The sequence below is a fragment of the Diadema setosum genome, chromosome 14 (assembly GCF_964275005.1).
Source record: "Diadema setosum chromosome 14, eeDiaSeto1, whole genome shotgun sequence".
NCBI classification, from domain to species: domain Eukaryota; kingdom Metazoa; phylum Echinodermata; class Echinoidea; order Diadematoida; family Diadematidae; genus Diadema; species Diadema setosum.
Window position 1 is genome coordinate 35,497,517 of NC_092698.1, and position 144,179 is coordinate 35,641,695.

General features: G+C 38.0%; 5 protein-coding genes across 6 annotated transcripts; 2 read left to right on the plus strand and 3 right to left on the minus strand.

Moving 5' to 3' along the window:
• Positions 1-553: 553 nt before the first annotated feature.
• Positions 554-76,354, plus strand: LOC140237496 (neurexin-4-like). Its single transcript, XM_072317423.1, has 23 exons — positions 554-722; positions 27,199-27,321; positions 42,916-43,109; positions 43,804-43,945; positions 44,551-44,760; positions 46,763-46,941; positions 52,441-52,724; positions 54,427-54,581; positions 56,292-56,441; positions 57,350-57,515; positions 59,639-59,745; positions 60,416-60,523; positions 62,333-62,542; positions 63,485-63,567; positions 63,949-64,153; positions 65,688-65,875; positions 66,525-66,753; positions 67,370-67,603; positions 68,565-68,747; positions 70,356-70,483; positions 72,800-72,884; positions 73,733-74,005; positions 75,167-76,354. Exons 1-23 carry the CDS (start codon positions 659-661, stop codon positions 75,343-75,345), a joined length of 3,879 nt encoding a protein of 1,292 aa, XP_072173524.1. The 5' UTR covers positions 554-658; the 3' UTR covers positions 75,346-76,354.
• A 9,167-nt stretch (positions 76,355-85,521) lies between these two features.
• LOC140237449 (myeloid differentiation primary response protein MyD88-like) lies at positions 85,522-95,242 on the plus strand. Its single transcript, XM_072317376.1, has 6 exons — positions 85,522-86,166; positions 88,224-88,289; positions 88,843-88,917; positions 89,564-89,741; positions 91,229-91,320; positions 92,196-95,242. Exons 1-6 carry the CDS (start codon positions 85,590-85,592, stop codon positions 92,342-92,344), a joined length of 1,137 nt encoding a protein of 378 aa, XP_072173477.1. The 5' UTR covers positions 85,522-85,589; the 3' UTR covers positions 92,345-95,242.
• Positions 95,243-98,812: 3,570 nt separating this feature from the next.
• Positions 98,813-108,999, minus strand: LOC140238317 (carbohydrate sulfotransferase 11-like). The gene is made up of 3 exons (XM_072318252.1): positions 108,858-108,999; positions 101,120-101,175; positions 98,813-99,890 (listed from the first exon to the last, which is right to left on the minus strand). The coding sequence occupies exons 1-3, from the start codon at positions 108,997-108,999 to the stop codon at positions 98,973-98,975; spliced, it is 1,116 nt and encodes a 371-aa protein (XP_072174353.1). The 3' UTR covers positions 98,813-98,972.
• A 2,627-nt stretch (positions 109,000-111,626) lies between these two features.
• LOC140238131 (carbohydrate sulfotransferase 11-like) lies at positions 111,627-115,889 on the minus strand. The gene is made up of 3 exons (XM_072318064.1): positions 115,865-115,889; positions 113,115-113,188; positions 111,627-112,547 (listed from the first exon to the last, which is right to left on the minus strand). Exons 1-3 carry the CDS (start codon positions 115,887-115,889, stop codon positions 111,627-111,629), a joined length of 1,020 nt encoding a protein of 339 aa, XP_072174165.1.
• Positions 115,890-128,886: 12,997 nt separating this feature from the next.
• LOC140237635 (max-like protein X) lies at positions 128,887-137,686 on the minus strand. 2 transcript variants are annotated; one of them, XM_072317562.1, is made up of 9 exons: positions 137,635-137,686; positions 135,290-135,346; positions 134,649-134,711; positions 133,871-133,965; positions 132,856-132,952; positions 131,852-131,951; positions 130,653-130,737; positions 129,950-130,066; positions 128,887-129,080 (listed from the first exon to the last, which is right to left on the minus strand). In XM_072317562.1, the coding sequence occupies exons 2-9, from the start codon at positions 135,333-135,335 to the stop codon at positions 129,021-129,023; spliced, it is 663 nt and encodes a 220-aa protein (XP_072173663.1). In that variant the 5' UTR covers positions 135,336-135,346; positions 137,635-137,686; the 3' UTR covers positions 128,887-129,020. The 2 variants fall into 2 exon arrangements, with proteins under 2 accessions (XP_072173663.1, XP_072173662.1); XM_072317561.1 differs by having other exon boundaries at positions 134,640-134,711.
• Positions 137,687-144,179: the final 6,493 nt, after the last annotated feature.

Below are 144,179 nucleotides of genomic sequence, written 5' to 3' on the forward strand. Positions count from 1 at the left end.
TCATATTTTCACAGCTGTGTTCTGCTGATAGTGCTTCACTCGCTGAATCCACATTATGTATTTTGTAGAAACTTCCCCTTTAAATGTTGGGTGTAGGAATATAGACTATCGTTCCTGATGGGTCTGCGATGTGTTTTGATTGACATCAGTGCTCAGCCAATAAAACTTCGAGATTTGACCACAGGCAACTAAAAACCACACCATTGCAGGGATTACAGAAAGCTACTCTCACTGCACTATTTGAACAGAGCCTACAGTTGGCGCACTTCCCGAATAAGCGTTGTGTGAGAGTTGCTGGAGGAGTACAGCAGTTCAGTGCAGTGGTATCCACCTGCTGTACGCCAAGCCTCGGCGCGGGCGAGTTGCGCATCTGAGTGGTGTGACTGCATAGAGTATATTGTACGAAGAATTCCGCATTGCCATTGATGAAAGCAAGACCTTTGAAACGGATACTACCGGGTATTTTCTACACGAGCGAGCAACTAGCATCTCGTACCTTCTGTACCGACCTGTCGGATACTACATACAGTACACCGATAGGATCGGCATCGCTCTACTCTCAAAAGTTGTTACACATTCGACCGACCTGAAACCAGTCGCGGCATCATTGTCGCCTACGTTCTGCTGCTGATACGGGCTTTCATGTCTATCTAAAATCATGGCGACATATACGTTCATCACGATGATTGGAATGATAATTTGCACTGTGCCAGTATTTGAAGGTAAGTCAATCAGTATTCCTTCGTGTGGGATAAACTTATCTGTGTAAAAGCTGACGACAATTTGGTCACTTTCATATTTCGCACCCAAATTCTCACCGAGAAGCGGCGAGAGCCTGGTCCGTCAGTGCGGGCTACCTCCTTGCTTGCGCCTGACTGGCTGGTAGCTACCGCCGTGCTTTGGCCATGATAAGTTCTTGTATTCTAAATTCTAGCTTCTTTTCAATTGAGTTGCACTATAACTTGTGTGGCTGATTGTACCGTGATTTCGGAGCCACATTAAATTCATCTCGCCTCATGTCAGAGAGATATTTAGAAAGTCCTAAGATTACAGAAGGTAAATTTATCCATTATTATAATCCAGTGATTTATAAATTATAACGTAGGCCTACCGGGGTAATGAATTCATAAGAAGTTAAGACAAGGATAGATGGGGGAGGGGGGGGGGGGGGGGGAGTCTCAATCTATGGGCAGTATGGCTGGCATCAAAGGCGAGAAGTGGAGCAAACTTTCAGATAAGCCCACTTCAGTGTTAAAAAAAATAAAAAAAAAGGCAATAGAGTCTACAAACAAACAAACCCCACCTTATTTCTAATTCTAAATCTGAGTGTAAATTCATGAATCTTCAGTCCGTTTCAAATGAAAGAAAAAGACAATGTAGCAGCAGTCTGTGTAACTAACCCATATTTGTAATTATGAGGAGAAAAAAAAAAGAATAGGAGTCTTATTAACAACGTATAGCTCTCGCTCTACCACCACTTGTGTCCAATAATGAGCATACCAAAGGTAATCCAATTCACTGACTGATGCACAATTGTATGCAGGCAATAATGTTGAAATATCTAGATCTACAATGACTAACGGTTAAAGAAAGGATACATTGTATCTTAGAGGCAGATTGCATTTTTCTGTTCTTTCTGATTTCTAACTGCTTTAATATTTTCAATAGTAAACTATACAAGTAAGATACTTGTAAGGTGTGCAAAATGGCATACAGTGGATTAACTATACACACACAGCCCAGTCGCTGTACGTAGCGACAGGGCTGTACAGTCGGGACCACCAACCACGAAGAGAGTTCAACGATCGCATTGCGCTCGCTTTGAATTTAGATACTTCAGATCATTTTTTGTCACCTCAAAACTCATCTAATACAATCTTCAATAATGAGACTCGATCTATACAACAGTGTATCTATGGTATCAATATTCAAATTCACGTTATGCAACTTATCGAAATTGATGATTATATCCAGCATGTCCAAACGGTACATCGTCTTTCATGCCAGGCCAATTTGAATATGTGATGTGAATGCCCTTTCAAAAGGTCGCGCTATCGACCGTGCTGTGTGCTACACTCAAGCAGCGCACGCACGCATAAGATCTCTCCGCAGCAGACGACATTGGGCAGTACGCCATACTATAGGATATAGGTTCTGTAATACGTTCTCAAGGCACACGCCGCGCTCGCTTTCGAGCACTTCCAGTCACACATGCGCATAATTCGCAGAGGTCAGGGCACCATTTTGAATTCTGCAATGATGAACCCCGATGGTCAGGAACTGCGCCAGAAATTGTCATTTTTTTTGTTCCACAGACTAATCGCGAGGGCTCTCTATGGACCTGGTGTGGTGAACAATGCTTCTGTAATACAAGCATGCATTTAACTTGAGTAACGTATACTGTTTTTAGAAGAATCATATAAATTTTCATAAGTTTTGTAGTTGTGTTGAGGTTCCCCACTTTGAAGCTGCATGCCTCGACTGTCAGACGCTGTATTCGCACAGCGTACTAACAGTGTCTGGTCGGGCTAACAGTGGATAGGACATTTTAGTATTATAGACAAAAACAGAACAAAACAAAACACATGCACACAAAGACCTATTTTTGTTTGTTTGTGTGTTTGCTTCATTTTTTCATTGTTAATGAATAAAATTTATCTGTCTTTTTTTCTAGTAATAGTAACATTTCACTTTGTTTCAGAAATGAATTTGGCCATTTATAACCAAATATTCAGAATCCCATTTGAACAAAAATTGCTATGAAATTACAAATGCCAAGATGTAGGGGAGATCCATCGACTTGCAGTTTCTTAAGAGAAGAGAACAGCGTGCTGCATTTTACTTTCTTGAGAGCAATATAGTGCCTGTATCAAGTCGTCGCCGGTCACACGAACCGACGAATCCCTCAGGTTTGCGTAAGAATGACAATTCGAGAAAATCGCGTTTGAAGTTAACCCATTTTTGACTTATGGTTGCTACACTTTCATGTCTATAATTTCCAATTATTTTTGTAGTACATCAGACTTCAATTCTTGCTCTAACTTGTGAAGTTTTTATCGAATTGTATTGTTAACAAATAAGCGGGAAATCGTCGAAGAGCTGCATGCATGTATTTTCGGTCTGCAAAGAACGTTGTCATTTTCCATATGTGTGTCCATATGTACATGTACACATACATTGAGCGTTGTCATTGTCAACACATGTATTACATAGTATGCGCACTGTGCGCGCCGTCAATGAACTGTTGAATCTCAAAAATTACACGCAAGTCAATGCGCACTGATTCGTCGGTTCGGTGACCGCGCGTACGCGCGGTCACCGAACCGTCGAATCGCCTGATTGTTTAAACACGCGCGTCTATGGGGAAAACAAATAATTTTCACAAATGGAATTACATACTTCTACAAAAGTGATAACTACGTAAAAATTACACCGAATTACACACTGAGAATTTCAGAATATGTAGTATGGAATATCTACTATCGAAATGATTGAAAATCTCAAAATCGAAAATTTGACCCAAAATCGAGTGATTCGTCGGTTCGTGTGACCGGCGACGAAGTATCATGAATGTATTGTAATGTTTTGAGAAATTTGTTTTGATGATTAATATGTGCATCATGTATGGTACAGGAATGCATGGCATTTTATAGAGCTAGCATGCCTTTAAAGGGTCACAGTAAAATGATTACTTTTGTGAGGCTTAGCCCATTTGTTGCTTCCCTAACTGTATTAGACGTTGCTTCCCTAATCGTACAATGTACATAACATGTCAACTGTGGCACTTCCATATATGGAAGTGCAAAACAAAACAAAACAAAACAAAACAAAACAAAACATCACTACCACAGTTATTTGATATATAAACATCACTACTACAGTATATATATGTAACTGTGATAGTGATGTTTTGTTTGCCTGAATAAATTTTAAATTATTTGATTTTTGGACTGCAGAGGTCTAAGAAATCTATAGTTCCTTGTATTTACTAGTGACGATGTTGTACTGCCACAAGTACCTTTAGACCCTGCTTTTTATACTCAGTGCCCTTCTGCAACCATTATTATGCTTATTAATGATTTCAGTAGGGGTAACAGAAACATGAAAACTCTTACCCTCATATTCAATACAAAGTATAATGACTAATCACAAAGATCTCAAATCATCTTAAAATATCCAGTATGATGCTACCATACAAGATGATATGCCCTATCAAAATTAGATAAATATGTATGCCTGCATTAGTTCAAGTTTCTACCATGATGCTCAGATTAATACAATGTAGTGTAATGTGAATGCTGTGATTTCTGATGTTCTGTCCACTTCGGGATCCTAACAGAAACTGCTCTGCAGTGGAATGTGAAAAAATTACTAACTAGAGAAGCACTCTGATATTGCAGACCTCTGCCAAGCAGGTTTTTTTTTTTTCACCACTGAGCTTCTTTCTTCCATAGAGATCAGTGATTCCCACACATACAATGTCATGCATGCTGTCATATAGCCCACTAGCTTGTGCGGCGCCTTGCCCAAGCCCCAGCAGAAACTACATTGTAGAGCATGCACTTCAGTGCATACAAACCTTTGATACACACAGCTTGAACTCCCAAGTTTATTGACCTTACCTGCCAAAATATCAAAAATCCTTCATAAAATCCATAAAGATTTCTGGATCACTACCAAAATTTAATCATCTGTTACTTATAGACATTTTAAACTCCATTTTACTCCTTTGGCTCATCACTATTAGATAAGCAGTTTTCAGCAGCTTTTTTTTTTTTTTTTTTGTTGCTACATCTGTTACTTGTCTTACTTGTATCAAACCAACAAATGCTGAAGAAAACGTAACCTCCTCCCTTGGCCGAGGTAATTTGAATATCGTCACTGAGGAATACTGGTAGAATCCAACAAATGCTTGCAAACAAAAATACAACAACAGCTGGTATATTTGAATCAATTTGAAGGCAGGTCCACTTCCACAGTACCATGGAACCTTCATGAGATTTAAAAGCCCTCTTGTAATGAAGCATTCCAATTTGTCTAATGTACAGTACATGTCCAGGCAAAGTGATTTCTATTACAGTGGAAATTTCTCTCCCTGCCTGTGTAGCATGGGAGAATATCAAGTTACAATGTATGCTGAATATAGTTACGTTCAGACGGGAGCCCTTAACCTCGAAGTTAGGAAACTTCGAGGTTAGAGCTTGTAGTTAGGGACTGTGAAGACGCACTCGTAGTTAGCAAACCTCGAGGTTTGCTCGATGTTTCGAGCCACGAGAAATGGTTAGCGCTCTAACCACGAGCCGCGGGGGGGGGGGGGGGGGGGGGTCCCGTCGTCGTGTGGACACACGTCGTAGTCGTAGTTAGGGGGCAAGAGCTAAACCTCGAGAGGTTAGGGCCTGCCGTCTGAACGTAACTTATGTTGATTGAATCTGGAGCTTAAATCTTCTGGGTTTATGAAACCAAGAAGGTGGTATTAGGAGCAAGATTTCATAAAATATATCAAACTTCAGCTTTCTTCAGTGTATTGAAAGGGTGTTGTGTAAGGAGCTACAAAGACCTATAATACCTTCATTTTCTTGCTTTGTGTCAGGTGTCTTTTTCTCTCAGTGGAATTTCATGTTATACTCTTAATGTGCATGTTATGGTATGTGATTACCACACACAACAGACAAATATGAACATTGCTTTCTTTTCACACAATTCATTTATGAATGCTTTAATACTAAAATCAGCTACACCTAGAGTGAAGAAAAAGAAGACGAGTTCATACATGTGCCATGTAAGTGATGAAATGCTTTGTGTAGCTGTCATACAAATTCATAAAATATGGTATTAAAAGTCAACAGTGTATGATTGTATGTCCCAATGTATGATTGTATGTCCCAACTGTATAGTGCTCACCATTCACTGAAAGGCAATGATTAGAAATTCTGGTAATCTGTCCTTTTTTGGCCATATTCATTGTTTTGTTAAATGTTTTTCTCCAGAATTCTGGATATATGGAAGAGTGTACGTATTTTATAAGAGGTGGTGTAGGTGTATGATATTTAGTGCACATTATGCTACCTGGTACTCTCACATAGCTATATGTACACTGTAGATCACCACACACCAGGACCACTACACCTGTTCCAGAAAAAAAAAAAGAAAATTTTTTTTTTATCAGAATATTGACTGTGGAAGATTTGGATTCATACTGTTTTGCTTGTATGTTCGTTTGTTCAATCCATTAATAGGAAAAAACAAAACAAAACATATGAACAGTATTCCTCACATAACCATGTGTGAAGATATGAATTATGGTTCAAGTATAACTCATAATTCAAACAATATTCAGAGAGATTTTTGTGTTCATGTACACTCTGTATAGATTAATTCTTAAGCCTTTGCTTTACAGGAACTGTTTTCCCATACTTAACTGATCCTGTGGGGAAGTGTGCAACATTTTAGAGGCGATGGATTAATGTCTCTCTCTCTGAAGGCCCAATAAGTAGAATTGTTATAAATGCCTATCTCCATCCTGGGCATATTTGCAGTATTTTCACCAACTACACTGTACAGGTGTGTGTATTGTTTATGCATAATTTGGCTGATATCATGACAATCATTACATGGAAATCTGGATGGAATATTACTTGAAATATGATTTTGCTACATTAAACATTTTTTGATTCTATTTTACTGGGGTGTTACTAGGCAGAGTCTATTACCATAGTAGATGAGATCTACATTGGGCACGTACATGTAGTACAGTCACAACCAGTTTCTGACCCCAGAGTGGCAGGTTGCTGAAACTAAACTTCATTTTGACAGCATTTAGTTGCACACCTGATACTTCTAATACATTCATAATTTACCAATTCTGACAAAATTCTACAGGAGAAACTTACTGCATCATTTTGTCAGTAAGGGACACTGTGGAGTTGGAATAACGTCCCTGTTTCATGACTGTTAATCAACATGGGTGAAACAGAAAATAATGCTAGGCAAATGAAGACAGAACACATTTGATCTGGCATAAGTAAGATAATATGATATGGAAAGAGAATATCAATACATTGTAAAATGCTAGGAAAGACTATCTTGGTGACTGAAACAACACTAATTGTAGGAAAAGATATGAGAATTGACAGGAAATATATTTTTTTTTTTATTTCTACACTAGCAGTCCATTCATTTCTAATCTGTGGATTTAATTGACATCAAGATATAATTTAGTAAAAGGTACAATTGTATAATGTAGACATTATGGTGGTAGTGTTACATATGTCTTTGGTCTCAATGCATCATCTTTCCCAATACTTTTAGAATGTCGGTGTGTCAACAGCCTGCCATGATTATCACATCCTGAATACAAATTTTGAAATAGGTTTATTTCTCAAAATAAGTTTCACTGGTTTGCTGGAAATAGAATGAAAATTTCAGTGACAGACAGAATTATGCATCCATGCTCAGATAGCACTGTATCATTAGAGGTGAGTCTGTCTAGTCTTGTTCTTTTTTCTTTTCTTTTTTTACTTGGTTCTTTGCAAGAAGATTATGTACATTTCATTCTACAATCTAATCTGATTGCTATGCGTGGTTGCATTTTACGCCTCTCATCTGAGGCTGCAGGACCAAGCCCCCCCCCCTTCCCTTATGATTTCATTTTATCTGCTTGTGCATGATAAAACACTACCCCTGTGCCTCAGTCTATCCATAGTCACTGCTACTCAGTATTGATTATTGCACGCATGTCACGGAACCGATATAAAAAGTGTATTGTAGGTGAGATTCCAGAGTATGACTCGTGCTGTGAATGTGGTACAGCAGGTCATCAACCTCAAAAAGACTCCAATTAATCACTAGTGCCATTCATGCTATCAAATCCTGCAGCCAACAGTATGGAAAGTGCTAGTGCTTGACATGGACAGGCACATTATGATTTATACACAGGCAAAAGCTCATAAGTGATTTTAGTGTAAGTCGTTACTACGTGTCTGATGTATTCTTTGAACAGGCTGATCAGTGATGTACTTGAAGTTTCTGTTTCATGTATAGTACAAGTCTTCAAGATGAGGTTTTAACCCGGTGAGGACGGGTCCCGAGTATACTCGGTCAAGTGTCCATAGGAAATGTGTGTTGTAGCAAAATCAGTCCATCCTCAATGTTAATGACAGACAACACTCCTGGCTTGTGCATTCTATTCCTTGTGCTTGATGTTTTTTTTTTTTTTTTTTTTTGGGGGGGGGGGGGGATTGATTTGCATTTATAGTACTTTTTTGGGGAATGGTTGATTTCATGATTCTTTTATGAGCCACATAATCACTAATTATACAGTCCAAGGTCCCATGAAATAAATGCAGTCCAAAGGCTTGAAAACAGCACTCCTATGGGAAATTTTGCATATAAATGTAAGAAGATTATGTTTTTGTTTTTTTCAGTTAGAAATATGACAGCATATGTGTTTCAAAAATGATGGATCTATGAGTATATGGGGTTATATATAGCTATATGGCACAGAAACTTTTACTGCAAGCTTGAAAAGGAGTTGGCTCATGCAGCATCCCATTACATTACTGTAGGTGCTCATGATTAGCTGCGATATCTTTCTGTAGGGTGTAAAATACGCAACATTCAAATTTGTGATCATGTACAGTATGTATAGGGATAATTTAGGAAAATTCAGCACATTCCTCTATAGTTTTAAATTAATCTAGGTGGCTATTTTAGGACTACCCGAAAGGGTAGGAAAAAATTTGAATTACCTTTTCATTAAAATGCATATCCATAGATGTGTATCAACCAAATTCAACTTGACATTCTTACACCATGGATTTTGAAGTACCAGTACATACTGACAAAAGATGAAAATATCCACTTAGTATGTATGTGTACCAAACTTGTCTGAACCATAAGTGAATATCTGTTTCTGTATTGGAGTGATAGGTGCAATGTAAGGAGTATTTTGTCCTCTAGGAGTAATTGATGCATCCGAGTGATTAATCAATGCCTTGTTCACCTACATATTGATGTAGCCATAGCACACATTCCACTCGCCCCTCAACCCAGTGTATGCCCTGTACTTGAACTTCCAATCGCTGGATGAACTTTTGTCAATAGATGAAAAATGATTTATCTCATTCTCCTGGTTAAAAGAAGAAAGGAAAAAAAATGTCAGCCAAATGAATTAAGAGTCCCCAAAGTAACTGGCTACTCAGAGTGCTTCATTTTGGATGCCTTTGTGTATGAGAAGAGCATGAGGAAAGCTTGTGTGGCAAGTATTGTGTGCCTTTGGATGGGGCGTTTGAATGGCTGAAAGCATTCTGTAACGGTGCACACGCACAATGAGAGGGACTCGTTCAGCTGCGGACTGTACGTATCAGCTCCCTTACTCATAAGTATGGTGTGATATGAGGTGAACCGTTGTGCATTGGAGCTAATGGCATACCAGTCCCATGAATGGTTCTAGTCCTACCCCCCCCCCCTCTTTCTTTCAGTTCTTTGAAGAGACTGAATAATTGTCTGTATGCTTCATCCTGTAAATACGTGTTTTGCTGCGTAGATGTCAAAGGTTTATAATAGGCTACCCACAGGTGACATTCACTCATTCTCCATAGCTCTAAGCGAAGGATTTACGCTTTTATGCATGGCATCCTGCAATACATACACCGAGGGGTGATTTTATTGTGACTACTAGTTCCCTGATATTTGTTGCACAAAAAAGTAAAGACACAGACATGTGTTCAACAACGTAGTGGAAAATGCGTACCAGGAAATGGTGGTCGTGGCAGAAATGTAATGTGATTAAATTTAATTCGAGATTCGAACCATAACTGGTGACATTTAAGACATTTAAAACTTTCCCTGTGATACTGTAAAAGCTATTATTTTCGTGTACATATATTTTCATGAATGAGGAGATCCCAGACAGTTCCACAAGATATTGTTTTCTTGATTTAACACTGAGGCTATTGTACAGATGTACATGTACAATTTGTAAGTCACTAATGCCTACGGTCTGTTCGTGATATTTTTGCGTGTTGTTAAACTCATGGATCAACAGTGATTCCCAAAATTTAGGAAATATTGAATCTTTGCTAAAATAACAGCTTTTACAGTATACAACATAGCTACATTATTAATGTAAATAGTATACGTTGGACAAATCATATCCTTTCAAAATTCAGAATTTTAAAATTATGAACAAAATGATAGACAAATTAAAGCCACTGTTCAAAACCTCTGTTTTCATACAAGATGATCATGCTATCCCTTATGAGTAGTGGTGGTTTGAGAATTGTTATATGTGTAAAAAAAAAATCAGATGTATTTGTATTTAAAAAATTCACCAATAACTGCTGCAATCACACTATTAGTATCACAAAATAAGGCAAACAAAAATCAAGGGAGTATGTTAACCAATTCAATCAAGTCATATAAAATGTCAGGGGTAAAACTTAAACCTACTTGTGATCAAAAACAGTATGGAAAATGACATCAGAAAGAAGAAGAAAGAAAGGGGAAGTTATTATATTTTGGGAAGAGATACAGAAAAGATGGCATTGTGTGAAGAAATGGTGCTATGCCTGAATGTTTGTTGAGACCATGCTGGATTTCTTTCTGAAATAGAGCATCTTTTTATATTTTGTGAAACATGACGTGCCAAATAATTTGGCACCATGCTCAGCCATGCCGATTGCATTCTGACGGTGTGGATGGGCATGTCTGGAGGTTATCGTCCCCTCTCTAGAGTGTGCTGTATGGTCCCCGACCATTAATCTTGTAAATCTCTGTCATAGTCAGTTAACTCCCTCGAGCTATGTACGTGTTTGTCCTCTTTCCAGGGAATCCGCCCCGCGAGCGAAGCTCTTTTTTGGAAAGTAGAATTCTTTGCTGTGCGCCAGCACCGCGCCACCTGCCCAAAAGTGCTTAGCATTCACGGTGCAGACGGTGTACAATATTCACCGAGATGATCGCATCTTGTAATCTTCTGCCCTGGCACTCCGCGGTAAATGGACTTGATCGTCACGAGAGTCAAGTTTTAATCATAATGGCATGCCACTGCTGTTAGCACCCTACCTAATTATAATCTGAGTCCAAGGCATGATTATAATATGCTGCTATTCCTGCTCCTTTTCCCACCCCCACCCCCGAAGTAGATTGTTCAGTGAATGTGTGATGTACTGATGACTGTGACTTTAAAGTGTTTGTTCAAGTAGGCTTTTACAATTATAGTAGAATCAGACAAATAAAGAGGTAGATTTTGAGGTGACAACTAAATAAAGACTTCAGAGTTTCTGTATTTTTGCAAGACAATAGTAAGTATTCAATTCACAACCACTTGGGTATCAGGCAAACTGGATGAGGAGATGGAAGCATCACATCCCAGTGAAATGGAAATCTTCACAAATTGTTTTGCTTTACGTGAAATTAAACAGCAACAAGTTTGTTCTTTGCAAAGTTTGTTCTTTGCGTCGAATGACTTATTTGTTGAATTGACCCCACAATGCTGAGTCTTCAGAGAAAGAGGATGCACATAATTACTCAATCATTGACCCAAAACGTAGAAACATACCTGTGTAAAAACCAAAGGGAGACTTGTAAGACCCCGTTTACAGTGCAGGGCCGGGCTGAGCTGCGACCGAGCCTGGCCTCAATTTGCGGGGCCGAGCCCCGCAATTCTGTCCGTTTACAGTGCCGGGCTTGGCCCGGGCTTTTAATTCAAACCTTTCAATATTTTGCCATAGTGGCGCTCTGCTTGTAAACAAACACTATTATTGGGAGGGCGCCGGTCGCAATGTGGTATAGTCTGGTTTCAAGACCCTTTGCCAACTGGACTCCGCGGCGACGAAGACCCTTTGCCAATCCAACTGGACTCCGCGGCGAAGTCGCCGCTTTTGCCGAAGGCAAAGACCTCTGCAGGACAAAACCATCTTAAACTATACTAGTTTTTGACGTTGAGGGCATTAATATCCTGAATAGCAAAATAGTACGGGCAGAGGGTCTGAAAGCCAGACTAAATTTGGTACAGCATTTGGCCCAGTTTGCGTTTACAGTGAGAAAAGGCCGGGCTCGACCGCGGCAAAGCCGCGGCTGAGACTACCTCCAGAGCTTGGCCAAATGCGCGGCCGATTCTGGTACCGCATTTGGCCTTTTGCGCGTTTACAGTAAAATGAAGGCCGGGCTCGGCCGCGGCCGAGCGCGTTTTTTCACTCACTATAAACAGGGTCAAAGTCATGCCTGCTTTACTTCAACTAATTTGCATATTATCCATATGCCACCAGTATTTACTATTACTGTTGCGTGAAAAACATGGGAAATCATCAAAATTCTATGTCTTAATGATTTCATGTCTGTTTTTGATAAAATTTCAATGATGCTGTTTCCTTGAATATACTCTATTGGAATTGTTCTTGAATTTGAAGGGCATACAGCTGTAATGCCCCATGTGTGTGGACCCAGATACAATGATTGAAATTTGATTACACTTGCCTTTTATCATTGTTCAGACTAATTTTCAGAATTCTGAGCAACAATGCCCCTGTACACTCCCATACATACTTGAAGCAAATGTGCTGCTGAGAGAGAGAGGGAGTTTGGCAATGCGTGCTGCTGTAACAGCTTTGCTCTTGATTAGTATGCCCTTGAGCTTGGGCTGTATGCAGTGAGAGTGGACTTGTCAAATTACTAATAGAATCATCAAATTACATGTAATGCTCTGTAGCACAGGGCGGGTGTACTTTGTAACATTGCAGCCAGTGCCATACAATAAAACATGCACTTTAGCTCATGTGATGCATTTCATATGATATTATCTGAAACGGCTGCGCTATTGTTGGAGAGTTTGAACTTGGAGTAATAGGAGGGGTTACAACGGGTAGAATCAAAGAGAATATAGAAATTGATTTACCAGAGGTGGAATATAACATTTGAGATCCTCGTGGGAAGTTGATGGTCATGTGACAGCATTTTGACGAATTGCACATCGGTATTTATATAGGTCTCACACAACACACACACACACACACACACGCACATATATTTGTACCTCAATGAGGATAATATATTTCAATGAGGAGTATATGTGACAAAGTGGCATTATACTTTTTCAATGAGATCATAGTTACATGTATGTAAAAATGAGCAAATCATTGTGCTCTTATCCATTTTGGATCTCAAAATGGCTATGATCTGTGGTCACATAGCTTTTACCTGTCACATGCCTTCGTAGAAAACCTTCTCCTGGATCTTTTCATGTACTGCTAGTCCTGTCGAAGAATAGAAACCAGTGAGTGGTGTAGCCTCTCTTCACTGTAATCATTCAACAGGTATAAGGTACATGTATGAAAAGCCATGTGATGCAAACCTAGAATTATGGGTGCTTCTTCAACAGATTATTAATGGACATCTATTAAGTTCAGTCCCATAAAGCCTGCAATGTAGCTGGAAAACGATGAACATCATACAACAGATTCACACTTGAGAGTCAGTCCTAGAGGACAAAATGAAAGATACTAGATCATCTGCAACTATCTTGCTTTTTCAATCATAGGTAAGGAATGATTTTGGGAATTATGACATTATTCCAAGCACTTTAATACAATACATGGCTCAGACTTATTGCCTTTAATATGGAAATTCTTCCATGATACATGGTTGTGAAAGATGAATATATAGTGCCCATCTTTGCTCAAGGTTGTATGAAAATTACCAAAACGGTGTTGTTTGTAATCAATAAATGATGCATCAATCTATTATAGCATGTTTTCCATGAAGACAAGGTGACTTGGTAAATGATCTATACTGTAGTTTGTATGCTATAACATTTGAGCTTCATTACACTAATTAACTATCTAGTGGGTGCTTGACGTGGCTTCCACCAGGGAGGGCTCCCTGCTTCCACATATCAGCTAGTCACTGGGGAGTCCCTGCACTGTGAAAGTTTTCAAACTGTATGAATTTTCTAGTCTCTTAGCATTGGGATTAGCATTTTGCATGCATAGATTTCATTGTGAAATATGCACTAGAAGGCACTCAGATTTTACTGCTACAAAAAGTAAAACATTTCTTGTATAAAGCAAAGGTACATGATGCACATGCCATGCATGTAGCAGGCTTGATTTTCGTTTGCCATTGAATTTTGTAGTCTCACCGTGCAGACTCCGTAAATTTGATTCATAGCATAGTATCATTTTGCATGCATTAATTTGTGAAATGTGCACTAGAAAGCCCTCGGATTTTACTGCTACAAGAAGTGAAATACTTCCAATCATTTCTTGTATAAAGCAAAGTTACATGATGTATATATCATATCAGGGAATATTTTTAATGCCATGTAGCGGACCCGATTTTCTTTTGCCTTTTGAGGGGCGGATGCATGATGAGGGATTTTGGTACAGACTGCTAGGAAACACTAAATGCCAAGTTGATAATCCTGTGGAAATATGAATATCTGTGGATATCACAAATGCAAATTTTGATCTCCTCACTCCATGAATTGGCTGATTGAATGTCAAGGAAATGGGCTGTGATAGGTTGTTGGAATACGAGATGTGCCTCACTCATTACGGATGCGAACTCCCCCCCCCCAAAAAAAAAAAAAATCTCACCCATGCGATGACACTGCGTACTGATCTGATATATTTAAAGCTACTTCTATTGCACAGTAATAGTTGTGGAATACTGCATTTGATATGATCATGCATAAATATTGAAGTTTAACAAGTTGTCAAAGTGGAAGAACAGATTTCAAAGTTCTTTCTCTAGACCAAGAAGAAGCCATATATATGATAGGTTGAATGATGCAAGTAATTTTTTCCCTTATTTCTTCTTTCCTCCCCTCCTCTCTGTGTCCTCTGTGAATATCATACTTTTATTGATGCTCATGTAGGGTTATAAAAGAAGAACAAATCTTTCTTTTCAAAACACATTTTGAAAGGCATATGCAAACATGGTGTGTGAAATGCTTTTCTCAGGATGCCCTGTTCACTAGAAAATCATATAATTGCTGGAGTTATCCCTGCACTGCTGCTTTGCACCATTTGTACTTGGAAAGTAGAAGCCAAGTACTTTGTAAGTTGCATGGTATAAAGTAGAGACATTTCAAAATGGTTTTGCATTTATCTACTCGGCAGAAAGGCATTCATGACTTGAGATTCATTTTGAATCACCCTGTTACTGGCATTTCAAATCTGCATTTTTATATGTAAAACTTTAAAATATTGTTGCATTTGTCTAATTATCAGAAGAAAAATGTCTCAAATGCATTATGAATTGTGATTATATCTCAGAAAATGTCTAGATAAATGCACTTTTAGATTTGTTGAATGCTTGTTCACAATAATGGGCTGAATTTGAAGGATACAAATCTTCTTGTAAAATTTTGATAGGTTTGGCAGTGAGGACATGTTTGAGTCATTTGTGGATTTCTTGCTTTCTGCATTTTGTCAGTTGCTGCAATGGCACTTGATGTGTCTTACATTTTTTAGGATGTTGAATTTGAATTTGTGCATGTCACTGCAATGCTAAAGCCACATGAGGACTACCCTGCATGTAGTGTAAGCATTCCTAAGATGAAGTGCTTTGAAGGAAGCTCCTGTTGTATAAAAGAATATCTTCTCTGCCTTGTAAATAGAATGATAATGGACATTGTATTCCCTGTGGTAGCATAACTTTGGCACGGCTGAGGGACATATTTTCCTTGTACACATCTGTTCTGGAATGTGTCTTTTGTATACTTGAAGGTAACAGATTTGAAGATGTCAGCGCTGACCTTGTGAGTACAATGAGATGAAGGCAGTGATCTCTGCTACAAAGCAGAGCACTCCAATAATTGGAATGTGTGCAAGCCCTGGAGGAAAGAGTTCTAAATTGGGTTAAAAAAAAAAATCATCAAGCAAAATGGCTGTTTGCTCGGTCACTCACCTCGGGGAACCAAATCAGTGCTTCAGTCGCCTGATTGGCAAATCACTCATACCAGAAGCTTGTAATATTTGAACGATCCGATTGCAGTGATCTACAAATTATAGACTAAAAAATTGTTTGATTTGTGCCAGGATGAATGCAAAATTGTGGTGAAATTTTGTTATGTTCCAGTGGCTATCATTCTATGCTTGCTAAACACAAAATAATAATCCAGGTCCAATATTGGCACAGAATAATAATAAGCTGCCACGTATGAAATAGAAACAACAAATTGTTGTCTTATTTGCGTGTAGACACTTCTGATGTATACCTGCCCCCTCTTCTAAACGTATTTTGCCTTCCACAAAATGGTTCATCCCCAATTTTTTACATTTATCTGTCTGCCAGAAATGAAGGGGCTGTTTGATATTTTGACATGGTAGATATATGTTTATTTTTTATCGTGATTTTTAAAGAAGACTTTTGAAATGCTATGTATATTTTTCTCTTCAATAAGGATGTGTAGTGGGATATTTTTACATGCTTTGTCAATATTTCTCTTGTAGAAGAAATCATAATCACATACAATTACATACTTTGTATGTGCATATCATCTCTCACAGACCCACCATATCCATTTAATTCACATGATTTCACCACATGCATTTCAACTACCAGTATGGCATTCAGAGTGCATGGGTGATAGTTATTGGTTATGTTTGGCAAGCCTCATGATGCACTTCCTCGTTTTCAGAAGCTAGCTGTCTTGTGAAGCAGCATAACATTTAGAATATGTCAGTAAAGCTGTCTACATGTATTCCAGAGACATGTAGCTTCCATTCCAGTTGGAATTGCTTTTCTGTCACTCTGTGTGGAAACAGACAGATATTGATCTGGCCAAAACATGAATCGTTTCCCTGGTGAAATTTAAATTACTTCAATATTTACATTTCATGTCGCAAGGCAGGTGTACAATATTGTATGTAGACAAACCACACAGTTATTTCTTCCTTGCACCAACAGGTAGGTTTGATCAGTGGCATGGTAACCAAACATCATGAACATATTCAGCCAGCATTGTTGCTAACTTGTACATTATTGTAGCAGCTGATATGGAAGGAAAGGACCCTTTAGAATCAAGAACAGCTGCTTTTTATTAATGTAGCTGAATTTGCCCAATCCCAAGTTTCATATGTGCATTGATATTACCTTTGTACTTTTGATTTCATGGTACATGTATGATTCAGAAGCACAACATACAACCAAGCATACAAATTACCACGTAACTTTTTTTTTTAACACTCTTACTTTATGTATTCATGTCTTGAAATCTCTTTTGATCAATTGGGAAATCATTGTCACATTTTTTGTTTTGTTTCTCTGTATTAAGATACATCAAGCAAATTCTGTATCTAGATTTAGACTTAATGACTGAACATGAAGAATACCATGGATGATGACAGTGCATGAGGCTTGATGCTGCCATAAAATTATCCTACAAAGTTTATATCAGGATGTTGTGTCTGAATGGTCTCACATCACTGTGTTTATATCCATATGTTGTATTAATCTATAATAACTTTAGTGTGTCTGAACATGCTACTAGTGTCTATGACAGTTCATGAGCAGGATGACATGTTTGACGTGGCCATCCTACTTCACACTTGGTGATACTCATAATATTTGAATGGTCATCAAAGTTACACACATGTGTCCCACATGATAAACTTCTTTTGTATGATACTCCCCCCCCCCCCCCCAAAAAAAAAAAAAAAAAAAAAATTCTTTTGACTCTTATGTAAATGAATGATATCTCTACAACCTCAATGATATGATCTGTGACATTGTGTCTAGGTATCCAATGGATCTACAGTTGTACTTGTATACTAAATATAGGCATGGTGTTCAGTCAATGAAATTGTTCTTTAAAAAAAAAAAAAAATCTTCCATCGAAAATATGTCATTTCATATGTACTACATGTGAGCATGCTAGCAAATAGAAAAAGGAATGATAGAAAAAGACTTTTGCACCTAAACACTCTATCATACTGCATCTTTTTTCTTTTCTTGATATATCAGAAGTATTTTCTGAGAACAATATGATAGCAGGAATTTGGATATTCCATGTACTAAATAAGTGGAGAACTTATGAAATATGCACATTGCTGTCCTTGGTTGTACATTACCAAGTGGCTTTATCATGCTTGGATCATCTTTTCATTTCCCTGATCCATGTATTTATAAACAGTCTGGTGATATGAAGGCCAACAAAGTGGAAATTAGTAGTAGTGAAGAGATGTCATGGGTTTGTATGTGGCTGTGAAACACTATCAGTGAAATTACTGCCTGACTTTAGTATTAGGTGAAGTATAATAACATGGGTAGCATGGCCGAGAACAATTTTGGGTTGGATGTGATCGTAAAATATCTCATGCTTAGAGCGACAAATAGGTGAAAAGGTAAAATGTGGGATGAGGGATGTGTAGCACTGTGCCACTTAACCCTTTGAGCACCACAACCCTGTAATGCCTTTAATTTTGCATACAGACATTTAGCCAACAGGACTGAAAGACACGAGGCTCATTCCAAGCAACTCTTGTTGCCCGGAAGGTGCCGGTATGGAATACCTGTAATTCGATTACGAGCCCATGATTGAATCCAACGCAGGCGAGCAATGCCGGGAAATACATGTACATTGCGGCCTGTTTGTTAGTGAAACGGTCTGAGCTTTGTACACATGCTAGTTTGATATGCACCCCATGCTGGTGAAAGAAACGGTATCTCAGAGGTGGCAAAAGCCGTCAGCTGACAACGTTCAGTTGGCCGGAAATGATCATTTCCAATTTGATTGTAGCCGCGCTGAGTTCTCTTGAAAGTCCTACATCATACAACTTTATGATGTACTGTATCCCCCATCCCACGGAGGCACATTGATTTATCATAAACTGGGTAATGTTTCAAATAAATTGAGTTATCCACATGCTGCCTCCTTCGTGGCTTCACAGTTTTTTTCTTACATTCAGGCACACTAAAAGAGTGTGCTATGAAATCTACATTTCTGACAGATGAGGACTTTTGCAATTTCTTTGGCTGGAAGCAATTCAAATCAGTTGACATTTGACCCAAAGAGGAAGTTGTTAAACCGAGAAAAGTATTGAGGAAAGAATGAAATAAAAACTTGCAGAGAGAAAATCACAGGACAGAGATGAAAATAGACATGAGCAAAAGATTACAAATACATGAATGCAATATTGATGGAGGTAATACTAATATACATAATGTACATTGTAATTTGTAGATAGGTACTTGGATATATAGATAGATAAATACAAATGTATATTTGGATCGAGATAGGTTGATAGATCTCTAGAGATAGAAATAGATGATAGATAGACAGAAACATATAAATGGAGAGAGAAAGAGAGGAAATAGATGATAGATAGACAGAAACATATAAATGGAGAGAGAAAGAGAGGAAATAGATGATAGATAGACAGAAACATATAAATGGAGAGAGAAAGAGAGGAAATAGATGATAGATAGACAGAAACATATAAATGGAGAGAGAAAGAGAGGAGGAGGAGATATTGTGTTCTCTGCTAAGGAGTTCATCTTTTTATAGCTCTTGTCAGTTCTCCTGAATGGGAAGAATGCACATTCATTGCTACCACCAGTGCATCACTGAGTACACAGATTCCTCCAGGGCTGGTTTTTCTCCTTCTTGACATACTATCTCTGAACCTCCTTCCTATAGTACTGCCTGGGTTGAATCCTGCCCGAGCACGAGAGGCATTGTGTGTGTAAAGCGCAGATGATGTAGCCGTAATCCGTTCCCATCAAACAGCCCTTTGCTCTTTTCTCTCCTCAAGATTCGAACATCTCATTGTCATACCGTGATGACATTTGTGATGGCGCTTCTGCTGACGATTCATTTGAATTGCGATTCCGTCAAGCTGGCTGCGACGCGTAAAGTGAAGTGAAGTTCTCAATCTCACTCTCCGTCTCTTACTCTATCACCCCCCCCCCCACCCCCCCATTCGACCCAGGGGGAGAGCTTATTGTCACTTTACACAGGTTTCTGAATATGAGGCAAGGTGATACAGCATCATTTGGGGTGTAAAGTGGAATTGTAGATCGGCACATTTGCATGAAATGCCGAGACATTGAGATGAAAGAATGACATTACCTCATGGCGTGCAGAAAACGATTCTACTTGCGTTGTGTTTCAGCATTGAAAGGCTTTAGAATTGCTCCCTGGTGGTGTAATGTTAGAGGTGTTCTTCAGTACACATTCTGCTTTTGTGCTTTTGCAAAACATTTGAAAACTTCATCAGACAGGTCAACTGTAGTCAGATATTTCCAACTGATAGACAAGTGATGAGGTAGTATGTGTACATGTACAGCCTCTGCTTATGATATTTCTGTAGCTCAAATTAATTGTCAATAAATTAATAGTTTGCTAGGTTGAGCAAGACTCATGAATAACTAGAGCCAGTTTGGAAGTTGTCATAGATGACATTAAATGAAGTGTGCATGAAACTTGTCTTGGAAACGTGGTCTGCTGCTTTACAACCTCTCCTGCTGAATTTAACTGTTGCCAGCACACTTACCAAATATTGAATTAAGTAGTTTGCTTTTTTGTATGGTCTAGGAGAGTGAATATCACCTCAGCTGAGCATATGTAATCAATACAGAAAGACATTGCACATACTCTCCGGGGAAATTAAAGGTGTTGCAGTTTGTTCCAATTTGTAGATTAACTTTGTTCCCAGCAGTTGTTAGGCAGTGTGATTAAAACGAAGATATTGACAAGGTCTCAGTTAATTCCAGAATCTGCATGAAGTGACTGAAACCACAAGATTTTGTTGAGGAAATTAATTTTCAAATTAGAAAAAAGTATGTAGCTGTTGAAGATGCTATACAGACCAAAAGGGTTTTGTAGTAAGAAGGACACATGTTAGTACACTGTGGAGATGCAATTCTGTGCTCTTCTTTGACTGTTTGTTGTTGTTGTTTTTTTATTGTTGCAATCACTCGTTTGCCCATCTACCAAATGTGCCATCCCAGAGGACTGTTTCGATTCACTCTCACAAATTGAAGACACAGTATTGGCATTTAATGCTGCATAGCTCAGCTTCCTCTGGACATGGACATCACCAGTTTTGAATGAGGGCTCTTGAAGACTTCGTGAAAACAGGATATTGGTCTCTCTGCAGCTATATAGGACGGGTCTCGCTCAGTTCATATCTTATGTTGATGAGGGCAAAAGGCTGTGCACCACAACTCTGTACCACAATTGACATCACCAAAAACCACTTGCAAGGCTGACCCTTTAGGTAGAAATTTGATTAATGGTTCTTCCTCAGAATACCAGTGACACATTGCCACAAACAGTAGACAGATCAAAGATAATTTTCAGCTCTCTGTATTTGTACTGTAAAACCAGAAATTTCCGTGTGCATGAAATTTTTGCAAATTTCGCAAGGTCCCAAGATTCGCAAAATTAAAATGCATGCAAAAGTTCTATTCTGCACCACAAATATGTATGCAATGATGCCACTGGCATTTTGCAAAGAAAAATTCTGTTGGCGTCAATGCTCTGCAGCATGATTGGTGGAGGAAAATCTGATTTTGGCAATAAATGCAGCTGAGAAGAATGTTGAAGTCATTCAATGACCGATTCAATAACACTAGCATCATAGATTACCTACATATCCTTGACTTGGGGCTTGATAACTTTGCTCTTCTTGTTATGGTACTGTTCGGCTCTGCCTGGGGTCAGACAGTGTTATCTGTCGTAGCCAGGGAATGAAGTATATTGGACTAAAGCCAGAGAATACCCTTTTGAAATTAATTCTCCCAGAGAGGTCAATTTGAGTAGATCGCAGTGAACAGTGTTATTGCATAAACTGATTTGATGGCCCACAACTACACTGCCAATTTAGAACCTGAAAGACAGTTGTTGTACAGCATACGGAGTCAATGCTCTCTTGCTTCCTGACTTGCAAAACGATGTAATTGTAAACTGATTTTGGTGTAGTTCTTCACGAGTAGAGAAAATGGCTGATGTAATTATTGGGTGTACGATAGTACAAACATCTTTGCACTTGCTTTGATTACCGTTGGTGCTTGAGCTCGTGAATATTAATGGAATATACACCTCTAAATAAAGATTCTTAGTTCTAGTCCTTTTTTTTTTGGTTAAAAAATATAAGAAATAAATGTACTAAATAGTAATTCAAACTTAAGGGTAGTTGTAGTTACAGAAACATTTGCCATTAGACACCTCTTTGTACATTGTCTGTATAAGAGCTTGTAGTTGACTCTCGGGTCTGCCATCCTACGATACTATTAACATTGTGCATTTAAACATATTGCCATTGGGGATGAAAGAGTTTAACAAACTCCACACTGAGCGGTTAGGAGTCATCGTAAGTCTCAACTTTCGGGGAAAGTATGCAGTCTCTATGCAAATTTTCATCTCTGAAAAACGCACTACTGTCTAACAGAATCGTAGAAGATATAAAGGATTTGGCTGAAGACCAATTAGAGTGTGTCACGACATAGTATGAACTTTTTGTATTTTTCAAGATATGGAAATGACTGATCGGAGATGAAGAATACAAACTGTACACTTCTTAAAGGACAAGTTCACCTTTATAGACATGTGGATTGAGTGAATGCAGCAATATTATTAGAACACATCAGTGAGAGTTTGAGGAAAATCGGACAATCCGTTGAAAAGTTATGAATTTTTGAAGTTTCTGCTCAGTCACTGCTGGATGAGAAGACTACTACAGCTGATGATGTCACATGCGTACAATGATATAAAGAAAATATAAAGAAAACTCAACATATTTTCACTTTTCTCGCATAATAAGAGAATGCTTGACTTCCCTCTTTCATAAGGCAAGGGGAATAATATTACCCTTAACGTACATGTACGTCAGTGACAAGTTGAGGAAATGTGCACTTTTTTCAAAAAGTAACATTTTGTGGAATTCTCTTTTTATTTTCCTTATTCTGTTGTACGCATGTGACATCATACACTGTAGTAGTCTTCTCATCCAGCAGTGACTGCGCAGATACTTTAAAAATTCATAACTTTTGAACGGATTGTCCGATTTTCCTCAAACTCTCACTGATGTGTTCTACCAATATTGCTGCATTCACTCAATCCACATGTACATGAAGGTGGACTTGTCCTTTAACGTATCATAGTCCATCTTCATGCTATATCTTACACAAAGCCATGGGCACATTTGTTTAAAAATGATTATTTAAAAAAACCCGATAGTGTGGGAATGCCATGGAGTGGGAAGGCTGGCTCGGCTCAGATATTATTAGAGAATCTCTGTAACAAATTGTGCAGGCCGAAAGGTTTATCACTGATCTCTATGTTGTGCACACTCGGCCAGAGAATCTTGACTGGAGTCGACCATAAGCCAGGGGAGTATGCGTTGATGCACATTTCGCTGATGGGTGCTGTTTGCACGTGGTTATTGAATGTACCCCAGTGGACAGCGAATTAAGATCGAAATCAATCGGACTACCCATGGATCTCCACGCTACTGGCTATTTAATTCTGCTACTAACTGCCATAGCCTCATTTATGTAAGCTTAGAACTTAAAGCTGCACTCATTTGAACTCCTTTATGGAGTTTTTCTTTCTTACTGCATCCAATTTTATGATTGACTTTCTGAGATGAACATTTTTATGTCGCTGTATCAGTGGGCCTTTAAATATTGGCTGTTTGCTTGAAGCTTGCTGAGTTAATGATATTGTGTGCAGTGAGACTGCAAGACTTAATGAGGCAAATTGAGACTGAAATGCCAAAGTATGAGTGCCATTCATAATAGCAACTTGAGAGCGCGAGATGGCTGCTTGATGTGAGAATAGCCTTGATTGAGCAAGGCACTGTCATATCTTCATTTAAGTACATGTATATATAGCCTTCTACGCCTACCAACCTTCATTGAAATTCAAACCCATACACATACATTGTATTCCCTCTTAAAGGTATTGTTTAACGTTGGGAGCAGTGATTTAAAAAAAAAATGTTTGAGTTATCACATTTGATGCATCGTATATGTAGGTCAGTTGTATCACAAAACATCCTACCATATAAAAATTTCTTAATAAAGCCTGAAATATAAGGAGATATCACTATTTTAGTCCATAGACCTAAACTGTAGACAGTTTATTCTGGAAACGAGTTTAATATAACTGTTGTTCACATTTTGCATTAACAATAAATTCAGTTGTAATATTGATTACACTGATTAACATATTTGTACATTGGTTGTTTTTATCCCTAACTCACATTTTAGAACTATTTTGAAGCACTGAAGCTGGGTTTTTGTTTCATCTGCAAATGGTAAATAATGACTTTAACCACTGATAAGAAGCATGTACCCTAGGATTGTCCCCTCTGTGTGCGTATATATGGGGACGGGATGGAATATATAGCACGTTCTTGCAATCAATAGTCCTGTAAGTAGAACCGTCAGTTCCGATGACATGTGCTGTGCTGATCAGTACAGCACTCCACTCTCATCCACCTTTTGTCTGCTTGACTTGAGTGCAGAGTGTCCTCAAGAGCAGCCTCCTTGTTTTCACACCAGAATATTTCTTACAGGTGAATACACACACATACACACTGACAGACACACACAAGCACAACACACATCTGACTATGGATATCCATACTTACTTTTGCACACATAAAAACACTCAGACAATCCCATTGGCAAGCTCTGTAACAATATCCTGATCAGTTCAGTCTCTCTTGAAGAGTGAGAAAAAAAGATATAAAAAGAGAGAAACAACAGAAAAGGTTATATGTGTGTGTGTGTGTGTGTGTCAGACATTGCCGATTGTGTATTGTCTTTATACATTCAAGGTGACTGTCCGTGTCATGTGAAATCATAGAAATCAAATAAAGATGACTGAAAACAAACAAAAAAAGTGTTCGTGTGCACACGTTTGTGTATGGTGTGTTTGGTAAGGCCAGAAAACTTGATATTGTAAAGATTTATATTTTCTGCGTTGAATTGGTTAGAACACATCTCTCTCACTTCAAAATGAAAAGAAAAAAAAAACAAAGTTTGTGGCAAAAAAAAAAAAAAAATGAATTTTTCTCTCAGTGCTGGCCAAAACCAGGCAAAACTGCCTAAACTCTCTACCTCTGGAAGCAGGGCAACATAGCATCTGGCTCCTGTACTTGGGTTTGCATCACGACCTATGTGGTCGTGATGCAATGAACTCTTATGCATCTCGGGGCATCCAATGTGTAGGTGTAGGTGACATAGTGGATAGAGAGACATACAGACAGACAGACAGAGATGGAAAGAGAGAGACAGACAGAGCGAAGAGAGAGGCAGATCTATGCTAGAGAGTGAACAGAATACAGTATCCTAGCTGCATGCCTACGGTATATTGCATGAAATTCGCTGAAAAATAGAGAGTTTTGCAAAGGCATGAAATTGGTGACATTTGATGAACAAACAAATGAATAATGTTACTGAAAATGATTTCACAATCATGTGACCATTGTATAGCATGATCCAAAGGCTGCCTTCTTGTGACACAAGTCACTGGCATTCAGGCATATTATTCTTCAGGTCTTTTCAGGCATTATTCTTCAGGCATAATCCTTCAGGTCTTTTTTCACCCCATGTTATTTTCAGATTTCTTGCTGAATTGTTGATCCATATGTCCGTTTGTGACCAAACTTGGCTTGTAAATGTCCCGTGGGGAGTTGAAGGTCACCTCAATGTCAAAGGTCATAGGCGGGGTCAATGAACTTCTGGGAGTTAGAAAAACGTTAATTTCTTCTACGCAAATGGGCGAGACTTATTTTGGCACTTGCCTTGTATAACACCATTCCAGACAGTACCAATTAGATGTCATCCACCTTGAACTTATTTCTCAGGAATGTTATTTTTATCTTTGTTCTTTTTTCAAGTCACGTACTTTACGTATCTGATATTGAGAATTGGTTTCACCTGTCAAGCTCACCTGCGCCTAGATAGGCCAGTATCTCATGACGGTGTGAGAAGCAATCAAATTTGGTGATAACTGTCTTCCCAGCCGGGTGTCAATATAGGACGCTTATCTCTGGGATGTTTGGGAAGAAATAAATGGCTCGGCAAACAGGGGCTGGTCGAGATTCAGAGCTGCTCTGTTTTTCGGGGGAGGGGTTATCTAAAGATCATGGTCTGTTTGTCAGTAGATTATATTACGACCGAGGTTTGTTTGATTATATTTTATTGATTGTTTGATTATGTTTTCTTGTTTGCTTGCAATAGCTGGCTGTGGCTGTGATATATATCAGAAATGAATAATCAAATATTGAAGCTTCTAAGTGGGAAGTGCTTGAGAGTATCAAGCATCAGCAGTTGTTTTGCAATTCCTAGAATACTAGGATATGTAAATTTATAGCATGATGTGGGCGTCCATGAATATGGTCGTATATTTACTATTTATTTGTGTTTATGTCCCTGCATATGAATTACAGTGCTCTTGACTACCACTAGTGGTATAACCTTTTGAAAGCTGCAGTATCTGTGGTACCCCCTCCCCTTCCTTGAATACACAGATGTACATGTAGGCAAATAAATTTGTGCAGTGTATGTTGACCTATACTTTGTTGCTTTAAATAGCTGGCAGATATAATTGGAAAGAGGACTAAGTGTCATTGCCCACAGATCAAACCAATGAGATTGTTTATTGCAATTATAGTCACAGCAAGGAACATAATATGTTGAGAGAGTGGGACAGATCTCATCGATGTTGTTGAGAAACATGGTGTACGCTATAAATACAGAATAAATTTTGTATTAAGTGTCTAAAAGCAAAGTTGATTCCCATTTTTCCTAAACATGCTTCTCACATCACATTTTGCCATGTGTGGTCTGGTTGTGTTTCCATGTGAAATTCATGCTCAATTCTTGGTGTGGGACACTCAAGTCAGAGTCCGAATATAGTGCTCCCTTTAAACTCCTTAATCTAGAAGTGATTTTCAGAAATGAGATTACAATTGAGAAATGTTGGCAAAACTGAAAGCAGGCAGCATTGTATATGGTGGCAGTATGTTTCTAATAAAGTCATCCTTTGCTGCTGTGTGTGCAATATGAATATTTCTGATGCCAGCCCAGGGCAAGCTCAGAAATGCTGGTAAGATTAAAGGCCTACCTTCAGGCAGGACACTTTCACTCTCTCCGAGCAATTATAACTGACCAGATTTGATTTTCATCTCACTTTCTTCTCTTTCTTCATCCCTCCCATCCGTGGTGTTTTGCCCCCTGCAGCTGCGGAGTGCAACCAAGCGCTGGGCATGGAGTCTGGAGCCATATCGGACGGTATGATCAGTGCCTCCAGCAGTATGAACGACCGCCTCAGCCCACGCTATGCTCGCCTCCACCGACGAGATGGTAAGCCATGATTACATTATAGTGGCAATTTGCTGCTGCTCCCTTGTACATTTGGAGTGTTATCCTGAGAGATACTAGTAGTAGGTGCCAATAGCAAAACAGGGGTGGGGGCAGAATTAGCAAGAGCTGAGAACTTGCTTCCTTGAAATAATCTAGACTCCAGATCTTACTGTAAAACACCAATGAAAAATCAAGTATTTACACTTGCAAATTTTAAAAAGAGCTGAAAATATGTTTGCCATTGCTGTTGCTCAGTCTGAAACTGTTCCACTTTCATGCTATACTGATCATGATTACTGGGGTTACACAAAAAGTAAGTACATATACTCCTTTCTCATTGTATATTTGAATGATTCATAAGGAGTTGTGTTTCCACAGTGGAAAACTCTATCACCCACTCTTGTCTTACACTCTTACTCAGGCTTGGTAGGTATTTCACAGATATTCAATCAATTCACTATACTGTATACGCCAAATATTTGCGAGGTTTTTATTTTTGTAAATTTGGCGAGTCTGGTTCTAATCCAGAATTTCGTGAGTTACAAATGTAGGTTCTATTCACGAAATTAAAGACACACAAAATAAGGACTCTGATCCCGATATGAATGTATGCCACAATCGTGGATTTAACCACTCGCGAAATCTTCAGGAAGTACCGATTTGCGAAAATTTCGACTTGCTAAAGACATGCCGTATACAATATATGCTTATCCATACTTGCTGTGTTCATGCACATTAATCATCCAAGACAAGAAACATGAAACTGCATGATGGGATGTATGACAACGGTGATGAGTGATTGATGTTGATTGATAAAGGTTGCCGAGATGATACTGTCTTGAGGCAGAGTGGCCTAGGGATAATGAAGACGCTGCTAGCTGGTGATTAATTCACGTGGAATTTGACCCCTCAGAGAAGATGTGAAAGGGTAAATGTAGAATGGTTGGTGATAAATTAGAGACGTAACTCTGGGTCTGAGCTAGCACGGGGCTTATATGTACCAGGGTTTTAATGAGGGACCAGGACTGACTGACTATCAATCCTTACCTTTGTATTCTATAGAGATCAATAAATCAGTTCAAGGGTTAGAGAGATCACTGCTGTGCTAGACAGTGATATGCCAAAATAGCTGAAAATGGTATCATTGAGGTGAAAAAAAAAAGACTCACAATTCAGCTGGCTGATTGTGAAAAGTGTTTTATTGACCACCATATTTCTCTGTAGTTTGATATTCATCTCATAAAGGCAACATGAATTATTGATACAACCTTAGTGACAGAATTGAAAGCACAAAATACACACATGCTATACGTAGAGAAAACATTTCAAGGCAAAACTTGATGCTACATTATCACTCATCTCATGACAGGGATGTCATAGTGGAGACATGAAAAGCTGTGGGGAGCAGTCGTTGGCCAACTGGCTCTGTCCTCTGGGCTGCACATATTTATAATTTATTATGATGATGATACGTGCATATAATGCCTTGCTCGTTATGCACAATATTACTTGATACAGTAATTTTTTTTTGTTATTCACCATTCATATGATATTTGCATAATGATTACAAGAATGGGACAGGAATTTCCAAAAAGTCATGAAATCAGTTGATATGTTAGTCATCTCAGAATTGTCCATCAGTCGGCTGATAAATATAAAAGTTGTACATTGTAAACAGTATGATCAAGACTGTCAGCTACAAAACAGCTGACAATGAAGTTCATGGTTTATCTCGTGCTTCTATAAGTGATGCACAATATAACCAATCACATAGAAGCTTGCATTTTATAGTTGATTTTCAACTATAAGTCGAAGGTTGACTGTTCTATATGCAGCATGTACATAGATCAGCTATGAGTGTTCTGTAGTAATTTCTCAGTTGATGTGTGTCTAGCCCCTCTACTTTATTAGTGACTAAATCATTTCTCTCCCTCTCTTTCTCTCTCACATGCACACACACACACACACTCACACATACACACAGACACACATGCTCACATGATGATTTAAAGGTCCAGTTTACCTTTGGGAGCAGTGATTTCAAAAATGTTCAAGATATCACATTTGATGCATATGTGTAGGTCTGCTGTATCATAAAACATCCTATCATATGAAATATTTGCAATGAAACCTAAAATATAAGGAGATATCAGGGTTTTTCTTCATAAACCGTAACTGTATACGGTTTAGTCTGGAAACATCTTTATTTTAACTATTGTTCACATTTTGCGTATTAAACAACACTTAACATCGATTATACGGATTCAAATTTTGACAGCGGTCGTTTCTATCCCTAACTCACATTTTAGAACTATTTTAAAGCACTAATGCTGGGTTTTTGTTTCATCTGCAAACGGTAAATTATGCCTTTAAGAAGCATAAAAAAGAGCAGAAAGAGAGAGAGACAGTCAGACTTCCATAGTTAGATTTACTTGTCTATGGAGGCTCCTCATTCTTACGATGTATTCTCTATCATTTTCTCATGATGGATTCATAAATGCAACGAGCCATACCATTGTACATTTGCTTTATATTATGAGCAAGGCATCTCAGACAAGAAGAATTAACTCAACATGACATTGTCATCATTCACTGTCGAGAAGAGGCACAAAATGTTCCTGGCAATCATGCAGATGTGTCGTGAAGATGGATCATGCTTTGATGCATTATATTTTAGAGCTCTTTTTTTTTTTTTTTTACAATGCCTCCTGCATTCATTTTCCCACATTCATACATTCTAAGATTGCTTTATCACAATTAGATTAATTCCTTTTTTGGATTATTTGTTCACAGATTCTTTTTGTTGAGCGAATTGGTATCCAGTAGGCCTTGTGTTTTACAGATATGATATATATTTGATATCTCATTTAGCAAGGGCGGCTCCAGGAGTTCTGTAAAGGAGGGGTGCACATGCCCTCATTTTTTTCTTTCTTTTGTTTTAACAACTTTTTTTTCTTTTGTTTTAACAAAAATCAAAGGGGGCGTTTTATTTGATGAAAATTGGCTATGAAATGGCTGAGATATCCCGAAACAAAGTCAAACAAAGTGGTACTAGTAAAAAGTGGGTCCTACCTTTTATTAGGAGCACTTTGTTTGCCTTGTTTTTGGAAATAGTTTGTTTATTTGGCGATACATTAGATCAGATGTGAATATTACAGTACCTTTTCAAGAGATTATGAAAAATACAGAGTATCAAAAGAGTTGGTTTTTGTCTCACAGGAGGGAAATAGCATGAAAAGGCTGTGAGATACTATAGAATTAGATGCATGGATTGGCACTACAAGGCTTTAAGAACAGACAATGGGGAGGGAGGAGGGATTGAATGAGAATTCAACCTTGTACAGTAACACAATGAACACGGCTAAGTCAGACTCCATGCTTAAAGTTGAATGACTTCCTGTGTGGAACGGCACATTAAGTGAGCTTCCAAATAGACATGGAGATTGCTGACAAATGTTACTGAGTGTACAATCATCATTTGATACCCACATCACCTGAGACGCGCTGCCTTGACGCTTGATAAACAGCAGCAGCGGCTTCAGGGACAGCGCGTCTCAGGTGATGTGTGTCTTTTGCCTGAGACGCGCTGTCTTTGAAGATGTTGTTGTTGTTTATCAAGCGATTTGATTGTGAGATCATGTTGTTGCCAAATTTTTACCTCCACGAAATAATCCTTATTACTCTAAAATCTTGTTCTTCAAAATAATCCCCTTAATCAAAAAAAAGCTACGACTATAATTTTTAAATCTTTTTAATATAATAAAGATACCACTACCTTTGGAAATGAATGATGTTCCTACACTTGTAGGTGTACTGAGTTTGTACTTAGCTCTCTTTTGTATCGTCATGTAGGGTAGCCATAATGTGTCCATTTTTATAGCGCGCCTTCATATCTTGTTATCTACTATCTTTGGTAGAAGTACAGATTTGCGGGCGCGCGCGCTCTGCAGTACTCGCGCGCTATCGGTAAAGGTACGGTAACAACGGTACGGTACGGTAAAAGTTGTGCCAACGGTAAGCCCTCTCTTTACGTGAGTATTTTCCCGGTAGTCATGTCAGCTTTACAACGGTTTTCAAACGGTAATGCTTGAATGAAAGCAGATCGGTAAGACAATATTTTACCAGTAAGGAACGGTTTTCCCGGTAGAGCATTAAGTTACTTCATAGCGGTAGTGTAGCATACTGTACACACGAATGTATGCCATTTATACATGCATAAAATTTGCTATATATGAATGACTGCAGATCTGACACCGTAACAGAACGCCTGATCACATTTATATAATCATATATAATAATATATATATTCACATATATATTCATATATTAATATAATCATATATTCATATATTTATATATTCATATATTCATAGTATGGACCTGTTGATCATTTGTGATTATTTGTAATTATTTGTAATTATACAGTTACAGACAAGCTTGATTTCACATAGACCATGTACAAAGTACAGCCGGGCCAAAGGCGGGGCCTAAGGCCGGACCCAAGGCCACGGGCCTTAGCCCAGAACCAGGGGCCCAGAGCCCACGGGGGCCCAGGGGCCCAGGGGCTCACGGGGCCCAAGGCCGGGCCGAGGCCAGGAGCCTAAGTGCTGGCCCAAGGCAGGGGGCCCAGCCAGGGGCCACCAGACTGAGACCACTAAGAGTACCAGTCATGACTTGCTCTGATAATGATGTGACAGGCCTGTGCATACACATGTATGTAAATACACTGTACAGGGCTGTGCATATTATGTAAATACACTGTACACTAACTATACACAGCCCAGTCGCTGTATAAATCGCGACAGGGCTGTACCTGAGCAGCCCACAACACAGAGCAAACACAAAGCAAATTTTACGATTGCATTTAGTTTTGATACTTGACATCATTTTTTGTTACCTCAAACGCATCAAAGACAATCTTTATTAATGAGACTTCATACCGTACCTGTTTTCCTGGGGTTATTTGTGGGAATTCTGCGATCTGGGTACTATTCGCAAATCTAACAACATGTGAAAATATCAACTCCTGATCATGTAACGTGCATGTGTACATTTCTGTGTTCACTGCTGTATTCCATGAACATGAATTCAACAACTACTGTTATATCCTGTAATATGAGCTGCCAGGACAAAACTCACATACGCTCTGATTCTGTATAGCAATCACTTTCAAAGCAATGTATTGATACATTGCTTTGAAAGTGATTATTTCATTTTTATATACATTTTGTGTCTAAATAATTGTATTTTTTAAGGAAAAAAGCTTAAAAAATGGAATTTATGTAAATTTATGCAAATTAAGCAAAAGGCATTAATTGTTTTTATTTCTAAATGTGTCCAATAATCTCATTACCCTTGAAAATATCAGGTTCAGCACTTAAATCACTTCAAATGGGTGCGCTAGCAGTTCCAAGACCTTTCTTTGGAGTATAATGCCTTTGTAAAACATGGAGCTATTGACCCCCTATTCATCGGATGTGCTGAAAATGTATTTTAGGACATTTCTGGAAGATTTCGCTGTAATTCTTTCCTTATTATCATTTCCTTGTGATTATTTCATTTTTTATATACATTTTGACTCTAAATAATTGTATTTTTTAAGGAAAAAAGCTTAAGAAATGGAATTTAGGTAAATTTATGCAAATTAAGCAAAAGGCATTAATTGTTTTTATTTCTAAATGTGTCCAATAATCTCATTACCCTTGAAAATATCAGGTTCAGCACTTAAATCACTTCAAATGGAGAGTTTTATCTAAGTTTTTGACAAAAGTCTAGAAGTTGGCGGCCATCTTGGATTTTGGCGGCCATTTTGAGTATTTCTTACTTGTGTGCTCGACACTTGAACCAAAATTGATCTTTAGACAATTACCTTTACAATGGTACCAAAAATTAAACTTTTACATCAACTTGAACTGAAAATCAAAAATAACACATGCAAGGCCCCCACTAATAGGCCTATCTATATTTCAGTAGTATGGTGTACACATTTTTACCCCTTTTTCACTGTGGAGGTGGATTTTGTGGAGAGGTGTTATTGATTGCCAGTGTAGGCAGTAAAGCACAGGATTTTATCATGATTAAATTGTAATGTCTTTATATTTGTTGCATACGTACATAAAACAAAATGCATACACATGCATACTTAATATGCCATATTATGTTCATGTGACTTGTCACTACAGAAACCTAATAAAGGTACAGAATAGATATTTTTCTGATTAAGGTGGACGTTCAAACATGTACCTACAACATAGAATTACATGTGACATGTTTGTTTTGTTTGTTTGTTTGTTTGTTTGTTTTTTCATTCTCTTTTTGTATTTTTCAAGAGAAGTTTGCAATGTCCATTACAGGATACTTTAACAATACCAGAAAGTGCAGTGGAGTACTGTATACCCCGAATATTTCGCAAGGTTTTTATTTTCGCGAGTCAGCTGCTATTTGCGAAATTAAAAACACACGAAAATATTGACTGTAGTGCCGATATGAATGTGACGTATGCGTATGCATTTCTCCGTTCAGTACAGGACTCCACGATCGTGAATTTAACCACTCGCGAAATTGTCGGGAAGTCCCGATTCGCGAAAATTTAGACTCACGAAGTATATGGCGTATACAGTACATACACACTGTATACTGAACTCTACATCATACATTGGCTATTCAGTCGTGGTCTTCTGTGAACACAGCCTTTACACATGGCTATGTTCACCAATGCATACATCCTCAATTGCAGTCAGTACACAAATAGATATTAGCCTGCTTATTCATTCAAAAGCAACAATAGACTGCTCTGAACATACATTTTTCAACAGTGCCTTCGCACTGCCAATGCGTAGTTAATTACTTTTACCACTGTCTGTAACTCATAGTGAGTAATGTTTTGATATCTGAGAGGTAAAGTTTGCCTAACATGTCCCTAAAGCAAAATTGCAATTTTAGATTGAGATATCTGAAAAAAAAGAGGTGTTTTGGGAATTTAAGCTCCAATCTTGACACTTTATACCAAAATTATCATAAATGTATCTAAGTAAATATTCCAATAAAGTTTATGTGACGGATTGAGTGCAGAAATGGTTACTGAAATGTAACTTTGCAATCTATCATGTATCATCCAGCATAAACAAGTAACATAATGAAACTTGCAATCTGTGATTTAACAAAGAACACAGTAGTTACACTATTTTTCAAATAAAAGATCGTCACAGCACTAGACTGAATGCCAGATACTTCTTGATTATAGTGTATTGTATTGCCAGAACACGAGCAGTCCCAAAGTAGTCTGCAGATAAAGTATAGCCTGTATGTAAATGATCTTAGCACCCCAGTGTGATTCTCTGAGGAAATACCATCATTCAAGTCATGAATCGGCTCATTCAATGAGTTAGCGCCAGACATGATGAGTCTTGAGGGAAATATATTTCATGAGGAGTAGGAGGAATGGGAATGCTTCATCAGTTGCTTTCATCGTGAGCAAAGAAAGTTCGTCAACTGCCGCCGCCCACTTCTTAGTCATGACTATTAAAGGATGTGTACTGTACCTACTTTAATCAATGTGTAGTGTTGCATGTGACAGTATGAGGTATAGTACAAGGGCTTCACAGTAACTGAGGTATGCTAGCAAGCTGGGAGGAGAAAGGATTCTTGACCGCATTTCGTGGTCACTGTCCTGATGTTTTTCTCTAGACGCCGACCATGTCATCTTACCACAAACAACAACTCTTTAATTATATGACGCAAACATGTTCCAGTTTGCTGTTATAACTAAATATCGTGTGATCTTCCGCTAAGGGAAGTACAGACACAATGTGAGGCAAAGTTTTGTGTGATGGCTATGAATAGTTGCAGAGCTCTCTGCAGAGCAGTGTGGGGAAAGGATGCATTGAAAGTAGGGGATGTTACCATGGTAACTGTCTCCGCTGGCATGGCAACACTCTCCGATGTTTTTGTTGGCTGTTGACAGACGTAACGGGGTTTGTGCGATACAGATCGAGCATATCTTGCTGAGTTGTGTGTAAAAACTGACTTCCTCTGTGTGCATAGTATGTGCAGAGGAACATGACATTTAGATGGTTTATGTATCAAGTAGAGTCAGAGAGAACTGTTTTTTTTTTTTTTAATTGAGGAAATGTATGAATACTGATATTTTACCTGCAAAACAAGTATAAAGGAGTTCATGCAAATGCAGTTTGTGACAAAGATGACTCTTTTGCAGTGAATGTAAAAGAAAGCCACTGTTAGTAGAGTTCATATTACTGTAAAAGTGGAAATTTTTGTGGTGTTGAAATTTTCACACATTTCGTGCAACCAGAATCTTGAGCGAAAATAAAAGCACGCAAATATTTTTGCTTGCCATATGTTCCTGTAATTAATGTCTTGATTCCGCGGAATTAAAAATATGCGAAACTCTTCTTACCCGGCCAAGCACAAAAAATAAGTCACACAAAAATATCCACTTATTTTACTTTTTTGAGCTCTGTCTAATTTCATTGAGTTTTTCTCTGATCTATTAGTTTTATATTACTGCTGTCACTAACAATAAGGCAACAAGTTGGCCAAGTTTGGAACATGTGTCCAGAGTTGACAAATAGGTTGCTGGTTCAAGCCCCCAGAGGAACCAACTTAACCAACGTGCAATATTTATTCTCTTGCAGCCTCTTCCTCCAAGCAAGGAGTTCATGGTCCTTGCTCCAAGAGGCAAAACACCCCATCCCATGGATAGGACACGGGATGGTTGTCCTGTATGTGCATTCTAGGACAGCCAAATCCTGTGTATTTCAAACATTCCACTTCACTTCCATGCCAAGTGCGGGGTGAAATGATGGTGAAGTGGTTGATTTTCCACCTATTTTAAAAGAAAAATCACAAAATTGAGCAAACTACTGAAAGCAGAGTGAGGCTACAAACACTGTGATATGAAGGTAGTTTGCTACAGGTGAAGGTTCTCAGAGCACAGTCTGAATGAGACATTTTGCCATTCAAGAGAAAGGTATCACTATAATACAAGTTTTCTCTTGCATGATAACGTAAATCTTGTGCAGGAACTTGTACTTGTACTACACAGGAGACTGGTGGCCGATGGTTTAGATCTATTATCTCTTCTAAATGCTGATACAATGTAAATGAGTAAGCCAAGATCTTGATCCTTAATATCCTCACATGTAAAGATAAATCAATACAGTCCAAAGAAATGAAGATTGTGACACGAAGGTACTGTAATAACAGTCCAAAGATGTGGTATACAAGTAATGCAGGCATAGGGCTGTGCTTAATGAAAAGTATAGTAGTATACCACTAATAAATGTTCAGATTATGATTTCTCTGTTTGGAGGCTTATTTCTTACAAGCTGTATTGTAGCTGCCATATGTATGATGTAAAAAAAAAAAAAAAAGAAAAGAAAAAGAAAGGTGAATGTAGCAAGACACTAGGAATATTTTCATGGTGTACCGAGTGTTTTATGTCAAAGATGACTACCACTGACATGACTGAACAGGAAAAAGAGACCTTGTCACCTCTGAGAAGCATAACATGCATGTTGCACATATTTGTGTACTGACAGCCTGTATCGTGGGTGTGGAGACAAAAACCAATTAGTCCCAACCAGCTCACAATTAGTTGTAATTGGCATGTTAGTTGTGGTTGATTGACTATATTGATTACTCTGTGGAAGGACGATTTATTACAGCCCTACCACTGAAGATAGTTTAGTATCCTATTGGTGTGTGACTTCTCAAGGATGATTTAAAATGACAACCAGTGTTTAAGTGTTTAGACTCTGGTATAGATTATAAACTCCGCCCAGAATGAGCAGGCACAGTCGGCCAGCGACTGTCACTATTTCGAGACTGGTTTTAACTTCCCAGGTTTTGTTAAGATACGTAAATGATGACCATGTAGACATTACACCATCAATTTGGTTGATTTAGGATGAATTGTTTCATCACAGAAGATGATCCTAACTTGCCATGTATAATCTATTTTAATTGTTTTATCAAGAGTATTGTGCCATCAGCATTGTGGCAATTATGGGCCCAAAGAATGCTGTGTCAGCACACATTACTAGCTTTCAATCAAAGCCTTTGTGTTCTTTTATGAAAATTTACATTTACAACAATCTTGATGAGTTTGTCTCAAGTAACACAGCAACAATTGGTAATGCATTGATTTATTTCTTCCAAGACACAGTTTCTCTCATGAAGAAGAAGGTTCATTTCATTCTTGCTGAACATTCATCTTACTCTTTATATTGGATGAAAAGACCACATTCAATTTCATAAAATTCTTCCGTCCAGATGTTTTCATTGCAACTGATTGACCAATTGCCCTACATCGACGTAAATAAGCACTGAATTGATCAGTGTTTTAGTAGTAGCCATGATAAAAGAAGTCATGGACGTATACGTACATACTGTACTCTTCATACCCTTACATGTGAGAGTATGTATCTCCACTATGGTGATAATGATCACATGGTCAAGCTAAACCCTACAATGAGTGTACCTTCTTGATTCTGCTTTAAAAAAAGGGTAGTAAAAATGTTCAAACAGCTAACAGGCACTCATGTAGAGCAACGTTTGAAAAGAGATACCTCACGATCGTGAATTGCCAAACATGATTTGAAAAACATGTTTTAGAGAGATGGGATTAAAGTTTGCTTCCAGACATACATAAAGACCACATTGATAAGCATGAAATGTATTTCTAAACATGTTTTCAAACAAGGTCTGTTGAAAGGGCTCGTAGCTACTGGTGTTTTGTTACGTTGAGCACACAAATCACATGTCTTCTTTCTGCATATCCACAGTAGCTTTCCAGCTAGTATTCGCAGCTGCTCAGAACATTCATGGTCGGCATCTACGCCTGCTTTGATGAGACGTGGGTGGGGGTGATAGTTTGCATTTTGTCAAGTCCATGACAGTGGCTTATTTACATGTGTGAAGCTTTTTAATTAGGGGATCATATGGCATTCCATCTGCTCTATGGTAATAATCCCCCACCACCATCTTGCTTCCTATTTATCCACAATAGCTTCATTATCCACATCATTAACTCTGCCTTCGGAATTAGCATGTGCTAGCGGTTTGGGCCAAAGTCAAAGAAAGTCTCCTTTCTCAATTAAGTTTCAGATGAGGAAACAAGGACGTGTTTATTCAAAGTCGGCTTTGTTTGTGTAGGATAGCCTGCAAAAAATCAGCAAACGAGACTATTATGCAGAGTGGCTTCCTTTGTTGTTGATTAGTATGCAGTGTTGTGTACTACTTGTTTTCTCATCATGAATTTCATCAGAATGCCATTTATGTCAGACAAATAAAATGTTACAAGGAGACCAAGAACTTGTGCATAATGTACCTTGTCCCAATTAGATTTGTTGTGTGTCAGCCAGAAAAAAAAAAAAACTTTCAATGCTTCAGCACACGTACACATATGAAGACATTTATCAAGGTTCTTACAGCTCCCTTGTGGAAAAACTGGCAATCGTACTGTATTTCTGAAGTGCTTCCATGCAAGTCAGTAAAATACAGCAAAAGGTCATTCATGTGATCATTTGCACATAAGTTCAATATTCTTAGTCACACCTGATTATTCACACCCACGTGTGATTTTTTTTTTTTTTTTAATGCATACAGACAGCAAATGACACTAGGTGATTTATTTTGATAAACATGGCATACTGCACTGGCTGTTGAATAAATCAAGTTTATGTTGTGCCATTGATTAATACAGTATATTAAAGTCATAGTCAGCTAGTGTAATTATATGATATTGGATGGCAATAAATAGGATACCAGGGAATACGGGCCGTAATGTATGAAATACTACCTGGTATTCATGAATTAAAGCCATCCAACATAATCATAATCTATGATCATTATCTAGAGAAGGCATAAACTGTAAAAAGTACCATACTTCTACTAGACTTTGAAATTGTCGACTCTACTCTGAAAAAGGATTGACTTGCACTTGTTTTAATATCAAGATGCTTGTACACTTGTGAATTGTAATGAGTATTTGCACTCAGAATGTCACACTAGCGAGCACTTGCACAACAAACAAGACAAAATATGGCGTATTATTACATGGCCACCAAAATGGTAGCCTGTGGTCTGTGCATTTCATTGAATATGCTCTCATATTACACAGTGAAAATCAAGCGGACAGGAATATAAGTTTTTAATGTACTAAAACAAACTATATAGATAGTAATTATATCCCGCCTTTACATCATAGTTTGTTTGGATTGAAACCCAGGATGGAATTAGAACATGGACAAAATTTGAAATAAAAGCTTTACTAGTTGTGAGCAATGAAGGCAAGTCTTACTCATATTTCGCTCTCAGGGCAAATTTAGGATTGCCACAGCCATCCACTGTGAAAGACATGTGCATCCAATTTTTAATACATCACCACAAACCCATGCTGTCTTTTGTGTATGAGCACGAGTTGACATAACAGTATTGATCAGTCGCAGGTCCCTTGGCACACTAGGCAGTGTGAATGACAACCGGTCGATCTACACCTTCCCAATCCTTGCCGCACCACCCTCTGGCATCGTAATTTCCCCAACGCCCTTTCGCCGCTGCTTTCGGTATCATCAGTGGAGGACACGTCTGTCAAGTTTTGTCTTCTAATGACGAGCGGTCTCGGGGGAAGAAGACACTGATCATGTCTGTTGCAGCTTACGTGAGCCTGTGTTCTAAAAACTAGAGCACTTTAAGGAAACATTGTTTGGATGCTAAGCAGGGTGAATATGAAACTTGAAAAATATGAAAGTGCTTTGCATTGGAAAGTTGTCTTTATGGAACAAAAGAATCAGCATTTTCAAGAAAAATTATTTATCCTCATAGTGAACCAGAAGATTGATGTATTTTGTTGCTTATGTGTATACTTTGGATCAATAGAAAGTGAATAAGATTTTAATTTCAAATGTGTGATGGAGTAACACCTGCTATGGACCTGACGGGCATCAAAACAAAGACAATCAACAAGCGCATGCTAATCTAGAGTTTTAACTGTGTGTGTGCTTGCAAAGATAGCATCAATGAAAAATATATCATCACGGATGGTTTCTTGGGATGTTATCAATTATAGCATCCCTTTGGGCTCCAACCTGACAGTATGAACCTCTTCTGATTTTTAAATTAATAAGGTTATTTGCACATTTTTCATTTCTTTTGACAATGGCCTAAAATCTTCCTTCTCATAAGTTCATTTTGATTGATTTAGTGATTTTTTTAAAACTATTTTTCTTTTCTTTTTTCAAGGAACTTCATCTTTTACTAAGTAACAGAATTTTAACTGAATTACATGCAGTGCATCAATGTAGCCAATAATGATGATACAAATACTGTAAAAGTGGAAATTTTCGCGGTGTTGAAATTTTTGTCCATTTCGCGCAACCAGAAAGTACCACAAAAATAAAAGTAGGCAAATATTTTTGCTTGCCATATGTTCCTGTGCGTGATGTCTTGATTCCGCGGAATTAAAAACACGCGAAACCCTTCTTACCCGGCCAAGCACAAAAAATTAGTCGCGCGAAAATATCCACTTTTACAGTATACATATAAATCATGATCATTAGATTAAACTGTAAGAGTAAACTATGCAAATCTATATCCTTCCAATACGATCATGTATTTCATCTGCAACTGCATATCAGGAACTGTCTGAAATTTCATTTGTATCTTATAGTACTGTTCTATGGTGTTGTGTATGGTGTGTGTGTGTGTGTGTGTGTGTGTGTGTGTGTGTGTGAATGTGTCTGTGTGTTTGTATTTTTATGCAAAGACTCGAGTAATTACTCCTCTATGGATTTGAAGAGCCATGTTTATTGATGAGATACAGGTCTTTGAACTTGTGCATTGAATAAATGAATCAATTCGGGTACTGACCACTGTCTAAAATAAACCCTTTCTGCATATTTCACTTTGTTTCCTCTTTGCGGCATGAGGGATCCAAGTTTTTGTGAATTTGTATTAATATGCAAAAATTATTTTCTCCCTAATTCTGGGCACAGCTTGTTTGCTACCAGTCTCTGGAGAGCTATTTAGTCAGAGATGAATACTCATGAGGACCACAAAAGGAGTGCTTTGTATGATGGACGATAGAAGAGTATGAATGTTAACTGCTTCTGAATGTGTAGTGCTCTCACTATCTAGTTTCACCAAACCTTCGAGTCCTATTTTTAGGACATTTAAAAGTAAATACCCCCATTTCTTTTGCTCTTCTCAAGGATCCTTGGCAAGTCTAATATCCATTCTATCTGGTTGCTTTCGAGATTGGCAGTTGGACGTAATGGGAAGAATATTAAAAGTCCTCCATCGAGGATAGCTCCGTTCTCTGAGCACCACCAATTTTGACTCATTTCCTTCCATTAACATCCAGCGAATTGGACTTTAACGTCCCCCTTTTTTGCAGATATACAATCTCATTATGTGCATGTGGGGCATTTTCTTTCTCGCTCAGGACTATGGCAGTGCGCCGAAGTCTCCCTTCTGAAAAGAAGTCTTACAGGGCAATTTGTGAGGCGCAGTGCTCTGCTAGTCAGCTTGATATTAAAGAATGAGATTATCTGTCTGCTAGCCTTTTCCTCTCACATACTGTTTTGATTTGTCATTTTTCCCGTATGTGAAGTGGATTAGTATGTCAAGATTGATGATATCAAATTCTGCTCATATTTTGATTGTGACCCACATTTTAAGTTACTGCAGGGTTTGTTTGTTGTTGTTTTTTATTTTCTTTGTATTTTCTTTGTTGATTTGTTAAAATTGTATGTGGTATAAACCTTTAATAATTCAATGGCAAATCCATGGCTGTTTTAGAGGAATACATGCTATATGGTATTCCAAATTGGGTGGTGTAATTCAATATAATAGCTGATGGTAAAGGTTTTGGAAGGAGGAGGAGAAAAAGAAAGTCATGGCATTTGCTGTAGAATTTACCTCCCCCCCCCCCCCCCAAAAAAAAAAAAGGTTCTCAGACTATTGTTCATAATTCATATTATTTCACATGCAGATGATGAAGGTGGTGAATAACTAAATAGACACCTAGATTAGACATGCAGATTGTTTGTAGATATGTAAAAAGTAAATAAATTGATAGGGACAGGCAGATTTAGCAAAATTACTTTCAAAGAAAAAATAATCTAACAGACCCAAACAATCAAAGATATCTAGGGAAGCGCTAACTGCTACCGAAATCAAAAGAGTGGTTCATTTAATGCGACTTAAAGTCGTATAGACCATCTTTTTTGACTTGATGCAGTGGCCAAGCAAAGAACTACATTGGAGAATATCTATGTATAGTATATGATCAAATTGGTTTGTATGTTTACCATTCAGAACATGCTGAATACTCCCAAACATACTTCCAAGCACACAACAGTACTGAATGCCTTTATGCTTTGTACGTGGTGGCCGGTGATCTCATGAACCTGCCAATTCCCAACACAGTCTACTGTTAGTCACATTATTTCATAAATCACTGATGGAATGGTAGTGTGCATTGCATTGGGTTTGTATGCATCATCGTCCTGAAATGTGTGTGTTTCTAATTGCTCACGGCTGGCTGATGTTTGCCCCCCAATCTGTGCTCAGGAGACGGTGGCTGGACGGCGCACGACAGCGATGGTGACCCCAGCCTGACGATAGATCTGGGACACATGGCAGAGGTGGTTGCCGTGGCAACGCAGGGCCGTAAAGGCAGCAACGAGTACGTCCGCTCCTACCTACTGCAGTACAAGAGTCCCGGGGAGGACTGGCGTTATGTTCTGGATGGCAACTCTGAAAAGGTACAGAGCTCAAAATGACTCCCCCTAAAGTGAAAATTTTTCTTTTTTTCTTTTTCAATGCAGCTGTATTTTGGGTTTTTATTCAACTCATGTCAAATTTGCTTCCAGATACGACCTCGGGTTGTTCAATTTAACAAGACAACTTGATGAATTACAGTGCAACTGTAATTCTGATTAGCCTATCACATGGTTGACTTAGTGGCCAAAATATTCAAAAGCTTGCATCATAAAAATTAAAAGAATGAAGCTAATAGTTACATGCCTTTATTCAGCATGCCCATTTCACACTGAATATCAGAGCTCATGTAATTGACATCATATGAACATTTTGGTAAGGTGATGGAAACTAGATTTTCATGTCGCCATAAGCTAAAAGAAGCATCCCTTCTGAATTTGAATTGTTATAGATTGATGTGAATACCATACAGGGCAGAATATCTCTAAAACTGCATAGCTAAATCTGTTATTGTCATGTAGTCCCCTCTAGTAGAGGAAATACACTCTGTCCCTTGGATAGGACATCAAATAGAGGTCCCTTGTGTGAGCGAGTCACAAACCATGCACATAAAAGAACCTGCTTCATTCATTCATCCCCAAGAGCAGGGTGTTTAACCCAGTGAAGTGATAAGATGATCAGTTGTGATTCGATACCTCTAAATAAATGGCATTGAATTGAATTTCTGTCATCAAACAGATCTTTGATGGTAACAGCAACGATGACGGTGCGGTGAAGAACATGCTACCAGAAGCCCTCGAGGCTCAATACATTCGCTTCATCCCTGTCACAATCAGTTCTCGTACCTCCATGAGAGTTGAACTCTACGGCTGTCTCACAGGTGGGTATATGCTGCAGTGGTTTTTATTCCACCATCCATTGTCAACACTCATTTGCTGTCTTTTCATCATGGGAATGCTGCAAATCATCGTCATTATCATCATCATCATCATCATCATCATCATCTTCTCATTTCCAAACTTTAACTCACAGGGGTGAAAAGTGCCTCTGTGATGGGTTCCAGTATATCACGCCTGTCAAAAGAAATAAGCAAAATTTTGATAAAAACATATAAAAAAAAATGAAATGTAACCAAACAGGCATTTATTTATAAATTCCAAGAGTTTGTAACTATAACAACTTGTCAGGCAATAGGTAGGTGGTAATGTGAAACCAGAAACATTTGCGTCATGAAACTTTTGCAAAATGGAGTTGACGGCCTTTTTCGCAACATGAAACTTTTGTGAATTGCTGACCATGTAGGAATAATGAATAGAGTCTACATTCCACATACAAGTTACAGAGATTTGTGAAACTTTTGTGTGCATCTTACATTCACAAATCTTGGCTTCCTGCAAAATTTGTGAATGTTTCGAGCACACAAAAATTACTGGTTTTACGGGAGATGAGTCACCGTTCCTTTCCACAAACCTTAATTCCTCACAGGGGTGAAGAGTGCCTCCTTTGACGGGTCAAACTATTTCAAGTACGACCTGAGCTCGCCCAAGGAGACCTTGAAGCTGGAGGAGGAGCTCATCGACTTCCGCTTCCTGACCAGTGAGCCCAACGGCATCATCCTCTCCGGCTACGGCACTCAGCAAGACTACATCGTACTCGCCCTTGTCGAAGGCAAACTCCAGCTCAGTCTCAATCTTGGTGAGCCAGCACATGATCCTCCAACCACATACTTTTCCTTATTTCTATAAACCAAACAAAAAAACAAAAAAACAACAACACAAAAACAAACAAACAAAAACAAAACAAATCAAAATCAAATTTTTAAAACTCAGAAAAAACAATCTACAGACTGTACTGATTAAAGTGGAAATGGAAAATTGTAATCTGGCATTGTAGATAGCTGGTCAATTACATTCAAGTAGCAATTTTAATTGGAGGTCACTTGTCAAAGTCAAAGTTGTTACAGGTTATATGAGTGTGATTTGCGGTTTCATTGTGATATCTTTGACAATGGTGCATGACTTTTGTTTTAAAAATGTTCAGTAATAGTGGTATATATACATTCTTTGCATCTTTTTATGCATCAGGGCCATGGAAAAGGGTAATGGATGTTATTTGATATTGAGTCATACCACCATGTTAAGGTGCTGGAAGTGTTTTTTACAATATGTTTCTACCCACTGGAATCAAAGCTCTGTGGAATCAAACCTCAGCTATGGCATGATTATGTGCTCTATAATTCCTGAAGGGCACTCCAGCCAGGCTACCTTCTCATTGTCTGCCCACACCAACTCCAGTAACATCAGCATGCAATGTCTTTTCAAGGACAGGAGTGCTTGTGGTAGAATGTGAAACTAGGACCTTCATGTTTGTAGCACATGTGCAGTGCAGTAGACATTGACAATTCTGTGTACTATTTGTGCCATGTTATGTACCAAATAAAACAACAAGCTACAGTAAGCATATTAAGAGGACCAAATTGGCAGAAAGTTTACAGAATACAGCGTAACTGAAAGGTCAAAATATTGATAGTGACCCAGTGCTAAGATGTTGATACTGTATGTTTATATTTTATGTGACAACACAAACAACTGAGTTATCATTTCTCCTATCATTTCTAAAAATGCACTCACTGCAGAACTCTTGCAATATCGGTTTGACTTTGAAGTGCAGTACTAGATGTCAAATCATTTTTATGCAGGGCACTTGTATGCAACAACAACAAAAAAGTTGTGACAATTGAAACCAAAAGCAAGGAATTGCACACGTGGTTTGCTTGTCACCATGCTTTTAAGTGTAATTTATGACAGGTTTGGCTTTTGGAGGTATTTTAAATTTATGAGTTTGTGATAGTTCCGGCAATGTAAAGAGAACTGGGTGACAGATGCCTTTGTTTGAAAATGTTTATGCAGCTGCATCTGTGAAGAGATCGTATGTGAGTGCAAATTAGCAATAAAAGGTAATTCCTTTGGTATATTGATTCAACAATCTTTCTGTATGTGTAAGCCATTTTTAACATCATTCCAGATTTGCCAATGTAGAATTCTCTGCTTGTGTATACATTTGAAAAATCACATCTATCATTACCATCAATCAGTGTTGGATAATATTGTTTGCCATAATATGTTATCTGCTGTTACGATGGCAAAATGAGGTGTGTTTAGTGCCTAGTCTAATAATAGATCCATCTCTTAACCGGATTAGGGAGACAAAAAGAAATAGCGGTAGTCTGTTTGTTTGAGAAATTTTATATTATGGTATTCAAATGAGGTTTATCTCAATGGCAAATATGCTTTGCACCCTATTTTTTATTTTATCATTATTATATTATTATTATTTTTTTTTTTTGGGGGGGGGGGGGGAGGTGAGGAGGGAGGAGTTCCTTACCAGGTAACAGTTCATGTTTAGAAAAGATGATTCAGGCATTGATATTATAGGATTTATTATTATTATTTTTTTTTGCATATTAACAATTGAGGCAATTTAAGGTGTTGTAGTGCAGAAGGCAATAATAGTGTAATCCATTCACTAGAGAAAATTAGCTATGCAATGGGAAGTTGTGACTGTATGCACATTGTATTAAAATACATTGTATTAAGATACAAATCATAAGATAAGCTGTTTCACTTCAAATCTTAACCAAATTTAGTCATTCTTCAAACACACAGTTTTTTTTCCCCATTTTTTATCTGTCCATCAGGTTCTAATTCATACAAAGATGGTCATACCACACTGACCGTCGGCAGTCTTCTGGACGATAACCATTGGCATTATGGCAGATATGTAAGGAGAGGTCATCGCCTGACCCTCTATGTGGATGGATTAAAGGTCAAGGGTCACGCCAAGGGTGACTTCATGGTGCTCAATCTGGACAGAGAGGTAAAAGAACTATTCTGACTTTTTCATCTGTAGGTTTATGTGTGTCGTACAATGTGTTCAATCTGTTTACTAGATGTGCCCTTTGGTGTGAGATGTCAAGTGAATGGACCAAATATTGTATTTCTGAAATGTTTAATAATTGTGCATTAGAATATGCACATTTACATAAATGGTATGTGCATGCATAACTGTGCTTGTACATGTGATATTGGCATTGGAGTCATACCTGAATGTTTTCTGTCTCCAACATTACATACCTCTAAAAGAGAAATGTATTTTGTTGCCATTGCTTGCGCTGAAATAAGATTCCCTTACTTTCAAACGAAGAAAACAGTAATCATTGAGTGTACGAAGAGGGAAACGAGGTATAAATTGAACTTAAACAAGGAAACTGTAAACAAGTACTTTGCCAATGATGGAAACACCACCAGACAAGATGGCATGTTCTGCCAGAATCATTACGCCCATGACAGTCGAAGGGCCACTGCACTTTACCAGAGTTAGTTGGGAATGTACAGGGCTGTGGTGACTTAAGTAAATACAGGAAATGTCTTTATTTAAGACTGCCACGACTTCCCCTTTTGTATTGATGCTACCAACCCTAACAGTAATGAGTTCCCAAAAGGGCAAGCTCCGTAGACAAATGAAAGTGGGGAAAGTCAACAACGGTGACAAGAAGGGGGTGGGGTGGGGGGGAGGGGGAGGCCTAGGAATGTTACATCGAAACACAGAAATCTGGGAAAATGTTCAGGATAGGAGTTAGGCACTTATTCAACACATCGCTGCACAGGTTGTGCAAATCAATCGACCCTTTGAGCAGGCAGGGGCTGATCCCTGGAGCGGAGAAAATGGGGTTTGACAGCGGGCGTTAGGAATTAATGGATCGTAACAGGCAGACCTGATGTCAAGAGCCGGTGGATAGATTTTGCGGGATTCTCACCTTATTGCCGTTCGGCGAAAAACCTGAGATGACTGGTACATGTGTGTTTACACATGGAGAACTCATCCCCGACCTAGTTCGAGTTTGTGGGAGAACAGCAATGTCACCGTCATGGTAACATAAATAAATATCTGCATAAAACTCCAACAGGGACAGGTTGTTTTCAGTCGTATAGTCATATAGTGTGTTATGTTTCTCTTTCTTGGATAACAAGTTTAGCAACAACTATCCATTTGTATTTTCCTACCTGACTGTCAGCGTTTAACATTTGTCTTTGGATGTTAACCTTTATGTTTTTAATGATATGAGTGAAAGTAGCAGCATTGATATTTTGGAGGAGGTACAAAATAACACCAATGTACATTGTATGTCTGTATTTTTTAATTATCTAATCATGCTACGACTGCATTCTGAGACATTTCTAGAGACTGCATTTTCACAGAATTGCCTCACAATGCTTTGCTACACAGTTTTGCCTGTAGTAAAGAGGAATATGGGTTTTTTTGCAGTTGTTTTCTCTGACAGACTGTACGTATGCTCATATGTAGTGACAAAATAGGAGTGTGCATTGCATTGCATTGATGATCATAACAGTAGTTTGGTTGTGAATTATGCATCCAAAGCTGTCTCTCCTCGTAGTGACATCAGTTTATCGTAGCGTGAGTAATGACTGCACGTCTGCAAACACAGCGTGGTGAACTCGTTCTGGCGAGTGATGAGAATGAGAGAAAGTGTCTGGTGGAGATTGCTGGGGACAAACATATCTATTATGTATTGCCTGGTCAATTATAGAGTTGGCATGATCACTTTGCACGGGAGAAAGGAAGCGTTTCAAAGCCAGTTACCCCCCCCCCCCCCCCCCCCCCCCCCGCTCTCTGTCTATGCAGCATTCCCACTGTTACATGAATAGCATGAGCTTAACTTGTCTCAAAAGTGTAATACAACTGCATATATTCAACCCTGTCTGTCGCAAAGAAATTAATTCTATTCTCAAGCAAAAAGATCATTGATTAGATACTGTTGGCACCTTCCAGTCAGCTTAAGATGTTAACATCACATACTTGTGTGATGTTAGTGATTCATTTGAATACTTGTTATCAGAGATGAACATTAATGTTGTACAATTATCATATCAGTATATATATATGAATGAATGGAAAATAGGAAGCTATTAAACAAGAGCAAGTGAAATTTGTATCTGGTCTGGCTGGAAACTCTGGTTGAATACTTAAAGGGACTGTACAGTACTGGTTGAGGTGGGGATTCATGTTTTGAACATTCCTAAGTGAGATAATGAAAAGCCTCTTATGAAATATGAAAGAGCATGTAATTTTAAGAAGGATTCAATGTTTATTTGATGAAAATTGGTTTTCAAATAGCTGAGATATCCAAAAAAGTGCTAATAATAAAAGGCGACAGGCCACAACTTTATTAGGATCTCTTTGTTTCACCTTGTTTTTGGATATCTCAGCCATTTCAAAACCGATTTTCATCAAATAAACTTTTGATACCCCTTAGAATTGCATGCTCTTTGACTTCTCATAGAGTGGTTTCTGAATATCTCGCAAAGCGTTAAAATCTAAATCCTCACCTCGACCAGAACTGTACACACCCTTTACTGCAGCATGCAGAATGGACTGAATTGGTGTACTACATGTAAAATATTAAATTTGGGTATTCATTACCTCTTGACCTTAGGAAATTCTGGCCAGTAACTTATTTGAGGTGATGTTTTCAACTTCACAATTTTTTTTTTAATGTGCTTGTGATGGTAAATTGCTTTGTATATTATGGACACCATGACTTTGAATTGAAACTCATGCCAAGTTTTCCTTGTCATAATTCCAACTCACAAGAGGCTTGTTTCTTTGCTAGCCGCTCCCTTATCCAAATACTCTGACAACCATGGTTGGTAAACCACCAGTAGAGCAGCAAAAAACTCTCAAGGAGTTCTTCAACCATTTGGAATTTCCTTGCAATATATTGAAAGCTCTACCAAGAAACTTGTGTAGGTGATACAATTTGCCAGGGTAATGAGTTGTTTTGAAGTATTCTTTAGAGGATTTTGATCATAGTACACACTATTCCTGAAGCGCCCTCACTATGCAGGAGTGGGTAGGTAGAACGTTATGTGTATGTGATGATCGAGTTGTGCCCTAGCAGGTGTATTGAATTGCATACAGCTATAACAAGCTGCATGCAATTTGAAAATCTAAAGTATTGAAAACTTCCACAGAGTGACAATACTAGTAGCAGCCACATCCATGCATATTAAATGAGGTGATAGTACTGTGGCCTCAAAAGTCTCTTACTACCCTAACATCCAGTTGTAGCTAAACTTCCCATTTTGCTGTGCAACATAATCAATAAAACAAAAACAAAGCAAACCTTCTATCTTTCACATTAAATATTTGGTACAATAAGTTGATTAGTAAAAATGACAACTTCTGGGGTGCAGGGAAGGACTGTCTGCTGTTACTTTGTAGTTTAATAACAAAATTATAAACCAAAAAGTGTGATTTTGTGATAGTTTTGTATGAAGACGAATGGGAGAGTTGTTGAGAATATCATCACCTCAGCGTATTATACCCCTACCCACACATAGTTTTCATAATCATGTATGTACTGCTAATACCACTATTTTGTGAAAACATGTAGAATTTCAAAATTCTATGACATTCTTATTTTACATGTTCAATCTCAATGAAACTTTTTTTTTTTTGATTGAATGATGGCTTTTTCTCTGTCTGTTAAAAGTCAACTTGACATGGTGTGGCCATCGTGTTTTGATGACAGGAGAAATGAATGTGTTTGGAGAGGGAGTCTTTATATGACTAAGAAGAGGGGGGGGGGGGAGAGCAAACAAGCATCCCTTCTGGTTGAAATATTATAAAACTAAAAAAAAAAAAAAAACACCAGAAAACAAAAACAAAAACATGCTATCATTGCATGCAATCTAATTACAATCATCAGTATGTGCAGATCTACTCATAATAGCAAGCAATTTGTTGTCCATGGCACAACTTGTACTTATCACTCTGTAATGACCACATAACAATCTCATTGTAGGATTGATGAACAGAACATTTGGCACATAGGGAGGGCACATAATGGCACATATACCGACATGTAATTACACTTTTCTTTCTTCTCAGGGGGCCGGGGGAAATCATTGCAATTTCTTGATGTGTATTGATGTAAAATGCAAAGACTTTTCCAGTGGTTAGATTTCATTGCTTACAAAGTGCATTTGTGTATGTGATTTTGCAATAAGTAATGGCCAGCCCCGAATGTATTATCAGAGAATCAATAATGACAACATATATTACGTAGAGAATACAGAGGGCATTTGTAATATTTTGTAATATGTGTGATGTTGTCAAAGGTTGTCAAATCCCCATTTTTACCAGAGGGGTAGCAGCTACACATGTACATTCCTCATAACAACATACTTTTTGTAGTGTTGCTGAGTTCATGCCTTTCTAATAAATCAAGGTCCAGTTTCTCTTGTGCTGGATGTGCTGACTCCCCAAGTCCCCTTTCTAATCACACTGATTGGTTAGGATCACACAGGCAACATGAGCATTCTACCTCATGTCTTCGATATGCGGCAAATGTACCAAGCATATCAAGTAGCATAACACATGCCTGGGAGCACAGGTTTAGTGTCATAGCTGCACATGGGGTGCTTTGTTTTACACAAGGTCGTATGTGTACTTATGTGAGAACAGCTAATTGTTTTTTTTTTTTTTACATTCTTATAAAGGTATGAGATTAACCCGTTGAAGACGAGTCCCCAGTATACTCGGGCAGGGGTCCATGGGAAATGCGTGTTGTAGCAAAATCAGCCCATCCTCAACAGGTTAAAAATGTTATCACCTTGTGAAATGTAAGCATAGAACTGCCAACTAGCTGGTGTATTTTTATGGTATTTGAAATGCAGCTGATTTTTTTTTTCTTCATCATCAAAATTAATAATATATGTTTTTGATTTTTTGGCATTTTTTCCTGAACTTTGGTTTTACAGCATATATGTAGTATCTATGCAGTGCATTTTTTTTTCAATTTTCAAATGTAAATGTGAGTTTTGCTCTCAAAATGTTTCTTACTCTGCATCTACTTACCCTTTTTTCTCTGTACTTAGCTACTTTCAGGTGATACTTGATTTTCAAACCCAAAGAATGATACAATTGTATAATGCCCAGGTGTTCACTGTTTAAAGCCATTGTGCTGAAAAATGATAATTCGAAAAACTAAAAAGCTTCCCCCCCCCCCCCCAGGATAGGATTTCATCGCTACTTTGGTACAGCTGAAGTGCCCTGATAAATCATAGCAACTAGAAAATTCTGCTCCTATGTCGACCAACTGTCTTCTGGGAGAATTTTGTGATAGAAGTCACAGGAGTGAAACTTTGCCACGTGATTGGTTATGTGTATGAGGTTATAGTAGTTATGTATTTGCCTTTAGATATTGGAAATAAAAAGACCATGATGTGTGAAGAGTGAAATCGAACCAACATGTGTGTTTTTTTTTTTATGTCTATTGAATTTTCACTACAGATAACAGTAGGTGGAGCATCGGAAGTGGCAAAATCTCTCCACAATGTGAACGAGAACTTTGTTGGCTGCCTGCAGTTGGTGAGAATCAGCAACACGGCCGACCCCAGCCAGCTTGGCATCGCTCTGGACATCATCAATGTGGTCATCGTCGGAGGTAGGACAGCTTTCTCGGCCGTAGGCAGCGTCATGGAGGGCTGCAGCAGCTCCAGCATGACGACAGTGACCTTTCCGACGGTCGAGTCCTACCTGAAGTGGACAGTCCAGGGCTCCTTCAACAACTTCACGTAAGTCTTGGTCAGACTTGTACATTCCTCCTTACAAGGCATTGGAATAAAACATTGTGTAAAATTGCATTGTTTACACCGTCATGATGAGCAACAATTTTTCCCTCCATATGCCATGCATTCAAACCTATGTGTACTTTACCAAATGTCCAAATGTGCAGACCTCCTGTTTTCGAAGACGGCTATAAAGCGGATTTCCATCAGAATCCTTTGTTGTGTCTAAAGACAGCATGTCATTTCTATGCTGTGGTGGGGATTTTGGAATACAGGCCTGACTGTATCATACAGCCAAGGTTTTTGGGTATATTAACGTTAGGTAGGGAACGTGGTCACATTAATCATTTGTGTGTTTGTTATTGATATTCTCAAGTGACATCAAATGTATTAAACAACCCATTTCAACCATTATTATCTCATTTCATAAGAATTTGTCTTCTTGTTCATGTGTGCTTGTGTCTATTTTTTGTATGTTAATTGCAGTTGTTATGCGTTGTCACAAAAAGCAATTTCATCAACAGATACAAATGTGTCTTTGTTGTTTGTCTATTTCTGCAAAACAACAAGTATTACATGAACAGCTAGTTAGATCTGGCACTTGCATCAGAAGATGTTCAGTAGAAGTCTAGCCTCTAATGTATGCTTTGTATATGAGATTCTGATTAGGGGGCACTCGAGTCACTTGACGCCTACTTAAATTGCAATCTCATCACACGCCTGTCATTACAATGTTTCTCTCTGAAGGCTTTTATGTGTAGTGAAACCCAAACAGGAATGATGTTATCTGTGTTGCATTAGATGCTCCAGATGTAATTAGTTGACAGAGGACTAGAAGATAAAGGTTATGATGTGACAAGTATATATTTATCGATACCTTTATATGTCTATCTATCCATCTATCTATCTATCTATGTCTATCTTCAGATCTATCGATCTATCTTTCTATCTATCTATCTATCTGTCTATCTAGATCAGTCTATATTTATCTATGTCTATCTATCTATCTATCTATCTATCTGTCTGTCTATCTATCTATCTATCTAGATCTGAGATCTATCTATGTCTATCTATCTATCTATCTATTATGCATACATGCACTGTAAATCACAGTGACATTTCAAAAGTCGCCTTTTAGAACAATGAGTTGTATTACTGCTTGAGCAGTGACATTTCATTTTGCCTTCCATTTTCTCATTAGTCCAGCAGTGTTTATTAGCTGCTATACTGTCTCTTACTTTGTCATCAGGAGTGAAAGTATTGACAAAAGCAGCTGTTTGTGGCAAGAGTTCCTCGTTGGCACATTACCTGGTCATTATGCTTACCTTAATTGCTCTAAAATGACAGTTATCACAGTGGAGCATGATCTCATGTTGTCATTTCATTGCCTTAATTATACTCATGGTTAGTCATATCCACTACATTTGACAGTTAGAGTTACAGTTGAGCTGGTATAGGAATAGATTGATAAAAAAGAAGGCGGAAATGTTTTCTTTTTATTATGGTATTTCAAAAGTAGACTTATGGGGTCGTAATATATAAGTTTCATCCTTGTCCAAACCTCTAGGCCATTGTAAAGTGATTTATCATTGTTTCATTCTGCCATCCTCTCTCACTCTCACTCTTTCTGTTTCTCCTTCACTATACTTATCATCCTGCCAATATGCTGGTGAATATGGCTCATTTTCATCCTCTGATTTTTTTCCAGAATTCACTTGAGATTCCGGACGTTCGACGACAACTCGATGATCCTCTACAACGCCATGGCCAACGGCGGGTTCATCGTCCTGGGACTCCGTGATTCTGTGTTTATTGTTTCCCTCAAGACCAGTGGTAATGGACAGGCCAGTGACATCCCCACAGGTGAGAGTGACCACTGACCACCAGCTGAGATCTGTGAGACATAATGTTAAGGGGTAGTTTCTTTCACTGATATTCATGGTGAAATTTATTCATTCATTCAATTATATCTCACACCCCTTAAGCGGAAGTTGAAATCCTTTCTGTTAAACCCTCTCTGATTTTTCGCTTTTATTAACCAAGTCCCAACAACCACAGGGTTCATCATCCAACCATCAATCAATTAATCTCTGAATTTATTATAATGAAATAGCCATCATAATCTCTGCACGGCTGTATGCAGCCACCAGCTGTTTGAAGCACCTCTTCAATTCCCTCTTCAATTTCCTCTTTCGTTTCCCTCTTTCGTTTCCTTGATCAGCGTGTAGGCATTCTCTTTCTTCTTTCCTTACTTCCTTCCTTTTTTCCATCTATTTTGTTGAGTCGTGTCACGTTGCTTTGTGTCTCCTACTTTGTTTCGTCTTGTCTTAAATTAAACTTGTGCTAAGCATATGCAAATAAGTATTTCATTAGATTTTTCTTGAGGGGTTCACAATCTACAAGCTTGCTTTTTAGTGGACCTCTCAGTTCTTTTTTTTTTCCAACTGAAACATAACCTTGTATTTTTTTGCGTGTACATGCATGTAACTTTATTATTGTATCATTTGATATCATTTGCAAGATGTATGTACACGATTGTGATATGATTCCTAATTTATACTGTGTTATGTTCTGTGGGAAAAAGGAGAAGAATATAATAAAATGAAATGAAATGAAAATGAAAGATATACATAGACATGTACATCAAAGATGTGCAATAACAAAATACGAACGGCACCAAGGCATGTTTCTCCAAGTGAAGAAAAGGAAAACGGTAGTGTTTTCTAGTCTTTTTGTATGAATAGCACCAGTGCGCTTAGAAACACCAGTATGAAGCGCCATATAAATGCAATTATTACTATTATTATATGTGCAGGATACGAGGCGAGGAGATGAGAAAGGTCCTTGATCTATCAAAGGTTGACCCCTACGTACTGCACCGTACAAATTTGCATTACAAAATTTGTGCAACATGACAAGAGTGATATAGCAAGGATCAAAGAGGAAAAATGAAGTAATAACAATGTTTTGCTAATAATGAATGAACCAAAATTGTGATAATAACAAACATTGCTCTCTGTCTCTGGTGTCTCCTATGTCATGTGTATAGTAGCTACATTTTTAACGAGGGAGTGTCATTACATGAACTTTCATATTTCATTTGTTTTTTGCCTATATAGTTGTAGCATATCACAAAATGTTGGGTATTCCTTTGTGTTTCATGTACACGGCGGAGAAACCTGTACATTTCAGTTTCATGTCTGGGTATCAGATAATGTGAGGCTGTGGTGGAAAGAAAAGAAAGAATATATATTTACTTCAAGGTCCATTGATGATGTTACCTGTCAGATTGGATTGTAACATTACAGTTTAGAGAATATCCCTAGAATGCATGTAAGCTACTCATCTTTAACAGATCCTTTTTTTTTTAATGACTGCATGAAATCTGCCTGGTATGAATTCAGATGTAACATCAAAGGCAGACAAACTGAGAAATTCCTCATGAACTGCCAATGCCAAGCCTGATTTCATCAGCTTGTTTGGTTATTGAAATTGTCATTGGTAGAAATAAGGTCATGCCATCAACATATTCTGCTGTTGCTTATTCCATTCTGTCTTTTTCTCTTGTTGCAGTACTTGGTTTAAATGATGGTCTCTGGCACAAAGTACGGGTGGAGGTAGCCAATGGCCAGTTGATTGTCACAGTGGATGGCGTTGACCGCCGCAGTTCACAAGACACAAGTTTTGTCTCCACCACGTCGGAATTCTACATCGGTGGAAGCAGTGAGTACAGTCCCCAGTGTTTCATTCTCATTTACACTTGCTGGGTTTCTGATGTCATGTAACATTGAGGAGTACAGATAGGTGATTGAATGCCTTTCTTGCTGGACAGGAGGTAAATTGACAAGACTTTTCACTCATGATATAATTTATGCTTGTGTGAATTGATCTAGATGTACTAAGTATTCTGACTCTTCTTGTCTACTTGTCCACAAAGATGTCTTTGTTGGGTCTTTTTTTTTTCACACGCTGCAAATCATCATAATTTTTATTTGTCAATACAGTCAAACCTTTCTATAGCGACCACCGTCTGTAGCGGCGACCTACCATATGTGACCACTAAACACGATTCCCCCCAAGAGAAAGGCCATGTAAACAACCCTGTCTATAGCATCCACCTGTCTACAATGGCCCCTTTTTTCATCTCCCTTGGGGTGGCCGCTATAGACAGGTTTGACAGTATTACAGACCTTGCTTTATTAGGAACACATCAAACTTTGTTAGACATATTCTGAGAAGTAGAATGCTGTATAAGCTGTTATTTTCGCGATTGTTAAATTTTCGTGAATTTCGCGAATCACCGTTGGATCGCAGATTTAACAACACACGAAAATGTTTCAAAGTGCCCGGGTGATAGTGCATTAATGTTAACATCGGTGTCAATTCACGAAAACAAAATCTCGCGAAACTGACTATGGTCTCCTCATTTGCAAAGATATCTGTACGCAATAATAACAGCATATACAGTATCATATGGAAAATATTTGTGATATAATTTACAGCATGAAAAAATCAGAATAACAAGGAAAAAGATGATGGAGGTACCAGCTGAAAGAAGTGCTGTTGTTCTTACAAATCCTTTTGTGCTGAGTTCAATGTATTAATTCAATCATATTAATTCTTTCATTCAGCCATTCCAGTGATACACGAGCCCTATCTGGAGGGATTTCGAGGCTGCATCAGCGAAATCCACCTGCAGAACGTCGCGGTCGACATCACAAGCCTGGAGTCCGGCTCTCTCCCGGCGGGAGTCGTCATGGAGGGCTTGCAGGTGGACACCTGTGCACTCTTTGATTGGTACGTGATGACTGATTGGTGGATTGATGACGAATTGGGGGGAATGAGACATCGAATGCATGTAGTCACTCATATATGCCCGAATCTTCAGAATGCTCTCACATGACACTTACATGATACATGTAGATGTGTACTGTAAGCACACAAGCTGTATTTACTATAGGCAAGGCTCAGCATTAGTGGTGGCCCGGTGGCTCTGGGCCACTAAAATTGATCTCTGGCCACCAAATTTTGCCCGAAAAAGGTTATCTTTTGGTGGCCCAGTAGCGCAACTGATATTCTAAATGGGTTTTTATGTTTTTGTTTTTGTTTTGTTTTGGGACAATACATTTTTTTTTTTTTGGGGGGGGGGCACCAAAATTGAACGTTAACCTTTTTAGGATTTTAGTGGCCTGAACAGGCCACCAAAGAAAATAGTTGGAGTCAAGCCCTGCTAAAAATTATGTGTTTTTATCACAAGTACATCTACAAAAAGAACCATGACTGAGTCTCTTATCAGAATGAAGACACTGGTGAAAATAATGCAGTGCCTACTCTTTACCCCATGACTTTAATCATTTGCACTCTAACTAAGGTTACTGAAAGAAAGAAAATTGCCTGGCCTTGAAGAGTTACAGTAGATATAAAAACAAGTTTTTCTCATGTCATAAAAGAAAAAGCTGCATGCTGTGTATTGCAAATACTGCAGTATGGTAATCATGCAAAATAGTGCCCTTGCTAAATGTCTGATGGCAATGTGAAATAGTGAAGAGATGTGTGACTGCTCCAGGGTACACAAAACCGTTTGTATATGAGGCGAAGGTACTTCCTGTCCCCTTTCCCACCCTTTTGCCCTAAGTTTTTGCTGTTAGCCATTCTTTATATTATATTTTCCATCATTGATTAACCTGTTGTCATACTTAGTTTGATTTTAAAAGGTGTATGGTATTCATCCCATTAAATGCATCTTCTTACGAGTGTGTGCATTCTCTAGGGAGACAACTGCTCTCTGTTATGCACAGCCTGTGGACACCTTTGACCATAATTTATGTGGCCTGAAGTCATTTAATTGGAAAACATAATTTGAAAATCAGTTTAAACATGTAGCTAGATACTTGTTACATTGGGTACCTACAATGTGCATTGTGAAAGGCTCAAACATACCTTGCACTGTAAGACCGTCATGTTTGAATTCCCATCCTGTGATTCAGTTGATCCTCTGCTCCGTGGATCCCAGGAAGAATGGGGGGAAGGCCTCTGTCGGGTCACAGGTGGGATTCTCGGATTAGCAGGATTCTGTCGACACAGGATGTGAATTTGGGCATTAAAGTGGATCATCCAGCCAGTCTAAGACCCAAGAGCAATTAAATCAAGGATAATCTACTCAGATGATTCATGACATGACTAAATTTAGATGATTTACTGGGGACTGTTAGAAGACAAGCTTTTGATATTTCACTACTCTGAGCCCCAAAGAGGTCAGGATGCAAAAGCTATTGATGTATGACAATTTGTTCAAAATCAGACAAGTGATTGGAAGAAAGTTATTCTGATTTCTGATGTCTGTAAATCACTTTTTGTAATGTCACCATGCGTCAAGATACTTGTTGAATTTAGTTAGAAAAAGATAAAAAGCTTTGATTTCAAGACTATCTATTTCACCCCCCCCCCCTTCCCCTTGAGAATATGTTCCTGGGGATTGCCAAGGATATCAGTCATATTTCTGTTGAATAGTGTCATGAAGGCAGTCTGTTATGTTTTATAAATGAAATATTGCAGTAGAGTTATAATTAACAAAGTGATGTCAAAACCACATGACCAGAGTCTCATGACCAATATCATGTGACCAAGATAACTCTTTTGGGGAAATTTAGTGATGCCTTGTTACGTGACTTCTGACATTCACACTCCCTGGTGACCAAAAATCATGCGGTATCCTTTGTGTATGTTAGATTTTGCATATATATATATATCTTTGTAATTTGCAACTTTTACTGTACTGCATTTATTCAATTTAACTTTTTTTTTTTGTTCTCCTGAAGTATACCATTTTAACTTTTGGACAGATTCAACAGGAAGCTGTGAATTTACTCTGTTATTTTTGGTGCTCATTTGTTCTGGTCTGTCAATGTCATAAAATCTAGGTGCAGCCCAAATCCCTGTGAGCACGGTGGAGTTTGTTCGTCGGACTGGGACACGTTTGTATGCGATTGCGCTGGGACTGGCTACGGTGGAGATGTTTGCCATTCAAGTAAGATGTCAGAGCAAAAGTGTAATGTCCTGGCCGCTGTCTTGGCCACATATTTCATTTTATGCCAGTGAAGGATAATGAACAAAGTTTTCTAAGCATATGGCAAAGCAAGGATTGTGTCAATATTAAATACAAACTAAAAAGTATCTCTTGTAATCTTAGAACATCAATTCAGCTGAGAAGAATTATTCTTCTTGCTGAGTATTCCACAATCATTGATAGTGTGAATTATTGTCAAGATGGACTTTGTTGTAGTAGCTTTTGATATTAATGATTATTGTTGTCATGTTTGCACTTTTTCAGTTTCTTTTACCATTCAAGTAGTAGATAGAGTAGTTGATTTCTCTTTCATTTTGCTACTTCTGTTTTAACTATAAAAAGAATTTGATAGGGATAGAAGTTTTGGAAATAGTAGTGGTAGTATAGTACCAGTACAGTGACCCCCACTGGAGGAATCATGGAAACAATTTTTTTTTTCTCATGCTCAAACCAAGGCACCCATTATAGCAGTGAGCACTGTAGTTTCTAGTAGCAATGACTCTCGCAAGAACAATAACATGAATGATATATATGATTACCAGTGCTCAGAAAGTTACACTCATGGTATAGAAGGTCACTGTAAAAATGATGGGAAAAAAAAATAAGAGCATATTTTCATTTCTAATTTCAGCGGATTATGACCACCTGTGCGAGCACGTTGGACTGGTGGGAGAGCACATAGTGGACGTTGATGGCAGTGGACCTCTTGACCCCTTCACTGTGACCTGCAATATTGATGGTGAGGATGTGGTCAGATTGACCTTACATATTACTCTCTCCCTCACTGGACCTCAAAGTGTTTCATTTATCCACACACATCATGCTGACCTTTCATTTTCTTTTAGATAAGTTTCATGTTGATGGTCCTTGAGAATGGGATTTATACTGTGAAATTTCTGTGTGATCATGTCAATCTGTAGTACACTTGTATTTATAAGTGATTCACTTTGTATTGTGCACTTTTAATCTTTTCTGAATGTATGATTCTCACTCATGTTACTTCAAGTGATCATGGTGGAATTGAGTGAACTATTGGCTTTGTTTTATCATGATACTCTTACCTGGAGAGTGTGTAGGAGATATTTTGGTGCAGATTAGGTCTTTGCAAAGGGAAATGTGAAAATTGTCGAAACAGTTCAGATTTATCAGATTAATAAATTTGTTTCTGACTAGTGAAAGTTTCTCGTCAAAGAGTGACAAGTTGCAATCCACATTAGGGTAAAAGTATTTCTTTGAGAGCGTAGTTTACTCACTGTGATCATAAAAATGCAAGTAGATGTCACAGGAATCAATGTGCATGTTTATCACTTTGATGTTTATTTGAAGGTTCAGAAACTTGAGATCAAAGCAGTAGGATTTGTTAATTGTCGTAAAATATGGGGGAGGGGGGATAGAATAAAAAAAGAAAGAAAAAGAACTACTACCTGGACATATGAATTTGTATTCATTCATGGAAAGAGATTTGTGATAAATGGGGCATAGCATGACGTGTGCCCTTGTGAGATGATTGTAGCAGGTGGACTGAGGGAGAGTAACAAATCAACCATGTTGTATTAGGTATTGATTGAATCAAGAGACCTTGAAATGTAATTACTCCCTGCCTGAATGGACGCCCCTAATGTGCCATTCCATATCCCAGAATGCTGTGCACATATCTATGAGAGATAAGCTGACTAAGTCTGATTTGCCAATCAAATTGGGCAGTGTTTAATCTAATTAGGTGAAAATCCTATAAGTGCCCAATTATCGATTTAAGTAGAGCGTGATTACCGTGCCAAGTAGAGTAATTCTGTATCTCCATTTCTGGTTTTGCTGTATATTACAGTCTTTACAGGATCTAGCTTTTATTTTATTTTACATTAACAAGGCTGTTCCTGGAAAATCATTATCTCATTCTATTCTTGAGGATGATTATGCAACTGGGTTGATGACTTGTTTATTTTTGAACACAATTTAGATGAGACTGAATAATAATAAATAAAAGATGATAATGATAATGATGATAGTAATGATACTGAAGAATGTTATAATGATGATGATGATGATGGTAATAATAATAATGATAGTAGTAGTAATAATAATTATATTATTAATAATAATAATAACAATAATAATAATAAAAAATAATAATAATAACAATAATAATAATAACAATAATAATAACAGTAATAATAATAACAATAGTCGGAAGAAGAAGAATGGGAAGATAGATGAAAAACAGTCACAATGATGATAAGAATGAACATAATTTCCTTGTGTGACAAGATTTGTAATGTAGAGGGAGCTCATGGGTAGAGTAAATGAGGCACTGAACTTAGAAACAGGAGAGGATGACGTTGATACCCTGGTAGCTGTATTCCATCCATAAACAAGCTATATGTAACCCACTTTGTCCCTCTTGACATTGGTGAAAAAAATGGGCCAGTGGTGCTGGTAAGACCCTGTTGACAGTATCGCCAACACTGATGACACTATTCCATTATCATATTCTTGAATTGAAATCAAAAGAACAAATACATTGTTGCCATTTTGTGACTCTTTGCTTCAGTGAACACTGGCTACCACTGGACAGAGGTCAGTCATGACACGGAGACCACAATGAACGTGCCTTCTGGCCACGAGGCACCGGGGTCTTTCAGTCGAGAGATTGGGTACGAGGCCTCGCTGGACCAGATGCAAGCCCTGATTGAGAGCTCAGAAGCATGCAAGCAGTTCATCCAGTACCAGTGTACCAACAGCAGGCTTCTAAACTCGCCAAGTGAGAAACACTGTTTAATGGTTTTTGTTGAATCTCAGCTTTCTGATGTTTGTCAGTTTTGTGCCAAATCTGAGCTTTCATGTTTAGTGTCAGCTTTATGTCAGATCTCAGAGGACATTTTGCATGATGAGGAGAATGACAAGGCATTCTTATATCTCCTCACTTTGACTGATTGATAATTGGCAGATTCACTGTGCTAAATAGAGATATGAGATGAGTAATATTTTTTGGTGAAGGTCAAAAGAACACGCACAAATGCTTTGAAGATTTAGCCGTATTGGCGTTAACCAAAGATGACAATGATTTTTGTTCCCTTTTTGTAAAAATGAAATTTAAAAATGACAAGAACAGATAGGAACAATATACTGCTGATCTTTCTCTTTCAACTATTCCCCCCCCCATTTTCAGGGAGGGGAGGGACTGTTTAGGAAATGATGGTTGCTACTGCTGAAAATGTAGAGCTAGATGGGATGTGTGGAACCAAAGTTTGTTATGCGCATCACAAACACAACAGATTAGATGATCAGAGAGCAGAAAATGTCCAGAACTTTGGAGGAATTTACATTTCTTTCCTTTTGGTCCTCTGGTCCTAGGATGAATGCAAGGAGTATATTACTTAGTATTCCTGTATACTGTCTGCTGTAGAGGATATAACTTGTGGTATAGCTGAGAAGTTGTAGGCATGCTGTCAACCACACTGAGATTTACATGTCTGACAAGTATTTTGTTGCCACATATTACTCAGTTTGTTAGGGCATTATAAATATACATCAACACACGCAGCCAATATATGATGCGTACATTGTGTGACTGTCTCGCTGTCTTCTAGGCACCTCCTGTTAAGCAAGTAGTGCGTAAACAGTAATGCCCCATACTTGTATACATAGAAGAGGAGAGAGTAGTTTATACCATTTTGTCATGGTATGTGATCTTTTCACCCAGGTGGTCCTGCGTATGGCTGGTGGGTAAGCAGACACGACCAGATGATGACAAACTGGGGTGGGGCAGCAACAGGAACTGGAAGGGTGAGTTCTTCCTCTAGGGTGGGGCTCCTAGACCCACTAGATACCGCAAAAAAAAAAAGGGCAAATATATTATATATATATGTATATATGTATATATGTATATATATATTTAAGTTGATTCCAAGTTGATAGCCCACATTCAAGAAAATTGGCCAATGTATATGGATAAAAGATGTTGCATTGTAATCTTTTCAGACTTTTAAGCTTGTTATTCACATTTGCATTTTATCTTCTATTCTTTGAAGCTGTCATGGCAGTATTAGCAGATTGGCTTTTCCTTGCTTGAATAAAAGTCTGAATCCTTCTTTTGAAAATATGTTTCACCAGTTTTCACCTTTTTCTCTCAAATATACATGGTCCTCTCGCTCTCTTTCTAATCAGTGTGCCTGTGGAGTTGGGATGACCTGTTCCCCAGACAGCTCCAAGTATTGTAACTGCGATGGCAGCAACACCAACAACCAGGTGGATGAGGGAGATCTGACCGACAAGGAGAACCTCCCGGTCAAGGAACTCCGGTTTGGAGACACGGGGGATGCCGGCTCCAGAGCGTCTTTTCAGCTGGGCAGGCTGATGTGCAGAGGAGATGGTGAGATGATGGTTTAATGGTCACACACAACCCTTGCATCTCTTCCCTCCCCCTTTCTTAACTCTTTATATGCCATGATGGGAACTCCCTGTGTGCCACGTTATTCTAAGACATCAACGCAGCTATGCTTTTAGAAAACATTCTCTTTTTAAGATCAATGTTACTTTATACATTTCTGTTAAAAGCTGGACATGTTGTGTGTAAAGTTGTAGAGAAAATGCCAAGCCTTGCTTTGAAGTAAAGTGTATGACAAATCTATTATTGCTTTTCTTTCAAATGACTTGCAGCTATATTACTGTAAATGCATGAATTTTGCATACAAAACAGTGACAGAAACTTAGAGTTTTCATGGAAATCCAGTAGGGAACACTGCTTGCTGGTCGGTCACCACGTAAAATGCTACCCATATGTGAGAGGAACGGAATCGCGAGAAACAGTTTCATTGTATTTTGGCATTTGGCGATTTATTGATCGGTTTGGACGGGTTTGTGAGTTTGAGCAGAATATGCAAAGTTGGCACGCTGTCGACTGAGTCGGGCGTGCGAACGTGGCACATAAAGAGTTAACAAAGTGGAAAGAAAGAAAATATTAGTAAGTATTCACGTCCTTCAAATTCTTTTTCCAGAACTAGATTGAATGATTCTTTGATCCTGATTTGATTTCATCCATCTGAAAGTTGACTATTTGAGCATCATTGCAGTGCAGAGTTCATAAAGACTCTATATAGCATTACAGTAATGACTGCATCTTACTGCTATGCAATCTGGATGTGAAATGGACACAAGTTTTGATGAAGTAATTCTACATTTGAATGAATAAAACGTTTTAAAATCAGTTTATTTCAGAAATGAAGAAATATTGAGTGCTAACTTGCACACACACCAATAATTCAGTAAATCACTATTCACTAATTTTCTTGTTCCATTTATCATCCCCAGGCATGAATTACACATATGATAGTTTTTCCCATAATTAATTCATATATCATTAGCTATATTTTTAAGCAAGCATACAGCAGTACGATATCTTTTTGGTTTCATGACCAAGAATCAAACTCACATTGAAGATGACATGAAGTAGTATGCAAAAAAAAGAAAACAAACCTCAGAGAGTGATGATGATAATTGTCAGCAAGTCTTCCCAATCCAATACTATTGTATTCATTTGCTGTAGTATCTTTAAGACCTGATAACAGCACCTTAGAACATAACATATATCATGCATGACATGACATTTGCTCCTGTGACAATTGCTCTGGTCTTATTTCTCCAAGGATTTAGGGTCAGGGTTAGGCTTGTGATAGGGTTTTAGGTTTAGTTTGATATGAGGATTATGATTAGGGTTATGGTTATGTTTGTGGATGGAATTACTGTTTGGGTAAGCATGCAGATATTTCATGATAGCAATTGTCAAAGGACCAAATGTCATGGAACCATCATGCACACATACAAACAGGAGAATGACAAGATGACATGTATGACTCAGTTGAATGTATTTCCTGACAATCTGTCCTCTCTCTCGTACCGCTTTCCAGTGCATGAGGACAACATAGTATCCTTTGTAGCCAAGGAAGCCCACCTGGCCCTATCAGTGGAGACCACACCCCAGGGAGCCCTGGACATCACCCTGGACTTTAAGACCACCGTTGACCCGGCAGACAGCAGCAACCCGTCGTCAGGGGCAGTCTTCTTTGCTGCCAATGCCGATGAGGGCCTCATTGAGGTGAGTGAGTGACAGGTAGGAAATGAAGTAGTAGCATTTCTGTGCCAGAATGATAGAAACCTTGTTCTGTGCAGACTGCAGAATGTAGAGGAATGTCTGATGTTGAAACTTGGGCTCCATTGGCACTAGATTTTACTAAAGGAAAACCATATTTTCTTCTTTTCTTTTTATTTTTAGTACAGGCAGGTGCTGGGCAAGGCTGAATTACCATGTCTCTCTAATAAGCCATCATTTTTTTCTTTGTTATAGTTTTGCAGTTTTCAAATCCTAGGAATTGTCTACTATCATGGATTTGAACATTTATTTATTTAAAGATTGCTGAAGTTTTTGCACTGCAAAGTACAAGTTAATTTTTTTGGAATTGTATTGACTGAGAGGTATTCTTGGTGTAGACTGAAGAGTGAGCTTATTTTGACAATTTTCTTCTTTTTTTATGTAAATATTTTTCACAGAATGGAATCTATTTTTCAGTATTCTAACTGTCTTTTACCTGTGGTAATATTTATCCAGGAGTTCAGCCCTTTAGAGATATCAAAGTAATGACCTCATGTAATCATTAATTGAAATGCAAGATGAACCTGGCTTTCATTTCACAGGATATGTCGAATGACGGCATTCATGGCCGAATGATTTGTCTTGCTGTTTGCAGGGGCTGCTCATCAATGCTCGAACGGTGCAGCTCAGGTTCGACTACGGTGCCGACCTCACGACGATCTCCTCGACGGTGCAGGATCCCCTCAATGACAATGACTGGCATACCATCCGGGCCAACTTTGACCGCAAGTCAGTCTGGTTGCAGGTGGACAGGAACAGCAAGGAGACAGTGACCTTTACCAGGCCAGAGCTGACCCTTGAACTGACCAGTGCACTTTACATAGGTAGATGTCTTGTGTCTCTTCTATCATGTCTATGCCAATGATTTGTGTGTGGGATTTGTGTGGGGGGGGGGGGGGGGGGGTTTGACTTGAGGTGCTGGTAGTTAGAACAGGGGAGCAGTAGGGGGCAGACAGGAAGCAGAACAAATTTTCTAGATTTTAATAACATGTTTGGACAAGTGAAGCAAATATTACCATCATAGCCATGCAGATCACGAGAGTTGTATTTTTTGGTCCCACAAATGTAGCCAAGACTGTATTGGATAACTGCAATGACACATTAATGCTTACCCTGCAGTTTTTATTTCATCATATGCATAAGCTCAGTCAGATTATATGACTTATCTGGGCAATCAATGGTATAGGGGTCTTTGTAGATATCATCTTGTTTATGATGGTTTGAAAAAAGTTCAGGTGAGGACTGTTTGCTGCTGGTGTGAATATCTTTCATGTCTTTTTTTCTTTGTCATATATTGAACAGAGATCAATGAATTGTATGTGGTGCATTGAGAATGTAAAGATAAACAAGTATGGAATGGAAGACTGTTCAGACTATATTTTGTCCAAGCTACACCTTTGTGGTCACTGTATTTCTGTTTCTCGCAAACTTGTTCTACAGGGTCTTCCACTGTCCAGTCAGATGGCTTTGTAGGGTGCATGCGCAAGCTGACCGTCAACGGAATGATCATGGACATGGCTAGGGAGGCAGAAGTGGCCAAGGATGTCCTTGTTGGTTGCATCGGTCAGTGCTCCACCAAACCCTGTCTCAATGGGGGCCAATGCATGGAGCTCTATGACAGCGTAGACTGTCAGTGTGAGGAGACGGCTTTTGATGGTGACTACTGCTCAGCAGGTATGCACAGTTTTCTGCTCTGTGGTCTAAAAACTGTCTGGTATGTCTAGGAGCTTCACAAGGAGGCACGCACTAAAGCATTTCAGCACAGATCATAATCATCACTATATTTGACCCACAATAAGTGCTTTTAAGCCTTATTTCTTGAATCTATGCCAAAAATGTGTCATGATATATCATCGCAATTCCCATGCCCTTATGTTGATTGTTCCTATTTCTTAATCAATTGTAAAGTTACAGTTGAAACAGAATTGAAAATGGAATTCAACTGCCTTAGTGGTTGAAAGCATGTCAAATTTTTACATACTGCGATACAGTGAGGTAGATTTACTTTTAAAGGGACTGTACAGTACTGGTTGAGGTGGGGATTCATGTTTTGAACATTCCTAAGTGAGATAATGAAAAGCCTCTTATGAAATATGAAAGAGCATGTAATTTTAAGAAGGATTCAACATTTATTTGATGAAAATTGGTTTTCAAATGGCTGAGATATCCGAAAAAGTGCTAATAATAAAAGGCAACATGCCACAACTTTATTAGGATCTCTTTGTTTCACTTTGTTTTTGGATATCTCAGCGATTTCAAAACCGATTTTCATCGAATAAACTTTTGATACCCCTTAGAACTGCATGCTCTTTGACATCTCATAGAGTGGTTTCTGAATATCTCGCAAAACGTTAAAAGCTAAATCTTCACCTAGACCAGAACTGTATATACCCTTTAAGAAGCAATATGTTGGAAGGATTGTTGTATTCTTCTGTGCACAATGTTAATTCAATGATGTCATGCAGTTGATTATTGGGAAATTCTTCATTGTGATTATTGAGGCATGAAAGCATTGAAGGCAAGGAAAACTGATGTATTTGACCCCGATCTGTGTGTGAGTGTAATCTGTTCTCGGCTCAGAACGTAAATCATATGAGTGCACGATTCTTTCCTTTCCTGCGGCTCCAACAATCAGAGGTCGGAGTTGAAATGCAGCAAGGTAGTCGGATCTCGTACGACCTCCCAGTGGCGCTGCAGCAGAATTCGGCGACAGACAGAATCAGCCTGGCCTTCAGAACCACCCAGCCTGGAGGGCAGCTCTTCAGAGTGGAACATGGCTTGGATGGCGCCCACATAGACCTAGCCCTGGATGGTTCAGGTACCGTCATACCCTTTGCTGCTGATTGAGAGATATAATCACTCCTTCATGTATTTCATTTCACTTTTCCTGCTGCAAAGAGACTCTAACTCTTTATTCACTACATTGCTTAGTTATTCTGCTCATATTATTCAGAGAGAGAGAGAATTTCTTTCACTGATAAAACAAATTGTCATGTGTCTGTGTTAGGATATTGATTAGATAGCACTCTGGCTGTCCAGGCATATGGATTGTTGGGAGGATGATTTTTTCCTTCCCCACCGTCTTTGAGTCTGATTTGTTTCGTTGTACATGTATTTTCTTTTTTATTTGTTCCTTTGCTTTGCTGCTGAAGCAAAATATTTTGCATATACTGGAAAGTTAATGAGTTGGACAGCTGTTTGATCTCCATTGTGAAGTTTCATTACTAAACCAAAGGCTAAGCCGAACTGAACTGAACTGAAGCAGTACTTAATTTTTATTCCAAACAACGTATCACAGCTGACATGTGATATGCAGCAGATCATTGCACAATGATCAAAACAACCTGCCATATGCATTGCAACTTGCTATGTATATATATATATATATATATATATATATATATATATGAAGCTTAAAGTTTTAATATTTCTTCATTAAACCATACTCATAAAACTAAATATTTAATAATGTAATATATAAATAGTCTATAATATTGTCCAGAAATTTTAAAATATTATTGCTTAGATTGCTGAAATTGGCACCACAATGCAAATAAACAGAGACTGTAGCCAGGTACATGTACGTACGTACACACACAGCTCTCTCAGTTGTGTCATGATTGGAGCCCGTAGGAGAAATTTTCATGCGCATGGCTGTTATGCGGTTTTGTGCGTGCACCCATTCTGCCCCATTCAGTAGGTATTCGGGCGTCCATGTTGAAATTAGGGTGGACGGCTCGCACGGCTCTTGTAGTCTAGCTGGGTGTTCGCTGGTGCGTTGCGTAGCGTCGTGTTCGGCATTCGGTACGTACGGGGGGTACGGTAACGGGAGGAGCAGCGTGTCATGATTTTCTACTGAGTTGCAAATCGCCTGCGATGATTGAGCGTCTTTAATAGGGAAAAGAGGGGTCTAATGACAGTTGAGAATAGGTGTCTGTATTTCACAAGTGATAGCCTAGTTGTGATGCTTATGAATATTTGAAGGTTTCATGGAATAGTATTCAAGATGAACTGCATACATAAAAACCTCATTGTACTATCAGTGCCATTTAAGCTTCTTATTTCTATCCAGTAGTAATCAAACATTCTGTATTAAATTTTGAAGTGTATTCATGTACTAGTAGCTTAAAATCACTTTCTCGGTGGTGAACAATGAAATCTCATATGTTGAAATGTCCACGATCACTGCAACACTTGCACTATCCAGATTGTCTGTTGCCTGTACCATGACCAGCTTTGTTTTGTCTAGAGTTAAAATGAATAAGAGTACTAGTATTGACCAATCTCAGTTGTTTTATTTCCATAAGTTTAATGTGGTTGTCTTTATAAATTTGAGTACAATCATTCTGTCTTGCACCTGATGCACACACACCAAGCAATCTTCAGGCAGTGTTAAAATGGGTTGCTTTCCTAATTTCCTGTCCAGGGCATGTTTTGCTGAAGGTTCAGCTAGACGGTGGCACAGAATCAACGCTGAGACAGAGCAGAAACTTTGCAGACAACAAGAATCATTCTGTGCATGTCATGAGGGATGCGAAAGAAATACAGTTCCAGGTAAGTACCCATGAGAGATCCGCCACCGGTCAAAGCTTCCACATGGTGTCATCTTTCCTCCTGGGCTAGCATCTTACAGAGGAATAAAAACAAACATATGAGCTCACTCTAGTGGAATTAGTGACAAAACATGAAAATGGGTTTTAAAAGCAGATTCAGGCAGGATCATTGTGAGGAATTTGTGATCCACTTAATATCAGTGCAAGATTATCTGATACAGTGTTCTGCGATTGCACCAAAGATAAGGCCAAAAAAAAAAATTGTTGCATTGGCGTAACATGAGATTTTCAAATAGGGTCGGTCGGGCGGATTTTTTTTTTTTTTTTTTCTTTTTTTGCTACCTGCATTTTGCGTGTAAAACTTGTGCTCAGCTCAGTAAACAGTTACAACTGCTGCACCGAATGTGCTGTGTTCATCTATTCTACAAATCATTTATGTGGCCGATATTACTGGAATTATACCCCTTCACAGAATTTAAAGATGTTGAAATCCCTATCCTGAATGTTTTCACTTCATATTTTACTATTTTGACTTAGATAAGATAGATGCAAATTGACCCATATGTACGATCTTTTCATCGCACACGGCGATCTCTATTACAGTCCCACATATACAGATTCGTGTAAGTTCTCCACACAAGAAACCTATGGCAAAACTGTGCACAATACATCGCAGTCTGAATGCTACGTATACACTGAATAAATCTTGTTAGAGTACATGTCCGTGTTGGAAACAGATGACGTACTGATCAAGGAAGGCTTATGCGAGGCGCTAGATCTCTCCCTCGTACATCCGATATCCCCAGAGCCGTTTCCACTTCCGGGTTTGTGCAATCGCGATCGCAATCAACAAGATATTTGATATCGATAGCAAAAAAATAATGAAAAAACATGGGGTCGGCGGAATTTTTAGGGTCGGGCGGGTTACGCCAATGCAACAGTTTTTTTTTTTTTTGGCCTAAGCAGTGTCCGTTATATCGTAACTTAACCCTAATCAGGCTGGGGGGGGGGGGGGGGGGCGGAATCCGCCCCCCTCGACGTTTCGCGCAATATCTTCGCAACGCGATAAGCTCCCGCCGCAATGCTTCATGACTTTTTTCTTTTAAGTATCGCGCAACTTTTGAGACCCAAATTGTTGCACCCGCGCGTACCGTTTTGACGCGACGCCTGTTCGAAAAAAATTTGTCAACCCCAAAATTGCTCCAAAACGTGATTTTGTGTACAAATTCCAATGCAAATTGTGTTTTTTCAATTAATTCACATAAAAATCCATATCTTCGCTTAGAATGGTCTAAATTAATTTATTTTAGCATAATAATGCTTCGAAAAATGTCTGTGACAAATTTTGGCCAAAAAACAAACAAAAACAAAAGGTCAAAAAACAGAGAAATACATAAGAAATTCAAAAAACAATAAAATACATAAGAAATTAATTTCGATACAGATTTTTTTTATCCTATGTCTCAGAAGAATGATACAAGAAACATTCTAAAAAAGAAATTAGCTTAATTGGAGCATTAATAAGTGATTTAGAGCCCAAAACTGATTTTGTGCATAAATTACAATAATTAATTAATATGAAATATAAGAAAAATTTTTCAGAGAAAGCAACCATACATTTTGATAGAATACGTCGCGGGCGTCGCGTGTGCCGATTTTCGGCGCAATCGCGCGTTCCATAGGCGAGATCTGAAGGGGGGGCGGATTCCAGATATAGCATAGCCAAAAAAGCCCAGCCTGATTAGGGTTAAATATGACTGCATAAGATACATTCATATATGAGTAACGCATTAGACATCTACAAGTAATGTGTCCTGCATTACGTTAAGGAATGGTATTTGTCGGTGCGAGGAAAATTTTTTAAAATTTGCAGGTTTGCCATACCACTGTGACAGAAGTATATCTGGGAGGAAAATGTGATACATTTTACATTTCGTGTGCAAATACAAGATGATAGAAGGTGTATACAAAGCAGAGTGAACTATGTATGACCAAGAGAACACTTTCAAATGCCTACTGGGTGCCGTTTTGTGTGAATTTCTTCAGATGATTATAAAATATTGTAATATTTGTCTGTTATTGTACTGTTGTAGCTGAAGTATTTCTGATTTCTTCCATATATTTTTCCACTTCTGTTCAAATAAGCTTTCTCTGTGGTAAAGACTTGAAAATATAAAAAGATCAGATTTTCTTTGAATGCATTTGCACAAAGTGTCTTTCATGCATGTATTTTTACCAAAGTTGTTGAATGCTTTATAAAAGCTTTTTTTTTCACACATGTAGTAATGGATTTTTTTTTTCCTTCTCGCTCACATAGGTTGATGACTACACCCTACAAAGAGAAACACTTACCACCACTTCAACAATGTTTACACCAGATCATATATACCTTGGAAATTCAGGTAAAACCTCATAGTAGTGTGTGCTAAATAAAGCAGACAATAATAATGGCTTCTACATAAAGTTTAGAAGTGCCTGGCTGGCACTCAAGACCTTTCTTATTTATTACATGATTATCTTATGTCTGTTTAAGCTCCCTGTGAATGATTTCAGTAATAATTTGAAAGAATCTTGTGAAATTGCTTCTACCATGTATAGTTGTAATGTACAGAGCATATATGTGACCCAGCATGAATAGCAGATTTCTGTTCTGGATAGGATTGATGTTTTCAGACTGTAAGCTTGCCAATGATATATCAGTATGTTTTACCTGACATTCTGTTCAAACCTAAGACTGGATAACAAATCTTACCAATAGGCCAATACATGCTCCATAGTGTTAGGTTTGGTTGAACCCAACAAAGTTGTGGAAAGCCAAATATTCTTAGGCTGTGAAATTCAGATAGAAAGTATGTAGACATGAAACTTTTGATATTTTGAATAAGTATTGAGTTTTCATATTTTTTTTACATCAAACCAACTTGCTTTGCCTCTTTTGTTCTTTTTTCTTTCTTTTTATGGGGGGGGGGGGGTTCTGTGTTACTGGTTTTTATCAGGGTTACAAGTGTTGACAAGGCATATGTAGTTGAATCAGTCATCAGTATTTTTGTTGTACAAGAATTTTTATTTCTAAACCTGACTCCCAAAAATGACATAGTTTTTTGGGTGATTATGAAATGGAGAATGAAAGTGCAGTGTTTTTCTTTTCTGGAGTAATATTGTAAAAAATGGAATTCTTCCCCAGTGAAATATATTTGTAACATGGATGGGAGAGACTGTAACTCCTGATTGTATTTTGATTTCTCTGCAGCCGATGGTGGTAACGACTTTGCTGGCTGTATATCCCGTGTCGAGTACAACACCCTCCTCCCGCTCAAAATCTATTTCTCGCCAAATCGGCCCACGGGCTTCAGTGCGATGGGGGCCATCTCGAGGTCACGCTGCGGCATCGACGAACAGAAGCCAAAGCTTCTGGAGTCAGAGGACTACCCGCCAACAACGAGCGAACCCACCACTATGGTCCAGCCCTCAGCTGTCCCCGTCTCAGCATCACTGGCAGCAGGGGACAAGGCTGCTATCGCAAGTGAGTTGGAACACAGGGACATGGGTTCAAAACCTGCTCTGTCATGCTCTTCCTTGGACAGTATGCTTTACCCTCTATGCCTCTCATTCTTTTATCAGGGCCTATAGTGGGGACTTGATCCTCTTACAGATATGTTTTCATTCATTGCTTCTCTCTCTTTTCTTATATATCATGCAATATGAGGAACATGATATATTCTCCTGGTACATTTTATCCGTGAACACAGAATGCATCAATGTTCATCTGAATATGCTCTTCCCTGAAATATGCTCTTCCGTGAATATGGACACAACTATGTAGGTGCAGGAGTTTTTGTATCGTTAAAAAAAAAATAATAATAATTTTAAAAAAATCTGTGTTTATCCTTATTTTCAATGCATTTTGTAGGGTTCATTGAACCTCTTCCAGATAATGCTAAGCACAAGCTTGGAGTGTGTCCAATTTATCTCTGACAAATGCATTTGGAAATGTGAATTTTTGTCCAAACTTGTGACGATACAGAGAAGCCCTTTCTGCTTCATCTCAAGTATCATTCATAATATGCAGTTCCAAGAGCATCCAAGCGCTAATCTTGAAAGAAACAGACCCATGACATGCTTTGCAACAATCCACATTTCTCTGTGAGCACTTAACCAAATTGAATGGGGTTCTCTGCAAACTATAGCTAATATGTTATATTCAAGACCCTGAAGTCACAGTTGGAAGTTGTCAGTGCGAAAATCCGATTGCATTTTTTTTTTTTGACATACTACTGTGTACACCATATATTTCGCAAGTCTAATTTTTCACAAAATCGGGAATTCCTGACAATTTCGCCAGTGGTTAAATTTGTGATTGTGGAGTCCTGTACTGAACGGAGAAATGAACACGCGCACGTCACATTCACATCGGGATCAGGGTCAATATTTTTGAGTGTCTGTAACTTTGTGAATAGCACCTGACTCGTGATATTCACGAAAGTAAAAACCTCGCGAAATATTTGGCGTATGCAGTATACAGTGTAAATAATGTATTCTGACTTGAATTCCTTTTTTTTTGGGGGGGGGGGGCATACTGTACAGTGTAAATAATGTATTCTCACTTGAATTCCCTTTTTTTTTGGACATACTGTACAGTGTAAATAATATATTCTCACTTGAATTCCTTCCTGGTTTGTTTCAGTCGTGGTGATCCTCCTCCTCCTCGCACTCTTCCTCCTCCTCTTCCTCATCGGTCGCTACACGTCTCGTCACAAAGGCATGTACACCACCAACGAAGACAAGGGAGCTAAAAATGCTCAGACGGCCGACGACGCCGTGGCGTTACAAGGATCAAAACGTTCCAAGGAATACTACATGTAGCTACGGCCTAATTTTTTTTTCTCCCCCCTCATCCCTCCCATTTTGAGAACTTTATGGACGAGGAAAGCATCAAACTTGATTGCTTCCTCAAAGAACTCATGCAATAGATGTACATATTGTGGAGTGCTTGTGATCACATACCCACAGTTGTAAATATCATTTTGTGGTATGTTGATTTCTCTCGAGTACTCGCACATTCTAACTCTTCAGCTGTGCATGAGGAGAATCAAAATTTGGAATTTACACAGCTGATGTAACATTTTCAGGTCACTGCACTGATGCAGTTCGCTTGGAAATCAGTTTCCAGCCAACGAAATGTTGTGTTTATTCTTTCTCGTTTGTCAGCATTTGACTGGTACCCATGCATGTCAGGGTATTTGTTTCCATCACTTGTTGCTTTGAGTAATTTGTGGCCTTTAAAATCAATGTGTGATTTGGTCCCTTTGCTATGGAACATTTGCAGATCTTTATATTTTCTCATTTTTTTCCTGGTGTAAGTGCCCATTGTAATACATTGTTTATTGCTTTAGTCAACATAATGGCCCATGAGATGGTTCGCTTTAGATTTTTTGATTTTTTATTTTAATGTAACTTCCTGGTTTGTTTGTAGAAAATGTTGTAGCATAAAGTTCTGTGTATATGGAGCACTCATGTAGAAATTAAGGTACACCCAGACTTTAGAGTTGGGGAAAAAAGAAATGTATACTGAAGATTTCCACCAAAATCTTGCATGTGTTTGCACACAAGATATAGGTCCTGTATAGCGACTGCGTGCATCCCACCATATGGATGCTATTGTATACTGAATGGGAATATCTTTACTCTACCTATCATGTCTGCCGTATTTCCACAAAGGCTGCTGGCAAATTCTTTGTAAACAGTAGCATTCGTAGATTAAAATGATACATATGAGTTTATTTTGCTTAATGTGGTTTATTGCGTAATAAAATTTAAGACCAATGTCTTTTCCGTTTCTGCACTCAATCATACTTGTACACACAATATATTATCAGGGTTGCATTAACTTCCGGAGAGAGGGTTTACATACAATGTTCATCAAGCCATGGCAGCTACCGCCAGGATTTTCTTTTATCCCTTTATAATGCACATCCCCAACATGGCCACGAGCAAAGAGTGTCCAGCAAAGTGTGCCCACAAACTTTGAATCATGTAGAGGTTTTCTCTTTCCTATCCTTTTTTCAACATCACGAAAGATTTCTAAAGTAATCCATAGCCTGGAGTCTCATACTGTCATATTGGGAAGTCACACAGGCAGTCAAACTTGCAGTACTAATTCATGATGTCTCTATGAACAATTATAGAGCAGTCGATGGACATTTGTGAAGTTATTGCATGATTGCTTGAAAATGTGCAAATGTTTATCATTGTTGATTTGAGCGGAATTTATTTGTTGTTGTTTTTTTTTCTCGATCATAAGACAGTAAAATCTATAAATTATTTTATGGAATATAAAAGTATTTTCTTATTTGCGTGTCATCCAGTAAAATCAGCAAATGATTTTGAGATATTTTGATCGTGGCAGTGGTGTACTTATGAAATTTTAGTTGTGTTCTCATAGCAAAGTGTATTCACTCTAGTGTATTCAGTCATATGTACATTATCTGTATATTCTGGGTCTGGCTCTTTGTAGATAATGATGCAATTTTGTATGTTAAATTTGACATTTTTGTATTTCGGAGATGAAATGTATCAGCTGAAGTGATAAAGTACTTTTATAAGTAGTTCTACTCAGAGTGATATTATGATGTGTCACTTTTTATATGGAGAATGTAGTCCACTAAATATGATAAGGTTTGTAAAGATCAGACCAGTGTGCGTCAGACCTATGTTGTATATTTCAGTGCTGACATTTCTTTTTTCCACATTTCTTGGATATTGAGACAAGAAGTGGTCAAAAGAAATATGAGATAAGAAGATGACATTTTTCGGTATGTACATACAAGAGTACAAAGCCTGCATGATGAACCATTTCCCTTTCTGGTTCGTTGGTCATTTTCTCACTCCAAATAGAGATGCCAATTTCTTAATTTCTTGAATGACCTCATAAAACAATGTTTCAGCGTAGGTTCTCAGACTTCATTGTGAGAGGAATTCTTCAAGCCAAACAAATATCATTATCACTGTCATATATAATTATGTTATGTTGATGACAATGTGTGATTCAATGATGAAATGTATTTATTCAGAGGTGCTGCTGTTGCATGTTTATATCTTATTTGTGTACTTTGTCAAGTTGTTGAGGTAATATTCACACCTGCCCATTATACACTGTTCAATGTGCACTGAATGAAGACTTGACCCAAGGGGTTGCAGGTCATGGTTCATTATCCCAAAAGTTTGTTAACCCATAAATGAAATGTTTGTTATTCTGAAGATGTGCTATTCCGAAGGTTCGTTACTGTGAAAAACAAAATAAGGCTCTTTATTCGATCTGCAGGTTCATTAGTACAAACCTTCTTTTTATTTTTGGATTAACAAACCTTTGGAATGATTAACCTTTGGAATAGTGCCACAAATGTTCAGATTGACAAAGCCTGTTTCATTTTAGGAGTAAGAAACATCTAGGTATAGGAAGTTTTGTTGTTTCCAAATTACGAACCTTCAGACTCACTAACCGTATTTCATTTTTTGATTAACGAACCACCTGAATTGTGAAACTCACCTTGGGTAAAGAGTCCAAATCTGCAACAGTTAGGCTTGTAAGAATGGACATTAAGAAAGCCAGAGGCATTATGTCTGCAGGCAGTCCGTTTCCCTGCCAGTCTGCACAGAGATGTCAAATCTACTCGGATATTTTCATTCTAACTACGGCTCAAAACACACTACTCTTGATATCAGTGAAATTGATGCGTGGATGGGATGTGTCAGAGTGACTAGATATCTAGTCAAATTTATGACTCTCACTGTTTCATCAGTAACTTGATGGCTTCATGAATGTCCATCAAATCTCTACAAACATATGGTTTAATAGGTCAAATTCTCGATCAGTGTTTGGAGAAAAACTTTTCGCAGTCAGAGATTGACAGTGAGTGAACAACTTTTGCAGTTATACCATGTGCGCTACATCTCATACCTCGTTAACAATGTTTGTGTATTCAGCAAACTTTGTACTTAGATTGAATGGACTGACAGCATCATGGGCTGAGGATGAGCATGACTGGTAGTGTTATATCTAACAGTATGTGCATTGGGTACAGCTCTTGTAAGTGGAGCAGTGGTAGCTGCCTCTGTGACAAAATTTGGTCAGTTTCAATGTCTAGCTTGTATTCATTACATGGATATGTGTTTGCCAAATCCCTTGAAATACTCATCAAGAAGGGAAAACAGATCTCTTTTTTTTTCCCCCACTGAATTTTTCTTGGATGCATTGTCAGTGAAGAGTTGCCATGCATGTTTTCAACTTTGATAGAACAACACCTTGATGCGGAGTGGTGGTGATGTTGCAGCAGGTACCTGACTTCACACCAAAGGACGCTTTCCTTCGATCTTCTGTTGAAATATTTCGCTTTCTGTCATCATACTGAAGTGTGAGCAAGAGGTTTGTGTTGTAGAGGCTGTTGTATCGCTCTGTACTCTGGATAATAATCCTTTACACTGTGACATGTGATTGTTTAGAGCTTACCTCTTCTTCATTGTTGGAGACCACTTAAAGACTAACTTGAATCCATTTGCTCTTAATATCATAATCAACTCAACAAAAAGGTATTCAATACACACATGTGTTTCTTACAAATGTCAAATTTACTGTCTGGGCAGTCATTATCTTGCAGTTGTTTTCAAGTGGGCAATGGCGTATGGGCAATTACGAAGTACGCGTGCACGACTATGTTTATTGAAGCACCTCATAAGAGACAGTGTTGTCTTGTAATTTGACATATCATAGACCTGTCTTGAAGGATTATGGATGAAGGTGAATGTAAATTCTTTAAGGTCACGATATGTTCATTGTTGTGTATATGTCATTGTAAAGAGGGTGACATATTTGCTGAAAGGGGGAAAGTAGTACTACTATCTCATGTCTGTCATGTTTTATACAGTTTATTCATATTACAATTCATATGTGCTGTCTGTCAGTTACATGTTTTTGTGTTTCAATGTGAAGATCATTCTCCATTTCTTTTTTCCGCATTACATCGTGGTAATTATGACTTTTTCTTATTGTGGTGCTATTACAATCAAGGATCCAATGTCCCTCAGTGAGAAAGCAAGAAATAACTCCCTGATTTTCTTGAATTCCTGATTGCTTATGATGCCTCGCAGTCACCATGCTTCTCAGTCTTTTGGCTAAGCTCAGGTGAAGCAAGCTGAGCATTCTACTGGTAAAAATAAGTGGAATGAAATGAAATAAAATCCTGGTTTCACTCTATGGATGCTGCTTCTGGATTGCCTGGACAGATTTGCTTATAAAGCTTACACATGAAAATTGCATAGCCACACCAGAAAACGAGTGAATGATACCAGCTCCTCATAGTTTTCCCCAGGTGACTAGCAATAATCAGCAAATGGTATCAACTAGTCACATTGTGCCATACAGAGAAGAAGAAGAAAAAGAAAAAGAAAAAGAAGAATGGAAATTGTATTCACTTCAAAAAATAAGGTAACTGAAGTTTCTGATTTTTGTTTCCATTTATTAAAGTTATCAGAAGATTATTAAACAAAAACAAAGATGGTTTCTTGTCATCTTAGTTACTTCTTTTACACATCTCTCAGTCAGTTGATTGACTGCCTTTGAACTGTCATTCATCAAACCCACGAGGCTCATTTATTGTAAAAGTAGAAGAGGCTGAAAACAGTAACCCATTGAAGACGAGTCTAGAGTATACACATGCAAGTCCCTATGGGAAATGCTTGTTGTAGCAAAAGCAGCCCATCCTCATCAATGGGTTAAGAGAAATAAGGAGTTTATGACATGTATTCACTTCTCGCTTCCAAGCCTTCCATATTATAGCGTAGCTGAGAGTCGATGCAAATTATATTGAGCAGGAAAATCGTTGTGGAGTTGTCAAGTGGTTGAGGAGCTCGCAAAAGAAGATGGTTGCCCATTTAGCAATGAAATGGATGCAGCAAGGAATATGTAATACCATTTCCAGATCCCCCATCCCCTCAGTGGTTTGCAAATTGGTGTGTTCTTTTCAGTGCTAAAATGCCAGGTGGTGTATGTTGACATGTTGCAAAGCATTCACTGATTTACCCCATGCACATGTCTTCAATCAACCTTCAACCTTATTGTCAGTATTAGGCATATCATCAATACATATTTCTTTTCTTGAAGTTTCAGCTGTGAGTAGTGGGTTCAAAGAGGAGGCTGCAAAAATATAAAGTTCTGAGTTATTGGCTGAAGTGGTCACTGTGACACATACTTTAGACATTGGGTTGAAACATAGACCATGAAGGAAATGGTATTAGATTTTTTTAGTCTGGGCAGAATTGCAAAGTCAGTTTCAGATGGGGAAGAAACATCAAATTTGTGATTTTGTGATCTGATTGGGCCACATGAAAGATTTGCACTTACCCTTTATGCAATCTGTTGAATAAAAATGAGTTTCTGAAGACAGGGTATGTATTTATATATTTCATTTTTTTTTTTTTTTTTTTGATGAGGCAATACTTGGTAACTCTCAATGTGCAGTAAAAGACTATTAGAATGGGCTTACGAGTATTTTGTAATGCACTGTTAGATGTCCCTGTAGCATTCAGCAATTCTCGAAACCTTTTGGCTTATATTCTTATAGCTTTTTATTTTTTTCTATGAGTGATATTATCTGTTGACTGTTTCTCGTTGATTCCAAAGTTTTTGTCTGTATATATTGTGGTAGTAGCACATCATCATGACTGTATTCAGAAATGTTTTCATATAGATTGTAAAATATCAATTTTTTTGTAAATGTTCGCATTTCATTAGAGCACTTACATGCCATTCTCAGAAACACTTAAGAGTACTACTTCATAACAGAAAACTCCATGATTAGACCTTCTTTGATTTGGTAAAGTATTGCAGTTATGACCAAGTCTCACTTATCCAGACTCGAATGTGAAAGTTCTATTTTCATGTGAATGACATAGTGAATATTTAATAAGTGGTAGGACATCAATGTTGCCATAACGTACTGGTATTGAAGTTGCCATTTATAACCTGTGAAAATAACAGGACACTGAAGGCTTCCTTGGTGGTAGAATGTTTGGTGGTAGATAACTATACACAGCCCAGTTGCTGTAAAAATGCGATGCCGTGCTCTGCAAGGCATCTGGTCGGGCTAGATGGTAGAAGGCTTAACAGTGCACCATAGAATATGTGGTGCACTGTTAAGCCTTCTACCACCCAATAGGACGATGAGTTCAGGTGTTCCATTGTTAGTATCACATTATGAAGTTAGCAATTTGTAAGGATTATCTTTTCCTTCTAAAGGGAACAAACAATCACAACAAACTTGGCAAAATTATGATTACCTGTATGCAACTTTATGCTCTCAACCAACCTGCCAAGTCTTCACAATTCTGATGGAGGCTCCCTAAAAAACAAACAAGCAAACACACAAAAACAGAAATATATGTTTGTTATTCTGACAAGAGACAATAAAAATTCTCTGATTTGCAAGTTGTCATTGTTTACTGAGGTAGATCTGTGATACCTCTAAAGGAACAACCTTGAGTTTGATGCAAATATTTTTGCAGCCCTTATGGCTACTTCACTGAAACAGCCAAAGGTAGAAAATGCAAGATGAAGGAATATTTATATAATGAGTTGAAGACCAAAAGCCAAAAATACTCCCTTCACTTTGCATGAAATAGATTTTGATGTTAGAGATCTTTCAGAAGAAAACTGCTTGTACTGGGCATTACACCAACAACTACATATCGTCATGTTTGCATCTACAGTACTTAAACCATGTAGCACTGTCCTCGGTATCTTAGCTGAATTTAGCAGCCTTGTTAGAATATGTCACAAAGGGTAACTAGTGATGTCTATTTGTTATTTAGCATTGGGTCACTCGACAGCCAGATTTGCTTTGTCTGCCATATTGTATTTCAGGATTAGTATGTTGTATTCACAAGGCTGCAGCAAAGTGTTCATGCCAACCACAGATATGATTAATTCAGTGTTATTTTTTCTTGCAGTTAGGAAGTTCTTTTAGAACTGTCGTGATTTTTACAATGTTCCTAATGCAATGTATTCACACACTTACTTGCAAGAATGTATTTGAAGAAAATACAGGTTTGGATTCCCTGTGTGATATTTCTGGACAGTAAACAACGTCATTTCAATGACAGAAAAGAAGTTTACAGAAATTCATGGCAATCACTTTCAATAGATATATGGTTCTGTCCACCAGGATTCTATGAAATTATATACAAGGAACATTTTCACCAAGTGCTGTCTATATTCCAGTATTCATAAATTTATGAAGAAATCAACTGTATTGTAGCTCTGAAGTTAGCATACAAATCACATAGTTTACAAATGAGTGTTGTTGATTTTTTTTAAAGGGAAAATAAGGGAAACTGCTTGAGATACTTTCCATCATCTTTATGTCTCAGTGTTTGTGCTGATTATCTTTATTTGAGTAATGTTGGCTATTGTTGACATTTTCTTACCTCTGTTGTCACGGTATCAAATTTGTTATCATGGTATCAAATTTGTTGTCATGGTATCAAAATTGTTGTAAATTTTGTATTTGCAGTGCCTCTGGTTGAACTCAGCACAGATGGAAGGAATAAATTGAACAGAAGAAGAAGAAGAAAGTTATCATTTGATTGTTTCACTTCATTTTTTGATAGCTGTATCAGAGACTGGAATGGTAAGAGAAAGAATGCGAGGAAGAGAGCAGGAGGGAGAGATAGCAAAAAGGGGAGGAGGGGGAGGTGGAGAGCATGCCCTATAAGCAGTGCAAAGTGTACAGAAGCCCTCCAATGAGAAGACTGGAGTAGATGACCAGAACAATACATTTTTAAAGTACTATTTGTTTACTTTTGTTGCATTAACTGCAGTAGCCAAAGATAAACCCACTGAAACTGATTTTCAGAGAGTCAATCTCTAGATCACTGCTCCACGTACTAGGCTGTACATGAATATAACGCACAATTAAAGCGATAAATACTATACAGATATTGCCTTTTTAGAGGTGTAATATAACACACTTGACATGCCCACAGGAGTTTAACTTTGCCGAAGAGATTATTTTTTTCTGAAACATGCAGCGCTGAGGGAAAATATTGTCTCAAGGGGGAAATATATCTTCCAAGGGACTGTCAAGTTTTAATTTACAACGATAGACAAGACAACATGTACAATACTAGCTGTACTATTATGGTCTACGTAAATACACATCATTTCATTCTATCCCCATCGGTAGCCAGTCAAATTCCAGAATCATGTCTCATGACGTGATGTCACTGGTCACAATATGATTTTTGATTCTTGCTGCATCAGTTATGTGATTGCAGTATGTCTAGTCACCAACCAGTATTTATGTAGACCATTTAATGTAAACAACTAATAATAATTAAATAAAAGATAATGATTGTGATGAAAGCAGCACCATTCTCACATAGACTATATCCTGCTTCTTTGTGCTTGAAACAGATGTGTTGCATTGCATGTTGAATGAAAGGTGGTATGAATATATCAACAGAAGAAGTATGTGATGTAATGAGGATGTGGAATATGTAATAGCTATTTACTTCTGGCAACTCATTGAAGTACTGTTAAAGTGGAAATCTTCGCAGTGTTGAAATTTTTGCGCATTTCGCGCAACCCGTAACTAGCGCGAAAATAAAAGCATGCGAATATTTTTGCTTGCCATATGTTCCAGTAGTTGATGTCTTGATTCCGCGGAATTAAAAACACGCGAAAGTCTTCTTACCCCGCCGAGCGCGAAAAATTAGTCGCGCGAAAATATCCACTTTTACAGTAAACAGGTGTCTTGATTATTATCATCACTAACATTGATACCAGTAACTGTCTGATCAGTCTATAAAGATATTAATTACAGTATAATATTCATCATCATATCATTACTATTATTCTTTATTATCATTTTCTATCATCGTTGTGTTATTGTCATTAAAGGGTGTGTACAGTTCTGGTCGAGGTGAGGATTTAGCTTTTAACGTTTTGCGAGATATTCAGAAATCACTCTATGAGATGTCAAAGAGCATGCAGTTCTAAGGGGTATCAAAAGTTTATTTGATGAAAAACGGTTTTGAAATGGCTGAGATATCCAAAAAACAAGGTGAAACAAAGAGATCCTAATGGCATGTCGCCTTTTATTATTAGCACTTTTTTTGATATCTCGGCCATTTGAAAACCAATTTTCATCAAATAAACGTTGATTCCTTCTTAAAATTGCATGCTCTTTCATATTTCATAAGAGGCTTTTCATTATCTCACTTAGGAATGGTCAAAACATGAATCCCCACCTCAACCAGTACTGTACAGTCCCTTTAACACTGTCATCATTACAATAATTATTGCTGATATTATTGTAATTATTCAATTATTGAAATTCTATGCTATCTTCAGATAATGCTAGGTGTAACTCAAGATACATCAGATAAAGATGTCAATAAAGCAATTTGACATGCTGTAATTGACCTATTGTGGTTACAATGGAATGCACTTAGAGTTCAAGTAACTCTGCCATAATTTACTGTATCTCTCTAACTGCCCTGTTCTCTACCACTTTGAGGGACTCACAACCCACAATGCAATCTAGGGAGGTAGGCCTGGGTTGTTATGCATGCCCCTGGGCTATCAAAGCTCTTCATTCATGTGACGTAGCAAATATTTAAGGGGATTTCCCTCTTTGGCTCACGTGATCTAGGTACCAGACTTTAGTATTTTGTGTAAGTTATTTGCGACTTCTGTGAAACAATTATTATCCCTCCAATTCAATAAATAAGCCAATAAGCACATTATAATTTGGGTTATCCTGGCTATCTTAGAGATTTTGATAAATATGAGCGAAACTCCATTGTTTGATCCAAACACCTTTTATTTCAAGAGTTTGGAATCTAGACTAGCAGAAATCCAGGAAGTACAAGACCCATTTTACGTAGATGTATCGAGTTTCGTAAACGATCGAGTAGTGTACTAGCTGTATGTGTGACTGCATGCCATATAGGGTAGTTACAGCCACCCCCTGAAAACGCCAACAACGAAAGAGCTTTAGAACAGGAAATCGTCATACGCATAAGACCGGATCCGTAAACAAATTTTTTTTACGATGAGTTACAAGGATTTAACCGCACGAGTTTACATAGAAAAGAAAGGGAATGACGACAGCGCCATATCAACGATTCACTTCCGTGACAAAGATGAAAGCACCCGGACCCGGGATCAAATAATGAGTGGCACAGCGGAACTCTCTTCGGTTTCGTGTACATCTGCAGCATCCCACTCCCAGCACATGGTATCGTCGCCTGCGTGTGACGATAAAACAAGCTCGGTCCTGAAGTCGAATAGCATGGCTGGGAGCCACCCAAATTCTGCCAAAACCGATGAAAAACGTCCTGTGATCGACAGGAATATCCCTGCAATTGCCATAGGTAGACAAACGAGAAGGATATTGTCTCAGTTCCTGACTCCCCCTAAATATGGATCGAAAAACTGGGAAGACATGGCCGAGGAAATGGGCTTCAATTACCAACTGGACATTCTGAACTTCCAATTGAAAGATGACCCAGTGGCTACAGTCATGTCAGAATGGAGCACGAAGGCGGACAGTACAATCGGAAGACTTCTGGATATCCTAGACATCATTGATAGGCCAGATGTACTTGATGCGTTGCCCGATTTGTTAGGTGAGACTTGGAGTGGTATATGGGTCATTCTTCGCTAAACTAGTAGGCTAAGTCAGTGTATGTCAGTGTATATTTTTGGCCTTACAAATTATTGAAAGAAAAAGTGTCTGAGAAATGGAAAATTTTTCACAAATTGGGAAAATCACGATGAATTTGACTTCATTTAATACAGGTGCAATCTTTATGGGGTGGTTCTTCATTTAAAATAACTTTCAATTTTTAGTGCTGCAGTGATAAATTTATGCAAAATGTGACATGACGGAGATGACATTTTGTAATCTAATGTAGCATAAACAAATTTTAAGGTTAGATTTAATGCAACTGAACAAAAAAATAAATAGCAGTGGTTAAAGGTCTTCCAATTATGATTAAAACCATGCATTTTTTTATATCACTTGAGTCTTTATTGTTATTTTGTAATAAAGAAAAATTCCATCAACGTCATCTCCATCACTTTTCGTGATGGAGATGACGGGTCCAACAATTAATGGCCTCATATCATCTTCCCAATCCATTCACCTGCAGTAGAACTGGGTGTGCTGGTAGAGGATATGATCTTCTCTCCCGTTATGCCACCAAAATTATAAATCATTTTGATTTGATATGTAATTTTGAGCGTTCCGAGATGACGCTGAATAAAGGTATGACCTGGCTTTTGTCACAAATTTCAAAAAAATTATAACTTTCTTGTTTAAAATATTAATCTGTCATGTAGCACTACTGCCACTAATAAAATACCTAGGGTACCCGACATTTTTCGTTAATGGCGCCCTAAATGTTCTTGACGGAGATGATGCAAAATTGCGGGACACAAGATTTTGAATTATTGATTTCATTTTTTTCTTAAATCGTTTGATCTTATGCTAATGATTTAATAGTACGCTCTGAAATGAACTAAAAGACCATTCAAAAACGTTTCAACATGCTTCCATCTTGAAATGCAACATTAGAATATTCATTTGTAGTATCACCGTAACATGGAGTTTTTAGTGGTACAGACACAGGAAAATTAAAATAATAGGTCAGGATAAACAATTCATCTTCTTTGTTCAATGTTATCCTAATTTCATGAATGTAAGTCATCGTAAACAGAATAGAAAGTAATGAAATTACCTTTTATTTATTTATTTATTTTTTTTACATATTACCTTTGAATAAGAGGGACACCGAAATATACACTTAGCGAAGAATGACCCATTATATGCGAATTACACATTTGTATCACTGCACTGTTATTGCCCCAGTCTGTGAAAAGGGGAATCATATCTGCCCTGAACTTTCTTGCACATTCTTGTGCCAATTTGGGGTCTTCCACTAAAGGCTCAATGTGCCCGGTTGATACAGATTAAAATTTGCAGACTAGTCTCCCACTGGTTCTGTTGTGAGTTATCGGGGGTGATCCACAAGGGGTAACTGTATAAACCAAATACTTTGTGAGGTTTTTAATATTGTGAATTTTGCCAGTTGGGTGCTATTCATGAATCTAAAAACATGCAAAAATATCAACTCTGATCCCAACATGAATGTCACATGCACGCATACACTTCTCCGTTCATTACTATACTCCATATTTGATTTTGCTTTAACACGCATTTCCCATCTATACTCGGGACTCGTCCTCAATAGGTTACAATGTGAGCTAATTTTAGTGAAAGCTTGAATGTAATTAATCAAATGCTTGGGTGATATTTATGATTATAATTATTTTATTCAGGAGTAGTGCTTTTGGTTATGGTTGGAGCAAGGAGTAAAAATGCTAGACACCTCCCCCCCCCCCCCCCCTTCATGAGAAGAATCTCAAGATGAAGAAGCTATAGAAAGACATGTTTTTTTTAAAGGGAACAAAAAATATGTGGGGATGGGGGTGCCACCCTCCCCGCTTCCACAGCCCTTTTCTCAGGAATAATAATGCATTGGGGGGGGGGGGGGGTTGGTTCTCTATCAATTTCTCCACTCACCAATTATTCATCTTTTCTTATCAATTCTATACAGTATATATTGTATGGTGTCAAGTAACCTGCTCTTTTTCTGTCTCCTATTGATTCGATCACATGCAGCCACTGACTGCAGGCGATGGATGGAGAGACAAGCTCAAGCCCAGACTCCAGTGCAAGTCCCAGAAGGTATCATCACATCTCTCATTGAAACTACAGAGAAAAGTAAATGGAATCTGAGGAAAATTCTCATCCTGCAGTGTCCCAGCTTGTTGCTTTTCATCTCTCTGTTTTGTTTTGTTTTTCATGCCAAATGACATTTTGATGCATAGTGTTGGAAATCTATGTTTGTGTACTATGGCCACATCCTAGACTGACAAGATTATTTTGTGGGATTTTAAAAAAAAGAAGAAAATGAAAAAATAAATGACGTTATTACTGAATTTACCAAACAATTCAGATGCTGAAAAGATCTGTATCTGTATACCAGAAGACTAGAGAGATTAAGTCATGTATCATTTTGTACTTTGTGGACAACATTAGATGTTACACTTTGTCATGGACCAGCTTTCATGAGCCTTGAATACTTCTTGAATGTGCCTATTACAGACGATAGGTCCATCCAGGGGGTGGTTCCCGCCTCCCTGGCCTATCAAAGAATTAGAGAGATGCCTAACAGAATGTAGGTTTATATCATTTAATTTCTTGTGAAATGTTTGTGTTGCTCTTCCGTACCACACAGTAAGCGGTGGATCCATCAATGCACAGACAGCTATGCAGCAGCTGAGGGGGATCACAATGGGAGATGATCCTACTGGTAAGAACACAGTTGGCATTCCATAGCATGTTATTGTCCCCTTTTTCCTAATCTGTCAACTAAACTGGTACTTTTATGATACCATTGACTGATTTTTTCCCTTTGAATAATCACACACTAAATAAGAAATTATCCACTCTACATTCTTTCTATCTTGCTTGAAGAAAAAGAAATATCTTCGAGTGTGGGTTACAATAAACAAAAAACTGTATACATGATATCCTTTTGAAATATAATAAATCGATTTTGACTGATAGATCATCCACTTCATCATCTATAAAGAGACACGTCCCATGTGTACTGTTTTGAGGCAGCATTGCATAATACTGGACATTTTGAAGCTCTCATCTGACATCCTAAACTCCTCTGTGTTTCTTACTGGCAATAAGAAAGAAGATGTACTGTAAAACCCGAAGTTTTCACGTGCATGTAACTTTCGCAAATTTCATGAGGAGTCGAAATTCACAAAAGTAAAATGCACATGAAAGATTTACCCAGTTTTTTGCATTGAATACCAGTGGCAATTTGCAAACTTCATGCCACGAAATAGCCGTTGGCTCCAATTTTTTAAAGTTCCATGCTGCGAATGTTTGTGGTTTGAGAGTGTATTACAGAAGAATGTGGCTTTCCTTTCTCTCCTCTGAAGGTCCCCCGGAAACCTTTGATGCCTACGTGTGCTTCGCGGAGACCGACTACAGTTTTGTCCAGACTTTGATTCAAGAGCTTGAGGGCCCTCCACACAACTTCAAGCTTTGCATCGACATCCGCAACTTGGTGCCGGGGGGCTCCTACGAAACTGTCACGGCCGAAATTATTGAGAATAGGTGACCTATCCAATCATCTTCATATCCTTCATAGATTGGAAAGCAAAAAAAAAAAACAAAAACAAATACATGTAAAGACATTTGTGATTAATTGCACACAAAAATCTATCCAGTTGATTCTGTCAAAATTGTGAATACAGCATGCAGACCAAGGGTACGCATTTTTGTTGGATATTGCTCTGAAAGAGGTTTCAATGAAACTTTTTAAAAAGTTCATTTACTAACTTGTCAAGTACTGTAAAATGAGGAATGTTTGCGTGCATTTTAATTTCACGAATTTTTTGAGAGCCAAGATTCGCGAAATTAAAATGTACGCAAAGGCTATTTCTACACTGTATGCATTTACTGCCAGAGGCACTTCGTGCTGTGAAAAAGGCTGTCGGCTCCAATTTGCAAAAATTTCATGCCGCTAAAATATCATGTTTTACAGCACTGCAGAATAATCAGTTTAAAATTGTCATGAAGTACAGCAACTAATAAACTTCATTTGAATGAAAACCTACCATCTTTCAAAGTATATCTGGAATCTAGGTGGACATTATTGTGCCCAGAGTTGTGTCTGAAACATCTGACCATTGATAGTGAAAAGAGAGTAGGGTGCATGAAGAACTAGGCATGGAAACTCTGACAGGGTCAGGGCGGTAAAGTTTCTGTGTGCAAGTCAGATTTGCTGGTAGGGAATGTCTCTTTATAACCATATTGTGATTCTGTTTACTCTCTCTGATTATACACAGTATCACTGCAGCTATCTTTGAAGAGGTTTTTGGCTATGGGACGCTCACTCTAGTATAATATATATCTATATGCATTAAAGGTTATAACTTTTTGACAACACACCAGCACAACAAGTCAAAGAAAGAAAGAAATCGGAATTACTGCATAAATGGCCAATTTCATTTTTGTACTGCCATATCTTCAGATGCATTATCACCGCACTCTATCTGCATAATGCTCACATCTAATAAGTAAAGTACAGGGGCGGATCCAGGAATTCTGTAAAGGGAGGGGGGGGGCGTAACTATTATTTTTGGTGCCACTTCCGGGTTTGATTTCATTTTTTTCTTTTTATTTCTTTTGTTTTTAATGATAAATAAAGGGGGGCGTGCGTCTCTTTCGCCCCCCTCTGAATCCGCCACTGAAAGTATTTGCCCAGGTGTAAGCACCCCTTACCTACCACAGGTCTTTGCTTGGAAGTGATGACTGTACACAGAAGCACAATGACCATGTTCAAACATGCCGTATGATTGGTAACCTGTTTTATATGTAGTGTGAAAGAGTTATAATGACTTTGGGAGAGTTAACTGTCTGATGTTGAGTATTCAGGGTTTTGTCTTCCTTAAAAGGCTTTACCTTTGATGCCATGAGATGAATGCGATAATTTACATGGTGTTTTGGATGAATAGAGCAGTGCTGAGGAGATATCAAATGTCTTAACGTTTTTAATTTCCTAATGAATCCTTTTTGATGATTTCCTGTCTTCCACCAAGGTGCCGTAAGATGCTGGTAATTCTCTCCCCAGAGTTCCTCCTCAGTAGAGGATGTGACTTCCAAACCAAAGTTGCAGTGTCACTTTCACCAGGTAGAGTTTTTATCCCAAAATATGTTGCAGTTGCTTGATTGCACAGACCATTTTTGGGGGGCTGAAAGTACATAAATCCTTTACAATGTGGCAGGTGCAATAACTTTTGAATTTGTTTTCTCTTTATTATTGTCATTTAGCACAATCATGGTTGATTCATTTTTATACTTTACACATTAAAGGTAGATGTACCGGTACTGTAAAGAATGTTTTTAGAAAATCTTGGCTACAGTATCTGTCATACTTCCACAAAGCGATTACAAATTCTAGTTTATGATTATTGAATTCTTCAAGAAGTGTGTATACATGTATGTGAGTGAATAGATTTGTCATACTCATTTGATGAAAAAGAAAGGTTCAAATCCTGCCCAAGTATGCATGATTTTTTTTTTATTTTTTTTTTTTATCATGGCTACTGTACTACTAAAACACTGATGCTTATTTATCTGGTGTTTATTTACGTTGATGTAGGGAAATTTGTCAATCAGTTGCAGTGAATTGTTTAACAGATAAATGTAGATATCACATGACCCATGAGTGTTATTTTACTTGACTGCAGTCAAGTTCTGTAAAGACAGCAGAAATGAACACATAAGGCTTTTCATTAAACTTATAATCTGACGTGATGTTTGTTTCATGGCAAGCTTATAACAATGATTCACAGTGTTGAAGACATGCTTGATTATGAAACCAAATACAGTATGAAGTGTAGCTTTGTTTCCTGCTCTTGGTAGTGAATGTAACATATTGGTCTCTAATGATTTCACACATTGGTTCTTGATTCAGACTGATCACTTTTAAAGATCAATTTGCTGTGAAGTGGTAGAATTTCAAGTTTGAAGTGTAAAGTGATGTACCTCCTTCTGTTCTGGCAGGTGCAATGTGCAAGCGAATAATCCCAATAATGGTCAAGCCATGCACACCACCAAACATCATCCGCCACATCACGATGTGTGACTTCACCAAGTCTGACCTCCTCCCCTGGCTGTGGGATCGTCTGCGTAGGGCCATGAGGACCCCCTGAGGACCATGGCCACTCCCTGAGGACCATGGCCACTCCCTGAGGACCATGGCCACTCCCTGAGGACAATGGCCTCTCCCTGAGGACCATGGCCACTCCCTGGGGACAATGGCCACCCCCGAGGACCATGGCCACCCCCTGAGGACATGAACTCACCACCACCTGTGCACCATGTAGCTGGGCCAAATGCACCACACATCCATCGAGCAAGCACTCCATCACAGTGTAGATACTCTTCTTTTAGCCGATATGGTTTAGAGTGTACATCATATTTCCCTTAGTCTTGGTGTAGGGCATGTCAGATGAATCTGGTAGCTTTTTTCTTATAAGTTTATTTATGGTTCCATATTCCTCATTTCATACAACTTTGCATTCCATTCTATTTCAAGAGAGGAGTACAACGAAAATAGTCATTTGAGATGGAAATAAACAAATCTATATTAAGCAATTATGAATAATGTGCAGTTTACAAGAAGAACCTACTAAAAAGCTGAAGCTTGTAGAATGTATGTTCCATAGTAATGATTTAAGAATTTAGTACAAGGTATAGTGACAAAAATGACAATATATGACAAGACAAAATGTCAATAATGTAATAAAGTTATGTAATGCACTAAAAGTAATACAGCATTCATGATTTTACCTATAAAGGTAACAAAGGTTAGTAACAATTTGGTTCAACAAATTTAGTCAAATTTAGTCACCCGAGAGAGAGTACACTTTCTTCCATACATTAGTAATATTGCAGATATTTTCCTTGTCACTGGACCAAAATCAACTAAACAGTTGTTCTCCTGTCATCTCATCTTTAACATATAAAGAGGAATACATTTACCTTTAAATGCAAAGACAAAGAAAAAAAAACCAATCGTACAAACTTTGAAAATTGATCTTGCCACTTCTTTTGAAAAAAAGTCTGCATCCATACATGAAATATGTTTTGTTTTTATGGGGTTTTTTGTCATCATAGCAACTATACAGATGGTTGCTTGAAACATTGCTTTAACCAAGCAATGAAATCATAATTATTTTGAGAGATAGATTGTATAAATGGAACTTAAGATATACCTCATTTATTTCCAGAGGAAGTTTGTAAATATTCAATATATCTCCACCAGAAAGTAGTATTATCTAAAGTTTGTATCACATATATTGAGGTGATGGCGGTAATTTTCCGGCTATGTAGAGAGCAAATCAACTGTGTGATAACTTTTACTAAATATTTGATCTGGACATCGTCTGTAAATCACCGTTAGATTCATACTCGAATTGGAACCACCTGTTGTAAGAAAACTGCTCCAAGAGTAGAAATTCTATTTCTGTAGTTTTTCTTTTCAATATTTCTCAAACATGAAAAGTGATGGATGCCTCTGTTCTGTGTATGTAGGCATGTTGTTTTTATGTATTAATTTAGAAATAGATACATGTATTATAGGAATAGTTGACTTCCTGAAATGTACAGTATGTCCCAAAAAACAAAATAAAAATGAGATTTATGCATTGATTAAACCATCTAAATGCCCTGTTTCATGCCCTTAAATTGTGTTTGGATTGATTCACCATATTTAAAGTTATCGTTGCGGAGGGTACCGTTGTAATTTTTTTTGGACATATGGTACAGTAATATATGTAAGATAGTGCCATGCACTTTCATTGAATTTTATGCAGTGTACGTTTTGGTTTGATCATTTTAGTCTCTCCCCTTGGAATTGATAGCAGTCACCATGACCTTGAGCACTTCCTCAAGGTCAAGATTCACTGGAGAGGATGTAATCTATTATTTTCTGGAAGAGGATGATGATTTAATTATCTTTCAATTCACAAGTTAAATTCAGTCAGGTATTATTGAGTGTCAAAACAATCAGCTTCTCTTCACGTTAATGGATACGAGATGTGAGGAGTAGGTTTTCTTGCCAAGTTAAACAGTCTAATGTGTTTTCTCCATTTAGCCTTCAGTGGACTTTATATAAGACATCCATTTTGTACATTCATTACTAAACCGTGTCTGGGTAAAATACACATATTGGTTTCTGAATGTTCCATGTATTTTGATATGACTTCAAATTAGCAAAATTTTAGCAAGTAGGGACTGATAAGTGTGTGATTACTCTACAATCAGAGACCCGATTCAGAATTTGACAATGGTAATCAGGTCTACTTCATTCTATTCATCTTTATAGAAGTGAAGCTCCTGGAAAGTGTACCAAAGTTTGCCTTTTTTTATACCTGGTATTCCATTGTTGTGATTTGCAGTCAAGTTGCAGTATGATGGTCAGTACAAGCCAACAATTTCTTGTAGTACAGTTGAACCTCTCTTATCCGGCCTCCCTTTATCCGGACCTCTCTATTATACGGACGCAATCTCGCCGTGATTTTTTTTTTAATAATTACGGGAGGAGAGGGGGATTCCAAACTCAATCTAACAATGGCGACCTACAGTCGACTTTGCCGAGTACAGTTTATTTTCAAGATCTACTTGATACATTTCTTAATAATTATTTAGGTAAATCATTCCAAGAATTTATAAAAGAAAATGACTTCATTCTTGCAAACACGAACCTCTGTTTTGGGGTCTCTTACTGAGTGTAACAATGAAAAGGTTGCAGTATACACATTACTACATGTGGTACTACAATGGGCTACATCAGTACATGTGTATGTATATGTACATGTATAAAGCATTGAGTCTCCCGTATCCGGCCAAATCCCTTATCCGGATGAGCCCCGGTCCCGACTTGTCCGGATACGAGAGGTTCAACTGTACTTCTGTTGTTGGTGAATGTCTGATATCGTAATTTTGTAAATCCATGTTACAAATTTGTTGAACTGTTTAATGCAGCATTGTACAGTATCTCATTTCTATCAAAGTTCATACAGAACAAAAGTTTTCATGAAATCAAATGGACAAATTTTTTATTGCAATTTGTTGTTTTTGTAATAGTGTTTTGCGCGCTGATGTGTTCCGATGTCAATGTGTGAAGTTACAGCAAATCTTTGTGTCATGTCTGAAGTAACCATGGTAGCCAAATGGTCCCACAAGAGAAGTCTGGTCTGAGTACAGTTTATCCCATCGACTTCTGGGGAATAGTGTTTCAGAAATTCTTATCTTGTCATTATATTGGTACATCAGAATTTCGCTGCATGTCATATAATGGAGAAATATTGGATGGAATATTAGTTAACTTCATGAAATCTGCACAAAAACAGGAAGAAATTTACAAAAATAGCTGTGAAAGAAACAGGAACTTTAAATTACAGAATCTTGTGTCACAGCTGTAATTTCCACTTGAAGATTCAGTTATCAAACCAGTATTTGTGAGGCCTTTGAAACTTCTGCAGCTGAATCAAATGATTATGTATGAACAACAAAAGAGCCAATTGAAAGATTAATTTTCATTCCACTTTATGGATCACTGACAATGAATGGTAGAATTTATGATCAGAAAAAAATGATCATAATTTTAAAAAAAAGTACTTTTACTTTTAGGGTTTGTTGGGTTACATCAAATGAGACTTTAGTGCTGTCACTGGTTTGGTGAGTTTGGACTAATCATTATGTTCTCTAATGAACGATTTTTAAAGTTTCCAAGTTAGCAATCACAGGGCCAACAACTTAAAGTCCCTTCCAGGAGACCAGACAATGGGGATTAAGTGCCTTGCCTAAAAACAAACCAAATATTTCTCTATGACTACGATGACATATATACACATTTTAATATAGTTTGGCTCACAACAGTAGTAATGAAGGAAACTCTGTGAAAGACATTGTTTTAACAAATTTTCGCTCAAAGGGCTTTCGCCTATAGCCCTATGGGCAAAAATTTGTCTTTCACAGAATTCCCTGAATTACTACTGTTGTGAACCAATGTCTTCTTAGACTCGTTTGATGTCACTCATCTATAAATAAATGAATAAATATAAATATATATATGTATATATATATGTATATATATGTATATATATATATGTATATATATATATATATATATATATATATATATATATATATATATATATATATATATATATATATATTTATATGATGTATATATATATATATATATACATATACAGTATGTATATACATGTACATATGTATGTATATATATATATATATATATATACACATACATATATATGCACAAACACACTCACAAAGACACACATACACACATGATTCAAAGAAGTCATGCATGCAGTCCTACTCATCTCCTGTGTAAGCCGATTACAAGCACACATTGGTGGCATATGTAGATATAACTGTCTGACAGAGATAATGAGTTATTAAAAGAAACTATGCAATGCAAATGCATGTTGACTTGTATTGATTGATAATACCCTGACGTACCTGTGAAATCTTGCATTTATCCAGGGAGGTACGTGGGCTCACCTCTCTGGTTTATCATAATGGAAACGTGCAAGTAAAGCTCAGTCTGGGGAAAAGTACTTTCCAATGTCTTTTGTCCATCATGTCAGTACTTCAGCAATGATTAACAGTTGATGTCACTGGCAGAATATTGGTTTTGAAGGATTGTTGTTGTTTTTTGTGTGTGTGTGGGTTTTTGTGGTCATATCCAAGTAATCTGAAGAAAAATAGAAAAATTATCATGATATATACAGTATGTCGCATATACTAATTGGCCACATAAGTGATGTTGAGGGTACGTATCATAAATCAACACATGTGACAAGTCAACATGCAATTGCATTACATGTATAATATAGTTGTGTTAAGCTTGTAGCTTTTGCATGACACACATAGCCTACACTGTACTGTGAAATATATAGAGACCTACATTATATCTCTTTGAGTGTCAGATATAGTAGCACATCGAGACACTGAGTACTCTTTTACGTCCGAGTTTATTCGTTTACACCACGAATATGAATATAAAAATTTGGAAGCCCTAGGAGAATAGAGCTTACATATACAATTCAGTCATTTAATAAAGACATCAAAACTTGTCCAAGGTCAAAGGTGTAGGAACTGTGATCCACATTTGAAGGCAAGTACAAGTGTTTGTATATCTCAGTGTGTGTGTGTGTGTGTTGTGTGTATGTGTGCATGCATGTACTGTATCTGTACGTATATCTGTGTGTACGGATGTTGTGCCATGTGTGTGTGGTTCAGATTTGCCTCCATTCAAATCAAGGAAGGACCACATGACTGATCTGCATGGTCATACGCAGATTACAAGGGAATTTCAGAAGTCGAGTTTCGCAATAAGCCGCTTTATTACATATTATTATATAACTTCTCTCTCGGGAACAACGTGTAGACCCCGGGCATGTAGCAAGCTATTCCATCTAGGTGCCTACTTGTGCATAACCATGCAGACGCTAGAATAATCAATTTGTATGCAATAAAAAGTGAAGATGCATGGACGTACGGACATAAAGGACTCACTTTATATACCTAAACGAAAGAGGAACTACGTGGTGTCGAAATTAGCAATGCGGTTCTCTCTCGAGATTAAAGGCATTATGTACCATTTGCAGATGAAACAAAAACCCAGTTTTAGTGCTTCAATATACCTATAAAATGTGAGTTACGGATAGGGACAACTAATGCAAAAATATTAACTAGTATAATCAATGTATCCTATATACAAAATGTGAACAATAGTTTTATTACAACACTGTTCCTAGAATAAACTTTCTGCAGTTATGGTTTATTGAGAAAATTAGTGATATCTCCTTATATTTTATGATTTATTGCAAAATGTTTATATGGTAGGATGTTTTTGTAACTGACCTTATACACATATAAATCATGTATGCATCAAAAAAAATGTGATAACTCTAACATTTTTAAAATCACTGGTAAACAGGTTTACATTGGATTACAATGGTAAACAGTACGTGGCTTCAGGCTGGGACGTGACATCCCGTGATTCGGATTTTCTCGTTGGAAAATATCAAGGAATAGGAGCATATCAGTGAAAAGGAGCACATCTGTAAATCGGCTTATTTTTTTTTAATCAAACAAATGAACAAACAAACAAATATATGGCGATGGTGTTGAATGGACGTATGTCACAGTCACACATGACAATAGCCAATGCCTTGAGTTAATGCTTTTTGGCATGCAACTCTACAACTCAACTATACAGATGTACTTTAACATGTGTGTACATCACTTGATGAATCCTCGATTCTGATAGGTTGAAATCGAGGGCGTAGTGCAACAATTGCCCGCAGACTCATTGCGCCCAAATTGCCTCTGAAGTGCCCATGGCCAACGGCAATCATGTCACGAAACTGCCCTCTTTTATACAAACTAACAAACAAGGAGAAAGTATATGTAACAAACGTCAAACTTGCTCTACTCAATTATGTTATTCTAGAGTTCATTTGAACAATGTATCTATTTATTTGTACTGCGCTATCTATTTGTGTGCATTATGTTCATGCACGTATTCCTATGTATATGGGTGTGTTTCAATATGTTGTGTTTCTCTATGTCTAAGTTTTGTTGTTCTCCCCATGCGCAAGGGACTATTTAATACAAGCTGAAGCTTTTCTTTAGGTTTCTCCCATAAAATCAGTGAGTTTATAAGCTTACTGCATAGACACTCTTTTTTCCTCCGGCGTTCTTATGTGAGGCATCCTCAGGCCTGTGGGTTCTATATCAACACTTTGAGCCAACCAAGTTACAGGAGTAATCGAAGAGCTCAAAATCACGTCTGAAAATCTCGTGTAACTTGAAAATTTGTGTCGGAGATATGTCGCCGTAATATGATTGGAGGACATCAGCCGAAGAGCTGTTGGTTGTCCTCTTGGCAGCTTCTTGCGGGTATTTCACCTTTGGATCAACGTGCGCCATTTGCAATATATATTCCGCGTCTGCGTCGAAGGTTTCAAACTTTCCAACGATGTCGTATTCTATGTCACATGGCCGGCACATCGTGTCGATGGGCATCCAGTGCGGGTTGGCGATGTCGTCGTCGTCATCGGTCAAGTACTGCACGAACTCGGAGAACTTTAAATCATATTCTGTCCTCCAGTTCGCTTCGATACGATTTCCCGCTTCCGCCCCACGGTATTTGTTTATGATATACAAACCATACGTAGAAATCCAGTCAACGTCCTGATGACGACGATTCAGCGTGAATGGAATTGAGATATTCGGCGCCAGCTTGTTGCGAAACGCCGAGAGTATCCGAGAGAACGGATGGCGTACGAAGAGAAACTTCGTAAAATTTCGAAGCATGAATCGACGATGACTGACGTTGGTGTACTTGTGTAAGTAGTTCAGGTATATTTTGCCTCTTGTGTTGGTAGGCAATCGGTTAATCGCTCTCAGGTGGAGATCGTTGATGCCTGCGAGCTTCAGGAAGACAGCCTTCCAATTGGTGCAGCCGACTTTGGGTACGTTGCAGTAGATGAGACGGTACTTCTCGTCGACGATGAGCTCTCGAGGGGGGTTTTCGGCAGGGTCACTATGATCCGAGGTTTTCATCAACCGTTCGCACTTCCTTCTCAGTCGGCTTACCCTACTCTGCATTGTCGCTGATTGTGACGTCACTGAATGCTCTCTCAGACTCACCTGAAACGCAACGACAAAAGAAGAATTAAAAGCATTCGACATATTCAATGATGATAAATGATAATGAATAGATTCCCTTGCAAGAGGAGGCTTCAGATAAAAGTGATCAAATTTTCCAGGAAAGTCATTATAGGGATACATCCAGATCTATATTTCTTCATGTCTGAATGTGTGTGAGCTGCTCTCAACTATGGTCAATCATGATAGCACATTGCTAAGTTTGAATACTTGCAATCATTGTGACATGTAGGTCTACGTTTTAATTATTGTCCTGGTTTAAAACACATTAAAAAACGGAGGGAAGATCACACATCCGGTCAACGTGACATACCCAGCTTTATTTTTCTCTTCTATAATCCATCCATGGTGACTATACTGTAAAGATGACCCCATTGTTATGTCTAATTTATCCTTGCTTAAATGTAATGCATTTTGATCTCGAAGTTTACATCCGTTATACGCCCTCTGATCTTTTCTGCCGCTGATATGAACATAAGAGAGAGAAAGAGAGAGAGAGAGAGAGAGAGAGAGAGAGAGAGGGGGGGGGGCTGTCTGCTTTTGCTAAGTTCCAGTTTATTTTAATTATACTATAGTACATGTTCATTATGATCAACATCACCAGTAACTTGCTGATGTCTTTGACAATCTAGTATTGTTTGATATTCTAAATATCGTCATTTAATGCCAGATAGCATTTTAAATCATTAACATTTCCTGTGTCATGATTATGATAACTAGCATTTTAAAGGGACTGTACAGTACTGTTTGAGGTCTGGATTCATGTTTTGAACATTCCTAAGTGAGATAATGAGAAACCTCTTATGAAATATGAAAGAGCATGTAATTTTAAGAAGGATTCAATGTTTATTTGATGAAAATTGGTTTTCAAACGGCTGAGATATCCAAAAAAGTGATAATAATAAAAGGCGACAGGCCACGCCTTTTATGAGGATCTCTTTGTTTCACCTTGTTTTTAGATATCTCAGCCATTTCAAAACCGATTTTCATCAAATAAACTTTTGATACCCCTTAGAATTGCATTCTCTTTGACATCTCATAGAGTGGTTTCTGAATATCTCGCAAAACGTTAAAAGCTAAATCCTCACCTCGACCAGAACTGTACACACCCATGGTGATTATAATTATCCTCCTTATATTTTTCATGCCTTCATTGTTATTCAATCCATGGTATCCCTTCATTCCATAGTAATCAAGATAAAATGGCATACCGGAGGCCTCCTGACAGCGCCGTAACCAGCATGTCGGTCAGTGTCCTCCAGGGTTTCTGTAATGGAGAGAAACGACATGTATAGTAAATCTTATAAGTCTCTATTTTGGAAAAAAAAAATAGTCAAATGGAAAGTGTCTCTTCGTGATCAAGTGTTACACTCTGTCACACAAAGCATAAACCTACGGCAAACAGTGTCATAAAAGCTCAATGAGGAATGTATAGCATTACATTATTTCGGCGGACGTCAGATGAAAATTCATAAAACTCCCCCTCTCACGTCATGCTCTTTATTTCCTCTGAATTTTCGTGTGTTCCACTGCAATTTCTATTGAATCACTGGAAACATCTAAATTTCGTCCAAGTTGTTGGAAATTAATAGTTACTTAGCAAAGATGTTTTAGTGAAAGAAGGTTGAGGTTGTCGAGTCATCCCCCACCAAAAAAAAAAAAAAAAAAAATCATAATTTCATAATTTCATAATTTGTCATGCAAATAGAAGAACTCTGCACATAGAGGAGTAAATCGCCTCAGTAAATTGACAATTACATGTATTCTTTTTTTTTTGTGAGAGCATACCATTGTTTTTCATTTGATGCCTAGTTGTATGGAACTTCTATCACACACGAACATACACACACGCACACACGCACACATACGCACGCACACATAATATCCCTCTACTCATCCAGGATATTTTACATATTCGAATAAGACTCATGATAACAAAAAATATTAATCAAAAATCTTTCAAGAAACTACAATATGGGAAAATTAATGAAAACATGAAAATCATGTTCTGAGAAGACATTACAGTCAGGAGACAAAAATGCGGTTAAAGGAAGGATAGTTTTGGTTGAGATGGGGGAAATTCAGATTCTAACCTTTTGCGAAATGATTATTGCAAACCATATGAAATATAAAAGAGCATGCATACTCTGAGAAGAATTCAAATTTTATTTGATTAAAATCGGTTTTGAAATGGCTGAAATATCCAAAGCAAAGTAACCAGAGTGGACCTAATGAAAGGGGGGGGGGGGGTCCCACCTTTTACGTATACATTTCCTCATTGTGCTTATCGCTAATCGATTACCCGGTTATGCATGATTTGAAACTTTATCAAAAACTGATTTAAGAACTCTGCTAAACTGATTTAAGAACCACAAAATGCGCGCTTCAGCGCTACGTGCGCAAATTGTATACGGACTTCCCGTCGATCACCTTGGAGATTGATCCGTCCTACCGCTTTTGCCCCATTTGTTCAGGGTGAATGCAAAAACAGACAATTATCATACCACATAAAAGTTTTGGCGAGTTGAGCGGTCATCGAACTCGCCGCCATCTCTCCGCTGCATATACATAAACTCAGAATGTGTCCTGCAAAATTGCTTGGAGTATTTGAGTATTGCTTCAGCAGAAGAGTACTGATTTAAAGGGATCGTATAGTTTTGGTAGAGACATATAATGTCAGGTTTATAACATTTTTGGTGAAATAATGAGAAACCTCTTCTGAAAACATGAAAGAGCATGTAATTTCAAAAATGATTCAGTGTTTATTTGATGAAAATTGGTCTTGAAATGGCTGAGATATCAAAAAAAAAAAACAAACAAAAAAACGATCCTAATAAAATTTACAGGCCACGACTTTATAGAATCTCTTTGTTTTATCTTGTTTTTAGATATCTCAGTCATTTCAAAACCGATTTTCATCAAATAAACTTTTGATTCTCCTCAGAATTGTATGCTCATTTCATAGAGTGGTTTTTTGATATCTCGCAAAACATTTCAAGCTGAATCCTCACCTCAATCAATATACGTGCTGTACCTTAAAGGGATTTGTTTGTGTCAATGCGTCTGCGTGTGTGCTATACATTCAGCACGGTAACATAAAATGGCTTACACATAACAAGTAGATTTAGCAATTTTTATGTTTTGCTGTTTCGTGTCTGTCAGCATCCACAACTGACACAGGTGTGGATTGAAAACTATGATAGATATAGTCTGGGCAAAAGCTACAACTCAATAGAACACATAATGATGAGTGGGGTTGTAATTGCAGATTAAACATAGAGTTACCCCCTCCAAAAACAAACAAACAAGCAAAACAAAACAAAACAACCAAACAAAATCACACACACACACACAAACACACACACACACACACACACAAGCAGCAAACAAACAAAACATTTATGATGGGTGCTAGTGTATAAAGCGTGCTTGTGACAAAGGACCGCACCAAAGGTACGCAGGACCCGGGATAAAAGAGAGCCCTAATTGGCTCTTGACGGGCTCTGGCGTCAAGATCTTCGTTATAGGGCTCACACCTGTAAATACAATGGAATGTCCTTGACCGTTTCACAAAATCGTACCAAAGATACTAAAAAAATGAAGAAAAATTAATTCAAAATCAGAAATGCAGTTTGGCTGCAGATATTGAGTATGAATTCGTCTACAAATTGCATTTTGGTTGGAAGAGGAAAGCTTTTCTCATGGAATTTGAAAGGATTATATCAAATTGATTGGGTGCATGTACAGAAAATAGGTGATTTTTTTTCAGTGAAAAGAACTCGAAGTCTGGCTTTGCGAACCCTTGGACAGAGTTTGAGCTGAAGAACCCCCCTTGAAAATTTGATGGATGAAAGGGTATATCTCACTTATCCAGGTCAGTGAAGATGAAACACCAGTCCTCATTTCACCCAGGTATTTGACAGAATTTTTTAAATAATAATAATAATAGTAGACATTTTATAGAGCGCCTTTTCCGCTGGATACAAAGCGCTATGACAATCCCCATGTCATCCCTGGTCGCCATAGGAGATAAAATATATACAAAATACCAGGCAGCGACATTACAAGTCCAGTGCACATACGTATAGGACGGAAGCGGGGGGGGGGGGGGGGGGCAGGGGTGGAACTTGACCCCCCCCCAAAAAAAAAAAAAAAAAAAAAAAGATGTGGGGGGGGGGCAAAACGAGTTTTTGCCCCCCCCCCCTCCAGTGCCCGCTGTAACAAATAATTAATCACTGATTTAAAGACCAAAATGAACAATAAAGGCATATAACGGGGCGAAAATTATAATACACTAACAACATACATTATTGTATCTATACACTAATAGTAACTTATGAGTAAATTTAGTGTATAGATAGTGGCCTCGTATCCTCGAGTGTGCCCGCTGAAACATACCTTTTTGCTTTCTAGCAGTATAAGAATATTTTTTTATTGTTCGAACGATGCGATCATGTTTAAACTTTTAATGAGTACATTTCAGATAAATTGCAAAGTGAAAGTGGCTCGCTCGTTCTGCTCGTACTTATAGTAAAATGAAAAGTTTTCATAAGTTATTATCATAGTCCTTCGCAGTGATTTCTTTTACTATGTTTAATTCCTCAGAAATTTGATTTAAAATGCTCTATAAAAGCGACTTTTATACTCTGTTTTTACAAAAAGTCCCTACCGTGGGAGGTGGTATCCCCCTCCCACAACCTCCCCCGCTCGGTCGCTTCGCTCCCTCGACGAGGATCTCACACCATCACATAATATACCCCCCGTATGTTAAGATCATAGTCCTTCCAACTGACTTTTTTCAATATGTTAATTCCCTAGAAATTTGCTTTTAAATGTTCTATAAACGCGACTTTTATACTCTGTTTTTACAAAAAAAGTCCCTACCGTGGGAGGGGGTATCCCCCTTCCCACACCCTCCCCCCGCTCGGTCGCTTCGCTCCCTCGCCGAGGATCTCGCACCATCACATTATTATGTACTCCCGTATATGTAATAGTCATAGTCCTTCGCACTGATTACTTTTCACTGTGTTTAATTCCTTAGAAATTTACTTTTAAATGGTCTATAAACGCGACTTTTGTACCCTGTTTTACAAAAGCTCCCTACAGTGGGTGGGTGGGGGGGGGGGGGGGATCCCCCTTTCCACACCGCCCCCCGCTCGTTCGCTTCGCTCCCGCGCCGAGGATCTCACATCGTCACATAAATGTGCCTCCGTTGAGATTTTGCCCCCCAAAACCAGAAGTGTTCCGGCGCGCTTGGACATCAAAATAAATACGTCTTCAAGTTTTGTTTGAAATGATCAATTAGTGTTGGTGATGATTTGAGAAGAGGAGGGAGCTTATTCCACAGCCTAGGAGCAGAAGAAGACAAAGCTGCATCGCCAGCTAGTTTTTCGTGTGTGGTTGAGTAAAGGTAACGGATGATGAAAGACGAGTGCGCCTAGAGTGAGTGTCGTACCAGACACTCCCCAATGTACTCTGGAGCTCTATTGTTGACTACTTTGTAGACCAGTAGGAGAAGCTTGAAGGATATTCTTGCTTTGACTTTTTGAATTTTGAATTTTAACACACGTCTCTATGGGGAAATATTTACCCGTGTGAGCCCTATACGATGATCGACGATGCAATGTAAAACTAGTTCAATGTCAATCATAGTAGATCACGTGATTTATTGTTATGACAAGGCTCAACAGTAACGGTGGCCCGGTGGCCCGGGGCCACCAAAAATGAAAGTTGGGCCACCAAATTTAATTTAAAAAAAGGGCAAATTTGGTGGCCCGCCTCGGGCCACCAAAATTTTTGGAAAAGTATGTCAATAAATTCGTAACTTTTTGCTCCGGAACCTTCAAAAGGACATAAAAGTAACTTTGTCTTTTGTGTTTTGAGAAATGTTCTTCTATCTTCTTAGTTATTTGCATGTAATCTGATGTCATTATGTTTAGTTGTTGCAACCCATGTGCCTGTCAATGAATATCCACACTTAGTCTTCACCATTCAGCAGTAAAATTTGTTTAAAGGATGGATGAAAAGGACTGTGTGAGTGCCTGAGAGTGAGTGTTGTGAGTTTGTTGAGGTTTATTTATGAGTAGATGTGTCCAGCTTCCAATTCTTACTATGATCAAACTTAAATATTTGACTCCTTTAAAAAAAGGACTTTTAATGTCTTTTATTGTTTTTTTTTTTTCGGGCCACCAAATTTTTCTCTCGGGCCACCAAAAAATTTAAATTGATGATTTTGGTGGCCCCATCCCATCGGGCCACCCAAAAAAAAGTTAGTAAGGAGCCCTGGTTATGATATGATACATACATGCTTGTAAACATGCGTTTTTCTGTTTGAGAAAAGTCCGCTTTGAACTACATGATTGCATTCTTATCATGATAGCCATGTCTGAATTTCGGATCCCGGGTATATTTTGTTCCAAATTTATCGTGTCACCGCCGGGATACAAAGCTACATATCAATGTGCAATGAATAGCAGTGAAAATGATTCCCCTGTCGAAACAGGTGCACTGAAAGACAGATGGCTATAGAGGTAAATACTTTCATTACAACCGATCTTGTGTCAAATTCTGTCTGAAGTAAAGACGACTGGATATTTGGTATTAAGCTGTTATTCGACTCACTTTTATATCGCATTTGACAGGACAATAGCTCAAGGCAGAATCAATGTGCCCCATGTAATATGCAGCTATTTCTTCACAGCTGCCTTGATCAATAGAATCAAAGTCATCTCAAAATGATCCAGGTAATCTTATTGAAAGTGCATGAGAGGTAAACTTTATGAAGATGATAATTCATATTCTCGTCAAAAATTTAATTTTCATTGCCGCAGCCCATTCAGGAATCACAATGTGCTATTGAATACGCACATCATTACAGGGTGCAGACGTTGCAAAAAAAAAAAAAAAATGACACAACGATTATGTTGAATAGGCCTGATGGGGTGGCTCATGGTCGATGTGCGTATGCGGGAGTCTTGTAGCAGCTACCACCGCGATGCTCTCACATCAAGAAACTGCATATTGATAACCGTTTGTCTGCTGTTTTTTTTTCTTTTTTTAAAAACTCCTTGATTTCATGGTTATCCTAAATGTAACTTTAAAAACAGTGTTCTCAGTTATTAGGAATAGCCAGAATTTCACGGAAGATAATACGCACAGTTTACGCTTGAAAGTGTAAAGTTTCGCTAATTTTTGCAAAAACAATTTTCTCGAACACTTATGTGTGAATATGCAAGTGAATGGACTGATGATGTCATTACCTCCTACCTTTCAATGAAATAAAAAAGAGAAATCATTTTTTTTTCTATAAAAGTGAACAACAATGTTATTCCCGGCGAACCACGAAATACTGATCAGTTAGTAGGATTTGAGATTGTGGCACCATTGCGTTAAAAAACAGCAACAAAACAACAAAACAAATGTAAAAGGACAATTTCAAAATTTAGCTGTAAACAAACTATGAATAGGCAAGTTGTAAGGCGATAGCACCATCAACACACTACTTGCATACATATGTATATTGACTGTTCAATATTGTTACAGAGTATCAAGTTTATCTTTTCGTGGAAATTAGCGAAACTTCACAAAGTCGTATCCTATCTTCCCTGTTTTTTCTGATTTTGATTAAATTTTCACTGTTGTGCTTGTTAAACTTCTCTTTCTTTTCGGGCTAATTTTCCACCGATTGCCCATAATGTAGGGATGGTATAGTATTGGTGGAGATGGCAGGAAACCACTTATGAAATAGTGCAAAGCATACCATTCCAAGAGGAATGCAAACTTTATTCGATGAAAATCAGTTTTGGAATGGCTGAGACACCCAAAAACAAAGTAAAACAAAGCGATTGTATTAAAAGGTGGGTCCAAAGTTTTATTAGGATTGCTCTGTTTTGGATATCTCAGCTATTTCAAAACCAATTTTCATCAAATACTAAGTAAACGTTGATTTCCTCTTAAAATTACATGTTATTTCAGATTTCATAAAAGATTTATCATTATCTCACCAAAAAAGTTAAAAGCATGAAGGTAGGTCTCAACCAAAACTAAAAACGAACCCTTTAAACAAGTCCGGAAGGGCACATCTTGAGCGGAAGTACTCATATCCAAGACATGTTCGGAAGTATCCGCATCGCTGACAAAGACGGAAGTCCATCTTTCATGAAGTACCCGCCTTTTCTCGAGGGACAGCACATTTTCTCTCTATGTTCACTTTCGCAAATACAACGTATAGTTGCCCAATTACTTTTTTTTCCCACTCTACCGCATCATCTGTCACTACATGTTCAGTTACGTGAATCAGGTGTAATCCATTGACGTATACACTGTATGGACAATGTAAACAAAAAGCGTACTTGACTGACTGACATTGAAGTATGAGAGTTTGGATATAACAAAAGCCGGAACAAACCATTAACGTTTTGGATTCAGCCATCATAACTGTCATCTGTTTAGCATTTCCTTAAAATGTGTTTGTGATATATCGTGGTGATGGGATATGGCGGGTGAACGACTAATGTTTTCGTCGCTCTTAGTTCAGTGCACAGATATATATCTGTGGTTCAGTGTCATCCTTTTCACTACATTCTTCAATCGGATCATGAACGGATTAATTTGCTGTAAGCATTTTTGTGTATTTTCAACGATTATCAAATTATTTCATTCATGTTGCTTCAGTCAACTTCAGTATATCATAAACACTTAATGGAAATCGATAATGATAATTATTTTCATATGATAGTATTCACTCTGTTCATTTATTTAGACAAAAATGTAATTTTCACTTATAACAAATAAACAACAACAATTTATTACTCAAATACAGTCACACAAACTTACATACAATATACGTACAATTATACAGATATGCATATTGTACTCATACATGCAATTACAACAATCGTCATTACTGTGTATCATATAAAATGCACGCGGAAAGAGATATTTACTTACCTGCAACATGTTCGGAAGATCCAAGGTTGCCATTAGATCTGATGACGAGTAGTGCGCAAGCCACTACCACTATCAACACCGTGGTCGCTTTCTGTCGGGTCTTCACACCACGCCTGACCACGTCCACCAGGCGGTTTGTCATTGTCCGTTTCGCTTCGAGGAGATAGAAAATATAACGGCCAAGACCACCACATACAGGATTGATGCTTCCTATCCTCTCAGTTTATTCGTAGTTACGTAATGATTTGTCAGCCATCTCGCAACGTCATCAAGATTCACCTATACTGCACAGTCCAACCTGTATCATTCCGACCAGAGGTTTTACCCGTAGCCTACCAGTAGCAAAAATTGGAGGGGTGTTGGTTAGTCCTCAGCAGCTCTCAGCAGAAAACGAACTTACTTGTCGTCAGAGTGAAGTGCAGAGATTGTAACGATGCAAGGAGGTACTAAAATACCTCCTTGGTGAATACAAACCACACGGGTCTGAATCTTAGGAGGCGAAACACCAGCAGCAGGGGGTGATTTTAACAGTTATCGGTCCGCTGTCTAGAAAGAAGTATGATGTATCTGACAACCCTATGACCTCACAACTGGCTCCTCATTTCGTCGGAAGGTGTCATTTTCCCTCTTCTCTTTCTCTCTCTCTCTCTCTCTCTCTCTCTCTCCCTCTCTCACTCTGTTTTTATCGGGAACCAATTCGGGGGGGGGGGGGGGGGGGGGGAGCCTAGGGAGAGAGTAGCGATTGGCTTAGTGTTTGTAAGGTTCGTGCCTATAGAGTGTTAGGTTTATATTGAGCCGCGGAACCGGAGGGGGTTGAAGCGCTGCAGCCCCGCCTCCTTTTCCTCATTGACAATGACAAATACATGTACCAAGATCATTATACAGTATGTATGTTGAGATTTCAGTACTGGCTCCACGACGAAATGAAGAAACAAGCTGGTAATGCATTTTTGGCCAATAAAGCATGAGTTTATTGGACTCCAATTTTCGGCGTCCTACGCCTTCTTCAGGAGTCTTGACAAGCATAACGCTTTGATAAGAAGACTACTACAGTTTGTGACGTCACGTATGGAGAACGATAAAGAAAATACAAAGAAAATTCAACAAAAAAAAAATAAATAATGAAAAGTTCACATTCCCTCGACGTTTTACTGCTACAGTAGAATATTATGTTAAAGGGGATATCAAGTGATTCCAACGTTAATCTGATAAAAACAGAGTAAAATCTTACGAATTCAACGTCAAAAATTTGACTGAAATCGGATAAGAAAGGAAATTATGACATTTTAAAGTTTGCTAATTTTTGCACAACAGTTCCTGTGAAGTGGATATGAATATGTAAATGAGTGAGCTAATCATGAGCTAACCATCAATTTTCCATTGATCGTGTACAGAAAACAAAACAAAACAAAAAAAAGATGAAAATTCGATATTTCTGTCACTGATGTCTGAAACCTGGGGCCCGTTGCATAAAAGTTACTTATTGTGGTAACTTTGCCATCCAATGGTAACTTCCACGGAATTCTTGATTTTGATTGGCTGTTGAGTATTGTTGCCATGGTAGTTACCATGGGATGGCAAAGTTACCATAATTGTAACTTTTATGCAACAGGCCCCTGATGTTATTATATGAAGAGTTTGTTCGCAAAAACCGATAAGTCCATTTTTGAAGATTTTGAAGTACGGTCTCTGTCATAAAGTACAAAATGATACCTTTTTTAATGATATATTGGTCACTACGTATAAAGGTACATTTTTGAAGTTATGGTCAAAAGAAGCACAAATTGTTTTATTATTCTCTTTATTTTTCTTGACCGTTAATCGCAAATATCTCCATTTTGCAAATATGGACTTATCGGTTTTTGCGAACAAACTCTTCATAAGCCAAGTGCTTTATCATTAGACTAGAAAACTGAAAAATGTTTTTTTTTTTTCCTTCATATTTCATAATGTGACGCCACAAAACGAAGTTGTCTACTCATCAAGCGATGGCTGCACCAAAACCGTCAAAATTCATAACTATTGAACGGATTGTCCGATTTTTCTCAAACTTTTACTAATGTGTGACATTGCTGCAAATACTCAATACACGTACATGTATAGATTTGGGTATCATTCCCCTTTAACGAACACAGATGTAACGTGATTTCTTCATGGCGGTGCATTTTCCGATTGAGGGTTTTTAACACATTATCTGGCATCACAACGCACTCTATATGGCAAGGTAGTATCGGTAACAACATCACGATATTTCGTTAGTAAAGGAGGATTTTACCGGTAAAACAGTCATTACACGGTTTCCTTATTTGCCTTGATCGTTCGATTCAAAACTATCATCATGAATCAATCAATCTACCCATCCACTGGGATCGTTTGGGGACTAAAATATGTTGAAAATGTTGTAACAATGAGAAAATGTGATTTTATCTTGTAAAGTACAGTATAACAATGCATAGGGTGGTAGAAGGTGCATCTTTCTTGGGTATCTATTAAAGCCGGATTTTCCCTCCAATTCTAATCATTTTTTTTTTTTTGAAAACGGCAAGAACATGCTTGCCGACACGTCGGGAGTGGCTAGGCCCTTTCAGGGCCATATACTGTACATACCTAAGAAAGAATACGTGGTGCACTGTTAAGCCTTCTACCACCCAGTGTTCTACCGCCACGGAAGCCTTCAAAGATTTCATTAAACAATGTATAATAACACTCTCAATGATACAATATAGCACCAAACTACAGAAATTAATGTAGATTCTGGAACTGAATGGGTCAATCATGTTCATATGGGGAAGGGTCATAATGAAACAGTCTGAAATCTTCTGAGTAAAGTGTTGCTAATTTCGAAAGGTGATCCTGTGGCACACTCCGAAAAATGCGTTCGGCTGTTCCGGGACTCGAACTACTTGTAGCGGACCCCGGTGCTGGCGTTGGGAAACTGATGTTTGGAGCGACATTGGCCAGTTGTAAAACGTATGGCGCATCTTCGCTTATTGTTTCGTATTTCCCTATGACGTCGTACTCTATGTCACACGGCAAGCACATGGAGTACATATCCGACCAGTGTTTATTGTAAGAGTCCGTGTCTGGATCTATGACGAATCGAATGAATTCCGCGAATGTCAAGTCATACTCTTTTCTCCAGTCCGAACTGACTCGTGCACCTTCTTCGGCTCCGCGATATTTTGTGATGATCGTCTTTCCGTACGTGCTAATCCATGGGGCATGAGCCCCGTTTGCCTTACGATAACGGAAAGAATACGAAACGTTTGGCGCCAATTTGCTTCGAAAGGCAGAGAGTAATCGCGTGTACGGGTGACGAACGAACATGAATTTCACGTAGTTTTTGAGAATATATCGGCGATGGCTGATATTTGTGTACTTATGCAGGTAGTCGAGGTAAATTCTGCCTTTTCTATTTGTCCCCAGGTGATCCATTGCTGAAATGTTGTATTTATCGTACCCCGCCATCTTGAGAAAGACTGCTTTCCAGCTGGTGCATCCTACCTTTGGCACGTTGCAGTAGAGAATTTTGTGCTTTTCGTTGACAATGAGACTCTCAGGCGGATAAACGGCTACATCTCGTGACTTTCGGGACTTTGCCGTGAGGGCGCACTGCTCTCGGAGCCACGATGTTCTCTCTTTCAATGTCGCGATGTGTTGGTCTTCTGGTATCTCCTTTCCATCCCTGACCTACATTAGTTCGACGTATAAGAAGACAAATATATGTCGTATATATGTAATTTCTGTGATGATAACATTCACAAAGTTAAACAAAGAATTTGACAGAAATACAAAGAGATTTCACTGGTCTATGGCAGATTCTTCATAACGGGGAAAGCATGCAGTACTTGAACATTATTGTATATTCATAATTATCTCACAATGAATAATCAACATTTACTCCCAAGTATTCTTCTTCCGTGACGTTTTTGTTCTTACAAGAATTGTGATAATTGTAAGAATTGTAAGTGCAAATAATGAGAAATCTCTGCCTGTAACAGGTAATTCTCTGTATAGCCTGACGATAAAAGGTCAGACAGTTGACAAATCACCATGCCGAGTGTTGTATCAGACATGAGAGGGGTATACGAGAAATGGCCACAAGCTGACGAGTCCAGCAATCAGGACAGTAGTACTCAATATCATTTATAGGCAGAACATCTGGAAACGGCATAGATTTATACCTTTCTTTCTAATATTTTTTGCGACATTTATTAAAATCAAATGTTGTGACTCGCTCACTGCGTATCCACTCACCTCTTTCAGTGAATCTGAGTTATGATGGTCTTCTTCTGTGTCCAATACTCCTTCAACAGACTGTTTCCGATGTTCTGTTACGATATAAAAGCACAAATTGTATACTCTAGTAAGGATTTTTAAAGTGCAATTTCGTTCCATGTTTGAAGTTGTTTCCGGTAAAAACGAATATCAAAATACCATATGCGTTGCATCACATTTTGGACCTTCCAGATTCGCATGTTAACACGAAGCTGTTTGAAGCACGCAGGTCTGTAGACGGTGATGATTTCATTGATTTACAAGTCTATCACTCAGATGCACACAAAAATGAAATTAATCTACTTTTTGACAAGCAAACTCTGACACGATAACTTTGTTGTAACAACTAATCAATACTGATATATATATATATGTATATATAAATATATATATATATATATATATATATATATATATATATATATATATATATATATATATATATATATATATTTCTCATAGGGAGAGGGTTTGCAGTCGCTAAACTTTTGACTACAAACTCTTCTCTTTTAATAGTATACACCGTACTATTCTTGTATACAAATTAGTGAAAAGGTTGTGACGTCATAACAATTTTAACATCAACATCTCATCTTATTCGCAAACGTTGGTCGTAACTAAAATCACTGTTTCTTAAGAAACGTATGGAGCTCTGCAATTCCTTCTTAATTTTGCTAAAAACTTTGAAAAGTTTTACTTATTTGAAAATCAACTCTAAAACAAAGAGTGAATGCACATAATATTGATGACAGCAATGTGGTGATGCATGACCAGTAAACAGTGTTCTTATCACATGTATCTTTTTATATCTAAAACAAAATTACAGGGACTTTCTCTGTTTGTCTAGCCACGTGCCAGAGATTCGAACCACTTGTATATCTATAACGATTCAATTTTAGGAAAGGCTCACAGTGAAAGAATTTGTGGACTAATCGGTTTTACCACAGCATAAAATTATGATCACTATACACAACGATGAATTATGATCACTTATATTATGATGTACAAAAGAGGGGGAGGGTTTTGCATGCGGGAAAAAATGAAAAGAAAATACTTCTTTTTTAATCAATATGAACACACAATTACTCATTATGTTTGTGTTCCAGGTTGTCAGTAAGTATGCAACCAAAGTATATAAACATATAAACATTACAAATAAATGGTTGTGGGTATGTGTGTGCGTGCGTGTGCGTGTGTGGTTCAATTTTCTACCATTTCCATCATACATGGAGACATAGGCAAAAATTTTGTCTTTTCTTTTCTTTTCTTTAGCGCTGAGCTCTGAAGCCGGTTTTCATGGCAAATGATAATTCAAAACATTTGACAGTAACTTCTCTCTTTGTTAAAAGAAAAAAAGTGGTTGAAATTGTTTTCAGCAACATTGCCTGTCGTCTCTGTACAGCATGGACCGATCTTCTAACCACAAGCTGAATTGAGTCATAATTACACACACACACACACACTCACATACACACACACACACACACACACACACAAACACACACACACACAATGCTGCGGATGCATAGTTCAGATAAGATGTGACAGGAATAGAATTAATCCTTGTAAGTGATTGCATTGCCCTGTAGAAGTATATTTTATTCATATAAAATTCTCAGTGCTCGTTAATCATGATACTAAAGTAGCCTCTCGGAACGCCGTCCACGCAAAAAAAAAAAACAACAAAAAAAAAACTATATGAACATAAATACAGTACCACTCAAGGTTGATGTAGGCTCGATAATGTAGTCACCAAAAACGACTTTTATTGACATTCTCTTTGTTGCAAATCATTTCACAAAGTCAAATCACGATGACAAAAAGACATCACCTTGATTAGACTTTGGAACAATATGCACCGGAATTATATAACGCAGCACTAAATGAAACCCTGCTTCATTTTCTTCTCTTTTCTCTGTTGCTGTTGTTTATGCTGCCATTTTGACCCAGAACGAGGCGTTCTCACCTTGAAAACTATGATTTTTTTCCCCCTTTGATTTCTCGTTTACGCTAGCTTGCACAGACATGAAAACGTATCTATTTGTACATGTTTGTATAGGAACTGACCTCTTGTGTCGAAAATGCTATGGAAGGCTGAAGTATAGGGACGAATGATATAAACAGAGTTGAAAGGACTTTCGCAGAATGCAAGGTGAAAGTACGAAAGTCATTGGGTCATTAAATCTTCATTGTGTTCAAAATCTGTTCATTTTCTACCCCTTTGGCTTTGTGTAATTACTGTCAATTTGCTCAGAAATCCAAGTGAAGGTTGTCAAACACACAACTTGAACATCTGGATATTTGCAGGAATCTCAAGGATTGAAGAAGGCAAATGGGGAAGAAGAAGGAGGAGGAGGAGGAGGAGGAAGAGGAGGAGGAGACGCACATTGTACACTAATTCGGCGGCACACAGATTTACGGTCAAACGTAAGTACATGATACAGTCGAATAGACTTGACCGAAAGATTGGCGTGGACGTGTGTATCTTGTCGTCGTGTTTCGCGGAGAGACGTCTGGCTTCAGAGCCCACAAATATTAATGTAAAAATCGACCACTAATGTCAAAAATAACCACGAATGTCACAGAAATGTCAAAATTACCACAGATGTCTAAACCGGCCTCGTCTACTACGGAGAACCTAAGGCCTTACAAGTAAAAAAAAAATGATTAAAAAAATGACAACAAAACTCCTTCGGACAGACGAATTATCCGTCTAACAACAGACCTACCTGTTCTGTCTGTATTCATCGACATCGAAGCGTACTCGTGCTTTGGTGATCCAACGTCTGTAGGAACAAGGGAATCATATCGACTCACTAGAAAGTAGCACATCGTGAATACCACTAAGATGGCAAAGACACACATATTACACTTCGACATTCGTCGACTTCCACACAGCCACAGGCTACGGATAGCCTCAGCCGCTGTGACGGCCATACTAATCGCTGTCACTTTACTACGAAAGCGATCAGGTCATTTCGCAAAAGCGCGTATACTATCGAGTGTAGGGCCTATCGATACAGTGAGATCTCGCTCTCTTATCTATCTTCCTTCAAACGTGACCGCTACAGACCATTAGTTACAGTGTTTGTCGTATGGTTATCCCGTTCATGGAGCTAGGAAGGCGGTAGCTCCCTGTTTGTGGAAACTAACTTCCCCGTTGACTTCCACAGCAGACTTCACCGTCATCTAACTACAGTATACCCGTTGTCTGGTTGTAGTCGTCCGTCGTCGGTCGCGGTTCTCAGTCACACTAGCCTTTTCCTAAGACCCTTGACGATGTTGTTACAGCAACCGCTGGAGTTGAATAGGAGGAACTCTTTCCTAGGCTGACACGGCCAGCAAGGCAGAAGGGTGCAAGTTTCCGTGAAAATTCTAGTGGTGGTGGCTCAAAGAGGCTCTCTCAGCTTATACCATCTTATCTCGAGATCGTCTGACGACCTCGATCGCTCCTCGATTCCCTTTGCAAATTATTACAGCAAGAGAGGGTTTCAGAGAAAGGATGTGACATGTCCGGTTACACAATAATTATAATCGTTACAAATGACGCGTATAAATTAGAACTGAAACATTTCTGTCATATCATATAATAGCTCTGCATGCACCAGCCAGAGTGTTTGCTTATACATCTCTTCCATCACCTTCCTCTTAAGGTGTTTAGTTTGGAAATTCGTAATTATTTCAAGCCTGAAATATAATTGTTTGTTTGTTTTTTAACCGGTCACAATCACAGACAGACTATCTAAACCCGACTGTTTATCCGAACGCTAGGTAAATTGTGACTCCGTTAGGAATATTTTTCTTCATTTATTTTTGAATATTTTGTGATGCATCATTTTTTCTTCTCAGGAGATAATTGTTTTCCTTTTTATTTTCATGCTCTGGCTTATAATCTTCTAGTCTTCGGAATATTTCAACCAAAATCCATACAATCTATACGTATATCAATATTCTATTATTTTTTCAATCAATCTATCCATTTATAACCATCTATATATAATGTATGTATCCATTTCGCCAATTTAATAATCTGTCTTTTGCCATATAATTTTGAAACATAAAGAAGAATATATAGATCCTATATAATGCAGTTCCTCAGTACTTCAGCAAGACCGACTGCACGTACTGCAGGAGTGGAAAACAAGGAAGTTTGCCCCATGACATGCACTAACGGCCAACACAAACACGCAGTTGTAGTACAGTAGTTTTTAAAACAAGTCAGCCGCAGAATTAAAGAAACTTCGTGGACTTACACAAGTTTACACGGATTAAAGTAGGCCTCCATAGCGACAATCACATACCATGAGCTCGTGATAATTTCAACACATCTCAAGAATGCACTAAGTGATTTATAAATTTTTTTTAATTTTTTATTTTTTTATTATTTTTTTATTTTTTTTTATTTTTTTACTACAGATTGTGCTACGTGAGTCTAGCAGGTCAATGCGAATCTCCTATGAGGATTACTTGCACTTGTTTGACAGTCCCGGTCAAAAGTTCAAGCGACTTTCCGGGCGCGCCGTGCGCAACTTTTGTTCCCTTGAAAACGAATGTTGTTTGTCAGCACACGCACAGAACTCTGAGTTCTGTGAGCACACGCCGCCGGCCGTAGTCGAGACATCCAGAAGCTGCTCAAAAACCAGCGAGCACGCACGAGAGCTGGATTGAAGAGTATTGCTAGAGCACGCAGTATCAGGAACACACTGTGGAATATAGTACGGACTCTTCCCCACCTCCTTGGCAAGATCATATAGCGGAAGCCGTGATCATCAGAAAAAGTGCTAAAAAAAAGTACGTGTATAGAATAGACTGGGTACCAGAAGCTGAGCATTGCTTTAATCTCCGCCTATTGTCTTGTTCGTAGATGATGAACCCGTGGGTGCCATGCCTCTATGCCATCGTTGAAGGCTTGATAGGCCTCTTTAAGATGTCCACCAAAATGGTTGCCAAAACTTGACATTAATTTGTTAGATTCACATATACTCTACTTTCACCACTAACATAATTATGACACAAAATGAACACATTGAAGTTTGGAACATAATTCGTATAATGATTAACACAAAATTTAACAGTTGACACGAAGACAATAATCAAGTAGGTCGTAGGAGATTACCCTCTTTAAAGAAAGTAACATCCGGGTATTCGTTGCATTTCAGTATTTAAAGAATTCAACAATTTGGGGTCATTATGAAAAAAAGTATTCCGTAATATTCGTTATCTATTACGATAGACTAAGGGAAATATGAAAGTAGAACACAGAAATGTATGGTCATACTAGCGGGATGGGAAGAATGGAAAAGAGAAGGAACCTTTAGTACATTTATAAACCGACACAAAACAACAACAGTTATGCAACGGTGTGTCTTAAGATACATCGAGATAGCTGAATAGTTATGGCTTAATTTTAGTTACTTATCATCATTATTATTTATTTATTTTTTTTTAACATTGATGGACCCGAAGTGTAAAACTATTGTTAACTTACAGTTGACCTTATACACCAAGCAAAAACAGAGGAACAGGACGATAGACTAGACCTTTCGACCCATTGAAGTATGATAATTATACACAGACAATAGTAGTAGCAATGGTTTTAGGGGATGTCGCAAGGTTAAGGCATAAAACTACGAAAGAATTACAAGATACCACAATAAATTATTCAGTTTAGTCATATCCCTTTGTATTTGGCTTTTATACATGTAACATGAGTTTACGCAATATTGCGACCATGAATATTATTTTCTTAAATTCTGAATTACAAAGTTTTTGTTCGGCAAAATTTTGGCTGAGCTGCCCCATGCGATATGTATTTAAGAAATCAAGTGGGTAATACATGTACAAAATGGCCGAGTACAGCATAATCAAAATATTTATGGAAAGAAATGTTTCAAATCTGTAAATAACTCCTGAAATCCTTGATATGAGTTGTTTTAATGGAGTTTGGATGAATATTCAGATTCAGAATAATTCATCTATAGAACATATTTATTATGCATGCTAGGAAGACCTATCATAGTTACGCGTTATTTCATCAGGAAGATTTCCAAGTAAATTGCTTAATGCCATTCAATGATTTTTTTTTTCTATTTGTGAATTTAGAAAAAAAATAACGGTAGAGTAGATCAATTTATCTTTAGAAGGATGAGTTCATTATTGGTGGTGATGAGAAGAATGATGGATCTTTATGTAGGTAAAATTGACGCTCGAGTTGTGAGCGAATAAAATGAATTCAAAGGTTACGAAAAGAAAGAAATGTCATGGATATATAGCAAAGAAAAAAGAGGGGTCCTATCATAAGAGAACCTTGTGGAACGCCACATTTGATAGGCTTCAGGGAAGAATCATGTATCAGCTATTCAGAGTGACATAAGATGCAGGTTTCTTATCCGTCAGGTAATCCCTAAATCACTCCAAGGCCTTCCTTCGTACAGTAGCCGACAAAATAATTCTTAACTTTTGAACGTGTTCCCAGTGAAACAGAGAAACAGAATAAACCTTTTCGATGAATTTAAAGTGTAATATTTCATGGACGATGGTAGCCATGAATGCACGTCATGGGTTCAACATCTATACGAGTCATACAGCCCACGAGTCACACAGCCCATGAGCTCGACACTAAGCAAATAAGGCCCATGAGGTCGACACTAGGCAAACATGCAGGTGCCCGCGAGTTAGACACTTAGCGAAACAAGCAAACAAACCAAACACAAACAAACAAAAATGCCCACACTAATGTCGGTCTCGTGGGCCTTGTTTGCCTAGGTAAGTGTCGGATTCTGGTCTTGCCTAGTGAGGAGGGCATGGGCTGTATGACTCGTGGGCTGCACTGTCGAACTCGTTGGCCGTATGACTAGTGGGTGTTGGTATGTGCGTTTGTGTGTGTATGTGTGTGCGTAGCGAAAGCCTAATATTTCAGTACGTACAAAGATGGTGCTCTAATGCCTCCGTGCACCTCCCCCATAAGAATAATAAGAATAATGATAAAAATGTATTAACAACGGTTGGCAAAATGTCTGTGTTTATCTGACCTAAAGGATGATTATTATGGTGAGCCAACAGTGGAGAGCAATTTTTAGTGCACAATGAATAATTCGATGGTGTCAAAATTTGGAGGATTTATTTATTTATTCATTCACCACTCATGGGTTGGATGAATCTATTCAGTCAATGCCTGTTTTTGATAGGGGTCCACACCACATTAAAAATACATACAACACAACATTCATATTCAAGCATAATAGTTACATTCAAAATACAACAAATTAATCTACATAAAACCAAACAATCAATACAGAGGTGAAATATATATATATATATATATATATATATATATATATATATATACATACATATATATACTCCTAGATGGGTCATTTGGAAGACATTTCCATTTGTTTTATATGCAAATTTATTATTACATGTTCAATGGCAGTTTACGCAATGGAGACACGAAAATTGTCTCCTTAATGACCAGTTGTCTCCCTAATGAAGACACTTCCCCCCAATATGTCTCCCTAAGGTGCCAACTAGGGATATATATATATATATATATATATATATATATATATATATACATATATATATATATATATATATATATATATATATATATATATATATATATATATATATATATATATATACATACATATATATATATATATATATATATATATATATATATATATATATATGTAAGATGGAGAAATAGGGAGTTTATACGTTAAAACAGAACAAACCTCATGTAATTTATAAGTGTCTCTTGATTGACCAAGTTAAGAATTTATCCTCATTTCCTGCCCCAATTATACTGTCTAGATATACGACCAGTCCAATCCAAACCCTATGAACACTTCCCAGCTTTATAGTCTCATATCCTTTTATTAACAAGACCATCAAACCTCCAATGAAACTTCCATTCAGAACCCAACCATCTTTGTTATTACTTTGGTTAATCTCTACTCAATAGTTAATCCTTCCCTTTGTCCTCAATCAAGTTTAAGTAAATTCAGACCAACTGTGTTTACAATTCCCACCACCAGTCCCTTGCACAGTACTGTTCAATGAACCTATAATCCCCACATCATAGACCCTCTCCTACTAATCTCTTAACTTCTATTCATGTCCCTATATATCTTATGCTTCTGGAGTTGAAGAATCAATCTTACTCCGGCCCCGACTCTGTTCGGTCATGTGCCAAGAAGGAGTGGAACAGTATTCTTTATATATACTACCAACAATATTCCCTCGTCAGTATTATGCACCATTCTGGAATTCCTGATCATTATATCTAATAAACTAAATTGTATGTCTTGGAACCACCACCTTGTCTCCTGCATTAACTAATGTTCGACTGTGGCTTGACATCGTATACTATAGTTGAGAGTGCACACCACGCTACCGACACATAAAACCAGCACTCTTACATATATATAATCTACATAAAACCAAACAATCAATACAGAGGTGAAATATATATATATATATATATATATATATATATATATATATATATATATATATAAACCTTAAATAGGGACAATTATTGGAGGGTGAGAAATGTTCAAACAGATCAGTATTCTCATGTTATGCATAATTATATATATATATATATATATATATATATATATATATATATATATATATATGTATAATATAATTATCAAAACTTGAACAGAGACGTGGCTGTTGTTGGGTTGTACCCCTTTGATTAAGCTTAAAGCAAAATGCGTTGCAATTTTGTATTTATTGTTATGTTGAGTATATCTTTGAATGGATAATAGTAGTATCGAAGGTAAGTTAAGTTTAGTATGATTTTACACCGAGGTTTTTTATATGTTGTTGTCATTGTAGATCCTGAAGAAGGGCATTTCGCCCGAGAGCTTAATTAAAGGGGTGCAACCCAACATCAGTCACGTCTCTGTGCAAGTTTTGCTGCCAATATATGTATATATATATATATATATATATATATATATATATATATATATATATATATATATATATATATACATATATATATATATATATATACATATATATATATATATATATATATATATATAGTGCATATATTGTGCTATTCATTAAAGGATATGAACGGGACCAAAATATGTCAGATATACCCTAAACTTTCTGCACCAACGATGAGCATCAGAAAGGTGTTCATCATTACGGGACAATTTTTGCTCGTTTACAGATCCTGCGTTGCTATAATAATATTTGATGTTTGGATTTCACCTCGCCCTGCTCTCTATACTTTGTCTTTATATGTAGGCCTATAGCTTCCCTCATCACTTATCTCAGCGTTCTCGAGTTAGGTAATCATCGGATCTTGAATAGGACACTCTACAAGCGTTTGGCAGCTATTTCCACAAAAACCGTGATCAAGAGTGGGATCCTTTCCGTCGTGCTCATCCTTTGTCTGGAGATTAGGGTTGTTAATCTGACCCTGGACGGAAGGACTCTCGCCCCTTGCATCGACTTACATACACGTAGGCAATAGGAAAACTACTGCCCGTAATATGTACAACAGTAACAGTAATTACAACAGTTCCGTAGCAACAATCGAGTGCATGCTCGTCCGGGCAAGTGACATCAGTCGTAACCATCTTTTAGAAAACTGTCTCAATCTTATCTCGTCAGCATTCAGTGAAGACACCATTATGGCCGTGACCTTGACTTTACCATCTACATCTATCCAACGAACTCACCTCAAAAACTTCTCACCCGTTTCTCACAAGGGTACACATCAAATTATACAAATGTTTGAAAACACAATATAACACATTTGCATTTTTTGGAACGATCATTGTGAGAAATACTACACTGTGTCATCCATCAACGTATAGCCGTACATTATGATAAAAATTTACGTCAGGTGCGAGTTTCTTCACTAATTGTCTTTCTCTCCCTCTACGAGCGGGAGGGAGACAAAGTGAAGAAACTTGCACCTGAACCTTCACCCCTCTGAATAATATCTCTCTTTCATTAAAAATTTCTCGATCGATAATGTCATTGGTATAATTATATCACGAACAATAGCGGCACCGGGATGGGAGTCCTGTGGAACAACGTTGTGTATAGGGCCTATTTATTGACAATTTATTGTAAGATTAATGTTGCAACTTCAGGACTTTTTTTTTTTCAGGAACTTTGGAACCTAGCAAGACAGACTTCAAATAAACCTATAGGCTTTAACTTTTGTAACATAATGCAAAGTATCCACTCTATCAAAAGCCCGTTTTAGATCAGGAAAGAATACATGTACAATTACTCCTGTGTATAAAGACTCTTGTCGATAGCGAGTACAAACCAGTCATCCGTTACCTTCAGTATAAAGGCTATTGTAGTGCGCAGTGTTTATCTCTGACAGAAGCCCGACTGTGCTGCAGAGAGCAGACCATTTATCTTTAATGAACAAGTTGATTTTTCAAAACTTTTTCTTGGACTTTCGAATGTATGTGGCAAGATGGCGAAGGGAAATGAAATAATGGAATTCGTTTAGACCTCTTCCATCGTGAGGGAAGAACTCCCTCAGCTAGGGACTCACTGAAGAAGTATGTTGTACATGTATGTGTGATGACGGAATTGATAGGGATATTTTTAGTATGGGTGTGCACAAATATACTGTAGTATATCTATGCACATGTACATGTACAGTAGTTGTACATTGTAATACATTTTAGGTACAGTGGACTTCCGTTATAACGAAGTCCTCGGGACCGGCAGTTTTCTTTTGCTATACAGTGTATCGAAATTTCGCTATAACCGAACAAATAAAACAATAAAAAAGCAAAGAGCGCATGATGTTGCGGGCTGAATTTTCACTTTGTTGTAACCGGAATTTTGTTATACCCGTGTTCTTTATAACGGGAGTGCACTGTATCAGGAGTTGAAGAGGATGATTATTTGTCTTGTAAATAATGTACTGTTAGTGCACAAGTACACACAACCCACACGATACACTCGGGGCTACCACACTTGTACAAGCTTTATTTTGTAAACAATTTATTTCTTTATACATGTACATGTATTAACAGCAGACATGGAAATGCATACATTTTTAATCTGTCTCATACATAGGTCAGCTAAGGGCCACTATAACCTACCATTGCCCACTATTATTAGATGTCTGGCTCATGATTTTGTTTTCTTACCTAAACATGACACACAGATGCAGTAACATGGTGGTTGTCATGATATTCTGAAATTGTGGAATATACATGGTCCTAAACATGCTCATGAGTTTACATTCAACTGGCGTATAGTGAAAAGCCTTCTGATTATACCGACAGACAATTTAAGGCACCTTCAAAGTGGGATATGGTCTGAATTATGAATTTGTTTTCTTTCTTCAAATGCACAACTATAACTGCTTAATTTACAAGACCATTAATTCAAACTGTTTGCAAAAACATGGATACAAACCCGTCAAAAGCTGTTATCAAGTTGTAATGGACTCGCAGGTGCATTGAAGAAAGTCCGGGACAGTTTCAACCAAAAAAGATGATTCCATTAATGTGCTATTTTCCCAGTAGGAATATTTTAACAAGCATTGCATGGCACAACCGGGCACACATTTTGTAAACATGTGGCACGTGTCATGTACTTGTCAAACATAAAAAACAGATATGCAGCAGGTAGGAGAAGGTGTGACCGATTCTTCAACTATGATAAAATTTAGCAGATGCTTCCATCTCTTGCATGGCTTGTAGGAATCTAAAACAGCTTGTATACTGGAAGCGAGTACACAATTAACTGAATATTCCTAAAAGATAAGTCAATGATTTGCATGTGGGATTAAAAATATACATGTCAACAAGATGACTACATATATTACATTTGTATACAGTATTCACTCTCCTATAACACAAAGATATATATAACAAGATAATTTTCTCATCTGCGAGAGCAGCTTTAATTATAAACATTCTATAGTCCCAAGTGTTTGCAGTTAGTAACAAAACCACAGGCATCCATCTTTAAGATTGTATTTCTGTTATTGAAAAAAAAAATTTATGGTACCAAGTATCTTGTTTAACAGGTGATGCCTGTAATTGACTCCAGTACATAAAACATTTTCTTTTTTTTGTTGTTTACATATACATGTATATTTTTCTTTATAAGGGCACACATGTAAAATTGAAATGCTGGGGAATTATCTGACAAATGGAGTCAATAATGTGCACAACATACTGTAGTAATCCGCCAAGGGTGCGTTCCAGTGCACTCCTACAGCGATCTGTACCATACCATACCTGTGCCAGAGTAGCCCTCAAACACTCCTAAAGTGTACCGTACTGATCCGAGCCAAAAGTGGACCACTTCACGATGTGCTCCAAAAGGGTAATAAAAGTGTACCTAAAGTTTTCATATGAAGAATGCGCATATCATACACATATATCATAACATAAAGAGTTCATTCTCTTTGTTGGGGACATCTGTAAGAAGTTTAAGCATGCGTATTGGATTACCCTCTTGCTACAAAATGCATGACCCCCTCTAAAAATAACTCAAAAGGTACGGTTTCTCAACAGAGCGCTCGAATGCTCCAAATCTGGCACAATCAGTACGGTACGCTTTGGTTCAGTTCGCTTTGATGTGCTTTAGAGTGCTTGAACGCACCCCTAGACTAAGAGGAATTGATGGCACTCCATCTAATGTGAATCAGAATGAACATGGCATGTCAAGAGTTAATGAAGAAAAGGGAGACCATATCAGGCACATGAACTAAAACACAAGTATCCAGCATCTTCTGTGCGGATAACAGAGCAGAATATCTCATAGCTCTGTCTCCTCCTCAATTTACTTAATAAATGCAAATCAAAGATTGTATGGTTTGGGAAGGGAAGGATGGATAACTTTTTGAACTGCTATAGGCCACTGCGCAAACTAGCCTACTTTGGTTGATATCCAAACATTGGCACAATGCTTGTCACATACGAAAACTTAACAATTGTAAAACAGCTAAACAAATATGATTTTCCATAAATCTTTATGTACTTACTATCTTTATACACAAGATATACACTGTATCATCGCACAAATAATTGACACAGGGACTGCACTGTCATAAAACACAAAATGAAAACTTAACCTGCAAGCACTGACAACAACACATGACATTCTAATAAAAATATCTGCTCATGAAACCACACATTAACCAAAGTCAAAATTTCATAAGTAGTGTTAGGACAATGGACACATACATCTTCAAATAGTTTCAGAGGATTGTTTATACATCTTATTGTAAAGGTAGTTCATACTAATGTACACATCCCCTGTCACAAAAAGTTGAGCCATTGGGATTTCTTCCAAGTGGTTGTTAAATATTGGCAGGAATACAGGACCCGATGCACCTACCAACAGACCCAGACTTTTTGCATAGAAACTCTTCTGCACTTCTGGTTTGATTAACCTGTCAACATTAACCCGTTGAGGACAGACTGATTTTGCTACAGTATTTCCCATAGACACTTGCCCAAGTATACTCGGGACTCATCCTCAACGGGCTAGCATTGTCTCTACAGTATACCTGACAGTTCTGCACACATGACAACCTCTTTCTTGCAGCTGACACTGATAATCTATGATTTCATCTCTCTATGTAGAAGAGACCACTTTGCTTAAAGGTGGTAAATTATTTACTTTCTGGAATCAATTAGTTGAATGCACACCTGTGTGTTGTGAAGTTGCAAGCATTTTACAATTTTCTCACACTATCATTATCCAAATATATTTCCCATCTATATCTTAAGTGCAATTTAACAGGCATTTAATACCAAAAATCAACAAAATAGTATTATTTTTCTTGACTGACTTCATGCACAGTTGGTCAACTTAATCAAATTGTGGGTATCAATCCCCTTCATATAAAATCCTACATTTGAAAACTTTTTCCCTAATTTCAACATTGTGCATTTTAATGCATCCCCACTGAAGGTTCAGGAATGTCATGGCGATGACGTTTTGGCAGTTTCTGGTTTGGAAAGCTAGAATTAAGGCTTTGACTCCGAAAATAGGCTTTGACTCTGAAAATAACCTTGGACATTCTAACCACAAACACAATGTATTGAATAACTAGAAATGTCGCTATGGCGACTGATGCCTCCGCCATAATGCATGATTCTCCCAACAGGCGTATAGTACAATGTCTTCACAATGTGTGATCCATGACAGTTTCACATAACTGCCAAATATTGAAATGACATGTTTGTCAGAAATGTCTTGAACTGGGTTTGGTATAATTTTCTAAGAGTGCAGGTACACATATTTGGGGAATTTTGGGGAAGTTTATGCATTGAGTAATTTCCAAGGTATGAAGAAAGAGTGTGATGATGGTACAAAATAGATTTTGTGTGTGTGTGTGTGTGTTTTTTTTGTTTTTTTTTTGGGGGGGGGCATTGAAACCTGGCCTTTGACCCTTAACCTTTGACCTTCTGGCTGGAAATTTCCCGGAGAATTTCCATTAGGTAATGCATGTATTAAGTTTTGAAACTAATAATACAAGCATTGCATATACTAGTATATGAGGGAAATAGTAAAATTTTGAGGAGTTGACCTTGACCTTTGACCCCTGACTATTGACCCATGACCCCTAAATTCCCTAGATAATCCCTGCCAGACAGTACATGCATATGTACCAAATTCCACCAAGATACATTGAACCATTTGCAAGAAAAGTGATATTGCAACATTTTCACCTAACCTTTGACCTTTTGACCTTTGACCTTATGACATGAAACTCTCTCTGGAGAATCTTTACGCAGTAGTACATGTCCACACCAAGTTTCAAGAAAATACCTTTGGGCATTGCATAGATATGGGGGATATTGCAACATTTGTAGCATTTGACCTTGACCTTTTGACCTTTGACCTCTTGCCAATGTCACTAAAATCTACTCAACTAATTGTCCCATCATACATCATCCTTGGACCAAGTTTGGTGAAAGCTGCTTCATCCAGTTTTGAGTTATCACGTAAACAGATAAATTTTAGGATTTGACCTTGATCTTTGACCTTTGACCTCTGTCCGATTTCACTGAAAAACTAATCAAGTAATTGTCCCATCATACATCATCCTCCAACAAAGTTTGGTGAAATTTGCTCCATCCAGTCTTGAGTTATCGCGTAAACGGATACAATTTCATGATTTGACCTTGACCTCTGACCTTTGACCTTTAGCCGATTTCACCCAAAATCTAATCAAATAATTGCCCCATCATACTTCATACTTGGACCAAGTTTGGTAAAATTCCAGTAAATATTACTCAAGTTATCGCGTAAACGAAAGCGGACGGACGTACGGACGTACGTACGGACGTACGTACGGACGTACGTACGGACGGACGGACAACCCGAAAACATAATGCCTCCGGCACCACTTCGTGGCGGAGGCATAAAAATACTGACAGACTGTTCCTACACTGTACTTGTCACAACTACAATAATGGTCACTTATGCAAGCAGAGGCTCCATGAACAATCTCTACAGTTCAGAGAGTACAAGTTTAGCTGTCTCCTGCCAGAGCAACTTCACTTCCAAGCTCAAGGTTGAATCTCATGATTTCCATATGTGGGCATTACCTGCCTAGGACAGAGAACAAACGTTACAACCTCAAACAAAGTTGGAAACTAAACCTTTCCGCTGGAGTTTAGGCCAAGGGTGGCATACACACCAATACCTGTGGGCCTCCAGCCAGTGGCAACCTCACTCAATCTGTGATCTTCACACACTCTGCTCTTCTGTGCTTGTATGAAGCTTGTGAATTCTCTGTTCTGGCTGTTCTCTCCTGCTTCCACAATCACAAGTATGGTAGATAAATATGCACATCTTCAGAAATGTCTTTGGTTGAATCGAGCAGATTCGACACTTTGTTGCCTAGTAAAGCTGATTATTTGCAGCTTTCCGTAAAACTTCTCCAACCAGTTCCCGAAGTGTCTGTGGGGACAAACAAAGAGTCACAAGATCGTAGATGGAACACCTCAAAGAAAAGCTCCTAGTGCTTCTTTTACAGAAACCAGTATGCTGTCATTCGTCACTAAGTACTAAAATGTATCGTAATATAGTTCTCCAGAACCTTGGTACATTCTAGCATCCATAAAGCTGATACGACTACTACGAGAATGCCTTCAAACCCCTTATCTAATTTCATGGCACATGAGATAGCTTTAAACAACTATATGAATGCAATAAATTCCAACTGAAATATAACATATAATTTTCTTTTCATTTGGTTTCATAGTATGTAAATCAAAGATGCCAACCATGTTAACAGCATTGCAGGTATAGGGCCGAAGAGGCATGTTTTTGTGGAAATACAATATTCTTACCTTCCTGGCAATAGACACATGTAGTAACACAACCATGAAGTTGTTTTTTGAAAACATGAAACATATTTTTGGCATTTCTGATAAATAAAAAATAATTGTTTAAATTTTTGCAAGCAATACAAGATACACAAGAGAAATAACAACCAATATCAAAAACTGTTATGATCACATATGATGCCATTACTATGGGAAATGTGGGATATGTAAAACATATTTGGCAGTAAATATTCAGAATACTTAATACCAAGAGATTGCAGCAAAACCTTACAAACAAATTGATTTTCAATCTACATTCCTTGAAGCTTAGTCAGTTAAAGGGCATTCCACACAGTTTATATAATTTCTTCATTCTATATCTTTGATTTGTTCTGTTTATGTCAAATACTTTGTTCACAGCCTGTCTGAAAAACAGCCTCTTGGCTGATTGAGGGCTTTTAACCCCGTGATTAAACAAAATACACAAACATTCTGCCTGACCTGTGGTTTGCAGTACTCTTCTAGCCAGCTGAAGACACACGCAGAGAGTTCTGCAAAGCTGGCTACTGAGATAGTGGCATTGAAGGTCTGAAACTGGGCATCCATGATGGCCTTGAACTGTCACAAACAAAAACCAAAACACTCACCAAATGACCACTGAAGAACAGAAAGACACATTCATACATAAAAACATATAAACACACATGCAGTATGTTTTTGATTCACATTGTTTGTTCACAGAGTTACAGAAATAGTGCTAACAGCTATATATATATATATATATATATTTTTTTTTAAATTAAAATTAAATTTTTTTTTTAAAAATCAACGATTAAAAACATGCCAGTGACCAACAGTAAAGTTAATAAATTTGAATCCAATAAAAATACAATCAATCCTAAACCAATAAATACATAATTGATGTTCCATCTATATCCACAAATCTGTCCATTTCTCTCTGAAATATGTGGTTTGCTGTTCTTGAGTGCATTTGTGCTATAGATATACCACTTGTCTGTTTCAGTGTGAAAATTTATGTGGCTGTTGAAGGATAGTGGCTATTCTACACAAGTCATTGCAACAAATGTCGTCGTTGCAGGATAGTAGCTGTTCTACACAATTTATTACAACAAATGACTTTACTGGAGCAAAAGACTTTATGCTTGTGACATCAAAGCAAATTGATAACCCATCTGTTACTCACCACATTAAACTTGACTTGATCAGAGACTTGGTTGTGTCCATGGCCGGGTGTGCTCTGATGTGCTTTTACAATCTGCTCATAATTTCTGGAAATGCACAAAATACAAACATATACAAACAAATTAGAATTTGGGGGTAAAATATGATACTGATTGATACACTACATGTATATGATCTGCATGACCCATCAGTAACACCAACATCATTTACAAATTTTATATACATTTGCACTTGCAATCGGATCCTCTGGTGAATTTTAAAGAGTGGTCTGTAGTTTTTAATCACATATTTTGAGATGAACCAAAACTTGAGAAAGATTGTTGTAGTCCTCAAGCTTTGAAAACAGAGGCCAACATCTCAGATTCTTGCTGGATATCATGGGTGTATTCAAGTGCTCTACCAAAGCATACTGTACTGTACTGTATCCCCTTGCCAAAGGAGCGCTCGCACACTCCAAAAGTGTACTGCACCGTACCATGCTAAAAGTGAGCCACTTCATGATGTGCTCCAAAAGCGTATCGCACTGTACCGTACCATGCCAGAGAACATTTGAATGCAAAGTGGTTCCAAAAACGTACTGTACCAGCTGTTGATATGAGAAGAATGTGTGTAACATGCACTACGTCACAATACCAAGAGTTCAGTCTCTTTGTTAGGGACACCTGTATGTAGCGTAAGTTGGTGAGGTGAATGTGTTGGTTGCAACATGTTACCCCTCTGACTCTGGTCCAAAAATAGCTCATTTAAGGTATGCTATCTCCACAGAGCCCTTGAACGCTCCCAATCTGGCATGGTAAATTTATGGTTCGGTTCGGTTTAGTTTTTAGTGCATGAACATGGCCTATATTAATGTTTTCTGTCTTTTGTTTTGTTCTTTTCTTTTTTTTTTGGGGGGGGGGGTTCTCCTTTTGCTAAGGAGTCATGTAAGTTGTCCTGTTCATTTTTGCCACCACTGCAAGTAACAACAAAAGTTAATGTGTGACAATTGTGTAACTGCATTTTCTTTCTGTCACAATTCTGTTGCATCGACAGGAAGCAACAAATGAGATGAATGCTTACAAATCTAGTCACACTTTAAGGAAGAAGAGTGCTTGAGTACAGGAGAGGAGAAAACTAAGGAGAATGAGGATAGCAAAGAAGATAAACATCCAAAGAATGGTCTAACTACTCCCTATCACCCATCTATCCCCTCCAACCTACGCCTTCATGATCTTCAAGGCCATGACCTCTTTGCGTAGAGCCTCAAGTTCGTCCTCTTGTTTCTTCTTCTGCTGCACCAGGTACTGGATATAGTCTATTGCTGTGATGTGAACAACAACAAAAACAATCATATTGCTTTCCTTCCATTGCAATGTGGGGGTTAAACCTTGCCCAAATAGAATCCATTGGATCCACATGAAAGTCTTTGACTTTTTCAATATTTGACTCATGCATTAGCCAACTACTGAATGATGCCAAAAATTGGAGTTCCATGGAGTTTGATGTCTGTGTAATATTTGACCACAGGTGGCATGTTATAACTCAACAACACTTATTTTTTTTCATTTATCAATATTTTTATTTTTTACTGCAGTTACGTGTCTGTCATGACTTCGAAACAAATCTACATACCCATGCCATAAAAGCTGTTATTTCTGCCCAAAGATATTTTCACAGACATTTTTGCAAGATGTTGTTTTAGCGATTTGACACTGAGGCTATCGTAAGTGCATGCCACTTTACTATACGATACTGTATGGCAATATTTTTGCGTAATGTTAAATTCGCAGCCCAGCAGTGATTCATAAAACTCACAAAAATCAAAACCTCATGAATATATAGTTTTTTCAATAGTTGCCTTCCAACTACAATAATAAGCCATTGCTTTTTCCTCTGTCTAAAGTTTATCCATGTCTGAACTTCTCGGGTAAGAGAAACCATACAGATTTGATTATTAAGGGATTTTCTCCACTGATGTTCAAGAAGTCATTGGGCAAGTATGCAAGCTCAACCTTTGTAGTACTGTTTATTAGGAAATGGATATGAATGCCATGCATGAAAGGATCACATTCATGTATCTAGTTTTGCTTCATGGAAATTCTTGCCCCATTCTTTACGATTCTAAATATCTACAATAGTTCATGTTCTCATTTACAAGCAGCAATAAATTCCCACTTTTGTGGGGATATTGAAAAAGAAAAGGGTCAAACAACATGTCAACTTACATCTCTGTAGTACAGTTGCCTTGCTGAGTTTTTGAGAACCAACCTGGTCCGTCTGTTGACATGTTGGCACTATCAGCTGCAAGTCTTCATACCCTTTCTGGTTTATGAGGACAAAAGGAGAAGAATGAAAAAAAATCAAGAGGTATTCTGCTCAGCCTTTTGAAATGAGCTGTGATCACTGAAGGCCTAATTTCTCCACAATACGACACATAACTTGCAAGGCATTACCAAAACTTCTTTGTTAACCGCTTCAGAACACACCCTTACAAATCAATCTGCAGCTATCTTTTACATGGAATATTTTGTCAAAGTAAAAATCAACTCTTACTCATTCAAAAGGCATAGGTAACATAACATTTTCTAGTCACTGACTACAGCTTAGGGAAATGAAGATACAGTCCGACCTCGATTATCTGGCCGTCTCTTACCTGGACTTCTCTATCATCCATACATGTTCACGCAGTGAAGACAGAAAAAAAAAAAAGTGATTTCAAACTCAATTAAAAGTTGAATTTAACTCACATGATTTACGAATTGAAATATCCCCAACATGAATTTTACATTAAAATGATCAAATTTCCATAAAAAACGTACTGTAATTTCAGGTAGGCTGGCACAGATGACACCACTGTTGTGGAGTACGCTACTTTAAATACTGTAAAACGAGAAATGTTGGTGTGCATTTTGATTTCGCGAGCGCCAACATTCGTGAAATTACAATGCACACGAAAGTTCTTGCCTAAACAACATGCATTGGATGCCAGTGGCAATACGCGAAAATTTCATGCTGCAAGAAAGGCCGTCGGCTCCAATTCGCGAATATATCATGTTTTACAGTACCTACTACGACTGGGTCAGCAGCTAACCACATAAACATGTACATAAACATGTATGTAAATATGTAGTATAAACATTGTTTCTCCCATATCCAGCCAAATCGCTTATCCAGACAGGCACTGGTCCCAACATGGTCAGATAACAGTGGTTAAGACTGTACTGGGATTACATGGCTTACCTTGATGGCATCTCGCCTCTTCTGCTCTGCTGCTGTGTGTGCATTTCTCCTCCTGTCCTTGTAGCTCTTGTAGGCTTCAGCATCATCCTCATCATCTACAATCAATCAGTGCAATAATAGGACACTGCTCATGCAGCACATGGTGACTTTATAGTGCCTAGATATATAATACAGGTGACTCCTGTTTACAAAGTCCAAAGGACCGGCAATTTTCTCTTGTCATATTGAAACTTTGTTGCAGCCTAACAGTAAAGTATATAAAAATATATAGATGATAAATTTTGCGACCTGAATTTTTCCTTCATTGTAACAAAAATTCTGTTACAACCATGTTCGATATGATGAGAGTGCACTGTCATCTATGGTTTGCTCTGTTTGAAATATTTTTTTTTAAATTACGCCTTACACTGCTTCTCTCTTTGCTTGCCTATTGTTTGTCATTTAAGAACATTGATGTTGTTTAACAGTACCACTGATAAACCATTCTAAGAAAGAACTTCAAACTATTTCATGAGCTCAGCACTTATTTCATCAGGTTATGTCACCTAGTATGGTTACGGATATCATGCGCAATAAATTAATCCTTGCCCTTGACATGAGTAACTTTGCTCCACATGAGATACCATTTTAGTGGTTATCATATAACTATATATGAGTTGATCTGCCATGTGCACTAAAATATCTTTAATAACATACAGTTGTAAAAAAAAAAAAAAACCCAAAGACTGGTAATAAACCTAGAATTGATATCTAAGATTTTCCTTTGTACCTGACATACCACTGTTCTGTCTGGACAGACTTCCTCTTCCACCAGCATCAATCTTCAGGTCATCTTGGAAGCCTAAAGACAGAGAGAGAGAGAGAGAGAGAGATGTACACTATTTGAAATATGTTTAATCTTACTGCAATATTGCTGGTACTGCCTCACTGCTTTCAAGCTGCTTTTGTTGAAGTCTCCAGAGCACAGAACTTGGAAGACTTCTTTAGAACAAACAAACAAACAAACAAACAAACAAACAAAACATAATTTGAATTCCTGGTCATTTAGTAGCATACAAAGACAACTGAAAACCATTAAAAGATGTCTTTTTGCACTGAAAACAGAGTATCTACAGTATACTTTTGTTTTCTTTGCCAAACTGACGTGACTTGTTAGCTAAATACATTGTATACAGATGTTTACATACACAGATGCAGTGTATCATATGCATGTACATGTAGGATCAGATTCACATGTATATTGTGGCAGTATTGTCATTTGAGTAACACCACAAAATTTACACAGGAAGCCAATGATAACTGTTACACATCTGGATACTGTCAGCAGAACATACAGAATCATGACTCTGCGGACATCCAGTCATGTACATTCTTCATTCACGAAACATTTGAAAGCTACAAAATACATGTAAGTCTTACTTGTATCAAAACTTGAGTCTGTAAAACTGGAATCTTGATTTGACATGATGGATTCTCCTGAAAGATAGAAAAAATACAACAACGAGGTGATGAACCTTCTCGGCAATCCATATTGGGAGTTGATGGTTGGTGACATTTCTGGCTCTTACTTTCAACACTTCAAGGAAATGACATGCTTGGGTGAAATAAACAAGCAATCAAAAAATCCACACTCTTTAGTGAAATATGCTTTAGAAAAGCAATCAAGAAAAAAATATCAATTTTGACAGAAAGAGACTAGATTCTCATTTCTTGATTTATTGAAGGAATCAAATTTTACACGGCATGAGTGGTTAAGTTGCAAGCTGCCCATAATTCAACCATAACACTGTCCAAAATTTGACTGCAAGCTACATGTAGAAACCTACTACATGCTCTTGCGCACAGTCAAATTTTGGCACAGGACATCGAACCTTGGTGCAGTTTTCATCTTACATAACATCTGTACATTTTTATTTTCTCCAAGGATTTAATAGTAGGGTTAGGGTTTAATAGGGTTGTGATAGGGTTTTTGGCTTACAGTTGTAATTTGATCTGTTAACGTGAGGGTTAGGATTAGGGTTGTTAGTGGGTAGAATTTATGTGTGGCTTTAATAGCGTGCAGATATTTTATGGGAGCAATTGTCGCAGGAGCAAATATGTCACCATGCAGGGAACCCTCAGCTCTGGGTGCACTATCCACCAACCTGTAAACATTTATAACATGGTTTGTGTTAACCCCGGGCCGGGGCGCTCCCTCGGCCTCGTATACAGTGTAGTTGTAAACTGCTGGTCGCAGTTAGGTTAGTGTGTACACCGTCACTGCCCTGGTGTAGCAGTGGAACGCGCCCCCAGAGCTGCGAGCCTGCACTGGGCTGGCATTCCTAAAATTTTAAGGAGTACGCACCTCCCCATAGGCCCTCATCACTAGGGATTTTGGGAGAAACTGCCTCCCCTCAGGCTTGGTCAGTCAGGAATGAGTGCCTCCTTTCGTGTCGAGCACCTCCCCCCAAATGTGAAGTGCCATCCATATTTGAATTTTGATATACAAATGTATATATTAATCAGTGGTCGCTATGCCGATATCCTCCATCTTTTTTTTAACCAAAGATCAGAGTTCGTCTTTACTGCTTAGAGGGCTTGTGTCATATGGCCTTCGCTTGCACTTCTGTGCGGACCTACGATGTATATCTTTGGAGTGTGTGTTTTCTATGAACAGTGGTGTGTTCGCCATATAAAATGTAGGAGCCTACAGTACATGCTAGCATTTGAGCGAACTTATCATTTCGCATAATGCTATAGTGGGGAGCGACTTCAGACTGACTCGGACTGACTCAGACTGACTCGACGACCGACGGACTGCCTTCGGTATCCAAAGGCATGCACATGCTGCACGACAGAGAGAAAACTATGACCCCAAAGAAACACCAGCCTTACGTTCTTTGGGCCTTGGGCATCAAGAATAAGATATCTACCCGAGCCAGGAGATAACATCGCTCCAAATCAGGTAGGCATTATATACATAATCTTTCTCCACCTTATAAGCGAGTGGCTGCCGCTTATAATGCAATATATCTCGTATGGGCAACATGTTCATGCTAGCGAGCCTAATAAAAAAAAATGGTCGCATCGACACACACAGCCCGTGACACCAGCCTCATTCGTGTCTGTGTGTAGGCCTATTTGCCACACTTTTTGTATCCTCTCGGCCCGGAGCGGTGTTCATTTATCACTCTGCAAACGATGACGATCGCCACAGAAACTACTAGTAAAGTGTAACAGATACTGTGAAACGTTTATAGTCTTGTCATTCAACATTGGGCAATTGGCTTGACATATTGCTACCCCGACCTTGTTCGCAATCTTCTTTATTTTTACATTGATAGGTCTAATTAAAACTTCTATCAGTTCACCCTCTTTTCAAGACAAAATTCGGTGATCTTTACACAACTATGAATGTGCCTGCTGCATAGATATTCAAACAATTTGTTACGCACTTTCTAACGTTAATAGTAATACCAACAGTGTTGATGGAGGAGGCAGTTTGCTAACGGGTGTAGTTGCTCCCCCGAGAGGAGGCGTCCAGCACGGGCAGGGGCGGGCGCACGCGCGCAACTCTGGGGGGCACTTTCCATTGCCACACCGGCAGCATGCAGCAATACGCAATTAGTGCGATTGTGTCCACATAAATTACAATACATGCCAAGCGCAATATATATCTCAGTTAGATGAAGAATCAATTTGTGGTTTTGACAAAATGTTGCCGAAATGGCTGGGTGTCATGAAAAAACAAATAACACTCCACGCATAAAAGAAAAATGACTTACCTTCTCAGCCTCAAGCAAGCACAGAAACAAAACAATCGCCTATGTTCACTCGATCGTACTTACTGATCTTTGGTTCACATAGTGCACACGGTTCAACAGTTCAACCGGATGTAGTCTGGATGATACCATTTGTCTACAGGAGACTTGTTTATACCTACAGTTAAATTTCAGTGATCTAAATTCATGTGTCGATAAATAAAACACTTTTAAACCTCTTTTTTATTATATATACAAAATTTTGCTATGATTTACAAATTTTATACAATATTAGTAGACGGCTATTGTACGAAGATCCCTTCAAATCCCCCTTCAAATGAATGCTGTAACATCATAGCCAAGCAAGCGCGCCTCATCTTCATGGCGGCCGGCGCCCGCAAGCGGGCGTCTGATCTACACGGATCCAGGACAACTCGCCCTCGAGACAAGTCACCCCGGAGACAGCTCGCCCTCGATTTTCGAGGGCGAGTTGTCTTGGGTCCGAGGGCGAGTTGTCTCGGGTCCGAGGGCGAGTTGTCTCAAGTGGCGAAGGAATATACCCAAATGATTAATTTAATTTCAGACAAAATAAAAGCTGCTTCAAAATAATTTTGCATTTATCTGCCTAAGTTAAATATCAGAATGTACACAGTTTCTATTTTCTCCGATTAAAATCATTGTTAAGATGAAAATTATGGCATTCTGAATCGCATTTTCCCAGCCCTGAGATCGCAAGAATTGCCGAATCGTCATGTCCGATCTGAGCTCGCCTCCTGATTCCCATCGGTAAACTGCAGTAAATTTTTTGACTTTGAATGCACCTCTTAGACTTCATTTATGATTCAGGATTGTATTATTGATTAATGATGCTATAGTAGGTTGAATTCGATTAATATTTTACTTTCTTTGTTCATTCAGCAGAAGAAGAAGTAGAGTCAATATCGCCCTCGCCCCTTTTTCTCCGGCTAGCGCGTCGTGCATTGTGGGCTGCATTGTGTTCCCGTTATACCAGAGCTGAGCGTCGCTCGGCCGAGACTCCGGGGTAAACTTCTCTGGCCTCCCGTTGGCTTTCCATTACCGGCCGGGTTTAACTAATGGGTTAACGGATTTAATGCGTCGCCGTCTTCACGATTTGAAGTTGAATTTGATATAATTTTGATGATGAACTTGACTTATAAAATATTTCTCCCCTGTGAGTGGCTGTAGGTGAACATAGCCCTAATCTAACCTGTGCAATTTAGTACAACTTCACTAGTCTTTTGATGGCCATGGCATAAGTTAGACCTAGATCAAGGTACCAGGGTAAAATCACGGTAAAGTCTGAGTGACTTAAAATTTTACTAAAAATACTAACGGTACCGGTAGTCAATCAGTGAGATCTAGATTTCTAGATTCTCATTACTGCTTACTGGGCGTCATGCGCCATCATGAGTATATGACATAGGAAATTCAGGTAGGCCCATCGGCCTACCACAACTTTATACGGCCATGGTCATAGTCTGGACTAAAACTGTTAGTCTGGATCTGGATCTGGATGTGAGTACAGTGCAGGACCGACCTTTCGGTATAAAGCACCAGCTGAGAGAGGGCGCGTGGTTTTTAGTCGTAATGGAGATGGCTTTTCTCGAGTTTTGCTTTAATTTAAAGACTTCTGGTGATGTACTACTGACAACTTCAGTGGGAAAGTGATCGATGAGTTGTTTTCACACACACACACACACAAAATTTTTAGTTGCTCTGTTTTACAAAGTCTTACTGAATACACTTTGTATGATTTGTAACGTATTTCTCTACAGTTAATTGTCTACATTACAATCTTTGAATTTCTTGGCTGTGATGTTTCGCTTTGGTCTTATTTTTGAGAGAAAATTTTCAGCCATGAATTGTACATATGTAGAAATCTATTGTGTGAAAATTTTAGCAAATTTGAGCAATGAGAACTTATTTTTTCATATTTTTACAAATTGCTGAGGAAAAAAAAAGACCGATCCACGCCCGTGTTATACTGCATGAAGGTCATATAAGTGTTCAGTGTTCATATTTCAATGCTTGTTCAATTTCTAAAGATATCATAAGCAAAAACATAGTATTTTGGCTTAATATGTCATTGTTTGAGTGTCACAGCTTGGATATCAACTCTAGTCATAATAAATCTCACATTCATTCTTCTGTGTTTACAAATATGAGAATGGATCCAAACACTGTGCGCACATTCAAGGTCAAACTGTACAGATAATTTTTTGATGAAAAATATCATATCTTCCAAAGTACCAGCTCTAATTTCATAAAACTTTGTAATAATGGCCACTATATGTCTGTTACCTGTTCCTGAAAGTTTCACCTCTTCACTCTTTGACATAAGTGAAATATGATAAAATATGTAAAAGTGGTTTTATTTGAATTCAAAATAATGCCTACAAAATTGATCATCCATTTCAAGAAGTGAAAATATGACATTTATTCATAATTTGTGATATGTCATAGCTGTGTGCTGGTAATGAATGAAAGGGATATTTATCAGGAATATCTAACAGCAATATCAGATGAAAAAACATTCTTTCTTTTTAATGAATTTTTCCAATATATTAGTCATTTCAATGTAATTCGACACCCCTAATTAAAATGCTAATTTATGCACAGTTTAATGCAAAATTTTGACTCTTTCTTTACATGAAATGAAAATTTGAACAGTCAGCTACAACATAAAGCAAAAAAAAAAGCATTTTCACAAAGTTTTTTTCATTTTTCCCCTGTTACACAATTGCATACCCTGATTGTGCTATTGACCAGTAGGCATACAATAAATGTCAGGACAAATGTAATTCAGCGATATGATATCCATTTGTAAACTGCCCTCTGCCTGCATGGTCCTTGGAATACTGTAAGTTATGTAATTGAGTTGGGGGGCAAATTTTATGAAGTTATTTGTGTTTAGACCTCCATATATTATTTCTTAAATAGCCTACCAGCATTTTTAATGTAGGCAGTGTATACTGACAAGCGTGTGTTTTATTCTTGCAGCCAAACACCGATATTGATATGTTGGGCTTCGTAAGTGGCTAAATAAGGCTGTATAAGTAAGGGAATTAGGCTCAGATCACACACACACACACACACACACCCAACGTTTGTTTTTACTCACAGTTTACACTCTTTATTGAACATACTTTCCTATTTCACTGTTGGCCAATGACTGCATACATGCACATCATACTGACCTATTTGCGATTATGTTTCATGAATCGCTCCCCTGGTTGGCTCTAGTGCTTTTCAGTTCTAAGCAACGAATACAGTGCCCACTTAGAGGACAAATCCGGGCCAAGATTGTTATGATTTAACAGTAAAGAGGAAAAATTTTACCTACAGAATGGTGCAAAAATTATGAAAATTGGATGAGAAATAAGGGAGATATGACATTTTGAAATTTCATGTTTTTTTTTCAGAAAATAAAATTTCTTGACCTGTTCTTATGGATATTTAAATGAGTGAGGTGATGATGTCATCCCCTCACAATTTGTTATATATTATTATACATGAAATTTGATTTTTTTTTTTTTTTTTTTTTGGCTGATACAGGTAAACCCATATCCCTGTATGAAAATATGTCAGAATAGCAGGTAAGCTTTACCGGTACTGTCTTATATCTGAAAGATGAGATTTTTTGTTGTTGTCATTTCTGTAAATGAATTGTGAAAATTGTGAGGGAATGACATCATTAACTCCCTCATTTGAATATTCATAAGGACTTGTCAATAAATGTTTTCCAGAAATATGTGTAATTCCAAAATGTTATATCTCTTTCATTAGGTAGGTATCCATAGGTAAGTCAGCCTCGCAGTGTAATTTTTAGAACATCATCGGAATCTGCAGCATTTTCTTCACAACACGAGTATTTCAGCTGACGTTCTACAGTCGTACAGTCAACGATATATTTTGATTACCAATCAAACTTTAGGGTGCATGGCAACATGTGGCTTACCCACCCATAGGTCTACATCATAAACCAAATGTTACTTTTACTAGTGTTATAAACATACTGTTAGTGAATAGTATTAGTTTGCATAGCCTAGGCTACTAACAGTTACAGTTTGAGTTAGGGCCTATTTAGCCTCTACTTTCTATTAAAAAAAAAATAAATCAATCGAAATTAGGGTTATGCTCACCACTCAGTGGGAGACATGTAATTAGGAGTCGAGTTCATCTCAAAACGATAACAAATTCAACTTCAAATCGTGAAGACAGCGACACATGAAACCCCGCCAGCAGTGGAAAGTCAGCGGGCAGTGGGAGGCCAGAGAGGCGAGAGGTTTACCCCGGAGTCGCCCCCATGCGACGCTCAGCTCTGCCTCAGCTCTGGGTATAATGCAGCGGGCATGCAGCAACCGAACCCACAATGCACGCCGCGCTAGCCGGAGAAAAAGGGACGAGGGCGAGATCGACTCTACTTCTTCTTCTGCTGAATAAACAAAGAAAGTGAAATATTAATCGAATTCAACCTACTATATAGCATCATTAATCAATAATACAAACCTGAATCATAAATGAAGTCTAAGAGGTGCATTCAAAGTCGAAAAATTTACTGCAGTTTGCCGATGAGAATCAAGGGGCGAGCTCAGATCGGGCCATAATGCAGCCCATACAATGCACTCCGCGCTAGCCGGAGAAAAAGGGGGCGAGGGCGAGATCGACTCTGCTTCTTCTTCTTCTGCTGAATAAACAAAGAAAGTGAAATATTAATCGAATTTAACCTACTATCTAGCATCATTAATCAATAATACAAACCTGATTCATAAATGAAGTCTAAGAGGTGCATTCAAAGTAAAAAAAAAATTAACTGCAGTTTGCCGATGGGAATCAGGAGGCCGGGCATGGACGATTCGGCAATTCTTGCGATCTCAGGGCTGGGAAAATGCGATTACAGAATGCCATAATTTTCATCTTAACAATGATTTTAATCAGAGAAAATAGAAACTGTGTGCATTCTGATATTTAACTTAGGCAGATAAATGCAAAATTATTTTAAAGCAGCTTTTATTTTGTCTGAAATTAAATTAATCATTTGGGGTATATTCCTTCGCCACTTGAGACAACTCGCCCTCGGACCCAAGACAACTCGCCCTCGAAAATCGAGGGCGAGCTGTCTTCGGGGTGACTTGTCTCGAGGGCGAGTTGTCTGGCGCCCGATCTACACTATCAACCCGCTCTACGATCTGTACACTATGCAACTTTGTGTACCTTACCTACGTGTTGTGCGTGATCGAGAGCCAGAACAGCCTGTCTAGCTAGTTTAGCGTGCAACCGGACCGCAGCTAGCTAGCTGAGCAGCGTGTAACTCAAGTCGGATCGGAGCTAGCTCGGCGAGGCGACGCGCAGCATGCCGTCAAAAGATCCTACACATCCCGAAGTTTGCCAACTAGAAATCTACTAAGAGGAAAATGACGACCACGAAGCGACAAGTGTAATCTAGGCGTAATTGTGCCATGTTTTGTTAGCCTTGTCCGCTAACGAACATTAGCGCCCGATCATTTTCCTGCGCATGATGTTTACCTGGCTGGCAAGCTGAACAGAAGCCGATATGTGTTTATTTATGACTTGAGCGACGATGTACAACTAACCAAGTGTATCTTATTCTTACACTGTACGACGCCGGAGCGGTGATCAGCTCTCATGACTGTAAGTAGAGAGTGTAGGTGAGTACTAACGTTAGGTATCTAACGTTAGTGTGAATAGTGGTATGGTTGAGGGGTCTATCGCGCACGAAAATTTGTGATGCTGTTATAACAGAAATTATTCCACAATCGTACCTAAATTTCTCAATAAATATCACAAAAATGCAGAAAAATCACCTCCCAGAATCTCCTGATGATACGATGACGGAGTAGTGCGCTGTCGCCGTTTGTATGTCGGACTTAATTTTATGCGTTCAATTTCTCGGGGTATGTAAAGGTCGCGCAGCTGCCCTATGTATGTAGTTTCATGCGTGAAAGTTTCTGCCCCTCTGCGGCTGTAACATGCTTCAGCTTTCGTAGAATATTATAAACGATCGATCGAACCAATTACGAATTCTATCGACTAGGAACGAGACAAGCGAGACGACACGTCTAGGCTACAACATCCTTAAAACAGATTTTAAGCTAAGTTAGGTAAATTACAAGGTAAAAAATTGGAAATTTAGTGAAAAATTTGTTCGAAAAAATTGGAAATTTAGTGAAAAATTTGTTCGAAATCAAAATTTCTTACCTGCTTCCTTCTCATGTTTAGCGGTTGTCAGGTATGTTTATTCCATGGGCGTATCAGCAAATTTTGCGCTTAGTCCTACGCGTAATATTGCTTGCTATACGCAGTTTCGCTATGCGCGACCATTAAGTCCCTGCGCGAGATCTAGTACCCTTACTATACAAGTAGCATGGACCTGGTAGTATGAGTAGCGTACAGACTGTCATTTGGCTTAAAATAATAATAATAATAAAAACAATAGATTTGAAAATCTCTTGTCTCTGCCAAAGTCTTCTGACCCTGTGTCTACGGATTTGCAGTTGCCATGCCGCACCACAGCAAAAGTAGATCTA

Coding starts and splice junctions, on each gene's coding strand:
- LOC140237496 (XM_072317423.1), top strand. CDS start 659: ATGGCGACATATACGTTCATCACGATGATTGGAATGATAATTTGCACT. Junction 60,524..62,332: donor TGTGACCTGCAATATTGATG/GTGAGGATGTGG, acceptor TCTTTGCTTCAG/TGAACACTGGCTACCACTGG. Junction 66,754..67,369: donor GACCAGTGCACTTTACATAG/GTAGATGTCTTG, acceptor CTTGTTCTACAG/GGTCTTCCACTGTCCAGTCA.
- LOC140237449 (XM_072317376.1), top strand. CDS start 85,590: ATGAGTTACAAGGATTTAACCGCACGAGTTTACATAGAAAAGAAAGGG. Junction 86,167..88,223: donor TGCGTTGCCCGATTTGTTAG/GTGAGACTTGGA, acceptor GATCACATGCAG/CCACTGACTGCAGGCGATGG. Junction 89,742..91,228: donor GCCGAAATTATTGAGAATAG/GTGACCTATCCA, acceptor TCTTCCACCAAG/GTGCCGTAAGATGCTGGTAA.
- LOC140238317 (XM_072318252.1), bottom strand. CDS start 108,999: ATGACAAACCGCCTGGTGGACGTGGTCAGGCGTGGTGTGAAGACCCGA. Junction 101,176..108,857: donor ATCTTCCGAACATGTTGCAG/GTAAGTAAATAT, acceptor TCTCCATTACAG/AAACCCTGGAGGACACTGAC. Junction 99,891..101,119: donor GCGCTGTCAGGAGGCCTCCG/GTATGCCATTTT, acceptor GTTGCGTTTCAG/GTGAGTCTGAGAGAGCATTC.
- LOC140238131 (XM_072318064.1), bottom strand. CDS start 115,889: ATGTCGATGAATACAGACAGAACAG. Junction 113,189..115,864: donor GATGAATACAGACAGAACAG/GTAGGTCTGTTG, acceptor ATATCGTAACAG/AACATCGGAAACAGTCTGTT. Junction 112,548..113,114: donor ACTCAGATTCACTGAAAGAG/GTGAGTGGATAC, acceptor GAACTAATGTAG/GTCAGGGATGGAAAGGAGAT.
- LOC140237635 (XM_072317561.1), bottom strand. CDS start 135,335: ATGTCAAATCAAGATTCCAGTTTTACAGACTCAAGTTTTGATACAA. Junction 133,966..134,639: donor ACAGAACAGTGGTATGTCAG/GTACAAAGGAAA, acceptor GATTGATTGTAG/ATGATGAGGATGATGCTGAA. Junction 130,738..131,851: donor GCCTTGAAGATCATGAAGGC/GTAGGTTGGAGG, acceptor GTGCATTTCCAG/AAATTATGAGCAGATTGTAA.